Source organism: Cnephaeus nilssonii (genome assembly GCF_951640355.1).
Source record: "Cnephaeus nilssonii genome assembly, chromosome: 13".
In the NCBI taxonomy this organism is placed as follows: Eukaryota; Metazoa; Chordata; class Mammalia; order Chiroptera; family Vespertilionidae; genus Cnephaeus; species Cnephaeus nilssonii.
The window spans coordinates 39,724,217-39,868,395 of record NC_137084.1 but is presented as its reverse complement, the minus strand read 5'-3'; the positions used below and the strand labels follow the sequence as shown (position 1 = coordinate 39,868,395).

The 144,179-nt window shown below is 44.0% G+C and overlaps 8 protein-coding genes across 11 annotated transcripts; 6 read left to right on the top strand and 2 right to left on the bottom strand.

The window, feature by feature from the left end:
- Positions 1-8,738: 8,738 nt before the first annotated feature.
- LOC307109544 (olfactory receptor 56B4-like) lies at positions 8,739-9,725 on the top strand (the record flags this gene model as incomplete). Its single annotated transcript, XM_079788356.1, has 1 exon — positions 8,739-9,725. One exon carries the CDS (start codon positions 8,739-8,741, stop codon positions 9,723-9,725), a length of 987 nt encoding a protein of 328 aa, XP_079644482.1.
- Positions 9,726-22,902: 13,177 nt separating this feature from the next.
- Positions 22,903-23,889, top strand: LOC307109545 (olfactory receptor 56B4-like; the record flags this gene model as incomplete). The annotated part of the gene is made up of 1 exon (XM_079788357.1): positions 22,903-23,889. The coding sequence occupies one exon, from the start codon at positions 22,903-22,905 to the stop codon at positions 23,887-23,889; it is 987 nt and encodes a 328-aa protein (XP_079644483.1).
- Positions 23,890-34,192: 10,303 nt separating this feature from the next.
- OR52B2 (olfactory receptor family 52 subfamily B member 2) lies at positions 34,193-35,167 on the bottom strand (the record flags this gene model as incomplete). The annotated part of the gene is made up of 1 exon (XM_079788450.1): positions 34,193-35,167. Exon 1 carries the CDS (start codon positions 35,159-35,161, stop codon positions 34,193-34,195), a length of 969 nt encoding a protein of 322 aa, XP_079644576.1. The 5' UTR covers positions 35,162-35,167.
- Positions 35,168-45,092: 9,925 nt separating this feature from the next.
- On the top strand, positions 45,093-46,055 carry OR52W1 (olfactory receptor family 52 subfamily W member 1; the record flags this gene model as incomplete). Its single annotated transcript, XM_079788366.1, has 1 exon — positions 45,093-46,055. One exon carries the CDS (start codon positions 45,093-45,095, stop codon positions 46,053-46,055), a length of 963 nt encoding a protein of 320 aa, XP_079644492.1.
- Positions 46,056-51,285: 5,230 nt separating this feature from the next.
- On the top strand, positions 51,286-55,178 carry LOC307110399 (uncharacterized protein C11orf42). Its single transcript, XM_079789517.1, has 3 exons — positions 51,286-51,859; positions 53,929-54,766; positions 54,968-55,178. The coding sequence occupies exons 1-3, from the start codon at positions 51,788-51,790 to the stop codon at positions 55,096-55,098; spliced, it is 1,041 nt and encodes a 346-aa protein (XP_079645643.1). The 5' UTR covers positions 51,286-51,787; the 3' UTR covers positions 55,099-55,178.
- A 450-nt stretch (positions 55,179-55,628) lies between these two features.
- Positions 55,629-79,696, bottom strand: FHIP1B (FHF complex subunit HOOK interacting protein 1B). Of its 4 annotated transcripts, XM_079787859.1 has the most exons (13): positions 79,583-79,655; positions 74,978-75,152; positions 69,354-69,683; positions 68,583-69,221; positions 68,076-68,234; positions 67,802-67,888; positions 67,429-67,596; positions 63,444-63,523; positions 63,042-63,247; positions 61,885-62,664; positions 58,937-59,115; positions 58,618-58,780; positions 55,629-56,151 (listed from the first exon to the last, which is right to left on the bottom strand). In XM_079787859.1, exons 3-13 carry the CDS (start codon positions 69,489-69,491, stop codon positions 55,790-55,792), a joined length of 2,961 nt encoding a protein of 986 aa, XP_079643985.1. In that variant the 5' UTR covers positions 69,492-69,683; positions 74,978-75,152; positions 79,583-79,655; the 3' UTR covers positions 55,629-55,789. The 4 variants fall into 4 exon arrangements, with proteins under 4 accessions (XP_079643985.1, XP_079643984.1, XP_079643986.1 ...); XM_079787858.1 differs by lacking the exon at positions 74,978-75,152 and having other exon boundaries at positions 79,583-79,696; XM_079787860.1 differs by lacking the exon at positions 74,978-75,152 and having other exon boundaries at positions 63,084-63,247; positions 79,583-79,696.
- Positions 79,697-82,685: 2,989 nt separating this feature from the next.
- On the top strand, positions 82,686-87,733 carry CNGA4 (cyclic nucleotide gated channel subunit alpha 4; the record flags this gene model as incomplete). Its single annotated transcript, XM_079788812.1, has 6 exons — positions 82,686-82,747; positions 82,881-82,982; positions 83,183-83,289; positions 83,624-84,269; positions 85,032-85,381; positions 87,273-87,733. 6 exons carry the CDS (start codon positions 82,686-82,688, stop codon positions 87,731-87,733), a joined length of 1,728 nt encoding a protein of 575 aa, XP_079644938.1.
- Positions 87,734-100,721: 12,988 nt separating this feature from the next.
- Positions 100,722-108,837, top strand: CCKBR (cholecystokinin B receptor). The gene is made up of 5 exons (XM_079787962.1): positions 100,722-100,906; positions 106,263-106,514; positions 106,668-106,917; positions 107,195-107,367; positions 107,520-108,837. The coding sequence occupies exons 1-5, from the start codon at positions 100,756-100,758 to the stop codon at positions 108,056-108,058; spliced, it is 1,365 nt and encodes a 454-aa protein (XP_079644088.1). The 5' UTR covers positions 100,722-100,755; the 3' UTR covers positions 108,059-108,837.
- The last annotated feature ends 35,342 nt before the right edge of the window (positions 108,838-144,179 follow it).

Sequence of the window (144,179 nt, the reverse complement as noted above, 5' to 3'; positions counted from 1 at the left end):
AACAAAACGTAAGAGATTTATCCTCTGTGCAGATGTCAGTATAGTAGTAACCTGGAGCAATCCAGTCAAAAACACTCCATAAAACAAATCATTCTTTTTTCCTTAATATATAAGATTATAATAAGGAACATTTGCTGGGTCCTGAGGGAATAGTTGGGATATCAGGTGTAATTATTTCTTTCCTTTGTTTTATGAAGCCGAAGAAAAAGCAAGAATAAAAACATGCAAATCCATAGTTCAGGACTCAGCTAGACCTGTGTGTCTTCACAGTGATAATTCTTTCTCAGAAAGACAAAGGTCAACACAGGCTATATTGGAAGAGAATAGCACAGGTTTATTTCCCTAACACTGCTCCCATCTTTCCTCCCAATCACATGTTTCCCTAGCACTCCCAGATATAGTACTGGATGGGGAGGTGAAGGGTGTCAAGAAATGTGGCTCTGATCACCTGAGCATCTGCTTCAAATTATCTTCAAATCTGGACCAACCTGAAGGCTCAGCCCACCTTGCAGAAACTGTCTTCAGAACAATGTAATAAGTAATTACACCTGATGACCCAACTATTCCCTCAGGACCCAGCAAATGTTCCTTATTATAATCTTGTATATTAAGGAAAAATCTGCTCCAGTACACTCAGCTCCTCTACCTCCATCAGCGAAGCAGGTAAAGAGAGGTAAGGGGTCCTGGGACCATAGGAATCTGGGACACTGATTTAGGTGCCTCCATAAATACTTCCCTGTAACTCACCCTGTGGGCTTCACAGAGGAGCAGATTTACAAATAGCTGACTGTTGAGCAGGGACTAGAAAGATGTCTTCCTGTTTTGGAGGAAGGGATTCTCACACACCTGGACCCTCCCTTGCCTGTATCTGTATAACACAAAAGGTCCAAACAGACCTCACATGATGTGCAGAATATTGGCAGTATTTCTAGTTTTCCATAATGATATCAAGACCATGTATTTCCACTCCAAATGGCCTATAAGATTACCAGATTTGGAAAGGTTGAAGGAAAGCTATTTGTGATGGAGCCTGTATGTAGCTCTCTTCTTTCGGCCTACCCTTAGCCATTACTCACCAAAGAGCTGCACTGGTTGACCTAAAAATGGATGAGAAATTAAGCTATCAGTCAGGTCCCCAAAACAGAGTATTTAATAGGCACCTTTTCAAGCATTGCCTATAGGGATCCTAAGTGAAGTTTCTACTACCCAGACACCAATTAGTACTTCTGCCTCCTCTTCAAACAAATGTTTAACAAGGTCTCTGCCTCTGATTGGGGCCACAGGGAACAACCTCAGTAGGGAATATTTTGAACAGCATACTCTAGGGTGCATGTCACAATGGGGCTAAGGCCCTGCAGCCAAAAGCAAGGAGATGCTTCCTCCCACAAGGAATGGGACCACCTGGTTTGATGGCCAACCAAGATCTGATCCAGGAAGGGTGAGGAAAATAGCAGGATGATGGGGAGCAGCAACATCAGAACCAGCATGCACCATTACTCCAATGACCCCTGTGACTTAGGTGGAAAAATGAGTGGAAGAATGAATTAATAAGTAGGAGCCTTTGTGAGACGAGAGAGTTCGGCAAAGGAATGAGGCTGTAGAAAATAGTGAATGTCTCCTGTTATTCAAAATGGTAGGCGGAGTCCTGTAGGTATTGTCATCCATATGTTAGTGAAATAACTTGCAAGTCTACCCCTTTTTAATCAATAACCTCCATATTTTACTCTCATCTCAGCCACCAAAATCACTCCTGAAAATGATACCAGATTAATCTATGAGAGGACATTCAAGAGTCCAAAGAATTTAGACATTGCAGTGGATTGAAAAGAATTGCAGAAATTGAGTGTACAGAGTTTGTTTAGAAAAACACTGGGGTGGCATGCATGATTATTCATGGTTTCTTTAAATCCAGTAAGAAACTCCCAGTGAGGAAAAGAATGATTTGCTTTATGAAGCCAAAGGAAAAGCAAGAACAAAAACATGCAAATTCACAGTTCAGGACTAAACCAGCCCTGTGTGTCTTCACAATGACAATTCCTTATCAGAAAGACAGAGATCAATGCAGGCTATATTGGAAGAGAATAGCACAGGGTTATGAGGAAGGGTCAGTACCAGAATTAGGTAACCATGTTTTAAGGTTACTGGCCCAGTTCCAGAAGGAAGAAGACTTAGCAGGTGTCACTTCACATAACACTAAGATTATGTACCCTACCATGAGTTCATATTATGAACCCTTACATGTGGCCAGGCCAGTGTTGCTCAGTGGTTGAGGTTGACCAGGAGATCAGGATTGGATTCCCAGTCAGGGCACATGCCCTGGTTGTGGGCTCGATCCCCAGTGTGGGGCATGTAGGAAGCAATCAATGATTCTCTCTCATCATCAATTTTTCTCTCTCTCTCTCCCTCGCCCTTCCTCTCAGAAATCAATAAAAATATATATTTTTTAAAATAATAAAGAACCTCATGTGAAGGAGAAAGAAGTAAGCAACACAGGTAGCAAGAGTGATACAAAGGCCAGTATAAGAGGAAATGAGGCAGTTAATTGATAATTGAAAGAGGAACTTAAGCCCCCAAAATAAAAAAGTCCTACAACTGGAACATTAGATTAGTGTGAATATGAACCAACTGAATAAAATTCTAAAAGCCTTACCTAAAGTCAGAAATTGTGCAAAATATTAAGAGATTGAAACAAGGCTAAAGTTCCAAAAAACAGTCAAGTGGCTTTGAATGAGTAATTTAGGTAAAAGAAAAAATATTTTCTGAGTTCCTCTTAAGGTTGTGGAAAAGATATATAGAGATTTTAAACAGGATAATATGGAAGATGTACATCAAACTAGGACAAAGCACCACCAAAAAGACAACCAGAGGCACATTCAAAGACCTGGAGCCACGACTCAATGCCTGTGGGGATCAGGGAAGGCTTCACAAATGAGGCAACATTAAAGAGGAAAGTTGAAGAGTGGGAATTGAATATTCAAAAATGACTCACTAGCATTAAAAAAGGACACTAAGATTCCAAAAGTATAGACTTCTTGATAAGAGCTAACAAAACAATGTTGAGGGAGCAGTGGAGAGGGACAGGGTTTGAGAGGAAGGTTGGGCCCAGACTACAACAGGCCTTTAAGGACTCTTCCAAACAGCACTACATGTTAATAAGAAGTCAAGGTCAACAACACAACAGGCAAGGAAGTTGTTTAAGTAGGGCAGTGACAATGATAGATTAGTGCTTTAATAGATTTATTTAATAGTATCCTGGGCATAGGAGATGCATATGATATTAGAGTGGGTAAGACTTGGTAAAATCCTGGAAGAAAGCAGTGGCAATGGGTTAAAAATGAAGAAAATAGATCAAGCCCTTCATGATAAGTTCCAGGAAACATTTAAGAAAGGAACAATAACAACCCTATGCAAACTTTTAGGTAATAGCAGAGCAGGGGATATTTTGGTTTAGTAGGAGCATATGAGTCTCAAATATGTTTGGAAGAGGTAAAGAATGGGGAGCTGTATATATAAAGAAGTGTTTTAGGATGTTTGTAAAAGAATGGAAAGAGGAGGCGCAGATTCAGAGGTAGGGTCCAGGGAGAGAGACTTTTGAGACAAGGAGGCATCTTGTTAAAAGTCCCACAGGAAACAGATGCTACATGCAAAGGGGGACATAGAGCATGGTATAATGAAGACAATATTCCAAAAATATGAAAAGAGTTTAATAGTAATAAAACAGGGAAGGTGATATACACAAGGAATGGCAACCTCAACAGACATTTCCATCTCACAGATCTGAGGAGCAATGGGAGAAACAGCTACCAGTACTGACCAGACCCATGGAAGAACCACCTGATGGTGATAGGAGGCCTTCAGGAGGGAAACACAGACACTGCCTAACACTGGACTGAGAGAAAAAGATTCAAAGAAACAAATAGCTCAACTTGTCTTTCTTGCTGCCCTCTGAACTTCCACCAGATTACTTCCATTAGACAAATCCAACCATGAACCAGAGGCCATAGACTTTAACTTCTATGGGTACAGAGCAGGGTGCAAAGTTGATCTAAAGCAACAAATAGAAGGTTTCAGCAGAAGAGGCATCTGCATTTTTATGTTTGTATATGGGAGTGATAACTCATGAAAAAGAAAGTGGTAAAATATACAGCCCAGAGGACACACTTGCTGGAAAATTGTCCCTGAAGAGGCTAACGAAAGGTGCATGTGTTTGGGGGAGGGGCAGGAGTGCAGGGATTCACACAAGAGGAGGGATACCTCTTGCTAAACCTTCATTAAGTCAGAGATGACCTTCTAATAGTGGTTCCCATGGGACTGGGGGCTGAGTATTTCTGTTCCCTGAGCTGAGCTGGATACACCTCTGAGATGACTGGGGGCCTTTGCAGCTGTGATGGAAAAACACTGAGCCTTGATGCACATGGGGACAAAAAGATTAGAGGGAGCCTCCTGGAGGTCCTGGAAAGTGGCAGACTGTCCAGACAAACTCTGGGCTCCAATATGTGCACTGGGGAAGAGAAGATGTACTCTCAGCAGCAATGGTATAAAAGAGAGGTGCAGCCAAGAGAGTAGAAGCAGCTGCAGAGGCAGATCCATTTGCAGAGGATTCTCCAGGACCTTCTATCAGGGAGTCACCAGGTGCCAGGTGAGTGGAGGAAGCAGCTTCCTTGCTCTGTGTTCTTGGCTCTCGGTTCTGGTTCTCTCTTCCAGCCTGGGCTTTCTCAGTTGTCTTTAGTTTAATCCTTTCAACACTAGATCTCATTTTCCTCAAGATCTTCACCTGTATGGAGACTAAGGCTTGAGGTCTGAAGAACAGTAGAAAAATGTGAAGAAGCTCTCCTCTGGTCATGTTAGAAAGAATAGAAAGCTCTACCAGAGAAAACAGCAACCATCACAGAGCCTGAGGCAGGGGAGGCATGTTGGCTGACAGAATGGTGGAAGCAGGATGGCCTCCCATTTAAATTATAGATCCAAGGTCCTGAGAAGAGACAGCTAATGAAGTCACTCATTTCTGATTCAAAAATAAAATCAAGAGCTAAAACTTGTCATCAAATCACCAAAATTAATAAAGACAATTTATCCAAAAAGCATTACCCAGCATTTCACAGAAGATGATACTTAAAGTCTAGACCAGACAAGGATGTTGACAATCAGTGCTTCTTTTTCTAATTTTTAATATTTTTAATTACCATTTACATTCAAAATAATTTTGTACTAGTTTCAGGTGTCCAGCATAGTAGTTAGACAATTATACATTTTACAAAGTATTCCCCCTGATATTTCCAGTATCCAACTGGTACCATGCATAGTTATTACAATGTTATTGACCAGATTCCCTGTGCTGTACTTTACATCCCCATGACTATTTTGTAAATACCAATTTGTACTCAATCCCTTCACAGTTTTCACCCAGTCCCCCAACCTCCCTCTTCCTGGCAACCCTCAGTCTGTTCTTTGAATCTATGAGTCTACCATTGCTTCTTTATGTTGTTTAGAAAAATATAAACATTTCATAAGAAGAAAAATAAAAATCTGAGCTTACACTACTCAAGTTCTCCTTATAATAAGTAATACATTTTTCTACCCCCAAAAATTCTGAGAAATTATTAAAGAACAATTTGGTTTTGGAGGCAATAGTGTAAAATAGCTATATTATTTTAATGTTTTAAAAACAATAATCATCAGAAGGTTTTTTAAAATAATAATACCCAACTAGGAAATATAATAAGACAAAAAACTAATAACAATGGAAACAATTAAAAAAAAAAACTATGACAGAAAGGCAACACGGAATTTTAATGGCAAGATACAATGGTGTAAAAATAAATTTTTCCAAAATTAATTTATGTGTAACAAAAGTCTTTTTATTTAAAAAATATTTTAAGTTATTAGTAAGACTATTCGCTACTATAGGTAAATACACTCATTCAGTAGGTGTTGAAACTAAAAACAGAGAAGACTGTCCAGTCGGCAATACTCCTTAATATGTGTTCAGATTGGATGTTTGACAAAAAAGCAAATTAATTGTACATTAATGCAAGGGGAAGGTTTCTTTACTAAATTGTGCTGGAACAATAGTTTTTGCTATTTGTGGGTGAAATTGATTTAGGGGCTTTTTTACTCCATGTCAAGTCTCAAATTAGTTACATAATTAATTTCAAAATACAGTATAAATGTTTGTAAAGAAAATGCAAGTAAATACTTATTAAAATGCTGGGTTTTACGTTATTTAAAACTTAAAATCATGGCCCTGGCCAAGTAGATCCGTTGGTTAGAGCATCACCCCGATATGCCAAGGTTTCTGGTTCGATCCTCGGTCAGGGCATATACAAAAGCAACCAATAAATGCATAAATAAGTGGAACAACAAATCAATGTTTCTCTCTCTCTCTCTCTCTCTCTCTCTCTCTCTCTCTCTCTCTCCTCTCAAATCAATAAATAAAAAATTTTTTTAAAAATTTAAAATCATAAAATAATTAATTTTAAAAGTTCACTTGCTATGAATACATAAAAGTTTGTGAATGCAGAAGTGTAATTTTTAGAAACATCAATCAGCTGCCTCCTGCACACCTCCTACTGGGGATGTGCCCGCAACCAAGGTACATGCCCTTGACCGGAATCGAACCTGGGACCTTTCAGTCTGCAGGCTGACACTCTATCCACTGAGCCAAACCAATTTCGGCCAGAAGTGTAATTTTTAAAAGATAGGTTTTAGGGAGGAAATATTTCTAGAAAATTCAACAGATAGAAGTAATAATTTCAAGATATAATAAAACTCATGCAAATTAATAACATGTGCTGCCAGGCTCCAATTTAAGCCCTTGAAAAGCATTATTTCATTTACTACTACAAGATGAATTGAACATAAAGTAAAAAGAGAAGATTGAAAAACATATAAATGGGGAAAAAAGAACCATTGGCAATGTCAAAGTTCACAAAATAATGAAGGGAAAGGTGAACCAAAATTGAAATTTTAATTTTTACTTATTCTCTTAAAATGGGTTTTGAATTCAAGAGCATTAAAAATTCCCTACAGTCATACAGGACCAGAAAAACCTCTTAGAAAGACAATTTAGCAATATCAATCAAAATCATTTTTCCCCATTTCACCCAGCAATTCATTTCTTGGCAATTATCCTATAGATAAATTTACACATGTGCTTAATGATATATGAACAAGTACATTTTGAATCATTTTTTTACAGTGGAAAATACTGGAAATACCAATATTCAGCAAAATATCAGACATCCATGTGGTAGAAAATCATGCAACTTAACAACAATGAGGCATAGCTATATGGTGATATGGAACAGTCTCCAAGATAACTAAGCCAAAAAAGAAAAGTCAAGGAAACAAAGGATAAGAAATGTATGATTGGTATGCTAACATTTGTTTTTGTCTCTTATAGGAAACTAGTTAGTACACATATTCTTGTTCATGCAAAAACTGTCTCTGGGAGGATTCTAAAGAAAATCATTATTGGCTGCATTTAGTGAAAAGAAAGGAATTTGGGAATCCTAGCTTGGGTTTATATTTTTTATTGTTAACTTTTTAAACATATGCATGTGCAACATTTAAAAAATAGGAAAATACTACTAAAAAGAAAATGTTAAGATGGCAATGATTTTTGTATATATCACTTTTGTATCATTTTTGAAATTCTATTCAGAAATAATCTAAAAAGTAAAATATTGGTTAGTGATCTATGAAATAGTCAAATATAGAAATACTAGTGGCCCGGTGCATGAAATTCATGCAAATTAAAAGGGAATTAATTAGAGGAAATATTTTAATATTGCTATTTGCCCTTTCTCTATAATAGAAGTGTCAGAGATGAAAGAAAATTAGTAAAATGTATATGAAAATCTCCCTCCTGTCAGAGTCTGGGGCATGCCACAGGACCCAGAGTCAAGTCCCTGCCCACCCACACATGCTTCAAAATCACGTGAGACACAGACCTGGCCGGCCCCAACCCTGTCAAGCCCTGCAGGGTGGGGGGTGCAGGTTCAGGTCCCCCGGCTGGGCGCCAGGTAGGGGGTGCGGCCTCAGGTCCCCCAGCCCTGGTGCAAGGGCTAGGAGCACAGCCTCAGGTCCCCCAGCCCCGGTGCCAGGGCAGGGGGTGAGGCCTCAGGGCCCCAGCCCAGTCTCAGATCCCCCAGCCCCAGCATGAGGGAGCAAGGGCGCGAGGGTGTGATGACCATTTGCATATTAGCTCTTTATTATATAGGATAAAGTGCTCATTAACATTAAGAATCCACATTGCTTTTAAATACTGGAAAGTCATGGTTCATTTATTTATTCATGCGATAACTTTTTACTGAGCACCAATTTTATCTCTTAGAACAGGTTGCTGCAAAGACAAAGGCAATATACAAATTTATCTCTGTATGATGTAAACTGCTTAAACATAAAACTGAAAAATGGAATTGAATAAACAAAATATTAGTATTTGTCATTTGTTGGTGATAATATTATTGCTGATGTATTTGGACATGCTTACTAGGCATACAAGTAGTGATAACAATAGCTATTCCAACTTTTCCTTTAGAACTAATTTTAGCCTTCTTTATTGCTCCTCTGTGGAATATTTCCAGGACGCAAAATAATAATAATAATGTTGAAGGTCATGATTAAAGAACCTGAGTTTTGGGGATCCCTAATTACAAATCACAGCTGAACTTTCCAATGAAATCTCCTTCCTATTAGGTTTTATGGACAGACACTGAGAACAGGGCACCTGTGCCATGGACACCTCCACCAGTGTTACCAACAGTTCCAGCCTCCACATCTCCCAGTTCATCTTGATGGGGCTCCCAGGCATTCACGAGTGGCAGCACTGGCTCTCCCTGCCCCTGGCTCTGCTCTACCTATTAGCTCTTGCTGCCAATCTCCTCATCTTCATCACCATCCAACATGAGCCCACGCTCCATGAGCCCATGTACCATTTCCTGGGCATATTGGCACTCGTCGACATTGGGTTGGCCACCACCATTATGCCCAAGATTATGGCTATCTTCTGGTTTGATGCCAAGGCCATCAGCCTCCCTGAATGTTTTGCTCAGATGTATGTCATCCACTGCTTCTTTTGTATGGAGTCCGGTATCTTCTTCTGCATGGCAGTGGACAGATACATAGCCATCTGTCACCCTCTTCGATACCCCTCCATAGTCACTGACGCTTTTATGGCCAAGGTCATAGGATTCATGGTGCTCAGGAATGGCTTGTTGACCATCCCAGTGCCTGTCCTGGCGGCCCAAAGACTCTACTGCTCCAAGAATGAAATTGACCACTGCCTGTGCTCTAACTTGGGGGTCATCACCCTAGCTTGTGATGACATCACTGTGAACAAATTTTACCAACTGTTCTTAGCATGGATCATAGTTGGGAGCGATATGGCTCTGGTTTTTTCTTCCTATGCTCTAATCCTTCGCACTGTGCTGAGGCTAAACTCAGCAGAAGCAATGTCCAAGGCTCTGAGCACCTGCAGCTCCCACTTCATCCTCATCCTCTTCTTCTACTCAGGTATCATAGTGGTGTCTGTCACACATCTTGTAGGAGAAAAGATTCCCCTTATCCCTGTACTCCTTAATGTGCTGCACAATATCATCCCTCCTGCTCTCAACCCCATGGTCTATGCTCTCAGGATGCATGAGCTCAGACTGGGTTTCCCGAAGCTGCTTGGGTGGGTGAAGAATTGTCCATCCATTTCAGAAGTAACCTCAGCTTTATAAGTCACTATAGGTGTTAGGAAGAAAACAGGTTATAGACCTGGATTGTAAAAAATGGGGGGAAATGGCCTATAGCATCACTAAAATGTAGCCTTACACATCAAAATAGGCATATGAAAATTATAATGAAATTTCCTATAACTAGAAATAAGTGAGAATACAATATAATTATCCGTGACCATTGTTGTGGCTGGGAGACAGACACACTTTTACACAGCTCTGATGCTTTTAGATATGATATACACATGGAAAAATTCATCTAATTGGTGGTAAAGTTTTCTTCCTAGGAAAAGAAGAAAATAGTCCTAGAAAAGGCCCTAAAAAGTACTTCCAAATAACCAATTAATTAAATATAAATTAATTTTTACCATTTTCACAACTACCAAAAATGCACACTTTTGAGTACAAGGACCCTCAACCATGTTCATGTTGTACCTTCTCTGAACCTAGTACACAACTCTGTGCATAGTAGATGTCTAATAAATACTTCATTCATGATACAGTGAGTCAGGAGGCATAGGTCAGCTGAATCCTATATAGCACAGAAAATGTCCTGGACCATGGTCTGAAGAATGACCTCAGGAGGTTTGTATATGATTTCACCTTGGAGAACAACCTCTTAGAATCACTTCCAGGGCTGAAGCAACAATAGATGGCAGAAATGTCAGCTGGGGCAGCTCTTTTAGAAAAGAGCCTGGCAGCTTCTCCAATGACTGAACAGAGTTTCCATGGAACCCAGCTATTCCATGCTGAGGTGCATACCCAAAGGAATTGAAAACATGTCCTCACAAAACTTTTCTCCCAAAATAAGAAGCCACATCATAATACCAAGAAATGAAAAGGGCCCAAATGTGCATTACCTAATGAATGGATAAACAAAATGAGATATATCCATACAATGGGATAACAGTATCCAGTCAGAAAAAAGTAAAGAAGTACTGACACATGCTCCAACATGGATGAACCTTGAAGATATCATGCTAACTGAGAGAAGCCAAACAGAAAAGAACACATTTCATTATTCCATTTATATGAAATGTCCAAAATAGGCAAATTCATAAGGACAGAAAGAAGATAAGTGACTGCTAGGGTGAAGGAAAAATGGGTAACAACTGTTCAATGGGTATAGGCTTCCATTTGAGGGTGTTGAAATTTTCTGTAATTAGAAGTGAGAGCTGCACAACATTGTGAATGTACTGGAAGCCACTTTAAAATGGTTACAATGCTGAATGTTATGTTATGTGAATTTCACCTCAATTTAAAAAAGAACAGATAACTTTCTTCTTGCAATGTCTCTCCATTCTTTTCAGCTAGCAAAGTTGAGAATTAGACCAACTGACACAGGTATGTAAAGGTTCCAGGTTCACTCTCACAGAGCAAAAAGTATGAATTGGTAACTGAGTCACAATAAATTGATTACCAGCAAGGTTCACACCTTTGACTACTCAACTTCCATATACACCCTTTTATGTACATTTGAATTCTCATACAACAGTAAAATAACTCTGCTCTTCTATTTTAAAAGATGCAGCTATTCTTAATACCAAGGAAGTAATTCTCACCTTTTTCCCAAAGTAACAAGATGCACATTTCAACAGTCATTGTATGAGTCACTGTATGCATTGTGGATATATTACCCATTCCTCAAATCCAGTTACAGTTCCACAGAACAATATTTTGTCACCTAAAGACTAAATTGTAAAAAAAAAAAACTAAAGTTAATTTCTAATAACTTGTATATAAAATAAACATGATGATTTGCCTTATCTTTAGCTTCAATGGCTGGCTTTCTTTGTTGACCTTTAGTGCTTCCCTTCTCTGGAGCTCTTCACTTTTTTAGAGACTAAATCTGTGATCAGGAAACAGAAAAGATGAGGCTAAGTTCTAAGATTGTGAGTGAATAAATAATAAGCCAAGGGATCGAGAGTTATAAATTCTATCTCGAAGAGTCCCAGAACAAAAAGCAACTACAAACAAAAGACTGCTTTGTTACATCTGGTACAAAAAAAAAAAATAGACAAAACAAAAAGAGACATTTTATTTCATATAAATTGTAGCTGAAGTCCCACTAAATTCAACCCCAAAAATTGAAATGTTTGCCTTCATACTTATTTTACATTTGCCATGAATTTCTATGCATTTTCATTGAGATGAAACAAAAACTAAGATAAATTAATTATTTTAAAGAGAACAAATATTGTGTATGCAAGCAACATCTTTTGGGCATACTTAGAAAATCAAAATAAAAGTGCTGATCAAAAAATATTAAGAATTGACAATAGATTAGCAAAATAAATAATACATAAAACAAAATAGCAAAACAAACACAATTGCATATATAAAGTAAATACAAAATATTTATTGGGTTGGTTTGATAAAGAAAAAACTCCCAAAACATTTAAAAGTGGCACAAGTTAAGCAAAGTGTATAAATGGACAAGGAAATAAAACCAATATAATAACACTGAGAAAGGGAATATCAATGGATTTCCATGTCATAAGTACACATTGAAGTACATAGTGCAAAAAACTTATATGCACTTAAAACATCCCAAAATATTAGCAATTATAATAAGAACAGAGCAAAGGTAACATTTTTTTTAATCCTCACCAAAGGAGTGAAAACATTTTTTTCTCCATTGATTATTAGAGATAGTGAAAGAGAGAGAAGAAAGACATCAATGTGAGAGACACATAGATTGGTTGCCTCCTGTATGCACCCCGGCCAGGGGCGAGGATTGAATCTACAACCCAGGTACAAGCCCTTGATCTGGAATCAAACCCAAGACCCTCCAGTGTGCAGGCCAATGCTCTAACCACTGACCTATCTCCGCCAGGGCAGTACCAAATTTTGATGAAAGTTCATTGAAACACAGGAATAGAAGATTCACATTTATGAAAGAGGAGATTTAATATTATAAAGATGTCAATAATTTTTCAAAATTAATTCACAAGTTTAACACAATCCCAATCAAAATGTTATTTTAAAACTCAACATAGAAATTCTAAGGTTCATCTATAAAATAAACACATAAAAGGGGTTTTAAAATTCAAGAGAATAAGTACTAAGAGGAATATAGTCATGTTATGTATTAAATTTCTTATAAAACTAGAACTTTTAATTCAGTTTTATATTGGCACAAAATTAATCAGAAGAAAATAGAAACAGTAGATTGCCTAGAAATAGAATATACATATATATTAGAGGCCCAGTGCATGAAATTCGTGCATGGGGGAGGGGGGTTCCCCTCTGCCCAGCCTGCACTCTCTCCAATCCAGGACCCCTCAGGGGATGTCCAACTGCCAGTTTACGCCCATTCCTCTTCCAATCCAGGACTGCTGGCTCCTAACTGCTCACCTGCCTGCCTGCCTGATCAACCCTAACTGTCCCCCTGCCAGCATGATCAGCCCTAACCCCCTGTGCCTGCTGGCCTGGTTGCCCCTAACTGCCCCCCCTCTGCCAGCCTGGTCACCCCTCACTGCCTCCCCCCCATACTGGCCTGGTTGCCCCCAAATGCCCCCCTCTGCCAGCCTTGTCGCCCCACAAGCCTGCTGTTCAGTCGTTTGGTTGTCCCTCACTAACCCCCCTGTCAGCCTGGTTGCCCCACGTAGCCTGCTGTTCAGTCGTTACTATTAGGGCACCCTGACCAAATTGCATATTACCCTTTTATTAGTATAGATATACATTTAATGTGCCTTAAGGGTGGCATAATAATCAATTAGTGACAGATATAGAACCACTGTTTAGTTACTTAAAATAAAATATTTTTCAGGCATACAACATAATGATTTAATATATGTATATATGGCAAGATGACTACCGCCATAAATTCAGTTAATATTTATCACCACACAGTCATAATTTTTTTCTTTTTTAAATTTTTTTGAATGTATCTTTATTGTTGAAAGTAATACAGATGTCCTCTTTTTTCATTCGCCATTGATCCCCTCCACGCTGCCTCACAACCCTCAGGCATTCACCACACTATTAATATTGTCTGAGTCCATGGGTTATGCATATATGCATATAAATTCTTTGGTTATTCTCAGGCGCCCAACCCACAACTTCCCTCTGAGATTGTCAGTCTGTTCCATGCTTCTATATCTCTGGATCTATTTTGTTCAGCAGTTATTTTGTTCATTGGATTCCACATATGAGTGAAATTATGTGATACTTGTCTTTCCTTGAGTGGCTTATTTCACTTAACATAATACTCTCCAGTACCCTCCTTACTGTCTCAAAGGTAAGAGATTCTTCTTTTTCACCGCTGCATAGTATTCCATGGTGTAAATGTACCACAGCTTTTTTATCCACTCATCTACTGATCCCCTCATCTACATAGTTCTCCTTAACAGGAAAAGCAATTCCATGTAAATAAATTGTGTGACAAAACCAAAGACAGCCATTGAAAATTCTAAGTCACACAGAAGTGAATTTTGATCAAAATTTTGAGTAAAGAATGAGTTTCAGTTATCATCTCTTGTTTGGATAATGAAATGTTTTTGAGAATTTGATGGTAGCTAAACAGATTCTCTCCCCAAAATAATGCAAATATAGATAATATGTTTCCATATCAATTTAAAAAGCTTACAGACTCCCACAGACACCATCTTGGAAAATTCTTTGTTATGATAGGGGCAGAAATAGAATGTTGGGGAACCAGCTAGAATTGTAAGAAATATGAGTCATGCTCTGTTAACTGTGATTGTTTTGTTCTGATTAAAGAAGGCACATTCTAATCTGGCTGACAGCTGCACTGGAACTTTGTTGCAGAAACCAGAATTACTAGCCTTTTGAAGACCCCAGGCCTTGCATATCACTAAGCCCTTTGAATATCCCAGCTCTTTTGCATATCTGTAAATGGCCCATTATACATACCTTTTGGTTACTTCCCCATGTGACCTTTGTCCTACGCTATATAAGCAGTTGGTAGAACTAATTTTTGTGGCTGACCTGCTGCTCTCCCACACAGCCAGCAGTACTGGAATAAACTCTCATATATGATTCAACCCTGTTTTTTAATTGGCTCAAGTAGTGACGGGCAACACAGACCTATTGAATGCCCGGTTACACTTAGAGTTCAATTTAAGCTTATAAGACACAAAAATCACATAAAAGGAAAATAATATAAGTATGATTTTTAAAGCAAAACATACATATATCCAAAATTATATACATGCAGCAACTAAAACCATTCAAAAATATGGGGGAATGTTATAAAACCATATGATAACATTTAGTGGCCATGGAAAAGAAAGTGTATAAAACTTAAAATGTTTATAAAAGAGTTTCCCAATGAATTGCACTATATTAGAAAAAGCACAAGATGAAACATTCTACTGATTCCTAAATATATGACAGAGTAAGGTATGATTCACAAAAATAGGTAACCAAAATATTCTCAGATATTGAAAATTCCAAAACTAAAATGCCCAAATATACTTTTGGATACAAATACCTGAAAATGTTCTACAACATTCAAGAGAGAACAAAATCAAGAAAGTAAGAATGAAAAGAACTAAGTATTAAAGGACCAAGAATAAGACTGAATTACTTAAATGTAAACTTTAAGTAGTAGGTGGGGGAACATTTTGATTTAGTAAGAGAATATGAGTCTCAAATACATTTATAAAAGGTAAAGAATGGGGAGCTGTATATATATATATATATATATATACATATACATATATATATATATATATATATATATATATATATATATATATAAAGAAAATGTTTCAGGAATTTGTCAAAGAATGGAAAGAGAAGGAGCAGATTCAGGAGGAGGGTCCAGAGAGAGAGAGGCAGTTGAAATAAGGAGGCAGCTCTGTCAAAGTCCCAAGGGAAACAGATGGCACATGCAAAAGGGGACAAAGGGCGGGGTATAATAAAGTCAAATTCCAAAGATATGGGAAGAGTTTAATAGTAATAAAAACAGGAAAGGTGAAATACACATGAGCTGGCAACCTCAAAAGCCATTGCCATCCCACAGATCTGAGGAGCAATGGGGAAGAAACAGCTACCAGTATTGACCAGTACTGACCACAGCAAGCGGGGAACCACCTGATGGAGACAGGAGGCTTTCAGGAGGGAAGCACAGACACTGCTCAACACTGGGACTGAGAGAAAAAGATTCAAAAAAATAAATCTCTCAACTTGTCTTTCTTGCTGCCCTCTGAACTCCCACCAGCTTACTCCCATTAGCCAAATCTAACCATAAACCAGAGGCCATATATTTTAACCTCTATGGGTACTGAGCAGGGTGCGAACTTGATCTGAAGCAACAAATAGGAGGTTTCCAACAGAAGAGGCATCTACATTTTTATGTTTATACTAGAGGCCCCATGCACAAAACTTGTGCAAGAGTAGACCTTCGCAGCCGTGGCTGCCTGGATCCCCCTCTCACAGAGCAGAGGCTGCCTCGATCCATGGGCTGCAGCCCCGGCTTTGTCCCAGAAGGACATCTGGTCTAATTAGCATATTATGCTTTTATTATTATAGACTAGAAGCCCGGTGCATGAAATTTGTGCAATGTGGGGGTGGGGGTGGGGGTGTTCCTTGGCTCAGCCTGCACTGTCTCCAATCTGGAACCCCTCGGGGGATGTCCAGCTGCTGGTTTAGGCTTGATCTCATGCCTAACTGCTTCCCTCCGGCCCACTCGCCCCCAACTACCCTCCCCTGCAGGCCTGGTCCCCCCAACTGCCCTTCCCTGACAGCCCAGTAGCCCCCAACTTTTCTCCCCTACAGGCCTGGTCACCCCTAACTGCCCTCCCCTGCAGGCCCAGTCAATTTGCATATTACCTCTTTATCATATAGGACTAGGGGCTCAGTGCACAAAATTCGTGCACTGGGGAGGGGTCCCTCAGCCAAGCCTGCCCCCTCTTACATACTGGGAGCCCTCAGGGGATGTCCTATGGATGGCTTAAGCCCGCTCCCCATTGGGGTGGACCTAAGCCTCAGTCTGGCCTCCCTTTGCTTGAGGCAACCGGGCTGATCAGGGGAAGGTGCCAGCCCCATCACCCCACTGCTGCAGCCACTGCCAGTCACCACAGCCACCAAGGTATTTTCATCAACACGGACTCCACTCTTCACCATGAAAAAATGACAACTTTCTTTAAGCATTTTCAAGATGTGTCTTTCATAGGATATGACATTTCTTTCTTTTTCTTTTTATTCTCACCTAAGAATATGTTTCCATTGATATTTTCCCTTTCCCTCCGATCCCAAGCTCAGCCCCTTCCCAAGCCAAAAGCCTCCGCCCCAGGTTTAGGCTTGGGAAGGGCCCCCCCCATCTCCAATCGCAGGCTCGGCCCCTTCCCAAGCCTAAAGCCTCCACCCCAGGCTTTAGGCTTGAAAAGGGGTTCCCCCCAGCACTTCCCCAAGCCAAAAGCCTCCGCCCCAGGTTTAGGCTTGGGAAGGGGTCCCCCCGCATCTCCAATCGCAGGCTCGGCCCCTTCCCCCCGGCACCTCTGATCATAGGCTTGGCCCCTTCTCAAGCCTAAAGCCTCCACCCCAGGCTTTAGGCTTGGGAAGGAGTTCCCCACCCGCACCTCTGATTGCAGGTTCGGCCCCTTCCCAAGCCTAAAGCCTCCACCCCAGGCTTGGGAAAGGGTTCCCCCCCAGCACTTCCCCAACCCTAAAGCCTCCACCCCAGGCTTTAGGCTTGGGAAGGGGTTTCCCCCGGCACCTCTGATTGTAGGCTTGGCCCCTTCCCACGCCTAAAGCCTAAAGCACCAGGCCGAAGCAACCCCCAGCTCCCTGCGATTGATTGCAGGGGGCCTGGTGCCAGAGTGGACTCCAGCTCCCTGCGATCCGTCAAAGGGGGTCCGCTCAGGGCGCCTATGTATGCAAATTAACCGCCATCTTGGTTGGGTTAATTTGCATATGCACCCTGATTGACTGGTGGGCGTGGCTTGGGCTTAGCGAAGGTGCGGTCAATTTGCACATTACTCTTTTATTAGGTAGGATAAGGGAGAGATAAGTCCTGAATAAGAAAGTGGGTAAAGATACAGCAGAGAACACACTTGATGGAAAATGGTCCCTGAAGAGGCTAAAGAAAGGTGCATGTGTTGGGGGAGGGGAGGAGTTCAGGGATTCACACAAGAGGAGGGACACCTCTTCCTAAACCTTCATCCAGATAGAGATGACCATCTCATACAGGTTCCCATGGGACTAAGGGCTGAGTACTGCTGTCCCCTGAGCTGAGCTGGATGCAGCTCTGAGATCACTGGGGGCTTTTGAAGCTGTGAAGGAAAAACACCGAGCCTTGATGCACCTGGGAAAAAGGATTAAAGAGAGCCTCCTGGAGGCTCTGGAAAGTGGCAGGGAAGACCCAGGGCAACTCAGGGCTTCAAACTGTGCAAGAGCCCAGGCCCCAGGGGACAGGAGAAGATGTACTGTCAGCAGCAATGGTATAAAAGAGAGGTGCCGCCAAGGGAGTAGTCGCAGCTGCAGAGGCAGATCCATTCGCAGAAGATTCTCCCAGACCTCCTAGCAGGGAGTCACCAGGTGCCAGGTGAGTGGAGGGGGCAGTTTCCTTGCTCTGTGTTCCTGGCTCTCGGTTCTGGTTCTCTCCTCTAGCCTGGGCTTTCTCAGTTCACTTCCTTAGTTTAATTCTTTCAACACTGGCTCTCATTTCCCTCAAGATGTTCACCTGTAGGGAGACTAAAGCCTGAGGTCTGGAGAACAAGTAGAAAAATGAGACAGCTCTCTGGCCATGTTAGGTGGAGGTGGGTAAAGCTGGGGCAAATGGGGACATCTGTAATAATGTCAGCAATAAAAATAAAGTTAAATAAAAAGGAACACAAAGTTGTACCAGAGAAAAAAGCACCATCATAGAGCCTGAGGCAGGGGAGGCACATTGGCTGACAAAATGATAGAAGCATATAGCCTTCCATTCAAATTATTGATCCAAGACCCTGAGAAGAGATAGTGATTGAAGTCACTCATATCTGATTCAAAAATAAAATCAGAACTTTTCTTATTAAAAAACTATTTTTAATGTTGACATTATTACAGGATCCCCCTTCCTCCACTCTTTTTCCACCTGCTGCACCCTTCCCCGCCACCCCCTTCCTCACCTTTGTCAAATGATTGTCCATGTCCAGGGGTATGTACATATGTTCTTTAGCTATTTTCTTCACTGTCATTATCCAGTCACTAAAACTAGATATCAAATCACCAAAACAAATAAAGACCATTTTTCTGAAAATATTATCCAGCACCCCAATGGAGACAGTTCCAGAGGCATTCTACCCAAAGTCTGGCAAGGATGTTGACAGTGCTGCTTCTTTTTAAAGAAAATTTTAACATTTTCAATTACAGTTTACACTCAATATTGTTTTCTATTTGTTTCAAGTGTACACTACAGTGGTTAGACAATCATATACTTTACAAAGTGTTCCCCTGATATTTTCAGTACCCAACTGGTACCATACATAGTTATTATAATATTATTGACTCTATTACCTAGGCTGTACTTTTTATCCCCATGACTATTTTGTAAATATGTACCGATATGTACTTCTCCATACTTTCATATCCCCTCTGGCAAACTCTGTTCTGTGTTTCAAAACCACATTGCCCCCAGCTGGTGTGGCTTAGTGGTTGAGCGATGACCCATACACAAGAAGGTCGCCAATTCGATTCCTGGTCAAGGCACATGCCTGAGTTGCAGGCTGGATCCCCAGGAGGGGGCACACAGGAGGCAGGTGATCTATAATGGTTCTCTCTTGTCCATGTTGCTATTTCTCTCTCCCTCTCCCTTTCTCTCAAAAGAATCAATAAAAAGTTTTTAAAAAAAAATCCCCTCTGGCATAGTTCTCTATATCTATATATCTATGCTTCTTTATGTTGCTTAGAAAATTATAAACATTTGAATAACTTGAGAAATAAAAATCAAAGTTTACACCACTCATGTTCTCTTAATAATAGGTAATACAATTTTCTACAAAAAATAAATTTTTTTCAGAGAATTTACCAAAAAGCAATTTGGTTTGGGAGGCAGTAGTGTCAAATAGCTATATTTTTTGAAATATTTTCAAAAAATAATAATCATCAGAAGGTTTTTTTAAAATAATAATACCCAACTAGGAAATATAATGAGACCAAAAAACTAATAAAAATGGAAACAATTACCAAAAAAAACTATGACAGAAAGGCAACACAGATTTTTAATGGAAAGATACAATGGGATAAAAATAAGCTTTTCCAAAATTAATTTATGTTTAACAAAATGTATACTCAAAAATATCATAACCAGTCTTTTTTTATTTAAAAAATTATTTGAAATCATTAGTAAGGCTATTCCCTACCATCAATACACTCATCCAATTGGTACTAAAACAGAAAACAGAGAAGACTGTCTAGTCTGGCAATACTCCTTTATATGTGTTTGGATTGAATATTTGACAATAAAGCACATTGTAACTTAATGCAAGGGGAAGGCTTCTTTACTAAATGCTACTGGAACAATAGTTTAGCCATTTGTGGGAGAAATTGATTTAGGGACTTTCTCACTCCATGTCAAGTCTCAAATTGGTTATAAAATTAATTTTTTTTAAATGTTTATAAAGAAAATGCAAGTAAATACTAAAATGCTGCATTTTACATTATTTAAAACTTAAAAACAATAAATCATTAATTCTAGAAATACACTTGTTATGAATATACAAAGTTTTAGTGTATGCACAAGTGTAATTTTTTTTAAAGGATAGATTTTAAGGGAAAATGAATAGGAGAAAATACTTCCAGGAAATGGAGGTAATAATTTCAAGATATAATGAAACTCTTACAAATTAATAGTATATGCTGCCAGACTCCATGTTAATCCCTTGAAGAACATTATTTCATTATTTCATTAATACTACAAGATGAGGTGAACATAAAGCAAAAACAGAAGATTGACTAAGTATAAAAATGGGGGGAAAAACTTGGAAAATGTCAAAGTTCACTGTATAAAGCAGGGAAAGGTGAATCAAAATTGAAATTACAATCTTTATTCATTCTATTAATAAAGGTTTTTAAATTAAAGTTCTCAATTGTGGTGTGGATGTGATGAAATAGACACATCATGAAAAAATTCTAGGTGTGTAAAATACTACGATGAATCTATGAAGTGTGTATCAAGAGCATTAAAAATGCCCTACTGTCATACAGGACCAGAAAAACCTCTTGGAAAGATTATCTGGCAATATCAATCAAAATCTTTTTTTCCATTTTGCCCAGTAATTCACTTCTTGGCAATTTTCCTATAGATAAACTTTCACGTATGCTTAAAGATATGTGAACAAATACCTTTTTGAATCATTTTTTACAGTGGAAAATACTGGAAATACCATGTTCATCCAAAGTCCTCATAAAAATATCAGACATCCATGTGGTAGAAAATCATGCAACTTAACAACAAGGAGGTATATCTATATGGCAATATGGAACAGCCTCTAAGATAACTATGCTAAAAAAGGAAAGTCAAGAAAACAAAGTATGAGAACGGTATGGTTGGTATGCTAACATTTGTTTTTGTCTCTGATGGGAAAATATATTCATATCTATACAAATACTATCTCTGGGAGGATTCCCAAGAAATAATTACTGGTTACCTTTGGTGAAAAGAAAGGAACTTGGGTATCCAAAGCATGGGTGTTTATTTTTTACTAGGGCCCAGTGCACGAATTCGTGCTCCTTGAAAGGAACCGTGGGCGACGAGGCTGCAGTTGGCACAAGGATGGGTCTTGGCCCAACCTCCAGGCCCCTGCCCAGCCCCTCTCTGCTGGCAGCCCACTCCTGCTACCAATGTTCCCATGCCGAACGATGCCAGCCCCACTTATACCTGCTGATGGCACAAAGCAATTGGGGCCAGCACCAGCAGTGTGTGCAAGCGGGACCCGTGACATTCATTGGTGCGAGCTGTGGCTGCTGCCCTGATTGATCCTTAGGAGCAGGGGGAGGTGGACAAGCCCTCAGGGTCTATCAGGATGGCAGTCACCAATCATACCCGCTGACAGTGCCAAAAGATCAGGACCAGTGCCAGGTGCCAGCAGTGGGTGCAAGTGGCAGCTCCAGTGCTGGCTGCTGGTGTGTGTGTGGCCGGCACTGGCAGTGGGTGTGAGTGGCAGGCAAGACTGCGGCGCACAGGAGCAAAACATTTTCAGTAACCACCAGAGGCTAGCCCCGATGACAGTGACCGGAGCCCCGCCTTGGTCTGGCACCCTCGCTCACCTGCTCCAACATCCTACTGCACCTGACGCCCACCATATTCCATGCACACCCCCTGGTGGGCAGCGCACATCATAGCGACCGGTTGTTCGGTTGTTCCGGTTGTTCTGCCATTCGGTTTATATGCATATTAGCCTTTTATTATATAAGATTATGTTTATTTTTATGATGGGCATGGGTGACATTTAAAATAATATCAAAATACTGTAAAAATGAAGATGGTGAGATTCTTTATATGTATCACTTTTGTATCATTTTTGAAATTCTACTCAAAGGAAATTATCTGAAAAGTAAAATATTGGTTAGTCATTTGTGAAACAGTCTAATATAAGAATATAAAGTGCTCATTAAAATTAAGACTCCACATTGCTTTTAATGATACTGGAAAGTCATGGTTCATTTACTTATTCTTGTAGTAAATTTTTACTGAGGTCCATTTTTAGGTCTCAGAACATATTGCTAAAGACAAAGGCAAGATACAAAATTATCTCCAAATGATGTAAACTGCTTAAACCTAAATCAGAAAAATGCAAGTGAGTAAACCAATATGAATATTTGTTATCTGTTGGTGATAAGATTATTATTGATGGATTTGGACATGCTTATTACGCATTCAAGTGGTGATGACAAACTGCTATTCCAACCTTTCTGTTTAGAACTGATCTTGGCTTTTTTTTTATTGCTCCCCTGTAGAATATTTCCAAGAGCCAAAAAAAAAGTTGGCAGTCTTTCACAATTAAAGAAACTGGGTCATTCGTGGACAATAGTGTGGGGATCAGAGGAGGTGTTAGAGGACACAGAGGGAATAAACGGTGATGAGAAAAAATAAATTTTTAAAAATGACAAATAAGAAAGTGGGTCATTGGTAGGAGTCTCTAATTAGGGCACTCAGCTGAACTGTCTAATACAACCTCCTTCCTATTTCAGTTTTATGGACAGACACTGAGAACAGGGCACCTGTGCCATGGACACCTCCACCAGTGTTACCAACCGATCCAGCCTCCACATCTCCCAGTTCATCTTGATGGGGCTCCCAGGCATTCACGAGTGGCAGCACTGGCTCTCCCTGCCCCTGACTATGCTCTACCTATTAGCTCTTGCTGCCAATCTCCTCATCTTCATCACCATCCAACATGAGCCCGCGCTACATGAGCCCATGTACTATTTCCTGGGCATATTGGCACTCGTCGATATTGGCATGGCCACCACCATTACGCCCAAAATTATAGCTATCTTCTGGTTTGATGCCAAGGCCATCAGCCTCCCTGAATGTTTTGCTCAGATGTATGTCATCCACTGCTTCTTGGGTATGGAGTCCGGTATCTTCCTCTGCATGGCAGTGGACAGATACATAGCCATCTGTCACCCTCTTCGATACCCCTCCATAGTCACTGACGCTTTTATGGCCAAGGTCACAGGATTCATGGTGCTCAGGAATGGCCTGTTGACCATCCCAGTGCCTGTCCTGGCGTCCCAAAGACTCTACTGCTCCAAGAATGAAATTGACCACTGCCTGTGCTCTAACTTGGGGGTTATCAGTCTAGCTTGTGATGACATCACTGTGAACAAATTTTACCAACTGTTCTTAGCATGGATCATAGTTGGGAGCGATATGGCTCTGGTTTTTTCTTCCTATGCTCTAATCCTTCACACTGTGCTGAGACTAAACTCAGCAGAAGCAATGTCCAAGGCTCTGAGCACCTGCAGCTCCCATCTCATCCTCATCTCCTTCTTCTACACAATTATCATTGTGTTATCTGTCACACACCTTGTAGGAGAAAAGATTCCCCTTATCCCTGTACTCCTTAATGTGCTGCACAATATCATCCCTCCTGCTCTCAACCCCATGGTCTATGCTCTCAGGATGGGAGAGCTCAGACTGGGTTTCCAGAGGCTGCTTGGGTGGGTGAAGTATTGTCCACCCACTTCAGAAGTAACCTCAGTTTTATGAAGCCATATAGATGTTAATAAGACAGAGGTTGTGGCTCTGAATAGAGTTGGATTGTAAAAAATGCAAAAAAATAATACAATAACATCATGAAAACTATCAGCCTCACTTATTGAAATAGGCATTTGAAAAGTATAATTCAAGTGTTTGTTACTAGATAAAAAGAGTAAAAAATGAAATATCTCTGACCATTGTTGCACCTAGAGATCAACATACTTATACACAGCTACCATACATTGAGATGTAATAGATACATGGAAAATTTCATTTAATGGTGTGGTAAAGTGTTCTTCCTAGAACATGAACGCAAAAAATGGCCTGAGAACATGCTCTAGAAAAGTAGTTCCAAATAACCAATTAATTAAATATAAATTAATTTTACCATTTTCACATCTCATAAAAATGTACATTTTTTATTACAAGGACCCTCAACCATGTTCATGTTGTACCTTCTCTGAGCCTAGTACACACCTTTGTACATAATACCTGCTTAATAAATACTTCATTCATGATACAGTGAGTCAGGAGGCATAGGTCTGCTGAATCCTATATAGCACAGAAAATGTCCTGGACCGTGGTCTGAAGAATGACCTCAGGAGGTTTGTATATGATTTCACCTTGGAGAACAACCTCTTAGAATCACTTCCAGGGCTGAAGCAACAATAGATGGCAGAAATGTCAGCTGGGGCAGCCGTTTTAGAAAAGAGCCTGGCAGCTTCTCCAATGACTGAACAAGAGTTACCATATAATCCAGCTATTCCATGCTTTGGTGCATACCCAAAGAAATTGAAAACATGCCCTCAGAAAACCTTTCTCCCAAAATAATAAGATACATCATAATACCAAGAAATGAAAACAACCCAAAAGTGCATTACCTGATGAATGGATAAACAAAATATGATATATCCATACAATGGAATAATAGTAGAAAAAAAGTAAAGAAGTAATTATGCTAACTGAAAGAAGACAGCAAAGACACCTTTTATTATTCCATTTGTATGAAATGTCCAAAATAGGCAAATCCATAAGGACAGAAAGCAGATAAGTGGCTGCCATGGGTGAAGGGAAAGGAAAAATGGGGAACAACTATTTAATAGGTACAGGGGTTTTTTTTGAGGGTGTTGAAAATTTCTGTAATTAGAAGTGAGAGCTGCACAACATTGTGAATGTACTGGAAGCCACTTTAAAATGGTTACAATGCTGAATGTTATGTTTATGTGAATTTCACCTCACTTTAAAAAACATGCAACTTACTTCTTGCAATGTTACTCCATTCTTTTTCCGCTAACAAAATTGAGCATCATTCCAGCTGACAAAGATATTTAAAGGGCCCAGATCCACTTTCACAGAGCAAGCCAAAAAGCATGAGTTGGTAACTGAGTCACAATAAGTTGATTACCAGCAAGACTCACACCTTTGACTATTCAACTTCCATATAGACCCTTTTATATACATTTTGAATTCTCATACAACAATAAAACAACTCAACACCTAATTTTAAATAATAAAGCTATTCTTTATACAAAGGAAGAAATTTTCAATTTTTCCCAACAGTAACAAGATGCACAGTTCCAACAGTCATTATATGCATTGCTGGATATATTACCTATTCCTCAAATTCAGTCACAGTCCCATTGAATAATTCTGTCATCTAAAGACTAAATTATAATGTTAATTTCTAATAATGTATATATAAAATAAAAAATGGAAAGGAGAGAAAAGAAAATGGTTATATATAGGAATAAAATCTTGCATATAAGAAGCAAATAGAAAATATTCAAAGCTACTAGTTTTAATGCCTATAATTGTTTACTAGTTCATAATTGATATTTGCCATATATCTTCCAACTCTGTCAAATCTTGGTAGAGTAACCAAAACCTTTATTCCTAAAGGGTCTGAATTCTCATTCATCCTGCTAAAGATTTGGTATCCTGCTGTGGATCTAGCATCTTTTTTCATTGGTATACCTCAGAGAATACCCTACATTTCCAACACAGTTTACTTGCTTCTACTCTATAGATGCAACCTAATTTGCTCTTTGTAATTAGAATTAATCACTCCAGGTAACATATTAATCTTTTCTTTTTTGGATTCATCATGTAAGGCAATAAAACGCATCCTTTGATATGAGAATACATAAACAGAGAGCCCATTAAAATATTTTTGTTCTAATCCTCTGATGATATTTGAAGTATTGTTTCCATTACCAAAAATGCAAATCCAAATCTAGAATATGTGCCTAAACCATTTTTTCAAGACATGTCAATACCCTCCTGGGCCATGCAATCCACTGTGAGCTTCATGTCAGTCTGGATAGTGTTCCATAGTGGTCTTACGTCTCTGGTTAGCCCTGTTGACAAACAAATATTTTGAGCTTCAGAGGAAGTCAGTGGATTCAACTGAACACTTACCTATTTATTTACTTATTGCCCATTATAGCATCATTAGAATAACCTCATAACCTCTCATCTCACATACTCCCCCAGAAAGTGGATTAGAGCATCCACCTGTAGGGTTTTTCAGATGAGCATAAATATGCTCCTCTTTAAATTATCCTTTTCCAAGTTCATAATATTCCACATTATTTTGCACACCATACTGAGACTCCTTTTATTATTTAGTCATCTGAGATCCATTTTTTATAACATCAGCAATTTATTGTCTGTAGTTAAAAAATAGATAAAATTCCATCCTATTATACTGTCATCATTCTCTAATACCATGAAGAAACCCATTGAGCAGATTCACCCTTCCTTTGGGTAACTTGATTGTTGAAAACTATCACAGAGAACAATCTTTCCCAGAGCAAACGGACATTCTGTTAGAGAAGGTAATTTTAGGTATTTATAGATTTTCTGAGTTACCTTGCGATGTCAGATGTAAAGAATGAGTCCATCTGAGAAATGCTTGCCAGTGTTCTTCCTTTGGAAATCTATGTTATTCTCTTCATAGACTTTTTAGTGGCCTGAACAACACATCAACACATTATTATTTCCAAATTCTTCTTGATTAAGATTTCACATTTTATCAATATGTAAATTTATTGTTACCAAACATAAAAATGTGAATAATTACTGTTCTGCCTGAACTGCTTGTTTCCCTGACCATGTTCTTTTACAGTCAAGAAGCAAATTTCCCAAATGTTCTGACAAATCTATGATTTTATTTAGCTGTAACTTGACAATAATTTATGACTCAATATATCTTAATTTTAGAAAGCTGCATCTCACCTTGCATCATATTACAAAACCTAACCAACTTACTATTCTATTTAACAAAATTGCTGAAACACTAGGTATATTTGGTGTGGCAAAAAAAAAAAATGTGTTTCACATATTGATCAAAAAAAATTAGGGAAACTCCAAAAATGAAAGGTAACTGTGATAGAATTATGAAAGAATAGAAGCCAAAAGGTATAGGAGAAAGAACTAATACAAAAATAATGTATATTCAGATAAGAAATGTCTAATACTAAGAGTAGCAGAGGGCTATGAAAAAACCAACCTGGTGATTAATGGGTAAGACAGCAGGAGTAGTCAGGCATGTCTATCCTCTTGCATATGCATATTTGGACCAAGAAGTGGGCTAAATGTCAAGCAAGAGTGGTGGGTGTTCCCAGAATATTGGAGATTGGGTCAGAAAACAGGGCAGTGATCAACATGGCTATAAACAACCATGCCCCATGAGCTTCAACCATAAATCAAGCTATTAGCACACCTCTTACCTCCCCTTCAACAGATTGCATCAAACAAATACAACAGCATCCAGAGACTGCATACTAGAAAGGAAATCAACTAACCAATTACCAAGATGGCTTGATCTAAGACAAGTTTCTCCTGATTATAGACCCCAGGCCTCTCTTTTCTTATAGCATTTGCTTCAGAAAACATGTAATTGTAAATTCATTCACTGCCCCTTTGTAGTGTATATAAATCATCTCCTATCTTCTTGCCAGTTATACAACCCAGGAAATGTCTTTCTCAGGGACCTGGAAGCTATCTCCTGAAATGTAAACATTGAAGGAGATACCCCATCTCTCAGTCTCTGTGAAGAGTAGGAGCCTAACTTCCTTGGGCGCCAATTAGCAAACACAGATGGCCTTATCACAGACAAAAAGATGTGCAATCTCAGGAATAACTCAATGTGCTTGACACATCTCATTGATCAACCTCTTACTAAAGTCCTTCAGTATTTTTCCACTAGTTCACCCAGGGTTTCAACCCATTGTATCTGACACCTTACCTCAGCCCAATCTGGACTTTTGTTTTAACAAAACTGGGTATTCAGACTTGTCTGTGTTCTATTCCCCATTGCTGGCAATAGCATCAGTATAAAATCAACTTCCGTTTGCTCATCCTGTTTAGTGCAATTTTTCTTTAACACCAGATACAACCATCTATTTGAGCAAAACCAACACAAAGAGTGGCATTGAAGTTGATAAGCCCAACTCACACCCAAAGAGATAGAATAAATTCAAAAAGCTCTGCTGGAAGTAACCCTCTCTATGCCAACTCTCTACTTCAGGATTTCAGGGTCACTCATCCTTTCAGGTCTAGAGGTGGTGACAAGTGCTATTTTTAACCCTAGGTAACTGTGCTATCACTTTGGAGCTCTTACTGATCACATCCTTATAAACAGGCTCTTTATAAATAATCCCTTCTCAAAGTATTGTAATTTGAGAAATAACCAGTGTTGACAAGGTTGTAGAGAAAGGGATCTCTTGTGCACTGTTGGTGGAAGTATAAGTTGGTGCAGCCACTATAAAAAACAGTATGAAGGTTCCTCAAAAAATTAAAAATAGAACTACCATATGACCCAGTGATTCCACTTTGGGTATTTATCCAAATAAAACAAAACACTAATTTGAAAAGATATATGCACCCTCATGTTCACCGCAGTATTATTTACAGTGGACAAGAAAACAACCTAAGTATCCATCAATAGGTGAATGGATAAAGAAAATGTGAGATTTTATATATATATATTATATATATGTGGTGGAATACTATTCAACCATAAAACCATAAAAAAATAATGAAATCTTGCCATTTGTGACAATATGGATGGACCTTGAAAGCATTGTGCTAAGTGAAATAAATCAGACAGAGAAAGACAAATACTGAATGATCTCACTTATACGTGGAATTGTTTTTAAAAACATGTTTATGGATACCGAGAATGGATTGGTGGTTCCCAGAGGCAGGGACAGGAAGGGAGTCAAAAGGTACAAATTTTCAGTTATAAAATAAATAAGTCATGGCATGTACTATACAGTACAGTGACTATAATAATACAATTGATCCTTGAACAACGCAGTACTAGTACTGTGAGGGTTCACTTACACGTGGATTTTTTTCAATATATATATACAGTGTGCAATCTGTATTCTGAGGTTTTCCATCCACAGATTTAACCAATGTGGATCACAAACAGTGTTTTTGATCCACAGTTGGGAATCTGTGGATCCAGGAGGTTGACTGTATACATTGTTTTATTCCATGTTATATAAGGCACTTGAGCAGTCACAGAGTTTTTGGTATGGGGCTGTGGGGCGTCCTAGAACCAATCCGCGTGGATACTGAAGGACAAATATCGTTAAGTTTTGAGGGAATGAAAAGTTATACGCAGATTTTCAACTTCGCTGGGGTTGGCACCCTTAACCCCCATGTTGTTCAAGGGTCAACTGTATTGCATTGCATATTTGAAAGTTGCTGAGAGAGGGTAACTCTTAATAGTTGTCATCATAAGAAAAAAAATGTTTAAGACTATGTGTAGTGATAGATATTAACTAGACTTAGTTGTGGAGATCGTTTTGCAATATGTACAAATATCGAATCATGTTTTACACCTGAAACTAATATAACATTACATGTCAACTATACCTCAATAAAAATAATTTTTTAACTATTCTAATTTGAATGAGCCATCTGTTCTCTATTTGTACTCTAGCCACTACAATGCTCATTCAACTAGGCAGTGTGGAAGTCATTAGCAAGAGCAATTTCAACATCCTGATAGGACAGATTCTAGATGGCCATAGATTTAAAAGGTGAGGAAGGAAAGATAATATTGAAAAAATAACTCTTACAAGAGGATGGGTCTGTGAAAGGCAGAGCCTGAGGATATAGGAATGAGATTTGGAAGTGCCATGGCAAAACCAAGGCAGAAGTATGTGGAATACAGGTAGTTTTTGAAGTTGGCAGTCTTGGAATCTATATATATTGAGATGCATGATACCAAAAAGAGTGTTGACATAGGAAAAAGGTAGATGGTTCTGCTATATTACTTTATTTGAACAAACAAATATGTTCTAACATCAATGATATATTATGAAACAATTTGAGCACAACTGAATTTCACATTTGCCTTTGTGCCCTTTTGTCCAGTAGAATGCAGAAAACTGCATCAAGCTCAAAACAAGCTGCATAGGAATACACAAACACACACATACTCCAAATACTAATCGGCCACCTTCCTTCACATCACAACTTAATAATTTCAGATAAAGCTCCTTCTACCACTTCACAATAACTGACTAGCTAAAACCCCTCTGTGTTTCCACAGCAAACTGCATATCTTCTTCAAAGTAAAGTGTTATGTGCATTGTAGTATTTGTGTTTTTCTTAATCATTTAACAATGTAAAACTCCGCTACTGTTTATACTAGTTTTCTATCTTTTTTAAGTGTCACTGACAAAGTTGTTGAATGCTATTCCCCTAACTCCATTTTTCCATAAATCCTGAGGTTTTCGTGTGGGGTGTTGCATAGCACAGTGACTTTTAAGAACTCATGTCATGTTATAACAGAACTGACTGTACTTTCTAGAGTGAGTGGGGAGGAAACCAAGCTTAGACAGAGGGGAGAACACACCTTCATCCAATGTTTCAATCTGGCAGAGCTGCCCATCTGAGGGGCCTGCCCCTTGGGACTAGGTTTGAATAGGAGTGTTCTAAGAAGTGGCTAAGGCAAGCCTCCAATGTCTTTCCTGCTGGAGTAAGACAACAACCTGCCCTAGAGGTAGTTGGATGAGAGAAAGAAGTGACATAGGATGGGCCTAGGGAAGGTTAGTCCAAATGCTCATCAGCAGATGAGTGGATACAAAATAGGTGGTACATTTACACAGTGGAATACTATGTGTCTGTAAAACAGAAGGAGCTCTTACCCTATGCAACAGGGTGGATGGATTCGGAGATTATTATGCTAAGCAAAATAAGACAGTCAGAGAAAGACAAATACCATATGATTTCACTTATATGTGAAATATAATGAACAAAATAAACTGACAAACAAGGTAAAACCAGAGGCATGGATGCATGGAGCAGACTGGTAGATCTCAGAGCGGGTAGAGGGAGTGAGGACTGAATGGGGGAAGGTGAAGAGATTAGCCAAAGAATATATAGCTCGCCCTAACCCATTTGGCTCAGTGGATAGAGCCTCGGCCTGTGGACTGAGGGGTCCCGGGTTCGATTCCGGTCAAGGGCATGGGCCTTTGTTGCGGGCACATCCCCAGTGGGGGGTGTGCAGGAGGCAGCTGAATCGATGTTTCTCTCTCATCAATGTTTCTAGCTCTCTGTCCCTCTCCTTTCCTCTCTGTAAAAAGTCAATAAAATATTTTTTTAAAAAGAATATATAGCTCATGGACACAGACAATAGTGTGGTGAAGGCCAAGGGAAGGGGCATGTGGGCTCGGTAGAGGTGGACTAAAGTGAATAGGGGAGAATGGGGGACATCTGTAATAGTGTCAACTATAAAAATACATACATAACAAAATTTAAATATATATATAAATATAAGCATCCCTATGTATTGCCTAAGATGATGATCATGTTCTGGGTGTGCTAATCAGTAAACATCTCAAATAAATCAAGCGACTGAGGGCAAAGGTACCTTCCCACTAAAGCATCACAGTCCCAAATTAGCCTTTATTTAGTTCAGAAAGATGTACATGGAAATAATGAAAGGAAATATAGAAAACATTTGAGAATTATATATTTAAGAGATTTTGGGTGGGGGTGTTTACTGGCACATAAGTAAAGTCAAATAGATGAGAAGTCTAGTAGGTTATTAATAAACATACCAGTATAATGCCAAAGAAACCAAGAACTTAGCTAAGAAAGACTTGGACTAGTCAAAAGCTAATACAATTCTTGGGTCCCAAGCTTTCAGCACCAGGAAGTGGACTGAGAAAGCTGTGCTGTCCCCCAGAAGGACATATTCCCCAGAGCCTGTTTTAGATATGGCCTAAGAAGATAATGGAGAACAATAGGGACAGGACTGGAATCCCAATATCATTCCAAATACTATCCAGATAACTATTTGGTTATTATCAATATGAGTAACAACCAATAACTTCTTGATGAGCAGTCCATGAAGGAAGAAGTTGAGAAACTCCCCAGTGTTTCCAGCTTGGTGAAGTTGATGGGATCCTCATGATCTAGTTTCCAAGGAAAGGAACAGGAACATGAAGAAGTGCTAGCATGAGTTCTATATCCTGGAGGAGATATTCAGTTGGCAGGTGAGTTTATGCATTTAAAACTTAAAAGAGCTCTAGCTGGTTTGGCTCAGTGGATAGAGCCCCAGCCTGAGGACCAAAGGGTCCCAGGTTCGATTCTGATCAAGGGCACATACCTTGGTTGTAGGCTCCTCCCCAGCTGGGGCCATGGTCAGGGCTCGTGCAGGAGGCAACCAATCGATGTGTTTTTCTCACATTGATGTTTCTCTCTTTCTTTCCCTCTCTCTTCCACTCTCCCTAAAAATTAATGGAAAAATACCGTTGGTGAAGATTAACAAAAAATAAAAATAAAAACTCAAAAAAGTTCTAAGATGAAACAAGAGATGTGGGACTCATTAATATAGGTGGAGGTGGAGGAAATAAGTGTAGATGACCTTTTCTGGGGAAAAAATGAAAGAATGAGGGTCAAGAGTATGAACTCCAAAAGCCTACTCTAATTTTGCTAATCTGGCCATGAACAACATGCTATGATTCCTAATAATGTGGATGTTCAGAAGCCAGTAGAAGAGAAAATCAAAAATACCCTGTGTCCTCCTACTCTTGTCTATTCCCTGGAGTAAAAAGCACTGCAATCAGCAGCGTATTTTCCTCCATGATACTGCACAGTCTTTGTGAGGACCTAGTTTACTAATCACTAGGTTTGTGGACACATTTAGCTGGTCATTTCAATGCAAGATAGAGATGCATATTCTAATTTCAGGGAGGTAATTATGCTTTCATTAATTTCTCAAACACTTATTATGTACCAGGTATTTTGTAATGTACTAAGAGTACAAATATTAATGACACACACTATACTGGTTTCAAAGAGTTTATATAGTCAATTGAGGGTACAAATAAATAACCCATTATAATTCATTACATATATTTGGAGATTTGTACAAGATGCAATAGATATACAAAGATAAGAGTCTTGTATTGCCTAGAAAAATTTAGGAAACACTTCTCAGGGAAGACAATATTTGAACTGAAATTCGAAGAAAAAAACAGGACTTTTCCAGATGGCTAAATGGCATGCATGCATTGCTGTTTTTCTTTTTTCTTTTTTTTAAAATATATTTTATTGATTTTTTTTACAGAGAGGAAGAGAGAGGGATTGAGAGTTAGAAACATCGATGAGAGAGAAGCATCGATCAGCTGCCTCCTGCACACCCCCTACTGGAGATGTGCCTGCAACCAAGGTACATGCCCTTGACCAGAATCGAACCTGGGACCCTTCAGTCCCCAAGCCAACACTCTATCCAATGAGCCAAACCGGCTAGGGCTTTTTTTTTTTTTTTAATCATGGCTGTTTTTCAAAAACATCTGCCATTATAGAAGTGAGAAACTTCTATAATGGCAGAAACTTCGAAGAGAGCTACTCGAACCTGTCCAAATAATAAATGCACATTTGGGGATAAAAACTGGAACCCTTTCAGATATTAAATATAAAATTATTTTTATCCATTCGTGCATAACTTACTTTATGTGCTGTTCAGCTCCCTGTGTTTCTGGAGTACATCTGGTCTACTAAGGATACCAAATGTTCATAATTAGAAGCGTGAACACTTAGTTGTTATTTGTGGGTTGTGGGGGAGGAATATGAGAAAAGAAGAGGATAAAAGAAACAAAGAAGCAGGGGAGGGAGGCAAAGAGGAAGAGCCAGAAAGAAGAGAAAAGGAGATAGAAGAGGATAGAATGATGAAGAAGAAAGAAGAGAATGGGGAAGAGAAGGAAAAGCCCTCTCAGGAAATCTCTATATTTTATACCTAGTTTCCTTGGCAAAGCTGGGAGTAGGGATTTATGGGGAGCCATCAGCCCAGAGGGGAAGCACAGCACCAAGCCTTCATGTCAAAGAACCGGTTGGCTACACCCTCCCGGATCTGCTTAGTCTTCACACCATAGACAATGGGGTTGAGCATTGGAGGCACCACTATATAAAGATTGGCCAGCAGGATATGGACATGTCGAGGAATGTTATGTCCAAAGCGGTGGGTTAATAAGGTAAAGAAGGATGGAACATAAAACATGAGGATGACACAGAGATGGGAGCCACAAGTGCTGAGAGCCTTGTGCCGGGCATCCTGGGAAGGTAAACGAAACACTGCTCGGAGGATCAGTGAGTAAGACACAGTGATGAGGATTACATCCAAGATGACCATGACAATGGGCACTGAGAAGCCATACCAGATATTAACGGTGATGTCAGCACAGGCTAAGCGGGCCACTCCAATATGCTCACAGTAGGAATGGGGGATGATGTTGGTCCGGCAGAAGGGCAGCCGCTTCAGCAAGAAAATCACTGGGAAGATGATGCAGAAGCTTCGGGTGACAATGGCCAGAGCAATTCTTCCCACAACAGGCCATGTTAGCACTGTTGAATAATGCAGAGGAGCACAGATGGCCACAAAGCGGTCAAAGGCCATAGCTAATAGGATGGCTGACTCCCCCACAAACATCACATGGACAAAGAAAACTTGGGTGACACAGGCATCAAAGGCAATGTCATGGGAATGGAACCAAAAGATGGCTAGGGCCTTGGGTACAGTAGTGGTGGACAGCAGGATGTCCGTGATGGCCAGCATGGAAAGGAAAAAGTACATGGGCTCATGAAGGTTAACGCTCTTGATGATGACCATTATCAGGACGCTGTTCCCCAGGACTGCCGTGATATACATGAGGCAGAGGGGTATGGACAGCCAGTTGTGATACGCCTCCAGCCCAGGGATGCCGAGTAGGACAAAAACTGCAGGGTGGAAGATGGTAAGGTTGGTGTGAGTCATGATGAACTTTAGGATCCTCTCTATAATGACTTAGAAGTTGATGGGTCTGCTGAATATAATAAGAACAGAAAGCATCTCTGAGTGTGTGCTGAGATCACAAAAGACAGCATGGATTTCTAAACTGTGGGATTCTCCAGGGGAAAGTCCTTCCAGAGAATACTCACTTATAGGGATAACCTCTGGCCCTTTGTGCTCATTCGCACTTAGAACATCTGCATCAACCATGCTTCACCCTGCCTCCATTCACCCTGCCCCCAAAGTCTGGGCCCACCTACCTTTCTGACTTCATTGTGCCATTTCCACACAAGCAGCATTTGCCCCCTTTCCCGTGCTATACTTTTCCCTCCAAGACTTCGCTCGTTCTGTGTTTATTGGAATTTCCCTTCCCTTCCATTTCTGTTTATTCACATTTTAACCTTAAAATACCTCCATAAGAAAAGCCATTTTGTAATGGCCTGTGTCCATAATAATATATCTCCTTCCTGAAGACCTATTAAGCAAACTGTATTTTAACTTGATTATACATAATCACATTAAATTTATCTGGCTATTACCTTGAACATTTCACATCACACTTACCTGATAACTTGGCACTTGTGGCTCCCTGTTCATGGAAGTGGAGCACAAAGTAGAAATCCAGAAGGAGCCTGAGGGATGTTTTTCTCCACGCTGATCTAGATCCAGATCTTCTCTAAAGGCAGTGAGGAGTGGGCAGCGGTTGAAATTGAGAAGCCATATTCATTACCTGCTCTTTGTGAACTTCTCACACTCCTCCCCAGACAGTTCCATAAAGGTTGTGTTTAGATCTTCTTATCCTTAGGAGCCACCAGGAAAACTATTCTGAGTATAAGAAATCAATACACTCCCCTCTGGCTCCATTAATATAGCCTTCCTCCAGCCCACTTGTTCCTTAACCCTCAAAAAGATTTGGTTTTCCCTCCTGCTATGAAGGGTTAACCCTAGAGACCTTCTTGCCTTGGCTTTTCCCACCACTCAAGTAGGATTTGTCTGCTGCTGAAGCTCTATCTGTTAGCTATCAGGGCTAGGGAAAGAATGAGTGATTAAGATTCTGAAGGGAACATGGAGAAAAAAGACCATGGAGAGGATAAGGAGAGAATCAGGAGTATAAAGGAACCAAATAAACATTAGGTGGAACTACAATTATGGGTTTTCAGAGGGTCTCATGGAGGAAGGCATCCAAAGAAATAAGAGACAAAAATTATGTGTCTATTCTTCTTCCTCAATGCAGATGCACTTGCTCAGAGCATGATGGCTGTAGGAAGGGAGCAATGGGTCTCCACGTAGGTACAGGAAAAGGGACAGGGCCAGATTCAGACAAGTAAGGGTCCCAGGTGGGCTAGTAATTTGATACCCTTCCAGACAATATATTCTAAATATTAATTTATCTTCAATTTATAGGAGAGGCTGAACTTTACTGGCATAAGCACCAAGGGGCCACATTGTTCTTCCTCTATTCTAAAGCATAGGCCCCAAATTTATATAAACAAAACTTTATCAGATATCAAATTCAGCCCTAACTGGTTTGGCTCAGTGGATAGAGCTTTGGCCCACTGACGGAAGAGTCCTGGGTTCAATTCCAGTCAAGGGCATGTACCTTGGTTGCAGGCTCTATCCCTAGTAGGGGTTGTGCAGGAGGCAGCTGATCAATGTTTCTCTCTCAACAATGTTTCTAACTCTCTATCCCTCTCCCTTCCTCTCTGTAAAAATCAATAAAATATTTTTTTTAAAGAAAGAAATCAAATTCATTTTACTTTTACATATTACTTCTCAATGCAAGATACCTAATATAAGTCCTAAAAAAAAACACAAACAAACAAACAAAAAAAAACTCTGGCTCTGCTTATAATTCTAACGATGCTTTATAACCTCAATAGTGAAGACAGCAAAGGCAGGGAAAGATTTGGTCCAGGCTAAGAAGAAATGGAGACACTTCTTCAATTTTCTGCTTTCTCTTTTTCTTCCTAGTATATTTTCCTCCTGTGACTTCCAACCCTATTTTTTTGTTATACCCATTCCCTCCTTAGGGGAAGGCCCTTTATGTCTTTATACAACCTTAATTTTGGAAGACTCCTGACATCACAACAACATACTAAAATGTACCCACAATCCACCTCAAATATAATAGTTAGATAACTATATAGGAGTGGAATTGGTTATTTTTTGTGTAGCTATATTATTTAAACAAGCATGATTTTCATTTTGCCATTGTCCTTGTACATATGCTTGTGGTCTCCTATTTTTCACCACCCTTAGGTTCTACAAATGTGCAGGCTGTACACCCTGAAGCCATGTTCCTAAGGGGTAAAATAGCCTGCCCCCTACACTAGGCTATATATATATAAAAGGATTCGTTGTGAGATGTATCACAAGAAAATTATTTCTAATAACAAAAAATAAGGCATCAAAATTTGTAAATGTTTACCCTTTTAATAAATTGAAACTAATTCATAGCTCTAATTTATAGCTCTAATAACCTTACTCTTGCTCACATACACTCAAAGCCAGCATGTAAAATGGTTTTATAATCGAAAACCAGTCTTACTTGCACTGCTGAGGCACTGAGATACCCTTAATCTACTGACACACCCTTAATACCAATTCATTTTTTAAAATAAATAAAATCTCAAGAAGAATTTCTACCTACCCACTTGTTTCACCCCCCTATAAACATCTTGGGATTTTTGTCAAAATTTGAGTAAGGATAAGATGGTGCATCGTGTGATTTTCATATTTTTATGATGCAATGGCAAAATGTGATGGAGAATCCCAACTTCAAGGCATAACCTCTCCTTCTCTCCATTGCTATACCTGTCCTACAAAATGCAGGATGGAAGACAGAACAAGGAGGACTTTTCCAATTTAGACACACCTGAAATCCAGATTACCAAGAGAAAGTTCCCTCCAGAGTCCCCACCTTGGGACTGGGGAGTTCACAGTACTAAGCACATATTCTGGCACACTGTAGGTACATTGGAACTATTTGAACAAATGAACCATGGAATTGGTAAGTTAGCCTTTTACTAGTGGATTTGTTTGTTGCACCAAGATGATGATCAAAACCTGAGCCATTTTCATGAATAGCCCCCAATGATAGCTCTCATCCTGGTACAGTCTGCTCTTTGAACTGCACTCAAACATTTTATTAAAAAGTCTCTCTTCCCCCCACATCCTCCTAATGCTTTTCTTGACCCACCTCTGCATGCCCATTTCTTTCTCTAACCAGTGTCATCCTCCCAGTCCCGCTGACATCCTTTGTCTCACTAACCCCTTTTATCCCACATATCCATTTCCTCTCTCCAAGCTCTAATCTTTGTCTTTTATATAGATCTCTAAATACATACATACACACACACACACACACACACACACACACACACACACACACACACACATACTCCTGTCAATCCCTCCCCCTGACACCGTCAATGCTCTTAAACTCACATACTACATCACAGTATTAGCTGAAGGATCGAGGAAGTGGTAGAGAAGAGTTACTAGTAAAAACTTTGCTTTTTCTGAGAGATGAGGAATGAGAAGAAAGAAGACTGGACTGATCATGTTGGCATGCGGCGTGTCACTAGTCCTGCCCCATAGAGTGCTTATATTTAGAGACAGAGAGGCCACAGGCTTCCTCCTTCTGGAGGCAGTTGCCAGAGTCACCCATGGGATCACTGAGCATTTGGGTCAATGAACCAATGGAGAAATGAAAATTCTTCCTCTAATGCCAAGAGGGAGCACTAACTCTAGGGATAATTAGTAGCTCCAGACAAAATACATTTGAAAACACAACGTAAGAGCAGAGACAGAAATCCTACTAGTAAAATAACAGCTAACATTTGTTGAGCCTTTACTTTATCCCTGTCACTGTGTTAGGGCTTAACATGAATTTTCTCAATTATCAGAACAACCCAATGAGATAAGGCATTGTTAATCTTTTCATTTGGCAGATGAGAAAATAGAGGTTTAGAGAGACTAAGTAGCTGATAAGGAGAGAAGACAAAAGCCCTCAGATGAGCATGTCAAAGTGTTCAAACTCAGTCCAGAAACACTGATGAAGGGAGATGAGAGGGTTCATTTTGAAGCAACCGTGCAGGCTCAATCACTCAAGGTAAGTTCAAGATCAGAAAAGGCACAGAATACATGAACGCTGAATAAAATGTTTACACTCTTAAAACCAAATTTTACTTTGTGTGCACTTAATTAAAGTACTCTCACATTGTTGGGAGGAGAGTAATTCTTCCCAACTCATCTTGTAACTTTTGGAGCAAAGTAAGTTGTTAGGAACCGAATAAAGGAGGGAAGGGGAGTGCGGGAAAGACATTAATTCAGCAATTCCACTCTTAGTTTACGGCAGCTTAATTCATAGTAGCCAAAAACTGGAAACAACCCAAATGTCCAATAAAAGAAGAATGGATAAACAAATTGTGATATACTCATACAATGGAATACTATTCAGCAATTAAAGTTAACAAACTACTAGAACATGCAACAACACAGATGAAACTCAAGATTATTCTGTGTGTGAAAGAGGCCAGATACAAAAGAATCATACAATGTATGATTCTATTTATATTTATATTTATATTTATATTTATATTTATATTTATATTTATATTTATATAAGGTTCTACAACAGATAAAAACTAGTCTGTGGTAATAGAAATCAAAACAGTAATTGCTTCCGGGGTAGGAGGAAGCAGAAGGAAGTTTCTTTGATGGGTATATTATATATGGTGAAAGGAATGTGAATTACATGGTGTCTGCATTTGTCAAAAAAATAATTTGGGGGAGCATCAGAAAGGAAAAAAGAGAAATGGAAGGAGCAGAAATATGGGTAAATTCTTCTCATGAGTTTTATTTCATATGCAACGATTAAAACAAAAATTATAACATTATCTGATATTAAAGATAATGATATTTAAAAGTGAGAAGAGTAAAGGGAACTAAAAGGAACCAAGGTTTCTACTTTACTAAAAGTGGATGGGTCACAGGTATATATTTTAATAGAGCAACTTCAAAGAAAACTACACAAAACCATACACTCAAAAACTCTATAATTAAATCAAGAAGTCTCCCCTAAACACGTTCAAATAACCCACAGAAAGGCAAGAAATCAGAAACCAAAGAATGAGACACAGAAGAAGCAAACAGAAAACAAATAATAAAATGGTAGACTTCAGCCCTAATATAACAATTACTTTAACTGTAAATGGTCTAAATACACCAATTAAAAAACAGAGATTACTCTTCAGTTGCCTAAGAAGAAGGAAAGAATGATTTTGGCAATTTCTATCATACCAACTATCACATTGTTAATTTATTGGTCTCTGGTCTCTGTCATGTAACTTAAGTTTTAATTTCAATATGTGTTTATGATATTATTACATTTAATTAATACCTAAAATTTACATCACACAATCATGTTGACTTGGCTCTGTGACTTTTACATGGTTCTCCAACTGGGACTTATTTAAACAAGCAACACGTCCTAACATTTCAAAGTAAAAATGAAAAAATCTAATCTGAAATTTCTTAAAAGTGGAGAAGTGAGTTTCCAAGGGTAAATCAACTGGTAATTTTTGGAGCACTGAGCAATTTCTATGTTCCTTCCTTTCCCCTAACATATAAGTGCAGGATAGCATATAAAAATGGTCAAATGTAGCCCCTGATATGGGATTCTAACTTAGCAACACTACTTATAAAAATTATATTTATTTGATTTAAAGGGCTCATCAATCCACTATCCTGGGTACTGGGGACTCCCAATGCCCCAGAGAACTATGGAATATTAAGGACATTTTCGTGAAAGAATTAGGGAGCCTCAGATGGATGAGAAGTGAAGTTAGAAGACCTAGAAGACAGAATGGAGTGATGAGTTTAATGACTTCTTCCACTTCTCCATAGGATGGTGACACCTGGTCTTACCTTGGGATTCCAAGTCCCTCTTTCCCTTCAGAAACTGAGGGAAGGTGAAGCCTGGACTACTGTGTGCTACTGGTCACAAAGGGGTCATATTAACCTGAAAATTGTGACAATTGAGAGTTTGCCGTAGGAGGTTTCTAGAAGAGAATTCAGTGTCAAGTGGTACCACTTGGACCCAAGATTTTGTAATCTGTAATCTGCTGTGCAAATGGATAATCTGCTTTTCTGTGTTTTTGTTCATTGGTCATTGTAAGCAGGAAATCATAGACCCACATGGACACAGGTGTTGGTGGTAATAGCTGCATTAGTCAAAGCAGTGAGAAAATCAGGGTCACTTCCCAAACAGAGCCCTCTCCTATCCCATGCCAGTCTGGAGCAACTGAGAGACCCAGTGAGCCTTCCCTCCTCCTCCCACTCTACCCCCACTCCCCACAGAGGGCTGGAACTCACCTCTGGAAAGCAGACTCTTAAAGTCCCCCAAAGCCACAGGTGTATTGTCAGATACCTTCTTCTAAAGGCCAATGTCACAGGGAAAGACCAGCCAGGTAACCCCCTACATGTGTTTAGATACCTCCTATAATGTTGGGCTGGAGCCTAGGAGACCAACAAAGAAACTTCCCAGAGACAAAGTCAGTGATATCCCCCAGTACCTCCTGGACTATTGGCAGTAAGAAACACAGAATACATCCTATTTAAAGTGGAGAAGTGAGTTTCCAAGGGTAAATCAACTTAATTCAGTTTTGTTGGACTTAAGGGGTCTGTGATTTATCTTATGAACCATCTTTGTACAAACAGTGCCCAGGATAGGCACACGTCAGCCAAAATCCTGTTAGTGTTCTCTTGAGGCCATTTGAATGTAATGGCATTCGAGGGCACTTCTTCCCAACCCTCTCCTTTATGGCTCTCAACCCACTGCCCCCACCTCCCAAGAGCTCCTCTCCTCCCTCAACAGATGAGAGTTCACCATTGACTAACAGGTCATTGCAGCTCTTTCTACATCTCCCCATTCAGCATCCCAGGACCACCTGCCAATCTGTCTCCTGAACTACTCCTCCTAGAACACTACTCATGTGCTAAATCCCAGTGGAAATGTTTGAAATAGTGGCTAAGAGCAGGGATGTTAGAGCCACACCAAGCTAGTATCCTGCTAATTACTAGCTGTGTGATCATGGGCATGTTACTTTATTTCTTTGTGCCTTGGTTCTTTGTCTGTACAAAGATAGGGGAAATAATTGTACCTACTGCAAATGCATGTTGTACTAGAGCAATAACTGCACATAGGACATTCCAGAGGACTGTAGGCATCACTGTCATTCAGAGAAGACTTCCCTGACTCCTCCAAGAATGGGGAGAGGCTTTATCTGTGCTCTCACCATGCCTGGTACTGACCTGAGTTAACACAGTTACTTTAATGGTTCTCTGCCAACTGTGGGCATCACTGTGTCCACTAGACCATGAGGTCCTGCAGGGCAGCAGGGTCTTGTTATTGCCACTGTATACTCCCCACGAGGCACGGGGCCAGGTACAAAAGAGATTCAATCAGTTCTGCTATAAAGCTGGTTTTGAAATGCAGATTTGGTCCAACCAATTAGTGTATTAGGGAACTGAGAATAATGTGAATATTCTGTTTATTTATGTGTGATTTCATCTGCAAGAAACTAGATGAACATGGAAAACTGCATCCAGCTGAACCAAACTGCATCGGAAAGTGCAATGAGCACACATGCACATAGGCAAACATTCATCAGCTGCCTCAGTTCACCACTTGTGTTATGAGCCACACCTGTCCACATCTGGTGTTACAGCATCCCACCTGATTTCAGATTAGTGTCTCCCACCTCTTCACAATAATTCACAAGCTACTTCCAACACTCACTTCCACAAGGAAAATTCCAAGTCTTTTTCAAGGTGAAGTGTCATATTTATTGGTGCATGTGCTAGTATGTACTTTGTAATCATTTGACTTGTGCTACCATTTTTGTTGGTTCCTGTCCTTTTTATTTTTTAATATATTTTTATTAATTTTTAGAGAGAAGTAAAGGGAAAGGGACAGAGAAATAGAAACATCAATGAGAGAGGAAGTCATCGATTGGCTACCTCCTTCCTGCACGGCCCCCACTAGGGATCAAGCCTGCAACCCGGCCATGTGCCCTGATCAGGAATCAAACCAACAACCTTCTGGTTCCTGGGTCAATACTCAACCACTGAGCCACACCAGCTGGGCAGTTCCTATCCTTTTTAAATATGTCACTGACAAAGTTTGTGAATGTTGTGCCCCTCTTCCCATTTTTCCTGTAAGCCCTGTGTTTTTTATTGCATTATCTTGCATATTGTGGTGATATTTAGGATATGTTTCATTATAACAAAAGGAATCATACTCAAGTGTATGTGGTCGATGGCAATTAATTCTTTCTCGTCTCCATGGATACCTAAGGCTCACAAAGCTGTAGGAGCCCCTATTAGTCAGCAAACACTGTTTGGGCCAGCACTTCTGCCCCACAATTAAAAGCAATAAATATTTATTCAAAGACAACTGCATGCCAGGCACTGTGATGCATAATGGAGGTACTGGGGCTAATAAGAAATACTGACTCTAACTCTTTCAGTCTAGTGGGAAAAGGAGAGACAAGTAATTATAATAAAGGGGATGCTATTAAAAAATAAAGCAAGGTCTTCTCTGCAGCAAAGACCTCCCAGGGGAAGTGTTCCTCTTTCCCAGATCTTCCTACTCCCCTAAGTTAGTCTCTTTCTTTGTGGCCCTATCTCTGTCTCCTTTCTCTACTTCCTGAGTTACCAGACCTATCAGCACTGAGCAAAGATGGAGCAGGGAAGAGTTAATGTGGCACAGGTGGGAGGGGTAGGGCCTGAGGGAAGCGGATGTAGCAGCCACATAAAGGGCCTGGTAGGCACGGGTCAAAGCAAAGAAAAGCTGCCAACACACCGTGCTCAAGTCTTCTGTTGTTTTCTTCCCCGGTCAAGTCTTCTGTTGTTTTCTTCCTCCATTTATTCATCCAAGAAGTATAAGCTTCCACCGTGGGCTAGACTCTGGATGAATCTGTTCTGCTCACCCTGACTCCTTCAGCACCCAGGACGCTTCTACCTCGCATGGCTGCTCCTCTGGGTTGACTGCCATTTCCTCCCTCTGTCACCACTCCCTCTGGCACACCAGGAATGAGACTCTAGTGAGACCTCTTCTGGATTGTAAAGAAGGGAAAGAGAGAAGTTCCTTTTTTGCTGCCATTTCTCCCTTTCTTCATTGCATCTCAGGTCCAACTTCAACTCTTCAGCGAGTGTTCAAGTTCACTATTTCAGCACCGAGTTAAAGGAAACGTAAGCACCCCACACCCCAAAAACCTACCAGTTTTCTCCTGTCACACAAGGCTTCCACCTTCACTCCAGGTTCCATCTACCTCCTCTTCCTGTTTCTCCCTTTCTCTTTACTCTCCCCCTTTCTTCTTGGAGGGTAACTGCCCAGCATGTTAAAGCTGAGGGATGCTTAAGCCCATCCCATTATAAAGATGAGAAACCTGAGGCCCAGGAGTTGTTCCTAAGGATACACAGTCAGAGACAGGACCGGCCTAAGGGCTGATCCCCACCCAGTGTTGGCTTTCTCCCCATCACCAGGGACTGAGACTGACTCTATTTGGACCCTGAGGAAGAAAAACATACATCTCAGCTGACCTCCCACTGAAGGGCTCTGACACCAGCCACTATAGCAGTGACCACCCCTCTTCCTCTCTACCACTGTCCAGTCTCTCTCCCTACCCTCATGAGCTTTCAAGTACAAAGGATTCTCCCATCCTAGCTAGGGTTATGGGCTTGATTATCCATTCAAATCCCCAACTAAGATAAAAACCCTGTGATCTTCTCAGCCCTGCACTACCCTTTATATACTCTATGGCTAGGTCTATGCCAAAAATTCTTCCATTTGTCCTTCCCCTCTCAGGAATCATGCCCCCATGAGCCCTAAAGCTTTACCCCACACAGGATGGCAGAAGTTCCACTGCCCAACTCCACCTTCCCACGCCCAGCTTTCTTCCTACTGACTGGCATTCCAGGGCTAGGGGGGACCCAGGCCTGGCTGACACTGGTCTTTGGGCCCATGTATCTGCTGGCCCTGCTGGGCAATGGAACAATGCTGGCAGTGGTGCAGGTAGATTCCACACTGCACCAGCCCATGTTTCTCCTCCTGGCCACCCTGGCAGCCACAGACCTGGGCTTAGCCACATCCGTAGGCCCAGGGTTGTTGGCTGTGATGTGGTTCGGGACCCGCCCTATGCCATATGCTGCCTGCCTGGTCCAGATGTTCTTTGTCCATGCACTGACTGCCATGGAATCTGGTGTCCTGCTGGCCATGGCCTGTGATCGTGCCGTGGCAGTAGGGAGTCCATTGCACTATTCTATCCTTGTCACCAAAGCTCGTGTGGGATACGCAGCCCTGGCACTGGCGCTAAAAGCTGTGGCTATTGTTGTGCCTTTCCCTCTGTTGGTGGCACGATTTGAACACTTCCGAGCCAAGACCATAGAGCATGCCTACTGTGCACACATGGCGGTGGTGGAGCTGGTGGTGGGTAACACACGGGCCAACAATTTGTATGGGCTAGCACTCTCACTGGCCGTGTCGGGTGTAGATATTTTGGGCATCACTGGCTCTTATGGGCTCATTGCCCACACTGTGCTGCGACTGCCTACCAAGGAGGCCCGTGCTAAGGCCTTTGGCACATGTAGTTCCCACATCTGTGTCATTCTGGCTTTCTACGTGCCTGGTCTCTTCTCCTACCTCACACACCGCTTTGGTCGTCAAACTGTCCCCAAGCCTGTACACATCCTTCTCTCTAACATCTACTTGCTGCTGCCACCTGCCCTTAACCCTCTCATCTATGGGGCCCGCACCAAGCAGATCAGGGACCGGCTCCTGGAAACCTTCACATTCAGAAAAAGCCAGTTCTGATGGGCAGTGAAAACAATGAAGCCTGGAGGAGGAGCTGGGGGACGGTCAAAAAATCTGGAATCTGGAAGTATGAACTACATCATTGGCCTCATTATCTGCATATGACTCTCATAACCATTCAGCAGGTGTTTGCTGTGAAGCCCCTACTATGTGTACCACTGGAATGTGTAGTTAGGCCTAGCCACATATCCTGCTTTGGGGGAGGCAGGAGGCAGGAGGCAGGGGCCATTGTGTTACCATGCAAGGAAAATAAGATCAGGAATTATCGTGGGATCCTAGCACACAAGATTTAAAGAAAACTCCCCTCCTTGCCTCTCCCCATCATTTTAACTTAAGTCTGCCCCGTTCCCTCACAATAGCTCCTCTGCAGATCCTGAATCTAGGGGTCTGGGAAGAGGGACAGTGCCTCTGGAGACTAGTTCTTGTCTGGATCACAGCCCTATTTCTGGAGTCAGATTCTGTTGTAGCCAGTTTGTAGGGAAGGAGTCATACAGGCTTATCCCCCACCTTCTGAGAATCTGGATAATGTGTCCTGGGGTCCCAGTTTCACCAGGACACTGATCTTTAAGATATTCCCAGTTCAGAGAATCCTCTTGGTCTCCTGTGTAATCACTATCTGCCTACCACATCCCACCCCCAAACCACACACACTCCATTGCCAAAGTCTTAAGAGTTAATGGCTAGAAGTTCTCTCTCAAGGCGTGCAGTTTCATAGGTCAGAGTCCAACTGAAATAATTTTTTATATCCCAGAAAGCCATTGTAACTATGTTGCCTGCTTGCCTGAAGCCCAGAATCCCTATGATCTCTTACCAATCTGACCTTTTGCACATCCTCAGCCAAGAATGTAAAATTCCCAAGTAAAAGCCTCATCAACAACACTATTTGCCCTGGCCAACATCATCAGAAGCACATGATGTTGGTGCAATATGCTGAAATAGGAATATTTCACATAGCTGTGGCTACAGAGAAGAGACACTAACGGGTTGTGTCATGGTGTTGCCCAACAGCGGATTCACTTTGCACTCCACACTAGGAGGGATATTGCACAAAAGATCTCTCACACCAGAATGGAGTCCAGAATGAGTATAATCTCAGACATAAGGCAGGGAGTCACTGTTATGAGGTCATAGAAAGCTGCAGGATGCACAAGCAGACCCAAGCGCTCCAGGAAAACTATCATAACCACAAATATTGAAGTTAGCCATGAAGACCTGAATCCAGGTGGAATGCTGACCAGAGCAGATAGCTGGACCACACACCATGGGACACTGCACAGGAGGCCACATGGCTGAAAAGGCAGGTGGATGCCATCTACAGGGCCACATGGGGTCTCTGAAGAGATAGCCCAGAAGCTATGATTTTCAGAGGTGCTGTCATATTGCAACCAAGTGGAAGAGGAAGAAATCTACACTTTTCCTCAACCCAAATGTGAGCTCATGAAGTTCTGAGTTAAAAAGCCCTCCAGACAATAATTCTGTAGATAATTGTGATAAAATTCTAATCTTAAAGGGATACAGGTCTTTAAGATGTCCATATCTTTCTCTTAGAGGTTCCTCTTCAATAAATCTATCCTGACAAAATAATTACCGATATGAACAAAGATGTATGCAGTAAGATATTTATTAGATTGAAAAAATTGTTGACAGTCCTATGTCACACACACACACACACACACACACACACACACACACACACACACACCAAATTTTGCCTTTCCCCTCTGGTGCATGAAAAGTGAAATCATGGCAGCCAATGTTCATAAGCAATGAACTGTGTCAGCCTCCCAGCACAGGAAGCCTCTCTTCTAAGGCAGTTTCGCCCCCTGGTTGTGCACAGCACCCCAAGGCAGCTGATTCCAAAGCTATGCATTGTTCATCATAAGAACTTTCTTCTTTGCAAGCTAAAAATCTACCCCCTTGGGCATTTGTATTTTGTTTTGGATTGATATTACATACATACCTATCATGTGTTGTGTTTAGAAGGCTTTACCAGCACTCTCTTGCTCCTCGTAACAACCCGAGAACAATTATAAGCCCATAATCCCTTATCTACAATTCTGAAGTTTAAAAAAACCTCTAAACAAGTTTTTTCATAACTTTGGCCCAGAATGTCACCTGAACCACTCACAATTGTATTTATATTTATTTTCGTGTGACTATTTATATATTTAACTGCAGAAATACTGATGCGCTTGATCATAGAGCACTGCCCTAAATCTCACTGGGGCATGTCTCTGTACCTCTGCATCTGTCTCCTCCCTGCACTGTCAGTCCATTTTGCTCCATGTCTGTGTCTCTCACCTAAGGACACTATATTACCTTTCTAAAATCAAAAAAATTCTGAATTACAGGCCCTGGCTGGTGTGGCTCAGTTGGTTGACATTGTTGGGTACACTGAAAGGTCACTGGTTGGATTCCTGGTCAGGGCACATGCCCAGGTTGCGGGCTCCATCCCCTGTCAGGGTGCATACGGGAAGCAGCTGATCATTGTTCCTCTCTCACATAGATTTTTCTCTCTTCCTTTCCCTTCATCTCTCTCTAAAATCAATAAAAGCATGTTAAAATTTTTAAATAATAAAAAATTCTGAATTATAAAACACATTTATCCCTTAAGTTTTCAAATAAGGGATGGATTAGAAACTTATACAATTATCCTGAGAGAAGTGATGTGTTAGGGTTCTTGATCACTCTAAAGTCTTTGCTATCTACATTATTCTATCCTGCCCTAGAGGTTGCCTGCAGAGAACCTCATGTTCTCTGGATAATCAGTCCCACCAGTTGGCTGACCTCATGATCTCCATTCTGGCCACCCCATATGCTGCAGATGGTCTGTGTTTTTCCCCAGGGAAGTCCCCAGAATTTTCCGCACTGGAGGCAAACCCCATGAACAGAATATGGCCCACATAGCCCAGCCTTTGGGCTCATCAACTCCATCCAGAACTCAATTGTCATCTGTTTTCCTTCAGCGACTCAGTCTCAGACTTTGAGCCAAAAGGAAAGACAGACTTATTTAATGTCAGGATAGGGCAGTGTGGAATTTAGAAAACCTAGAGAATAATGGTAGCCCAGCCGGCATGACTCAGTGGTTGAGCCTCAACCTATGAACCAGGAGATCACGGTTTGATTCCTAGTCAGGGCACATACCTGGGCTGCAGACTCAATCCCCAGTGTGGGGCATGCAGGAGGCAGCCGATCAATGATTCTCTCTCATCATTTATGTTTCTCTTTCTCTCCCTCTCCCTTCCTCTCTAAAATCAATAAAAATATTTTTTTTAAAAAGAGAGAGAATCATGGTAATCAGACAGTAAAAGACAAGACAGAGATATGGACTTGTGGGTGCAGGGTTCATCAGTAATCAATTTCCCCTCAGCCTCCTCTATGAATAAAATCCCAAGAGGCCCTCATTTACCAACAGCCCATCATCCCTGCACCTACCTCATCCAAGCCCTTCTCATTCTGGAATCTCCTCAAGATACGGATGTGCACCATTCTCTGTTAATTTATCAATAAGGACCATTGTCTCTGTACCTCTGCATCTCTGTCTCCTTCCACTGTCAGTCAGTTTTGCTCCAGGTCTGTGTTTCTTGTCCATGTGTATCTCTCTCTCTTCCTCTGTGTACCTCAGAATTCCTTTCTACAGGGAACAGAGGTACTAACCATACTACACCAGGTGACTTCTCCTTGTCAACCATAATTTAAAAATGTGCTAATTGGGCATTAGGAGGAGAGACTTGGTTTCACTTATCTCAACAGGAAACGGGCTTTCTGATTTTGTCTATTGCACTCTTCTCTCTTCCTGCCCATTTCCTCTTCACTCCACCACTTTGCACTTCCATCTAGCAGGTATGCACTCCTCCCATCGCACACACAGGTGAACAGAAGGAGTAAGTGGGTTTCTCCCTTTGCCAAAAGGAACTACTTACCGCTTAATGGTAAAAGCTGGAATCAGGCAGACTTGCACTAATTTATTTAACCACTCTGAGCCTGTTCATTCACTTGTAAAATGGGGAAATAGTGCCTACTTCAAGAGGTTACTAAAAGGATGATCTAAGATAATGCACCCAAAGTGCTTGACACAGCATGTAAGAGTTCAACAAATATTTGATAGTAATTCCTCCCCTGGAGCATAGGCTCATACCCACTGTCAAACCTTTGTTCAAGTACCTGGCACCCACATTCTTAGCTCTGACTAGGGAGGCCTTCCCAGTTACATCCCTTAGGAAACTTTTCTTGGCAACACTCTCCTACCATCTTAGGACCCTTTCCTGTGCCCCATACCCAGACTACCTGGGCCAGCGGGGACGATGGCTGACTCTGTGGGATAGCTCCACATGCTGAGCCAGGACAGGGAAGACCCCCTACATGAGGCACACAGGAAACTCTGCAGAGGGACTCAAGAGAGCTCTTTGGATAGATAAGGGGCAGAGCAGGAAAGTAGCTATCAGAAAGACTCTCTAGAGCAGCGGTCGCCAACCTTTCGGACCTCACGGACCACCAGTGGTCCGGGGACCACCAGTTGGCGACCGCTGCTCTAGAGTACTTCTTTTTAGGAAACGCCACTCTTCTTTTCCAGCAAAAGAGCAGTTTGAGATCTCTAAACAGACACAAGGGGAAATCACACATAGATCAGAGCTGTAGTAGGACAGTACGTACTAGACACAGATCAGGCAAGGACAGGGAGTGGAACATGAAGAAAATTTTCCACAAATTTACCTGAATAATTCTGACTTCCTGAGAGCTCTCTCCAGTTACTAAGGCAACAGTACCCCAATTAGATTCTTACCCTCACACTATCACCATTCAGCATGGCACTCTCCTACACACACACCTGGTTTTCACTGCTATTGGAACCCACTTGTTAATAATGGGTTTCAACCCAGGCTGCATATTAAAATTGCCTGAAGAGCTTTTAGAAATCCTGATGCCCAAGCACACTCCAGACCAATTAAATCAGAATTTCTGAGAGTAGGATCCAACCATCAGTAATTTTTTTCAACATTTTTTATTGACATTTGTTTGTTTTTGAGAGAGAGAGGAATTGGGGGGGGGGGAGAAACATTAATGCAAGAGAGCAAAATATCAGCTGACTCCCACACGGCCCCCTCGGGGGTCAAGCCCGCAACCAGGGTATGCGCCCCCGACCAGAATTGAACCAGTAATCCTTTGGTGCACAGGACGACACCCAACCAACTGAGCCACACAGACCAGGGCCAGGCATCAGTAATTTTCAAAGCTCTCAGGTAATTTCAAAGTATGGCCAAGATTGAGAACCACTACTTGATTCTCAGTTTAAGTCCTAATCTGTTCTTCTCCTGTGCGCTTCAGGACTCCAATGCAACCTCACAAAGAAGTCATCTGCAGGTGACAAGACAGCATATCAAATTGTTTGAAGGAGGCTGCTAAAGGGAGGAAAGACCTGATCCTGTTTTCTTAAAGAACTACATACACACACACACACACACACACACACACACACACACACACACACACCCTAATGGTACCTGCATTTTCCTCCTCTAAAGAATAGGTAGATGACTCAAAAGAAGACTCAGGCTGTGAGAACAGTGAGGCTAAGGTGACTGCCCTCTCCCACCCAACACCCCATCCCCCAGCAGGACCTCTATGACCTCATGCTGTAGTAGGTCAGAGCCTAAAGCCAAGCCTCACCTCTCTGGGCAGCTCGGGGTTCCTGCAGCAGCCATTGCCCTGCCTAACCCTTCCCATATCCCAACATGTTGGTTGGTACCCCACAGCTGCTAACACTGGATGAAGCTGATACCACATGGACCCTCATCAAAGACAAGGTAGGTAAAGTAAGAGGGCTAAAGAGGAAGTAACAAAGTATGACCTAGGTGGGTTTGAGTAGCTTATGAGGAGGGAAGCCGGAAGATAATAATAACTAACACTTATTCAGTGCTTGCTTATGGGCCAGGCACTGTACTACTAAGTGCTTTGTACAAATTGTCCAATTGAATCACAATTGCGAAAGCAGTAAGAATAGTTCCTTGAATGTATAGAGAGCTATGAGAACAGAGAGGAGAAGTGCTAAGTCAGGGGCAGGACTTAGGAGGTCACTCCTGAAGAGAGTAACATTCTAGCTGGGCAAACACCTGAATGAGTTCATGAGTGGTGGATGGGTGAGTGAACAGTGTACTAATTAAAGGCAGAACATATGCAAAGGCAGGAGAGGAAAATGGAAAATGAAGATTTATGAACTGCAAATAGCCCTCTAGAGCAGAGTTCAAATTATTAGTGGTAAAAATAAGGTCAAAGAGGTGCAGGGGCTAGTCATGAAAGGCCTTTTAAGTTTTCTAAAGTACCTGAACTTTACCTTTGACCTCTTCATGGCTAAGTGCAAAAGACAGTAATCTTCAAGCTACCTCAGCTTATCCAAAGTAGACACAACTCCATCAGTTAGCTACCCTCCTCTTATGCTAGGAGGCAGCACTGGAGGGGAAGAAAAACACAAAACTATATAGCAAAAAGCAGATCAGCCTTAAGGGACCATTGGTGAATTCTAAGGGAAGGCCAGCCAACTGGACAATGCCATCAATAGAGGCACAGATGTGGATCTTGGGGATTGGGACAAAGAGTAGAGCACACAGCACTTGAAAAATAGTGCTCTAACATGAAAGAGGCCCAAAGAAGGAATTTTGTATGCTCCCTAGCAAAACATGGAGCCAGAAGTCTCAGCCATCAATATCCTAGATGAGTTGTTATCATACCTAACTACAATTACTAGAGAGGATCTTATAGGGTTTCCTAGTGGTAATGAAGTTAAACTTTCTAGAACTGAGTTACCAAACCCAAAAAGCCAAGATAAAAAGGACAAAACCAAGAGAAACTACAATCCCTATAAGCATATTGGGACTAGCATTACAAAGATGAAGCCTCAAATCCCTAAAGGAACTATTGATATTATGCAAGAGAGCAAAATATCAATCAGGGATGCTAGAGGTAGCGTAAGAATGGACATTCCAAACCTATTTTTGTATACCCATTCTTGGTAAATGACATAACCCATCTAACCAATCACCTAAGAATAATCCTTGAGTTTTCCTTTTCCCACATCCCTTAAGAGACCAAGTTCTCATAATTCTATAACCTAAATATCTTCCTCCATTATTTTAGTTGAGGGGCTCACCATGTCTTGCCTGGAGCATTATAATACTCTTAACTGATTTTTCTCTCGCCTCCCTCATTTCATGCCTTCCTATTCAAAATTAGCTTTTTTTAAATGCCTATCTAATCCTGCCCCTAACCAGAGTCCTTCAAGGGGCTTCCCACTGTCCTCAAGAAGAAAGTCCCCATCACTTAGTATACACACAGGCCTGTCATAATCCAGTTCCTATGTGCCTGTACTTCCTCATACCCTACATTTACATGATATGAAATTACATGTTCCTGAATGTGCCACTTGATTTGTATGCTCAGGGTTTCTTACCAGCTCTTCCTTCTGCCTGGAATGACTGACCATTCTCCTACCTGGCTAATTCCTTCAAAGCTCAAATATTATCATGTAGAAACATTCTTTGATCCTCTTCTATCAAAGACTAAGGCTGCTAAATAACTTCTAATCTCCACATCTTGTTATTATTTTACTTAGCTGACTACTATTTACATTTTTGTCATTAGATTGAGCTATATTAGGACAAGGATAACGTCTCATTCTTTTATGTATTCCCCAGAGTTTGGTATATGATAAACATTCAAAGTTTTGCTGCAGGATAGAACTGGGAAGTAAGCAGGAAGTAGGACAGTCTGAGCACATTGTGGAGATGTAATCAAATAGTGACAGTGGGAGGGTCAATCTAGAGTAGGCTACCAGGTAACTCCTAACCCTAACCTGCTCCCATAAACTGGCTACCTGCAGGTTATCGAAGAGCGTTTTGGGTCCAATGTAGTGGCAGTACCTTTCCTATCGGATGCAGCTTGCTATGATCTACTGGGTGTGCTAGTGAAGCAGTCCCGCCCAGGCCACAGCCGCCTGGTTTTGACGGGCCGGCAGGGCCGGCGGGCACTGCAACCAGTGGGACCACTACCGAACCTCCTGGAGCAGGCAGGGTCTGAGGGTGCCTTTGCTCACTGCACACGGGAATACTCACCAAAAAGTGGAGCAGAGCTAGCATATGAAGAAATGCGACTCTTGGATGGGCAGCCCTGCCGGATCCACCTACATGTGGGTGGCCTGCGCAAGAAGGTGGCCTTTCTGTTGCTGCCACCAGGGCAGGTGAGCCTACAGAAGACTCTTCCCTGGCTCCGAAGCACCCACAGCATCTATATCATCTACCAGGTCTTCTCCTGTTCCTGGATGCAGCTGGGGCTACTGCCTACAGGTCATGAGCCTCAGATGCTCCGGTTACAACGGTCACTGCCTATTGCCTTCTCATGCCTCAAGTTTTCACTGCAGCCCAAGGGAGTGCTGGGACCACAAAAGGCCCTGACCAAAGGCCCTCTACTCCATGGGACCAACTGGGTCAGACCCAACCGCAACACCATGCCACCTCTGGTGTCCCCATCAGCCCCTGACGATATCACCGAACCTGCTGATATGCCCCCACCTGTCCCAGCCCCATCTACACCACCTCCCCAGGAAGGGCCAGAGGGCAGACTCACCAGAGTCTCCTACAAGGGTCGAAACCCATTCCGAAGGGGGCCCCAGATGCTATCAGGTACTACTGGGGAAAGGAAAATGAAAGGGATGGGACAAAGTGGAGGGAGGATAGCTCAGGAATGTATGGAATACCTGTAACCCTGGTAAGGGGGATGGAGTGAGGGAGCCAGGGGACAGTGAGGTGGAAGCATGGTCTTGGTGTGGGGGTGGGCACAGCACAGAGAACCAGAGGGAGGGACCAGGGAGGCAAAAAGGCCAGGGCATTGAGTCAAGCTGTGACTATCCCCAACCCTGGCAGAGAACTGGCTCTTCAGCCCCCGCAGCCCTCCACCAGGAGCTCAGGGTGGGGGTCCCGGGGACCCCGACCGGCACTCCATGTCCCTGCCCCTGCTGCAGGGTCTGTCCTCGGAGTTCGACAGCGACGACTGAAGTTGCAGAGAAAGATGCAAGGGGCAAGGCCCCCAATATCTGGCATAGGGATACTGGTCCTCAATAAACATCAGCTGCTGCTCCCCCAAACCATCCTGAGCCCCTACTCATTCTTTCTTTTGGGGTCTGGAGAAGGGGGAGAATTCCTATATTTTCCCTAGGCTTCATGTCCCCTCATCCTCTAAGGCAGAGGTAGGGAATCTTATTTCTGCCAAGGGCCATTTTGAATATTTATACCATTACGCGCAGGCCACTTAAAAATCAGCCTGCTATATTTGGTCAAACATTTAATTAACTCACCCCTAATGTCTTGGCAGGGCCAAACCAAGTGATTTCGAGGTCTTTATACAGCCTGCGGGCCGGCCAGACATTCTCCAACCCTGCTCTAAGGGAATAAGGAGTACCTTGAAACTTTGGCATCAATGTTCTCACCAAAAGGAAAATATCCCTGACCAATTCCCCATCTATGTACAACCTTTTTGAGTACCAGTCCCATAGCAAAAGGGTGGGAAAGAAGAATGAGCACAGAATAGAGATTTCCCTTTTATACATATTGCAACAAGTTCTCCATAAAACATTCATCTGAAATAAATTAAAAAGTCCTCTTGCCACTCCCTCCAAACATAAAAAGGAGCCTGTACCATGGCCCCAACCCAGGCCACTCAAGGCCCTGATTGTCCATGAAAGGAAATTAAGGATTGAGGGGCCCGAAGCCTGAGACAGGAGGGATATTCCCCTCCTCTGAAGTATCCAACAAGAAAGGCGAGGTGACAGCATGGGCCTGGGAGATGGCAGCCAACTCCTTGAGAAACTCCGGGAAAATGACTGCACAGTAGACAGCATTCTTGACTCGCAGAGCCTCACCCTGGCGTTCAGTGGTCCCGCCCCGGGGAGGTAGAACCGGAGTGGAAGCCCCGGGGGAGCCCCCACCTAGGCCAAGTCCTGTGCTGTCTCTCCCAGGCTGATGAACCAACTGCGCCGCCTGCCGGGCCCTGGTTGGACTGTGTGCATGTCGCAGGAGCAACTCCCCCAATGATGGCCTCCGGCTCTTCACTGCAAATAAACAGAGTGAAGGTGCAGAGGTCAGGCACACTCTCTAGGTCTAAGAGCTGAAATTTCCCACCCCTCCTAGGGACTTCTCAACTAGGACTCTAACTAACACCAAAATGCTGCCTGACCAACCTTCTTCCCTCTATCCAGCCTCCCCACCCAGCAAACCATCCTCAGTCTTCCCAGTCAGTTAACACTTCAGCCACTTCACTCCCAGCCAAGATCCCTTCCTTTTCCATGACCCTTCACCCTGAGGGATTCTCTTACCTCTCCTCTTTCCAATGACTATTCTACCATCACCAAGCTGCTTCTCCTCAGTCCATAACATGGCTTTACATCATACTTCCTATCACCCTCCTGAACTAGTCAACCACTTCCACCTTCCCCTGTCTATCTCACCTGACCCACATCCTTTCTCCTTCAATACCCACAGACGCTACCTATGCAACCATATAGTTTAGCGACTTTATCATTTCTGTCATACTCCACCATCTATCCAAGATCTGCTCTCCTGTGCCACTTCACCTTCTACCAGTCCCTCTCCTATATTCGCCAAAGCCACCTTCCCACTGGTTGTGGCCACACAGCTTCATGTCAGCTTAAACTCAAATAAGCCACTTATAATATTGACTTCTTTCCTCTAATTCTCTGTCTAGACTCCTGGCTGTGGATCTACGTCCATATCTAGGGCCTAACTCTAAGCATCTAGTCTCTAGATCATGATATGGTTCGCTTTCTCTGCCTCTAATTTTGAGTGATGCTGGAAGATTTATTAAATTTGGCATTCAGAACCCTTCACCACACAACCAGGCCTACACTCCTCCAACCTCCTCTCAAAACTCTCTAGACCCCCACCCTGCTTTTGCATCCACACCTAGCTGCTCTTCCTGGAACCCTCCAAGCTCTTGGCATGCTTCTGTAGCCCCCTCCACCTTAATTTTGCCCTCTCTAGTTTTCATCCTTGAATTAATTTCACTATCTCCACCTCTGAAAAATCCGCTCTGATTTGCCCTCCACTGATTTCCCACTTCATTGCCCTAATCACATTGTATTAATAACTTGCTTACATGTCATACACTAATCTGTGAGCTTAAGGGCTTGGACTCTGTCTCATTTACCTTTGTATCACTGGCCCTGTCACAGAGAACACAGTACTAGGAATGTGGAAGGAAGAAATATGCACAGCACTAGACCATCAGGAAATCATGCTAAAGAACTTCACTGGGTCTTCACAACTGTGTAATAACCCTTCTGGTACTCTCTAACCACTCCATGCACTTTTTTCCTTAAGCCCCACTTGACATCTGCACTCTTGGTCTTGGCATATTATTTTGTCTCCTATTTTGAGTAACAAAGGGTGACTTTAATACCCTAACTTTCCCTTCCACACTTCACAATCCCTTTGATACATATCATTTCCTCCTTTCAAATTGTCCTCATTTGCCTCAAAGGAGGAAAAAACCTTTTCCTATCCAAAGTTAATCCTTTCTGCTGCTCTGGATCACACCACCTTTGAGACCTTGCTCCCCTGGTTATGAGATTCCTCTAGTCTCTCTCTCCCTTCTTCTCTCTCCAGACTGTTAGCTCTCTGAAGGCAAAGATCTCATCTGGTCCCTCCCTGAGTCCCCTGTACCAAAGATAATATATAACACATATGCCAAGTGCTCAGATATTTGTTGATGAAAGATTTAAATTTAAAATGTCATGGTCATGTATAACTCGTTCCTGCTTCCTTATACTTCACAACCACTCACCAAATTCTGTGGTTATTTCCAGCCCATTTCCACCTTATCAAATTCTTCCTTTCTATTTCCACTACTCAAACCTTTAAGTCCTAAATACATTTTCTCCTACCTCCAATTCACCTAGCACTTACCTCTCCACTCCCAGATCTAAGACCCTCCAACGGTTTCTCACAGCCTAAAACCTCACAACTTCTACACAGCCCAACTTCTACTCTGAGAACCTTCTGCTCTAGTCAAAGCTTTCCAGCCTTACTACCAGCTGTTCCACCACCTTCCAAATCCCCTGCTCCAACTAAGTAGTTCATGCTGTTCCCTAAACAGAGGAATAAGGCCATCCCAATCCTTGCCTACCCAAATCCAAGAGCAAGAGAGCAGATATCAAATGGGCTTAAGGAAAAAAGTACATGGAGTGGTTACAGAGTACCATCATGCCCATGTCAAATGCCACATCCTTTACAAAGCTGTAACAATATCTAACCTAGAGACTACTCTGTCCCCTTACCTGTCCCCAACTACCAGAGCAGTTCTTGCTGGTACTGCTGATTTGGCTCTTAGTGGACAGAACTGTATCCTGATAAGAAGCCTGAGAACAAACACCAAGACTCCATTTTCTGCCAGTTCCCAGTTCCCAGCACAAAGCTTCACTCTTAATAAGTGTTCACTTGACCTAGGTTAACTAGCTGTGTAGGGAGGCTCGGGAGAGAGGTGATGGAATAGGCCTTACCTAGAGAATCAGAGCGGCGAGGAGTAGGTCCTGCTGCAGGGCCCTCAGCCCAGTCCAACTTGCCACGAGCAATGAGGTACTTCTTGGCTTTGGAGAGCAGTGCTGGGAAGTCCTCCTGGGAGGCCGCAAAGCTCTCAATCTTATTCTTCACGGAGCCCAAAACCTACAAAGCACAACTTCATGACATTTCTGGGTAGCGCTAGACTGACAGTCCTTTCTAGAAACACTGGGCCTGTTCCCAGCCCCCCAGGGCCACTCCAGCTGCGGGCCTGGCCCACCATGGAGCCTGGACGCACCCATGCATGCATGCATCGCACACCTGCAGCAGGGACTTGACACTGGGCTGGAAGACCATGTTGGTGTTGAGCAGGAAAGAGCGGAGCAGGGGCTGGGGGTGACAGGCCAGCTGGGCCACCAGCCCCGTCAGCAGGAAGTTGACATAGACGGAGTTCTGCAGCATGTTCTCAAGTTTGGCAAAGAGCACAGCCATGAAGGGGCCTGGGGGAGGTGGGCACAAGGATAAAGGCCTGAACACAATGCACATTGCAAGCATTCCTCCCCAAAACAAGAGACCCCCGACTCGATGGTAATTATTTGTATGTCAGTCTTTGGGTATGTTTAAATATCCTGTGACCACCTATTCTGGAGAAGATAAAATGGCAGACACCACATGGACGCACAAGAGTCCAGATACTAGTTTTACACTTGAGCTGAAGAGCCAGATCATAGGCTCTGGAGTCAGAGAGAGCTGGTTTCAAATTTCAGCTTTATCCTTTAATAGTTATTGGATGAATCAAAACTCTCCAAGCATAGTTTCCTACTTGGTAAAATAAGAAAATATACCTACTTACAAAGTTATTAAGAGGATGAAAAGGAGACTAGCATCTAAAGCATTTAGCCTAAAATATAGCAAATTGTAAGTATTCAATAATAACTATAAGCTACATAACATTTCACAGGTCTTTTTAAGAGCTTCATCTAAGAGGCAAAAAAAGAAGAAAGAATGAGAAAGTGAGTAGAACCAAAAGAAATCAGGTTACACACAAAACAGAAGATAACACTAGACTTGGGTCAAAAAGAAAGCAAGAAAGTATAACAAAGGCAAACAAGGTGACTATATAGGCCAACTTAAAGTGGGGGAGAAACGTTTGGAGGACCAGAGAAGAAATCAGCTCTTTTTAGGAGCTCGGAATCAAGAAGGTGGAAAAGAATCTGTAGAAAAAAAGAGCTTGAGAATTGAGAGCCAGAGAAAACCAAGTCAGGGCAGCCTCTTTGGTAGGGCAGAGAATTGCAGAAGGGATTAGATTGTTCCACTGGGAGAACTGGCCTCAATGAGCCCCAGCATGAGCACTCCAGACCATCACAGTCTGTCTGACCAGGGATCTATGGGGGAAAGAAAGTGTACCTAAAAATTGTACTATGAATCGAAACAGAATAACAATGAAGGGCAAGAGGCAGTGAAGCCTGGGAAATATTCTAGAATGTTCTCCACTTCAGATGCACATAACTAGCCTTAGCTCCAAAACAACTCTATCTTAGCAGGGTCCTAAGATAACACATAACTATGTCCTTCTGTTCCTCTCGCTTCCTGGTACTTTCTTACAAGAGAAAATTCAAAAAGCTCAGATGAGTTTACAAAGTAAGAGGATATAGCTTCAATTAATGCTTCAAAAATGTGGTAAAATCTGCATGCCACCTTCTAGTGGTACTGAGCAGAAAGTAGCAAAGACTAAATAAATAACTGAAAAGATACAGTTTCTGAAACCTGCAAGAGGGAGTCATCATGAATCCCTGATGCTGTGCAAACAGGATGGCAATACATCTCAGGCCCAGTCAGAACAGGTACTGATCAAGGCATGACAACTAGACTACAAACAACCAGAGACGGGTGGTTGCCTTGGTCAACCAATATCTGCCATGCACTTGCCCTGGCCAGTGTGGCTCAGTTGGTTAGGCATCATCCCATGGATCAAGAGGTCGTGGGTTTGATTCCCAGTCAGGGCACATACCTAGCTTGTGGGTTCGATCTTAATGGGGGCGCATACACCACAGCACGTACAAGAAGCAACCGATGTTTCTCACATCAATGCTTCTCTCTCTTCTCTTTCTCTTTCTCTCTTTCTCTCTCTCTCTCTCTCTCTCTCTCTCTCTCTCTCTCTCTCTCTCCCCCCCCCCTTTTTAAAATCAATGAAGCATGTCCTCGAGATATAGATATAGATATATATATATATATATATATATATATATATATATATATCTGCTATGGACTCAAGAGATGATAATCATACTTAAAAGCTACCACCTGCTGAGTTCTAACAATGTATCAGCATCGTAGTAAGTGATTTGCATGCATCCATGGGACCTTAATTCAAGGTATGTCTAGTCCAAAGCACTACACTGCTTCCCAGAGGCGGATTTTGCTTCACTTTTCTTCCCCCTCACATAGGGTATGGAGTAAGAATAAGAACCAGCTGAGGGCTGGGCTGGGTAGAACTGGCTCTCAAACAAAAACAAAGAGGAGTTAGCCTAGCCATTCAGGTCAGGTCTAGCTCCAAGGGCATCCTGCAGAGATCAAAAGAACTCAGCGAAGGAGCTCAGGGCCACACTTCCGTCATCTGCCCTAAAGAGGTATTTTATTATTTGCTTCATTCCTCATTACTAATCATAAATCTTTAAATCTTATTAGACAGTAATGGCAACCAACAAGGTACAAGGACAGGGAACAGGAGAAACTTGAAATTGAGTCCTTCTGAGAAGAGGCTGGGAGAAAGGAGGCCAGGGCTGGGTAGGGGAAGAACACCAGAAGATCCTGGGCCACAGAAGAGCTGACAGGAGAGCTAAGACCCAGATACCTGGTGGGGACAGCATGATTTACAGATAGGTGCCTCATATACAAGACAGCAGGTATGTCTTCCACATGGTTCCGATATATTGCTGATTCACCAGAAAGCACCAAACAGAGAATATCCTGATCACAAATCCCAGGAAATAGCCAGAGTGGGGAAGAGGAGCAACATGCACATAGGACAGACATACAAGGCTCAGACATAAGTCAATACTCAAAACAGCACAAGCATGGAAGATGTACACGCAGACATAAAGACACAAGAATGACGTAATATGAATCTGGAAGGAATGCAAGCAAAATGGATGAGGAGCTAGGCAAGTACACAGAAATGACATGGCCAAGAAATCTCAGAAACCAGCATAAACACTTCAAAAACATGCAGAGTACACAAAGGAGAAGGCTTAGGGTAAGTAGCTTACCAGTGAAGGGCTGGCTTGGCAGCGGGTTGAGAGTCCGCAAAGGGCTGTTGAGGAAGGGGCAAGGGGGCTCAGGGGGGCAGGTGAAGCTTGCATAGGCCTCCTCCTCCTCAAGAGGTAGTGGAGGCTCTAGGGGAGGCTCTGAGCCGGCCCCCCCATTACTCAATGCCACCTCCAGATCCCGGAGCTCCTGCCCAAAGCCCTCTAGTCCTGCCATGCCCTCAGAGGGGCCCTCTAGCAGGTCCCCTGCTCCCTCCTGTGGCACCCGACGAACTTTCTTGGCCCCCTCAGGCCATGGTCCTGGCATCCCATTGAGCTGAAGAGGAGGCAGGTGGCCAGGGCCCTCCCCTGCACCCCCAGCCAGTCTCCCACTCCCCAGCTCCTCCTCCTCCCCTTCTCCCACATTGTCCTTGTCCTCCTCAGGCAGTAAGCTGCGTTTCTTAGTCCGGGAGCCAGCAGGACTGGGCTCAGGAGGAGGCCGCTCGCCATCATAGGGAGCAGACCAGGTACGGCAAGCTCGGACACAGCGGTCCACGCCACGGCGTGCCTCACGCAAGTACTCCAGGTAATTGTCTTCCAGTTCACCAGGCTCCTCTGCAGGGCTTGGCCTTCGGCCAGGGCTAGAGGCCGGGGATGAAGCAAGCCCTGGTGAGCGAGGGGCTGGGGCTGGGGTCTCAGAGCCACCTAAACTCTGCTGTCGCAGGAAGAGAGCCAGACGAGATGGCGTGGAGGGCCGGGGTACTGTCACCACAGAAGAGGAATCAACACTTGGGCTTCCAGGGCCTAAAGATGGGAAAAAGACATAAGAGGGATCGAAGAGACAGAGGTCCAGGAAGAAGGATGAGACATCTAGGGAAACTGAGAGAGAAGGTAACAAGGCAGCAGAAACATGGTACAATTCAGACAGCTAACTCTCCACCCTCCAAATAAAGCTTTCCTCATCCATCACTCCATCTCACCACCACCAATACTAAAGAAAAAATGGAAACAGAAAGAATACTGGACTAGAGAGGAACAACTTTACTCCGAAGCTAAATTTCTTTGATGAAGTTAAGGATCCACCCTGCAAGACCCCTCATTAACTTCCTCAAAGATGGAATGCCACTCATGGCCACCTCCCTAACCCCCCTTCTTAAGCTCCCCCAGAATCCAGGCCATACCCGTGATGTCCTCCCTTCTCCCTGACTCTCTGCTAGGCCCACCTCGTGCCCACGAGGCATGCTCTGGACGGGGTGGGCTGGGGGCACAGTGCCGACAACAGCGTGGGATTAGGGAGAGAAACTTGTCTGCTGCTCGACCATATAGATCCACATCACGTACAGCTGGCTTCTGGCTCAGCATCACATGGTTACATGGGACAAGATACCTAGGAAAGACAGAGAAAAAGGACACAGAATAAATCAGAAAGGAAGGACAGGGTTTTGGAAAACATCAGGCAGGCCATTGGAATTGCCTCCAAGAGGAAACACATGAGCAACCCCTATTTAACCCATCACCCCAGCAATGCACAAGGCCCTGAGGGTTCAGGATCAGCCATCCCTCAGCCCTGACTGCACAGGTACCTGAGAACCAGCTGCAGCAGGACATCCTCACAGCTGAGGTTCAGTAGGGTCCTGAAGAGACTGAGAGAGACCATGCAGAGCTGGAGGGGTGGGAGAGGAGGGAGGGAGTCACCATAATAGCTCTCTACCCTCCAAGATGTTTACCAAATGGGAACCCTCCCAGCCCCTGGCCCAACCAACCGCTCCTAAAACAACGTGCACAGGGCCTAGCATATAAAAGTCATTCAATAAATGACCAAATAATGTTTGTGGGCAAGACTTCACTATTAATAGATAGGAATGAACCATTTGTCAAGGTCAATGTATTTCTATAGACCATACACATATCAGCAAACTCTCTAGCTATATTCACCAGTCAGCAGAGATTCCAGCAATATTTAAATGGAATAAATATCCATGAAAAGAGACCCTAGGAAATACCAAAACTGAATGAGTAACAAGATACAACAGCAACATGATAACTAGGTGAATACCTGTCAGCAGAGACTGTAGCAGCACAGTAACTGAATGCCTACCAATAAGAAAACAGAGGGAACCTGGAAAAATACCAGCTGGGATGTGGGCGGGGCTGTGAACAGGCGGCTGAGTCACCTCTCCAACACCAATGTTATCTCTCAGAAGGTAGGCTAAAGAAAAGCTGGAGGGCAGCTGACAGGAAAAGGAAAAAATAGGTAGGTCCAGAATAGGGGAAAGCTTTTTATTTTAGAAAAGTAAGGGAAGAGAACAGACACATGTAAATTCTCCCTCATTCTGAATCCCCACGCGCTTTCTATAAAATTCCCTTATAGCAAGTATGTCAGACACCTTGAGTTCCCTAAAGACAACTATTGGGTCTCAGTCTAGGACAGTGGTCGGCAAACCGCGGCTCACGAGCCACATGGGGCTCTCTGGCCCCTTGAGTGTGGCTCTTCCACAAAATACCACATTTTTAGCAAAGGCCAGCTTAGGAGTACCCTAATTAAGTTAATAACAATGTACCTACCTATATAGTTTAAGTTTTAAAAATTTGGCTCTCAAAAGAAATTTCAATCGTTGTACTGTTGATATTTGGCTCTGTTGACTAATGAGTTTGCTGACCACTGGTCTAGGGCACTAAATGCACAGTCCAGGTGCTCATCATTTACTAAATGAGAACTAAAAGGCAGCTACATTTTGGACAGCATGGTTGTCTAAATGACAATTTTAACTGGCAATGAAAATATTGAGACTCACTGGAAGGTCCTAATCATCATAACCTGCAAATATTTTACCTTACATGCAGAAGGGACTTTGCAGATATGACTAAGGTAACAGAATTTGACATGGGAAAATAATCCTGGCTTATCAAAGTGGGCTCAATCAAATCACACAAGTAAGCAAAGAACCTTTTCCTGCTAGGTTCAAAAAAAAAAAAAGGGAAGAGAGATCTGAAACATGAGAGTGACTCAATCCATCATGGATGACTTTGAAGATGGAAGAAAAGGGCCCTAAGCCAAGAACTGGTGGGCCTCTAGCAGACAGCCAGCAAGAAAACAGATCTCAATCATATCACTACAATGAAATAAATTCTACCAAAAAGCCAAATGCGCAAGAATCTTCTCCTAGAGCCTCCAGAAAGGAATGCAGCACCCCCAACACTGACCTTAGCCTGGAGAGATTGTGTCAAACATATGGCCTACAGAACTGTACAATAATAAATTTATGTTGTTTTAAGTCACTATGTTTGTGGTAATTTGTTATTACAGCAATAAAAAACTAGTGCAAATAGGCACACAGGCTGGCTAGTGAGTATGATTTACTTTAAGCCACAAAAGAGGCTGCAGAAGTTAGAAAGTCCGGCCAACAGAATCAAACTTTAAAGGCCAAACAACAGAAAGGAAAGATCTGCATGACCAACACAGGCATCCTGAAATCAGAAGAGATCTGGTTCCTCTAAGAACCAGGAACCAAGAGGAAATCCCCAAGAACATAAAAGGTTCCTCAGAACAGGGGACCAAATGTGAGACCAATAGAAACATATGCTAAAGACAATGAGGGAGAATCAAAGAAGTTAAGATTAAGACAAAAAAGCAAGATGGGTAGAGGCCAGCACAGAAGAAAAAAAAAAAAAATGACAAGAAGGAAATCAACTGTCCCAAAACATAAACAGTATATTCCTTGAGGTCAAACATAAGCATAGTGAGAAATAAAATTTTTTATATCTTTGTAAAATTAAAGTTTTGACATCTATTTTCTTGGTTTATACCAATAATTCTTAACCATAACATGTATAATAATTACTTTTTGGAACCTTTTTAAAAATACACGTTGTAGGCCTACTCCCAAAGATTATAACCCAAGAGATCTAAGGCAGAGCTTAGAACCTGTTGTAGTTATTGTCATTTTCAAATTTGGAAGTATATACTTGATTCAAAACACTGGTCTGATCAGAATGAGATTCGAATATCTCACATATACTCTAACTTAGCTATTCAGAAACCTCACCTATACAAAACATATCTATCTGGGAACCTCACCTACCTGGAACCCTACTATCTAGTACCTCAATTATCTAGAACAGTTTTCTAGAACCCTTCATGATCCAAGAACTTCTGTTTTAAACACAAGGACCCAGGGAACTCCAATTATTTGTAATTAAAGGAAACCAAAATGATTGCAGAGCCAAAATAAATGCCATAAAGTCCATGGTTAAACTAATGATTTACTCCCCAAGAAAGACTTCAGGTCTTTATCACTTGGAAACTATTTGCTCCTGTTTTATATACATTTCTATTGGTTAAAATACAAACTTGTTATCATGGTCTACAAGGCCATACATGATCTGAACCCTGCCTACTTCTCTACTTTCATCTCATTCCCTTCTTTCTCTTGCTCACTACACCTTCAGTCACACTGGTCCTTCATTTCCTCAAATACATTAAGCTCTTCCCCATTCGTTGTCCTTTGCATGTTGCTCCCTCTGCCTAGACCAGTGGTCAGCAAACTGTGGCTCGCGAGCCACATGCGGCTCTTTGGCCCCTTGAGTGTGGCTCTTCCACAAAATACCACGTGTGGGCGCGCACGTACAGTGTGATTGAAACTTTGGGCCCATGTGCAGAAGTCTACTACCGGTTTTCGGCTCTCAAAAGAAATTTCAATCGTTGTACTGTTGATATTTGGCTCTGTTGACTAATGAGTTTGCTGACCACTGGCCTAGACTATTCTTCCATTTGCTCTTCAATAAGCTACCTCCCTCATGATCTTTAAGTCTTAGCTCAATCTCACCTCCTCAGAAAGGTTTTTTTTGTGTGACTTTTTTTTTTTTACCACCATCTTATTTTATAAGCACCCTGTTTGCTTTTTCATTACAATGACTACAATGTTCAATTATTTCAGTAATGTGTTTGCTTATCTATCTCCTCTATACAGGAAGCACCATGAAGTCAGCATCCTTGTCTATCTAATATACCATTATATACTCAATACCATAGAACAGCATGGCACATAGTGAACAATCATGTTCAAGAGGAAGTAATGTAAGTAGATAGATGGGTGTGTACCCCAAGTTATAGCAGCTCAAATGCAGCAAATCCAAAGGGAGAAAAAGATAAGCATGCCAGTAGCAGCTGGCCAGCTATCAAAGCAGACACAAAACCTGAAAATGCAATCTTAAGTCACCCAAAACAGGCCACAGAACACTACACGACTATTTCATATCAACGATGTATCATGTCAATGATACATCAACAAGTGTAGCACAATGGCAAAACCTAGAGCCATGATGAGCACCCAAAGTCATCCAGAGAAGGAAATTGTGTTCCAGAGTCATAAATTACAAACGCAGGGAGGCAGATTAAAATCTGTACCAAAATGGTTAAAAGTTAAATACTAGAAAGTAAATGCTGTCAACTTTAAAGTGATTACTGGAGACAAAGGCCAAAGAAGGGCAGTGACACCCGCCCAGAACACAGGTCAGAGAGAGAAGATGGCTCACCCAAGTAAGCCAGGACAGAGGAAGGGGCCATACCCGGGAGTTGCTGCCAATTCGGGCAACGAGGGTGTCAAGGATGGTGTGGGTGTCATGCCGGTGTAACAGCAGGAATCGCAGGAAGGTACGGAGCAAGGCAGGCTCTGAAATACTCCGTAGGAAAAGTTCCAGGTAGGCGGTACTGGCGATCATCTCCTCCACAGAGGTCTGGATGAAGGGAGGGAAAGTTTGGAAATTTAGGGCTTCCCTGCACATATACTGGAGTCATTTCCTGAGTTTTAAGGAGGAACTAGGAGCAGACAGGGAAAAGGAGATTAGTACCTAGACCACTGTTTCCCACATTCGTCCTGGCATTGAAGTTGCCACCCATCAGCCTAATCCCCTATTCTGTCTTGCTACCCATGACTCTCACCTTGTGCAGGGCAGGGCCCATGACAGGTACCAGGAACCCATTATGGATATAATCAACCAGCTGCTTCTGTACCAGAGGGTGAGCCACCTACAGGGGTACAAGAAAGAGGAAGGAGGATTGTGAGGGGGGCCACTGTCTGAAAGGGAATAGACAGGTACAGTAGGCACCCTACCTTCAAGATGACAGAACAGCAGAACTCCAGGGAATGCACCCCCTCCCACCCCATCTCCCCAGAATGTCCAAGAGCCAGGCCTCCTGAGAACCCCAGTCCCACCTGAATGACGGCATTGCAGAACTCTAGGGAACTCATGAAGAGCGCAAGGGCTGGCACTCCCAGCCAGTCCTCCCGTCGCAGACAGTGCCAGTCATCCCCTGGAACTTCAATCTTTCGGGGCAATGACGAGTACAGGGCACTCAGCCCTGTGGCCAGCACCTGGGGGCCATCCCCAAGAATAGGTTATCAAAGGCTCAGACAATATAAAAAAGGGGAACAGGGCAGCTACTAACCCAGAGTTTTGATTAGAATAAGGGAAAGGGATATGACCAGAGCAGGTATTTAGTTACCCAATGTTCCAAGACAACCTAGAAACACTGGCCCATGGAGAGCCTTAGTTCCTGCCCTGTGCACCTAAGCCATGTTTTCATCCCCACCCCAATTCCAGGCATTCCTTTCAAATCCAGGGGGTTGGTTCCTGAGGACAGTCCTGATACACAGACCTTCTACATCTCCTATCCAGTGCCCCCACACCATATCCTACCCCCCGTCCCAAAAGGTGCTGACCGGGCAGAAGTAAGAGTGATCTGCGATGTAGCGGCCCACGGTGGGGCTCCCAGCTGACAGAGCCATAAGCAGGAGTAGGGCATCTCGGGCCTGCTGGCCCAGGGTGCCCTCTCGATGGACGAAGGGAACAAGGCGAGAGAAGAGGAGAAGACGAGGGGCAGCTCCAGGCTCAGGAGGTGGCTGCAGGAAGAACTCAAGCAATGAAGGCTCCCGGGCCAGACACACACACAGCTGGCTGAGAAGTAGCACCAGGCCGTCATCCAGTGCTGGGCTACTGGGCACAGGGCGGCCACAGGCATCCAGCAAGGTCAGCAGAGCCTCACGAACTGGACCATGCCGCAAGAGTGGCTGGCGAGCTTCGCTCACCAGCATCTCAAATAATTTCAGTTGCTCAGCCCGCCGTTCCTCAACCCCATCCCCAAGCTCATCCCATTGAAGCTGCCATGCCAATACACGGGTTAGCAGATCCTCGCGCAGAGCAAACTCCAGCAGGGGCCCAGGGGCATTGGGGGCTGAAGGGACTGCATGATCCTCTGCCAGCAGCGTCAACATCTGGTAAGTATGGTTGCGCACAGCACTGAGATCATCTGCACCCCCAGGAGCTACCCGAGGGCCTTGTCGCTCCAGGATTCGCACCACCTGGGGACACAGGACAGAAGATAGAGGGAATCTAAGATGATAGGGTAACTAAATGACACACTGAGAGAACAAAGAAAGTTAGGAGGACTCAGGAAGCCAACAGACTAGGCGCTCTGGCATATAGTCTCCTACCTGGGACCAGTGATTCTTGAAGACCATAAGGCAGGTCTCAGGGTCAGCCACGACAGGGGTCTGCAGACTGGCCCCTTGAGGTACACGGTGCCCAGGGCCCCGGGAGGCCAGTCTGCTCAGCCAGTTCATCCTCTCCATGAGGCCAGCTGGGCAGGGCCAGCGGCCAGAGGACCACACTCTGAGAATTTGCCAGCTGGAGGCTTTCTCCACTTGTGTTTCCAGTCAGCTTCATCTGGTCTATAGGAGCCAGTAGCTGGCCATGGAGCCAGAAGATATACCAGGCTCCAAGTGACAAGCCCAGAGGTTGCTGACCAGTCCAGACTTGCAAATCTAATTCAAAAAGAGAGAATGGAAAAGATCAACAGAAGTTTGCCACTCTCCTCTACCCAGCAGGAAGAACTCAGAGCCACCACTCCACTGAAAATTCCACACACGCACATCATCAGCATCTTAAACTTACCAAGTCTAAAACAAAACTCATTTCTACCACTAAACCTATTATTCCCCCAGCCTCCCCTATCTCAATAAATAGCAACATTGTCACCTACATGCTCAAGCCGAAATCCTGAATATCATCCTCATTTCTTTCCCTTCTAATATCCAGTTCATCATCAAACCCTATCATCTCTATCCTCAAAACACATCTCACTACAATAGCTTCCAATCTGGCATCCATACTTCCAGTCTTGCCCGAGAGTCTATTCTACACACAGCCAGCACAGTGATATTCTTAAAACCTAAATAATATCTCTCCTCTGCTGAATATCCTTCAATAATTTCCTATCACACTAGTAACTATCCAATTTCCTTACCTTGGCCTATAGGGCCCTATATAATCTAATCTGTGCAATCTCCTACCATCCTCCTCCTCACTCATGCTTTACTCACACAGGCCTTTTTGAATACTTCCCCATTCCCTCTGCCTGATGAGCTCTTCTCCTAATCTTTCACGTTACTCGGTTCTTTACAAATGCCATCTCCTAGGAGAGGCCTTATTCAATAATTTTATCTAAATAGCACATCTTCCCACCTTCACTCTAGCTTCCTGATCCTACTTTCTTCTTAGCAGTTTTCACTACATGAAATTATCTATCATCCCACTAGAATGTAAGTTCACAGAGGGCATAGTTTATCTGTTTTATTTAAAGTTGTATCCTCAGTGCCTCAAGACTCAATATTTGTTAAATGTATGAATGTGTAAGTGAATGAAGTAGTAAATGAATGAATGAACAATCAAGAAATCCAGTCCTCTGACTACAACCCTCTGATACTGTTGAGGAATAAACTTTGTTCTGCCTATCACAGTTCCCTCCCTAGAAGCCTACCCAGTAGGAAATGGACAAATAGACCCTTAAATGTCTGAATACTCTTAAAAGGTGGAAATGCAGAGCCAACTGAAAGAGCAGAACTATTTTAATTCTACCAAGGAACACAGGGACACACTCCCATATACACACATATTCCCCACTCTTGTCAGATACATCCAACACTCACTCTTGGGGACATGACATGGCACCTTCACTAAAGAAAAGGAAAAAGTGCCAAAACCGGTTTGGCTCAGTGGATAGAGCGTCGGCCTGCGGACTGAAGGGTCCCGGGTTCGATTCCGGTCGGGGGCATGTGCCTTGGTTGCGGGCACATCCCCGGTGGGGGGTGTGCAGGAGGCAGCTGATTGATGTTTCTCTATCATCGATGTTTCTGACTCTCTATCCCTCTCTCTTCCTCTCTGTAAAAAAATCAATAAAAGATATTAAAAAAAGAAAGAAAGAAAGAAAAGGAAAAAGTAACAAAATAGTTGGTGGCTCACAGTTCCTTCTCCATCACACCCACCACCACCCCTGAGCAGTATTGTCTCTCAAGAAAGTAAAAACTTCAGAGGAAAGGTGTGGTTCAGTTGTCCTTCCTCTTTATACTCAACAAGAGCTGAAGAAACCCAGAGACCTGGCAACAGCCCCACATTGCGATCCTCTTCAACCCAGATATTCTCTCTCATCATCACCAGCTCACAAATAAAGGAATGTAGCAAATATGCTTAAGGAAGCCTTCTACAGAACAGGAGACAGTTTATATAAAGGGTGGGACCAATCCTAAATAGCAAACAAGATTAACTCAATGTATAACCACACTGATAAAGTACTGGGCAGTGTTCTGCAGAAGCACTGGAAATAGAAAAATGGATAAAAAATGCTGGGGGAGCATAAATAAAAACTCTAGTAAATATTATAAACAGAGGGACTTACAAAAGTGCCGGGGGGTGGGGGGGGGGGGTGGCCATAAAGGGAAGCAACTAATTCTTCCTAGGAGGTTGCAAGATTTCAGAAAGGTGTTATCTAACTTAAATCTTTTAACAACAGATACTGGCCACAAAGAGAGCAGAGGGAAAGAAAGGCCTTCTTCATATTAAAAACAGTATGTAAAAAAATATGGCACTATAAAAGAGCATAACGAATTAAAAGAACAGTTGCAAATTTGGATGGCTTACAGATTATCTAGAGAAGAGAGATACAATATTGAGTTGAAGGGTAAATATGGGTGAAGGTTATAAATATCATAGAATATCATGTTAAGGAGTTTGGGTTTTATCTATGGACACCCTAGAAACAAAGGAGGTTTTTAAACAAGGAAATAACAAGATCAAATTTGCCTTTAAAAATAAGCCAGATAGCAGTATAAGGTGGAGCAGAAAGACAGATGGCAGTGGACAATTTATAATCTGTTTCAACAGTCTGTTTTAACCCATTGTATGCCATAAGCATCTAAAGACGCAAGCGGCGGATCTTCCCCACACGCCACACACGTCTATTAAAAAAAAAAAAAATGTTTTCCCTAAGTGACAGCCCTGACCAACTTTAAAATCATTTTTCGTGAGAATTTTCAGCTGAAAATACATTACAATTTCAGCTGAATTGTGAGTAATGTATTTATTTTTATAATATTCATTGCAAATTGATTTTAATTAAATTCAAAATATCATGGTGTGTGGGGATGGTTTCCGTTTTGGACACATGGCAGTTAACTGGTTAAAGAAAAAAAATGGCATGAACTAATGTGGTAAGTTCAAGATTAGCAAAGAAAAGGTAAATCTGAGATTCACCTCTATCTTAGCATGTCATATACTGAATTTATACCTATAATATCTCTGCCATTAATAGCAAACTCCTTAACAAAAGTGACCATATCATTCATTCTTCCCTGAAACTCAGTGGCAACATAGTGCCTGGCATTCAAAAATGCTTGTGGAACTGAATGATGAATTAAAAATAATTATAACAGCTAACATATACTGAGTACTTACTTTGAGTCAGGCTCTATTCTAAGCACTACATGTATATAGTACCTCATTTAAACCTAGGTGTACTATTATCTCCATTTTAGACATGATGAAATCAAAGCCTAGAAAGGTTAAATAAATTGTCAAAGCGAGCCAGCTAGTAAGTGCAAGACTGGGATGCATACACAGGAAATCTGCCTCCAGCTTTAACTTATTCATGAAATAAAAGCAACATGACATGGCAAACAAATGGAAGATAAGAGAAGGCCTGAATATGAAGTATAGGAGACTCAGTAAAAGATAATGCCATTAACAAACTAGGAATATATAACAAAGGGAATTGTGTTTCAAAAAAGAGAATGAGTACAGTTTTGACATACCTATAGGATATCCATCATGTCCAGGATTTAGTAAAGTAAAGGAGGAGGATTCTTTAAAGAAAACTGTGAAAGTAATCAGAAATGGAAGGAGAAATCCAAGAAACAGTGGTAATCTAGAAATCAAGGGTAAAAAAAAAAAAAATGTTTCAAGGAACTGGTGTTTTTCCCATAGTCTACAGAGAGATTAAGTAGAATGAAGATTGAAAATGGTCAGTTGGTTTTAGCAATCGCAGTTTAGCTAAACTTAGGAAAGTAAATGGTTAAAGAATGACTAGGAGCCAAAGATGAGTAAGATGCAATTTCAGGAAATTTAGTAATACTAGGAAGGATGAAAATAGGGCAATAGTTTAAAGAAGCTGGGAGGGAGGGTAGGGGGTTAAGAGGAAGAGTTATTATTGTTTGGTTTAATTTGGTTTGGTTTGGTTTGGTTTGGTGTGGTTTGGTTTGGTGTGGTTTGGTTTTAGATGGGGAGCCTCAAAGATATTTATCAAATGAGGAAAAGAAATCTGAAGAAAGTAACAGGTTATGAAGTAAATAAGGTGAGAATAACTGAACAAAAAATAAGGTATAGGATTGGTCTGAGAAAAAGAGGTATACTACTTTCTCTAAGAAAGGAGATCAACAATAATAAAGAATGGGTGCCACTTTAGGTAAATAAAAAATCTGAAACAGAGAAGCTAATATCTACCACTACCTCCTCCACCCAACCTTTTCTCCAAGAGAGTGGGGGTGAGGGAGAAGAGAAGGGGTGAGAAAGTGTTAGAGCCACAGAATGGATGCTCAGTCTTTCACACATGGTTTCCTATAAACCATCAAATACAGTCATTCAAACTAGTAACTATCAGCAGCAGGAACATACCAGAAAAGGACTTGCCCATCTTCCCAAATACTTACCGTCCCACGTAGGCATGGGTTGGAGAAGGCAAAGACTATAGCCGAGAATCTTTTTAACAAGTCTCCTGTTACTAGCCTTACTAGCCCTCTCACTGTTATTAGCCCTGAAATACTGTATTATCTCTACTGAATTCCTTAAACTGCCCCTATCTCCGTAAATATCATCCCTTTATTAATTTTTTCCAAACCCATTTGTGTTATCTGCTACCTAAAAAATCCCTGACTGAGACAAGAGTATTATTGTTTACAGACTGCTTTCTCAATCACATCTCATTTGAGGACTGAAAACAAATAGAGGTCAAAGCTCAAGAAAGAGAAACAAAAAGAAGTAGGTAAAGCATGAGTTCTGGAGTCCCTCAAAGGCTTGAATCTCAGTCCACATTTTCCAGCTAAGTGACCTTAAATAATCACTTCACACAATGGAACCTCAGTTTTCTCATCTATAAGTTTCTGATGAAATAAATAAGATAACCTATGTAGCACTCCAGGCATAAAGCAGGGGCTCTGTAAAAGACATTTATCTTTCTCCACTTCCTGCTCCTGATCCTGTCTCACCAAGGTGCCCTCATCTCTGACTGAAAGACCTAACCTGTGCTGGAATATCCATTCTCACAACCTCACACATACCCTAGTGAGCCGAAGAAAGGCCAAGCATCCAGTCTCAGCAAAGTAAGGCAGTAACATGTCCCAAACTAAACTGCTTCCAGCTTCTAGAACTCAGTTCCAAAAATTAACAAACCCACTTTGCAATATACTTGGGGTGCCCACTTCTGCTCCACTGCTCAACTAACAAAGGGCACTGCTTACAGGCCCAAGGGGGACTGGCCTCCTGTACCTTTCCTCAGCCCCACCCCATCTCTTTACAAAGACCTCAAGGACAAGAGCCAGGCTGGAATCAGGGTCCCAGAACCTAAAAGCCAACACTTAACCTGGGCCCTGTTCATCTACTGCAGAAACACAAGAAATCATAGCTTGGTGTCCCTTATCCCCTAGTTAGACTTCCTCACTCCCTGTTAACCCTGCAAAGTTCAGAATAAGACAAAGAGAATTGTGAAATCACCACTCTATTACAGACTTACCTTCAGGTTCCAGCCACAAAGAAAAAAGGGGAAGAAGGAGATGATCTTTCAAACCCACAAATAGCCAAAGTCCGGCACTCTTCTTAGGGCCCAAAACACTCAGCAAGTGTTCAGCAACCACAGAACAGCAAGCACGGGGCAGGAAGTGGCTCGGCCTCACTTATGAAACTTTGCCCTGGGAGAGGCAAAGAGGAAAAGGGAGCTGGGGGCAGGGATACACCTGCCAACATGTACAGCATACAGGAAGGGACCAGAATGGCCTTCTAACAACAGGTCAATAAAATCCTAAGGCTCCTCTCCCCGCAATGGCGCTTCCTAGGCAAGATGACTGATACTGATACAATAGGTATGGATGGGCTATTATCCTAAATAGTGAAAGTAGCAAGACCGGATTAAAACCTAATAGGAATAAGGGGGTAGGGAGAATGGGGGAAGATCTACTTCAAAGATGCCTACCAACCTAGAGCTCAGCTTACGTTTCTTGTCTATCCCTCTGCCTATATGTGTAAAACAAATGGGCTATCAGTATATGGTCCTTACTTACTACCTCCTCTCCCCAGTACCTCTGCTTCTCACAGGGAATCCTCTCATCTGACTCCAGCAAAGCCCTTATAACTCACAACATGAATCATATCTTAACTTCCATTTGTAACAGTGAATCCCCATGTCTCACATGGTTATCTCTACCCATGGTGGGTATGTGTGCCAAAGAGTGTCAAAAAAAAGGTAAGGGTGAACTAGATCTTAAAAATGAGGAAAGTTCACTGAGCAGAGAAGAAAAAGCATTCCTAGTAGAGGAAGCAGCTATTACAAAGATTTCAAGGCTCAAAAAAGTAACAAATTTGTTAAGGAACTGTGAACAATTCATTCAAGCTAGAACACAGAGTAGGGAGTGGCAGGAGATGAGGCTGGAGAGGTGAGTTCAGGCCAAATGATGCATTTTAAAGAATTTGGATGTTGTCCTACAGTACACAAAGAGCCAAAAGTTTTTAAGCTGAGGAGTTCCATGATCAGATTTGTATTTTTAGAAAGATCGTTCTAGGGATAGGGACAGACTAGAAAAAATCAAGTTTAAAGGCAGGAGATTGTTGGGGGTAAAACGTCTGGATGAGAGATAAGGAGGAAGTAAACTAACGCTTTAACAGTAAATTTATAGCAATGGAAATGAAGAGAAAAGAAATAACAGAGAATCAAATGTATTAAGATTTCAGTGGCTGATTAAATGCAAGGACTCAAGGAACAGAAATAATGGAAGATGACACCGAAGTCTGGATTGAGATGGGGCCTACAGTGCAAAAGCAGGCTTTCAAGAGCAAAGACAATTTCTGTTTTGGACATGTTAAATTTGAGATACCTTTGGAGATATATAGATCACTGAATATATATAATTGGAATATAGGGAGAGACTGAGACTACATACAGAGAAGTAATCACCTCGTGATATATTTTTTATTTCATATTCTCTCTCTAAATTGAAATTATTTTTTCATGTGTCTAACTTTCCCAATCAGATTGAGAATTCCTTGAGACCTCAGAGGACCATGTTATTTATCTTATGATCTCATAAAAGGTGAGCATCACACAGGCAGACTATATGCTAAATAAATATTTGCTGAATGAATAAATAAATATATGAATGAATGAATTTGTTCTCGCAGCACTTGGAAGAATGCCTGGCACTAGCAGATGTGAAATAAATGGTTACACACAACATGTTTCTATCTCTACATTCTCATCCTCATCTATGTTTCACCTTCCCAGATCTACCACTGAGCTGTATGCCATAAGTCAAAATCCATTATACTTAATGTACTACTATTCAACAAAGAGTTTGTATAGCAAATAATAAGCTTACCAAACCCAGTGCTTTCTCCAAAATAATCAAGAACTTGGACAGTCCCAAAGAACCCTCTGACACGTGACTTGACTCATCCTACCACTATCAAAATGTGATCCAGGTATTATACATACCTCTTCCTATGTCATTGCCACAATTTAAGCAGAACCCTCATTCCTATGTCACCCTCAAGCTATCTTTCATCTTTTAGAAATAGAACAATTGCAAATCATAAAAAATGCTTTCTGCCAGTATAATGCCCTCCATGTCATCACAACCCTTCCTATACACCATTTGTCTTTTAGTCCACATCACCTTCACTCTCTATTACAAACTTTCTTTCTCCAAGTCACTCTTACTCTCAGAAGACCAAATTTGGGTTCAGCTTTGACATTTTATCACTAGGTGACCTCTGGCTTTCTAATTTGATTCCTCATCTATAAAATAAGAATTCCTGCCCTTGCCTACTTCACAAGGTATCTATGTAAATCCAGTAAAATTTGAGATTGCTATGTGAAGTATAATACTGGTTCAAATGTCAGAAGTTATATAGAATTACTATATAAAGACATGCTTCCTCAACATAATACAACAGCCTCATCATCATCACTCTAAATTTCTGGAATTCACTAACCAGTAGAAATAATTTTTTATTAAAATATAGGGCTGCTAATTTTTATTTTGGCTAATAAGACCATTTTTTTAAACCCACCATCTACTATCACCATTATTTCATTAGTGGGAGAGCACTTTAACACCAAAAGAATAGAAATAATTATCTCAGAATAAATTTCTTTATGAAAAACTCATGTTTCCTATGTAGTCTTTCTCTCCTTCCACCTTGGATGGATGAAAACTTTATCATGGACTGGCAAAATCCTTGGCCAAATGTTTAGGAATCACTGCTCTAAATCCTGTTATGATACATATAGGTTCTACTAGAGGCCCAGTGCATGAAATTCATGCACTCGGGGGGAGGGTTCCCCTCACCCCAGCCTGCGCCCCTCTCACAGTCCAGGACCCCCAGGGGTCCTTAGCGCTGCCACAGAGGCAGGAGAGGCTCCTGCCACCGCCGCTGCACTCACCAGCCGTGAACCCAGCTTCTGGCTGAGTGGCGCTCCCCCTGTGGGAGCACACTGACCACCAGGGGGCAGCTCCTGCATTGAGCATCTGTCCCCTGGTGGTCAGTGCACATCATAGCGACTGGTCATTCTGCCGTTCGGTTGATTTGCATATTAGCCTTTTATTATATAGGATAGGGTTCTGACTGTCCAGTGGGCAGGTTGCCAAAGGTTCCACCAGCACGTTTAGCACCAGAGAGAAGCAATGAAAACATACCATGGGACAGAATAGTAGTTGGTTCTGATGCTGAGAATCTGGAACAGAATGGGAACTTGGGCTGCCCCCAATTCTCAGAGAAGGGTCTAGACAGGAAAGGCCTAGCTCCGCCTTTGTGGTAGACTGTCAGCACAGAGGAAAATTTATTGGTGTGAAAGTGGCTATTATCACTGAGTGCCAACCCAGCTTTCCAGAACTTTCAAGTTTTTCATGGGCATGTGGGTTGGCAGGAAGATAGGAAACCTGTAAAATACTAATAAAGTGAAACCAGCATCCAGTTGACGAAGAAAGAACAAATTGCAAAGGTACAGAAGAAAATTCGGGGGGTTGAGGGAAGGAGAAGAAACGTTCAATATCTTGAAAGTGGTGGTGATTTCACAGATGTAAACATGTCAAAGTGTATCACACATGTACATTTTAAATATGAGCAGTTTACTATACCTAAACTTTACCTCAATCGTTTTTGTTTTCATTTACCTGTAAGAATATGAGAGCAAAGGCTTCTGAATGGGAGCCTAAATATAGTGCTGTGTGCAACAAACCATGTGATTTCCATGAAAGTAGAATTAGTGACCAAACTTGGTTAATCCAATCTATACGACAACCATCAAAGCCCCATTGCTCAGCACAGGTGAGGAGCAGCAGCGTAAGGTTGTCCAGAAGCAGGTGGAGAGAAAATATAGGCAAAAATAGCCCCAAAAAAATCCCATGAGAGGGACCATCTTCAAGTTTGCAGTCCCAAGGAGGAACCGGGGGAACGGGTCCCAGTGATTACTCTGTTGAAGACTAAGACAAAAAAATAAAATTAAAAAATTTCATAGTTACTATCAACCCATGATGCCTTTTTTTTTTTTTTTTTTTTTTTGGTCCTCCGAAATGTGTAGGGCCCATGGGAGCAGAAGTGCCAGATGCACACCCCTTACACCTAAGCTGTCCTACTCAGGCTAGAACTACCGCTCTCACTGGCCGGGGCAGTCCACTGCAGCAGCCTCAGAACCAAGCTCTCACCCTTATCCAAACCTCACAACCCTGCCCTTCCTCCCATGCCCTACCCTCAACTCCCTCACCAAATCACTACCAGCCCACCTTCGCCCTTTCCTCTCCCCCTCCCCGCACCGGCCTTACCCCCGCACTCGGGTCCCGGGGCGTCCCTCACCCCTGCCCACAGGAGTCCCAGCCCCTCCAGTTCACAAGTCCCTCCCACCTGGCCCTTCGGAAAGCGCCGCAGCCCCTCATCCAGGCCAGCTCCTTACCTGCGCACACACCCCTACCTCACCCGGCTCCCCTACCTGAGACACACACCCGGACGCTCGCCACACGCCAGCCCTCACCCTGTCCCTTCACAACCCGTACAGTCACCAAACCCGGGGCCGGGATGGCCAGTGCCTCATCCCCTCCCGCGCTCTCCGAGCCCTCCCACCCTCACTTACCGTTCACTCACGGAACCCGGACCTTGACCAGGCCCGATCGCCGCGGAACCGCTAGGTGAGTTCAGGCCGCCGCCATCGCTCTAGAGGCGCACCAGCCGCGCCCCGCCCCGCGCCCCACGCAATCCGCGCCCCCGCGCACCACACGTAACCGCCCAGAGACGCACGACTGGGCAGTGGCGTGCCAGCTCATTGGCTAGACCGGGGCCAAAGCCAGAGCGTCGATGCCTGTTTCCCGGCAACGGCCGAGCGCAGGGGCGGGGCCACCACGGCCTTCCGAGCGAGGAGCACCGCCTCTTCCCCCAGATCCCGCCCCTTCGTACTGTACGCCCCGCCCCTCAGGAGGACTCCGGCGTGTCACTGGGGAAGACCTCTGGGGAGGCGGAGGCCCAGGGGCTAGGGGCGGGGCCTGGAGGGTGCGGGGGAAGGTCGATCCAGTGGGCCGAAGGCGGGACTGACTTTAAGAGCCCGGAAAAGACCGGAGAGCGGGGGTTTAGGAGAGAGATGGGCTGTAAGAGACGAGCACGGAAGGGCCGGGACCACGGGTCCTGGGTGGTGCTTGGAGTGGAAGAGGGGGCGTGGAAGGGGCGGGGCTGGCACGAAAGGGCCGGTCTTGGGGGCGTGTCCGTGGGTGGGCGGGGCCTGTGGAAAAGCAGAGCCCTGGAAGGAGCTGACTGCTAATCGTCTGATTGTTTTTGCTCCGGTTGTGCGCCCGGCTTGGATGGTACCTGGGCGATGACCGCTCCTCTGGGCTACTCAGCACTTTGCTGCCCCGTGACACCTTGCGCACGGTCTTATTCAGTCACTCAGGAACACGGAATAAGCGCCTCCTTGTCAGGCGGGATGCCAGATCAATTAGAACCGGCCTCTGTCCTCCAGGACCTCAATCTTGTAATGAGACGATTGCAGCATAGAATAATAAGTGTCATGGAAGAACAGCACTTAGCATGGAGATTTGTGGGTGTAGAGGCTGAGGGGAAAGAAGAGCTCAGGAGGAGATAGTGTCTGAGCAATCTTGTGAAACGAGCAAGAGTAAGATAAACTAAGAGATACGGAAGTTTCAGATAAGGTCTGCAGTTTAGTTGCAAGTATCGTATCAATGTTAATTCCCTGTTTTTGAACATTGTACTCTGGTTATATAAGATGATAAGAGGAACGTGGGTAAGAAGTTTACAAGAACTTTCTGTGCTGTTTTTATAACTTTTCTGTAAGCCCAAAAATAGTTGAAAATAAAAAGTATTTTAAAAGCAGTGGAAGTTTCAGTTCAAAGGCACATACCAAGGCAAGGAAGAATGAACAACATGTCAGGGGTTGAAAGGCCAGAGATAGGAATTATAAGAGAAAAAGCAGATGGGGGGAAATAATTAGCTCAGATATAGACCCAGTGGGTGAAGGTGACTATGGGCTGGGCTATCCAAGCAGGGATATACAGTGAGCACTTAGTGGGATTGATAGGTCTGCAGCTAAGAGAGAGTTCTTAGAAGTCATTAGATGGAAAAGGAAGCCCTGTGGGTGACCGAGATTGGCCAGAGAGAGTTGGGAAGAAGAAAGGCCTCAGACAGAGTCCTAAAAACACCAACACAAGGAATGGGCAGAGAGGCTTATGGAAGAGACTAAGAAGAAATAAACAAAACCAAGAATTATGGAGTCACAGAGCCATGGGGGAAAAAAATTATTTCAAAAAACTAAAATAAAGTGTTGGAGATTATAGATGTTTCTTCCAAGAAATGCTCCAAAACCACAAATCTGATCACATCACTTAACTGTGCAGAACACTTCACAGGTTCCCCATTGCCTTTAGATAAAAACCCTAGGTTTATAATATGGCTGACAAAGCTCTTCCTGAGCCATCCTCTCTTCACCATTCAGCCTCATCTCACACTACTAGCCCCTCAAGTTCTCTTCAAAAAATAATTGCTGTTTCCCCAGTCACCCATGCTTTTTGAAGTCTCTTTGCCTTTTCACACACTATGCACTTTGCCTCTACTGCTTGTCACTCTCCCACCTCTATACCTAACTCCTGTTCATTCTGCAACACCCAGGCTCAGCTGGGAACCTTCCTATGTACTGCAATAGCCCTCTGAGTACCCACCTAATAGAGTACCCATCACATAGATAGATGTGTAATTACCTATCTATCCAACTATTTCCTCTACCAGACTATGAGTTTCTAGAGGGCAAGGATTGTTTCTCATTCACCATTTATCCCCAATACTTTGTATAATGTTGGTCAGGCACATAGCAGGTATTCTCATTCTGCCTTGTTGACTGAAAAACATAATAGTAGTAAAAGGGACATCAATTTGAAGAAGAAGTTTTAGGTTTTCTGTTTGTTTTGGTATGAGAGATTTAAGCATATTCACAGAGAGGAAAGTGAGAGTTGGAGCATCTAGAAAACACATCTAATAGCTGGTGGGATCAGGTAGTAGAGGTAACAAGAAGGGAATGGGGCAAAAAAAAACACCACAGGATGGCCCCTATCACCCTCATCCAGCAAGCATTAGGAAGGTGGAGGTGGTTGTAAGATAGGGTACAGAGAATGGAAACAGCTCACATCTGCTGTGATAGGTGTTTGTCCCTGGAGACTAGTCCAGCACCTAACACAAAAGGTCCACTGGGTAAATATTGTTAAATGGATCAATAATGAGGCCCAAGCAGGGAACTTGCACAAAGTAACACAGAATGAAAGCCTGAACCTACACTGTCACTAAAGTCTTCTGTCCAGAAGGCCCCTCTGTGGTCCAGCTTGGCGGTAGTGGTGGGAGGGAGGAGGGGAGCGAAAAGGCCCAGCCTCATCTCTGAGGCATGCACCCGCACCTTCTCCAGGGACCTCATTAGAGATGTTTAGCTGGGCAGGTGTAAACCCAGGCCCTGGGAGACAGGGCGGGGCGCTGGAGCCACACTGCCTCCACTCCTCCAGTAGAGCGGGCCCTGGCTGTGTTGCTAAGAGCTTCAGAGGCCAAAGACTGAGAAGTCACAGCTGGAGACTAAGGGCTGCCTCTTCCAGGCAGGCAGGCAGGCAGGCAGGCACTAGTGTGCACCTCCTGAAGCAGCCTGCCCGCAGAGGCCCTGGATATCGCACACCCAGGCACCAGGCCACAGAACCATGAGCCAGGACAGCAAAGTGAAGACGACAGAGTCCAGCCCCGCTGCCCAGGCCAAGGCCAGGTGAGAGATCCTGGTCTCTTGTGTCAGATCTGTCTGCCTCACTAGATGGAGCCTGATTCTTCTTGGTGCCCCCAGTCACAAACCCAACATTGAATGATGAATCAATGAAACATGGCTTCCCCTCTTGTCACAGGAAGACACTGCCTGTCCTGGACCCATCTGGGGATTACTACTACTGGTGGCTGAACACGATGGTCTTCCCTGTAATGTACAACCTCATCATCATCGTGTGCAGGTTTGGCGGGACCTTAAGGGGGGGGGGGGGGGGCTTTAGCGCAGACAAGGGCTAAAGCGGGAGGCTCAGGAGAGGGGCGGGGTCTGGGGGAGGGGAGGGGCCTAAGCAAGGGCCCAGTGGGGAGTGCTCAGTGGCTTGGGGAGACCACCTCCAGCACAAAGGGTGTCCTTAAGCCAATCCCTTCTATCTCCGCCACACAGAGCCTGCTTTCCCGACTTGCAGCACGGTTACCTGGTGGCCTGGTTAGTGCTGGACTACACTAGTGACCTGCTGTACCTACTGGACATCGTGGTGCGCTTCCACACGGGTCAGTGAGTCCCAGGACTGGCCCTCTGTTTCAAGTTCCCTTCCTAAAGAGCCTCTTAGTACCTAGAAAGTGACACACACACCCTCTCTGCCCCCACCCCCCCAATCCCACCCCCAAGCACTTTCACATGCCTCTATGCTTGACATCCTTATGCATACCGGAAACCCTAGGGCAGGGTTATACCTGCCCTCCCTCCCTGTGGCTCTCTCCCTGTCCTACCCTGGCCTGCCCAACCTCACCCTTATCACTGGAGCAGGCAGGTGCCCAGACTCAGCCCTATACCTGACCCCATCCTACACCTGACCCCATCCCCTCCCTCTCTTCCTCCCAACAGGATTCTTGGAGCAGGGCATCCTGGTAGTGGACAAAGGTAGGATCGCGAGTCGCTATGTTCGCACCTGGAGCTTTTGTTTGGACCTGGCTTCCCTGGTGCCCACAGACGTTGCTTACGTGCGGCTGGGCCCGCACACACCCACGCTGAGGCTGAACCGCTTTCTGCGAGTGCCCCGCCTCTTTGAAGCCTTTGACCGCACCGAGACCCGCACAGCCTACCCCAATGCCTTTCGCATCGCCAAGCTGATGCTCTACATTTTCGTGGTCATCCACTGGAACAGCTGCCTCTACTTTGCCCTGTCCCAGTACCTGGGCTTCGGGCGTGACGCCTGGGTGTACCCAGACCCCGCGCAACCTGGCTTTGAGCGCCTGCGGCGCCAGTACCTCTACAGCTTTTACTTCTCCACGCTCATCCTGACCACCGTAGGCGACATCCCACTGCCGGAGAGGGAGGAGGAGTACCTCTTCATGGTCGGCGACTTCCTGCTGGCCGTCATGGGTTTCGCCACCATCATGGGTAGCATGAGCTCCGTCATCTACAACATGAACACTGCGGATGCGGCTTTCTACCCTGACCACGCGCTGGTGAAGAAGTACATGAAGCTGCAGCATGTCAACCGCAGGCTGGAGCGGCGCGTGATTGACTGGTGAGGATGCTGGGGATCCAGGCCCCGGAGAGGTGTACCGGATAGACTCTGAGGCAGGTGTCTGGGTTCTTATTGCCCCGTGGGCCAGGAAGGCAATCAGGGCATGGCACTCATTGGGTTGGGGGGAGCTCACTGGGTGGGGCTTGGATATCATCCACTAATTGTATCTGGGCTTAGGGTAAGGGGCTGGGTAAGAGGCTGATGAGGAGAGAAACTCTGCACTAGCTAATGGGAACTGCCACTGCCTGGTAGAGCCCTAGAAGGCCTAAGGGAGAAGGGAAATACCCACTCCCGCGCCCCCCCCCCTCCGCAGGGAATGGCCAAAAACAAGAGGGTTGACTATGTCGTGGTAGTCCACACTGTGGGCTGAACAAAAGGAAGTGTCACCCACTAGAGCGGAAGCCTCTAGAGAAGATGGGGCTTGGTGGTTGAAGTGGATTTCAGTTGGCTGGTACAAGACATCACTGGTGGATGGGGTAGGAACTGACAGGAGGTCAAGGGTGTCTTATTCATTGTCTTCCGGTGGAGGCTTCGAGGCCCCGGGTGAGGGAGAAAAAGTAAAAACATATATGTGACCAACAAAGGAGATTGTGGAGTGAAGGTATTTCATCAGCCAACCCTCAAGTATTCCCATAACCCCTGCGAAACCTCAGAGTGGTTGGGCTCTTGGCTGAAGTTGAGATGAGCCCTGACGGAAGGAGGAAGGGGGACGGGGAGGCACATAGGATGCTGGTGAGAAACGGGTGCTGCCCTTGTCTCCAGGTACCAGCACCTGCAGATCAACAAGAAGATGACCAATGAGGTGGCCATCTTACAGCACTTGCCGGAGCGGTTGCGGGCAGAAGTGGCCGTGTCTGTGCACCTGTCTACTCTGAGCCGGGTGCAGATCTTCCAGAACTGTGAGGCCAGCCTGCTGGAGGAGCTGGTGCTGAAGCTGCAGCCCCAGACCTACTCACCAGGCGAATATGTCTGCCGCAAGGGGGACATTGGCCGAGAGATGTACATCATCCGCGAGGGTCAGCTGGCCGTGGTGGCAGATGATGGCGTCACACAGTATGCTGTGCTTGGTGCGGGGCTCTACTTCGGGGAGATCAGCATCATCAACATCAAAGGTGGGCACCCCAGCATTGTTCCCAGATAGGGCTGGGGTGGGGCAGGGCTGGGGGAGGGGGGAGGAGACAGCAGAAACCAGTCCTGAGACCAGATGGTACTTCAGAGCCTACACAGATTAAGGACACGTGGCCTTTACCTGAATCACTAGGGGGCTCAGGGCAGAAGCAGGACATAGAAAGAGGACATGAGAAGCTGAACCAAGACCAGTGAGAAGGGTGAGTTCTTGGAAGAGAGAGTAGACCTGCTCTGTGGATGTTGACCTGAGGCACCAATGAGCCAGGGGAAAGTGGCAGAGATGATGATAACAATAACAATACTTATTGCGTGCATATTACATGCCCTGTTTAAGGTGCTTCTCATGTGCCAACTCATTAAATTCTCACAGCAATTCTTCAGGTAGGTACCATAATCTGCATTTTTACAAGTAAGGAGCCCTGGCCACTGTGGCTCCGTTGGATGGGGGGTTATCCCATGCACCAAAAGGTTGCTGGTTCAATTCCAAGTCAGGGCACACTCCTGGGTTGCAGGGTCAGCCCCCGGTAGGAGGCATGCAGAAGGCAGCCAATCGATGTTTCACTCCCAAATCGATGTTTCTCTTCCTCTCTCCCTTTCCCTTCCTCTCTCTCTGAAAATTGATTTAAAACTTTTAAATTAAAGGTAAGGAAATTAGAGCACAGGGAGGTTTCGGAACTTGTCCAAGGTCACAGAGGTAATAAGGACACACAATTGGGGTCAGTACAAGGAACACCTTTCTCACAGCCAAATGGAAATGGAGATGTTCCAACTTACCGAGCTCCATGCAGGGCCAAATACTGTCTGTACGTTGGCTCCTTTATTCCTCTTATCGCTCCGTGCAGTAGGAGCTGCCTAATCACAGGTGGACACTGAGGTCTTGGGAGATGGGAGAGCCTGGAAAGGGGGTGAGCACCGTCACTGACTGAGGCTAGATGCAGTCTCGCTGGGGGACCCCATTCTTCAGCTGTCCTGAAGGCCTCACATCTGTCCTCCAAGGGCCCCCTCAAGCTCCGTCCGCATCCTGGATGCAGTCGGCTGCTGTCTACCTGGCTTTGGATAAGTCACTTCCCTGTTTTAGGCCTCACCTGTCCAATAGGATGATATTAAAAACCCAAAAAGTTATTTGTGATGATTGAGTGAATAGTGCCCGGCATGTAGCAAGTGCTCAACCAACGGTAGCTCCCTTGCCTCTTCTCAGGTCCTTCTAGCTCTGAGACTTTGCAGCATTCGGCCTAGCCTTTCTTCCCACCCACCTCCCCCCCATCCCCCCACAATGTCTTCCTAAAATGCCAATGATGCCATACAGCTCCCCTGCTTAGAATATTTCAGGACTTTCCCATTGCTCTCAGCATAGGGTCTGAACTCCTCGCCTGGCTGTGCCCTCCTCTTTCCACTGTCCTCACACCCTGCACTTCAGCCACTCTGGACTGCTTCCTGTTTTCTACTCCAACCTAATTCTTTCCTACCTCCCTCCCTCTGCTCATGTTCCTCCCTCCGTGTAGCTGCTCCAACACCCCTTTCCTTAGCAACAGCCCCCTCAGTCAGGCATCACTTCCTCCAGGCTTCCCTAAATTCTCCACCTTACAGTTAGGGACTCTTTGTCTTCCCACAAAACCAGATGCATATGTCCACACTGCACCAGCAATACTGTTATGTAACTATCCAATTAAATGTTTGTCTCCTCTAGACTATGACTTCTTAGAGGCAGGTCACTAATTCCCTCTCCAGCACAGGGCCTAGTCCCAGTAAATTACTGAAGCAGAAAGAGAGGCTCAGAAGCACAAATATGGAGGGGGCATCCTTGACAGGAGTAAAATGCCCCCGCACACCCACCCTGACTACTTTTCCTCCCATCTGTCTGCCTATGTGCCACAGGGAATATGTCTGGGAACCGCCGCACAGCCAACATCAAGAGTCTAGGTTATTCGGACCTGTTTTGCCTGAGCAAGGAAGACCTGCGGGAAGTGCTGAGTGAGTATCCACAAGCCCAGACTGTCATGGAGGAAAAGGGCCGTGAGATCCTTCTCAAAATGAACAAGTTGGACGTAAATGCTGAGGCAGCTGAGATCGCCCTACAGGAGGCCACGGAGTCCCGGCTACGAGGCCTCGACCAACAGCTGGATGATCTACAGACCAAGTTCGCTCGTCTCCTGGCTGAGCTGGAGTCCAGTGCACTCAAGATTGCTTATCGCATTGAACGGCTGGAGTGGCAGACTCGAGAGTGGCCAATGCCTGAGGAATTGGCCGAGGCCGATGATGAAGGCGAGTCTGGGGAGGGAACTTCCAAGGATGAGGAGGACAGGGCCAGCCAGGAAGGACCCCCAGGCTCAGAGTGACCCCATCCCTATCCCTAGGAATCCAGAATTATAGGACAGCCTGCCTGCAGAAACTCTGCCATCCTGTCTGCTATGTTCCAGAGATGGGAGTGAATTGGGTCTGCAGATGCCCACCTGGAGATGTAGGAGTGTAGCAGATACTCATTCCCCACTCACCAATGTGCTCACGTGTGTACACACACAATTGCACATACATATACTGGCCCCAATAATGTTCATTCCATATAAAATGCTCTAAAATTTCCATTCTCAGAGCACACATGCTTGCTCATAAACATAGTTATGTCTTATACCCACATGATATATGCACATTCAGTCATGCACCTCAAAAACACACGTATACTGAGAGCCATACACCAATAGACACACCAATGCCCTCCACACACTTGCAAATACACAAAAGCACATCCAGAGCCCTCTTGTTCCAATATATCCTTTAAATGCCCCCATATGGGGTCACAGGTGTACCTTGCAAGTTGCACTTCAATAAAGTACGTGCCTTCTCACCAAGCATTTATGGAGCTGATGGGAAAAGGCTATTGGCTTTAGTAGTGGGCCAGATGACCTCTCTCTGAATTCTGAGTCACAGGGGTGAGGGGCATGAGTTGTGTTGCAGCTGGTGGGTTGGATTCAAAGGGGCTGGAATACCTGATGAATTGAGAATATTACTGAGGCAAAGCGAAGCAGGATTATACCCCACACTGCTGTAGAGTGTACATGCCTCCATAGGTATACTCACATATACACTCTGACCCCTGCATCTCATAGCACTGTATATCCTCAACCTTGTCAGCTTTGCGGGTGTTAATTTAGTTTAGTGGGCCAGAGCAGATACCTCTGCTCCTTTTTCCTTCTTCTGACCCAACCCTGGTGCCTGGGGTCATTCAGGACTGATTCCAAGGGGAGAATAGTTCCCAGGACTACTCTCCTGGCTATGTCCTACCATGCCAGTTGTTGGAGCTGCCCTTGATGCTGCCAGATATTCTAAAACATAGGGTGAAGAATACAGACTAGATGGAATGGATTGTCATGAGAGTTTTGAGGGTTTTAGCATACTTAGAAGGTCTGCAGGTTTGGGGCAGAGAAGGTGTTGTGGGGTCTTTGGGGAAAGTCTGATGTCATCTCTGAGTCACATTCACCATAGTCACAACTTTAGCTCCTCCAGGGCTTGCCAGTCTTTGTGTCTGAGCTGTGACAGTTGGTATTTTAACATGTACATGGGACTTAATTTAATAATATGATTGAGTGATGACACAGAGTGGTCAGTGCCATTGAAAGAAGAATTTATTACTTACAATTCCCAAGAGGAGGGAGCACACTGCACCATGTGGACCACACAGGGAATAACCAGGGTTGGCCAGGAGGCAGGAGGAGCAGGGGGAAATCATGAGCAAATCACCTTTATTACTATAGCAATGAAGTTTTTAGGTGGGATTATCTCCTATTAGGCAGAAAGCAAAACACAGATTTTGGGAATTGTAGTTGGAGGGTTCATAATATTATTTCCAAGCACCTGTACTAGCTGAACCTGGAGAAGATGTAAATCACTTTGGTCATTGGTTTGGCCCATTATTTTAAGATGCCCAATTATCAATTACCGAATATCAAGAATGATTATTACAGGTGGTACAAGAGAATGTAGAGTGGAGCCCTCAGTGCTGGGAGGGCAGGATGTGTGAAGAGCATCAGCTAATGTGTGGTCATGGGGACAGTCCCCCAAACCTGTTGGTGTCTTCAAAGCTGACCAATCTTTTGGATATGGTGGATGCAGGTGACAAAGATGCACTCAGACATGAAGGACTTGGAACAACACTTTCTCAAATAACCATAAGAACTGAGGCTGTGACTGAAATCAAGGTATCAGAAGAGATGATGAGGGAGGTTGCACATTAAGTTATTTTAAAATATGTGGTTATTTTGTGAACATCTTCCTCACAAAATATGAGATCCACAGGGATGTCACTGGGTCTGTCTTGTTCATCTCTGGATCCTCAGGGCCAAAACTGTACCTGGCACATAGCAGGTACCCAAATATACATTTGGCAACCAAAGAGATGAGAGCTGAAGAAGGTAGAGGCTCAATGATGGAGAAAGATGTGTGTCAGTTTCTCGAGAGGTTTTCCTACCATCTCAGCACTCACATCATATTGAGTTCATTCCTCATGGTGGAGCCACCACACTAGCAGACACCTTGAATGTCAGCAATTCCATGCTGGGGTCTTCTGGTTGTGGAGTGATTTCCACCGCTGTGTGGGAGGCAGTGTTTTGACAGTTTGGGATTAAGCCAGGGAGAGTTAGGTCAGGACGGGCAGGAAGGGAACCCAAAGTTTAAGTTTCTGGAATAACCAAAATAATAATAGTTTCCTAGTCCAAAGAATATTAGTTATATGTATTAAGCACTAGACTAAGTTCTTATATATGGCAGAAAACTTCACTGACATATTCATTTGGGATCATTTTATCCCTCCTCCCCTTATAAGAAAGTACCTAAATCTTTGTGTCCCCAAGACTTAAAAGCCTTTTAAATGACAGAATCAAACATAGAAACTCTATTTTTTGTTTGTGAAAAGGAGAAGTCCTAAATTTTTACAAAAATTCACCCGGTTAATTGTGCCTGATTATCTGTGAGAGCTTAGAGTTGAAGAAGCAGAAGTTTCCACACCCAGCGACAAGAGATTCCCCAAGACTAAAAAAAGGGAATGGGATTCTTGGGCATTATGTTAGTTTTCTTTTGCTCTGTAACATATCGGCACAAATTTAGCACCCATTTATTATCTCACAGTTCGGTGAGCCACACACAGTGTGGTTCAACTGGGTCCTCTCTTCGGGGCTTCCCAAGGCCAAAATCCAGGTGTCAGCTGGGCCAGACTCTTTTCTGGAGGCTCTGGCAAGGAATCTTCTTCCAAGATGATTCAAGGTGTTGGAAGAATTCAATTCCTTTTGGTTATAGGACTGAGGTCTTTGGTTTCCTTGAAATAATAGCCCCTTCATCTTCAAGACAACAAAGGCCTGTTAAATCTCATTTTCCAAATCTCTTACTTCCCCTCCTATTACAAAGCTGAGAAAGGTCTCTGCTTTTTAGGGCTCATGTGATAGGTCCACCCAGATAATTCAGGATAATATCCTGATTTTAAAGCCAGGAGTTAACTTAATTATATCTGCAAAGTCCCTTTTGCCCTAATCACAAGAATAACACCAGGGGGCAAAGGTAATAGGAGCCAAAATTCTACCTATCACAGGGTTTCTGGGAAGGAAAGCAGTCTGGACCCCACTTCCACAGGGGTCCCAGAATATGGAACACTGAGAACTGAGTCTTTGGAAACTGGAGAGAGATCACTGTGGCCTAGCTGGCACTGGGGCCTCAAAGCAGCACCCCCTAGGTGAAGAGCCAGCTTGAATAAGGTGCTTATCAGCATAACCCCCATGTTCTAAAGTCCAGAACCCTCCAAATATTCTGTCCAATATATAATCCCCAGAAACTTTTGCAAGGCACTAAGTTGGAGAGGAAAAAGAATGGAAAGAAAGCCCCAAAAACACAACTGAGATTAAATCTTCCATAAGTTGGTGTTTAAAAGCTTAGATGAGAATTGTTGATTTAAAGAATCAAGAAAATGACTGCCCTAACCAGTTTGGCTCAGTGGATAGAGCATTGGCCTGTGGACTGAAAGGTCCCAGGTTTGATTCTGGTCAAGGGCATGTACCTTGGTTGCAGGCACATCCCCAGTAGGAGGTGTGCAGGAGGCAGCTGATCGATGTTTCTCTCTCATCGATGTTTCTAACTCTCTATCTCTCTCCTTTCCTCTCTGTAAAAAAACAATAAAATATATATTTTTTAAAATAAAAGAAGATGACCAAAATTTTACACAGTTATGAAATCACTCGTAACTGCTATATGTACATACGTTTCATTTGATTCTTAGAAAAATATTAGGAAATTTATTATTATGCTTCTTTTTCTAGATCTGAAAACTGAAACCCATAGAGCAACTAAAAATATTAGACCCAATTTATTGTCAAGCCATCTTATGCCAGGTCCTGGGCTAAGTGCATTGTCTCATTTAATCCTTACAACTATATGAGAAAGATGCTATTATTACCCCATTTTGAAATGAAACCACAGCTCTGGGAGATTAAATACCTAGTCCAATATCACAGGGAACCTAGTGCCATGGAATGAAACCTAGGTCTGTCTTACTGTTTCTTTAAGGTAGATAAGGAAAGGATCACCTCAGCTTGAGGCCAGGCCAGGCAAGCTGCCTTCCTTTTTTTTTGAAATGACTGTTACAGACACTAACTGGTGGTAACCAGGGAGAAGGAGCCAGTCAAGCGGAGTAAAGCTTGTGAATCACCAGCGAGCCTGCCCAATGTGCTGAAGTGTGATCTCAGGGATAGAGCCAAAGACAAGGGACCACCCACTGCTCTAGAGAAAAGCTGCCAATTCCTGCTCTCCTGATGGCACGCAGGCAGCTGTGGGAGGAGGGCAGGAGTCTCGGAGTCAGTGCTAGAATCCTACAGAGGTGTCAAGAGCTGTCCAAGGAGCCTCTTACTGAGAGCCCAGCTGCTTTTGGTTTAGCTCTTCTCCCTCCTACAGGACCCGAATCTCACCCACTTTCCTTCTTGGGTCACGACCCTCAGGACACCTCAGCCTCGCTAAGAATTGGGCTGTGCACTCCTCTTCACTGTTCCTAATTAGCTACTCCCCCGCAGATGCTTCGTCAGCCCTCCCCACTTCATCCTTTTCTTTCTGAGGGTTTGGCTGCTAGCCTCCCCCAAGAGAGATGAAAATAAAGTATCAAGGTTAGAGGAAATCAGATTCATAGGGAGACCTGGCGCAAACACTAGGAGCCAGGAGCAGGAGGCAGGGTGGGTAGATTCTAGCTTGGGGTTTGGCTTGAGGCTTGGATCAGAGATGAAGAGTCAAGCTGGGGTCAGAGTCATGGCCCAAGACAGGGCGAATAATAGGCTGGCCTAAAAGCACAACAGATGGGAAAGAGCTTAGAGTCAACCAGGTGCTTGGAGCCCATGAGAATCAGCTTTTTGTTCTGAAATATCACTAGCTGGGGGATTCTCAGCCTCCTTCAAAATCTTTCAGTGTTGTTGAAAGAGATGCTTGGAGAATTAAAATGTAAATAAGATAATGAATGTAGATTGCTTATAAGTGCTTGGTAGATAGCAGTTGCTTAATAATGAATAGTAGCTATGACCATTATTCCTATCCCTCTTGCAGCAGTTGCGCCTTTGAGGGCCCTGGGGCACAGGTTGTCTGGCCCTGCTAGACCCTGGGCCTCTGGGCTGTTCGGGCAACACCACACATGACCAGCAGAGGGCGCAAGGCTTCCCCTTCTCTTCTGGATAATTCCCAGGCCTCGGGAATGCATTCCCTTATAAAGTTGGGAGAATTACCCTAGGACAGTGGTCGGCAAACTGCGGCTCGCGAGCCACATGCAGCTCTTTGGCCCCTTGAGTGTGGCTCTTCCACAAAATACCACGTGCAGGCGCGCATGTACAGTGCAATTGAAACTTCGTGGCCCATGCGCAGAAGTCAGTTTTCGGCTCTCAAAAGAAATTTCAATCGTTGTACTGTTGATATTTGGCTCTGTTGACTAATGAGTTTGCCAACCACTGCCCTAGGAGAAATGAAACCTTGAGGACAAGATCGGGATCTGGAACCTTAAGGACAAGATCTACTGTTTATGAAACTCCTTATTCAGATTTTTTTCTTTAAATCCTCACCCGAGGATATTTTCCCATTGATTTTTAGAGAAAGTGGAAGGGAGAGGGAGAGACAGAGAGAGAACCATGGATGTGAGACACATCCTGCAACCAAGGTACTCGCCTTTGACCGGAATCAAACCCAGGACCCTTCAATCCACAGGCAGACGCTGTAATCACTGAGCCAAGCTGGCTAGGGCCCTTGTTCAGATTTTTAAAGAAAGTTAAAATTCAGAAATGGTACTGAGAGACATTACAGAGGAAGTTGTGGCAAATCAGAGCCTGAGGCAGTCCTGTTGGGGGCAGCAGGAGCATTCAAGACTCGAAAAATCTTAGTGCTTTTCACCCAGAAGGCATGGGGCCTCCCAGTGTCTGGCATTGCCTTCCCAGTTTCAGCACCTTGGCCTCTTGTCCTCAGCCTTGCTGTTCACCAAAGGGTCCCAAGGAGCCCCACCGGCTAATGGCAGGGATGTGTTCAAGGAAGTCCTCTCGGGGTGACTTCCTGAGTGAGCCTTCGTGTGGCTTTTGTAGCCCTCAAGTGAGGCCCTGAGCTGGTAGATCCAGGCCCCTCTTGGCCTACCTGTGAGAGTTTATGTCTGAAGCCAAGTGTAACCATCCAATTGGAGCCAGTTCCGGTGTTGCCTCTGCTCTCCCCAGCACAAGCCCCACACTCCGGAAAGCCTGTCCTATCACCTGGTTTTTTCCCTTTGCCCAACAAACCTGCTTGCTCTGGCTCCAGCCGGTCTGTGTTCTCAGCCTGCTCCTTCTTTGTTTAATTATCCCAAGAGAAGGGCCTCTTATGTGGGCAGCGAGTGTGTGGGCAAGAGCTCAGCACAGAAGGACTGTCTGCACATTATAGAAATGCAGAGAAAAGAAGACCTTGAACAATGTGGAGAGAAGGCAGCTTAATCAGCCACAGAGCGAAGGGCTGAGCCAGTAGGGGCGTGGGCACCCCAAGCACTAAACTGTGGCTTGGTTTCTCTCGGAGAACCAGCCGTGTGTGTGTGTGTGTGTGTGTGTGTGTGTGTGTGTGTGTGTGAGAGAGAGAGAGAGAGAGAGAGAGAGAGAGAGGGAGGGAGAGGGAGAGAGAGAGAGAGAGAGAGAGAGAGAGAGAGAGAGAATGCGCACGCGTGCCAGGAGAGCTGGAAGCAGAGCCTATTCTGTGACCTTCACACCACTGTGTGTATTAGCACAGGGTTTCTTGAGTAAAATGCTATTTTGTGGATCTGCAAGCTACCTAGAATAAGCAGGTTTATTCTGGCTGTGCATTGAGCACTCTATTCTCGTCTCTTTAGTTGTTTCTGCTCAACACTTACAGGTGTTGTTTAAATGTTCCCCTCTTATCTCAGTTGTGATATAGAATATTGAAAGAAGGACTGTGTGCCCACACTTGGGCAGTAGGGCAGTAGCTAGGTGATTGAACGTCCCCAAGGAAAAGGTAAATTGTTCTACCTACAAGAGTCAAGCTAGGTGTGCCGGCATCCCCCTCCAAAATGAGAGAGAGAGAGAGAGAGAGAGAGAGAGAGAGAGAGAGAGAGAGAGAGAGAACAACAAAACGACAAAAAAAAACACATACACACACACACAAAACCTGACAACCTCAAGGTCAAGGCTTGAGTCAGAAAGGCGGCGTCCTTCAGGACTGAGCCTGGCCCTGCTTCAGGACACCTTGAACTTTCTTCCTTGACCTCAGGTTTCCGACTTGTTCTGGGACAAGGGTCCAGGTCTCTTTCCTCTGGCTACCCATACTGACTTTGCAGTTCCCTTCTTACTCTGATCTGGAGTCCCCATTTCCTGGCCAGGAGCAATCCCATGCTCTCTGAATGCTGGCTTAATCCTTGGCATAGATGGGATTTCCTGATTTTGAGAAATGAGTCCCGACTCTCTCAGCACTCCATGTTCATTCCCTCCTCTGCTCATGGTCTGTCCCCTTTCTCCACTGTACCTATTACTTGGAGGTTTCCCCCCTCTTTACAAACCATCTTTTGAAACCATCTATGCCCACCATCTCCTGGCCCTCACCTCCCACCACCCAACTGCCTTTAGTTAGAGGGGTGAATGTAAGCGAGGTACAAGTGTGATGAGCAATATGGAATGCACCATGAAACTATAAACAATTCAATGTTCCTTGAGCATAAAGAAAAGGTAGAAAATAAGTAATGAGAGCAGTATGGAGAGTGGTTTGAGAATCTGTAGGAGAAAAGACCAGAAGCAGACCCTTGAAATATAAACAGCAAAAGGGCAAGTATAAGACTTATAAATGTAAGAATTACCATCATGAGAGGCACAGGTGTTACAGAAGTGCACAGGAGAGGCACCTAACCCAGGCTTGTGTGGTTAAGGAAAGCTTTTCAGTCCTGGCCAGTGTGGTTTAGTTGGTTTGAGCATCATCCCATGTACTGAAGGGTCTTGGTTGCAGGTTTGATCCTGGTCGGGGCACTTCAGGAGGCAACCGATCAAAGTTTCTCTCTCTCTCTCTCTCTCTCTCTCTCTCTCTCTCTCTCTCTCTCTCTCTCTCTCTCTTTCTTCCTCCCTCTCTAAAAATCCTTGGGTGAGTATTTTTTTAAAAAAGCTTTTCAGAAGAGTTTATTCGTCCTCTGAAACTTCTTTTCCAATATCAGCAAACTCTTATATCTTCAACTTTTTTAAACACTCTCCCAATTCCTGTGTTAACTAAAATCAGCAATCCTATAAGGATGGTGCAGAAAGGGGTGGCTTCTGATCCCCTCACAACCCATGCACTCACTGATGCTGTTTCTTTACTCCCAATAGATCCCTGCTCCTTGACATTCAGATGTCCACTCTTCCCTTTCTCAATGCTGATAACTCCAGCCCTTCTGAAGCCTACTTATTACTCACATTAGACTTTGTCAGCTACCTCATAGTTGTCTTCTCCATGTTCAGCTGAGATCTCATGGCCCATTATTTCACCTTTGTGCCTTTGTTTTCCCATCCCATCCACCCAGTGAAATCTCAACTTTTGATGAACTGAACCATCAGCATTCTCCATGCTTACATCCAACTGTCTGAGCTGTGTTGGAGAAACTGCTACAGATAGAAATTCTTGGTTTATAACGCTTCAGTGGGTCCTTAACACTTTCCTAAATGCCTATATATGTTACTACATTCTTCTGGTCTCCACTTTCCTTTTCCCATTATATACAGTGTTTCAAACTATCTTGACTCCTAAAATTTCAATACCACTCATACACACAGTGACACACACCCAACTCAGTGTAATCAGATATCGAACTTCATCGAGAAAATAGGAACTACCAGACTGCAGCTCTATCTCACCAATTCTACACACCTACTGTCTTAATGAAGATACAGATCAAGTTGCTATGACACAAGAGAGAAAAAAATGTGTGGCCTTAAAATTGTAGTTTCTTTTTCATACTGAAGAACCAGGGGTGGTAAAATGTCTTGAGAGTACTGGAGACCCAGGCTTCTTCCATCTTTTCACTCTGCCACCCTTACTGTGTTACCCTCACTGCATGACTAAAGAAAAGTGGCTTATGGCCACATCCTCATTCGGCCTGCAGAAAAGAACAACTAGGAAGAAAGAGTCTACTACTCTTCTCCTTTAAAAACTTGATCTAGGAGCTGAATGTAGTACTTCCATACACAGCCACTGTTCAGGACATAGCCATAAAGCCACACTTAGCTGCCAAAAATATAGTTATTATCTGGTTGGCCATGACTTATTTTCATCTATAATTATTCTCTTCTACTAACTTCCTTTTACAAGTGAATCTCTACTCCTGTCGAAATCTAGAACCCTCCATATGTGCCCTGGATTCCATAACTCCCTGCCTTCTCAGGAAATTTGCATTAGTAATTAACTTCTCTTACAACCTCACCACAATGGTGCTTTTTCCAAGGTTGTCAAGTCACTAAATTCAGAGTGTTCTTCTCTCTTCATTGCCTTGGTCCAGAAACAGCATTCGAATCAGTTCAGCACTTTCTCCTCTCCCTTTTATAATGCCTCGCTCCCCTTGTTTTCCTCCCACCCCTCTGTCTGCTCCTCTTAGTCTCTTTTGCAGGCTGGTCTTTCTCTCTCCAGCCTTTAAATAATGGCCCTTCCCAGATTTCTGCTCTGGTTCCTCATTTCTTCAACACAGTCCATTAATTCTACGGTTTGCATTACTTCCTATGTAACCTGTATATTCAGCTTCCTGCTGGAATTCCTACTTTGATGTCAAATAGACACCTGAAATTTAACATGTCCAAAATGGGACAGACTTGCTAGTGGGAGTTGCTGTTTTCTCTATGAAATAGGAGGCTGGCTTACATATTGTAAGTGAAAGATTCATGTGATTTGGCTAGGACTAGTTGGATAATCTCTCTATCTTGAGGTCAACTGACTAATAACATTAAAAATCCATTTTGCTATATAATATAATCATGGGACTAGTATCTTATCATATTCACAGGTTCCATCCACACTCAAGGGAAGGAGAGTATACAAGAGTGAGAGTCATTGAGGGTCATTCTTATAATTCTGCCTACCACAGAAGGGAAGCCAGGAAAACACCCTTGAGAAATGCTGAGAGCTTGAGCTGAGATCAGAAGGATGAGTGCGAGTTAATTAGATAAGGAAGGAAAGCTTGTACAAAAACGATGTACCTGGAGGACCATATATATTTTTTAAATGGACTAAAGAAAGGCCAGTGTGTCTACAGTAGGCAGAACAAGAAGCACAGTGGCTTGGAATAAGGTGGTTAGAGAGGTCAGTAGGAGCCAAGGCATGCAGGCTTCATAGACTCTGTTAAAAGATTTTCTCTACCCCAAAAGTAGTGATCAGAAGAGTGGCATGATCAGATCTGTATTCTGAACATATCCCTCTGGCTATAAGGTGGAAGATGGATGTAAGGGGGCATCAGTAAAATGTGGTAGATTCCTTAGGGAGCTAGGAGAGGAGAGCAAGGGACAGTGGGGTGATGTCAATGGAGATACAAGCAGACTGATACAAGAAACACTCAGTAGCTAAAATCAACAAGGCTTCATGAATGATTAAATATGGGAGCGAGGCAGTCATGTTCCCAGAAAGTGGACTCTAAGACAGAGATTACTGTGGAAGATGTTTGTGCTCTCGGAGTCAACACCTGTGCAAGAGAGAGGATGAAAGGAGGCTTGGGCAAGCTGAGCAGTAATTTGGTCCCAACGAAGGCCTCAGCCAACCCCCGAAGAAGCTGCAAATGTGTTTCAGAGTTGTCCTCTGTTGGGGTGAGGGGCTGAACTGTTTTGCTTCTCTACGCATCAGTCATTGGTATAAGATGTCCCCGAAAGGGAACATGACCTTCCACGAGTAGGCTTTCTTCAATTAAGGCAATTCCTGAAGAAGCTAACAGTTGAGGGCTCTCTTCCAACAGCCCTCTCAGCAGCTGGAGAAGAAATCCTTCATTTCTGGAGAGTTCTCTTTTCATTACAGCCTCCACCACAGGGATGAAGCATAAAGGAGTAAGGCATCAGAATGATCCCTAAATTTCTGATTTGTGCATCTTGGTGGATATTGTATGTTGTAATCTTGGTTGTAATCATTAGCTCACCTGTCATTCTTCCCCACCCCCTCCCTGCCCTGTTAGAGTGCAACCTACTCAGGCACAGACTGTATGGGACAGCTAGTTTGCAGCCTTATAACTGGCACATATGCAGCTGAATAAGTGAATGTTAGTCTGCTTCTCCTGTTTCCATTCCTCTCTCCCCTACATTTCTCTCCCCAGCACCCACACCCTACGGTCACCCAATGTGGGAAAAGTTCAGCAGGTTATCTGAGGCCCCACCTGTGCTGGAGTTGAACAAACAGCAAATCAGGCTCTCTGGCCCAGAGCTCTCTGATGGGGAAGGCAGGCAGTGCTGGGAGGAAGGTGGGGAGAGCAGGTGAGAACATCCCCACCCACCACAGGCTTATGTCCTCCAATGCCCACGCCCCTTTAACTCAGCGCTGGCGGGACCAGGTCCTCTCCAAAAGACTGGACAGGGCTCTGTGAGTTCCCCCACAAACTCAGACCGCATTCCTAACCTAATCTGCCCTTTTGGCTGAAATATTAGAGGAGGCAGGCCCTGCCCAAAGAGCTGAACCAACCTCAGTCTTGCGCTGGCCCCCATCAGCTTTGTTTCCGCTGCACCCCAGTGATCCGGCCCCCTTCCGGCCCCTCCCGTGGGAACCTGACAAGCCACACAGGCTGCTCCACCTGCGCTGAGAGCAAACAGGGACGTCAGGGTGTCAGGTGAGGGTGGGCGCTGCTTGGAGACCAAGGAGAAAGCCAGCCGCCTTCTCCCTCTTTACGCTCGTGCTGGGCCAGATTACAGCCTTAACCCACCATCACCCCGCCCCCTCCTCCTCCCCCCTGCCCCGGCCCCCCATTATCTTGGGCAGGTCTCACCACTATCTCCGCCGCCCTCAGCACCCAAGTTAGACTCTTCCTCTGGGCAGCCCTTTCCCTGCCAGGCTTCCCCGAGTCCGACGCTGCCTCTCCCGCCCCATCTTTGTCCGATGCTGAGGGTTCCCCGGGAGCCTTAGGTGGAAGCCTGTGTGTTGGGCCCGCGGTAGGAAGTGTGGAATGCGGGGTGCGGGGGCAGATGCAGGGGCTACCCCAGCCCCGCGGCAAGGAGCTGCAGGGAACCAGCGATCGTGTCCCGGCCACTGCGGCACAGTCGGTGACCGCAGCTCCGCGTGGGCTAGGCATCTGCGCCCAACCAGTGACCCCGCACCCGGCCAGGACCCCGACGTCCCCCGACCACCGGGGAAAGATGCTAGACCCCCGGGGGCCGTACCCTACCCCCTTCCTCACCCCTCTTAACCTCCCTCCCCGCAACCTCCCTCCTCAAAATTGCTCTATCCACCCCAACCAACCCCACCCCACCCTGCACACACACACACACACACACACACACACACACACACACACACACACGAATTCCCGGGAGCTGGGACCGTGGTGCAGGGGTTGGGAGGAAAGGAAGCCTCTGAGAAGAGCGGAGAGATCTAGGGAGGGGGTGAGGGGGGCGAGGGGGAGAGGGGGCGAGGGGGCGAGTGAAGGACAGTCCCGCAGGGGCGAGTCCTGAGCGGGGAGGGGGCGGAGATCACCTGCAGGACCGCTGCCTACCCGAGCCTTGGGGACTCGCGCCCAGGCCCGGAGCGCAGCGAAGGAGCTGAGGGCAGGGGCCAAGGTTGGAGGCGGGACGAGGCGGGAGGGGCGGGCGGGGCGGGGCGGGCGCCTCCGCGGAATCTCAGCGTGAGCAGGTGGAGCCGCCGCGGGAGCCCGCCCGGCCCAGCCGAGGGAGGCGGTGGCTGGGCCAGGGCCATGGAGCTGCTGAAGCTGAACCGGAGCATGCCAGCATCGGGAGCCGGGCCAGGGGCTGCCCTCTGCCGCCCCGGGGCCCCCCTCCTCAACAGCAGTGACACCGGCAACCTCAGCTGCGAGCCGCCTACCACCCGAGGTAACGGGACACGAGGTAGGTGCCTCCTCAAGCTCCCTCCAGAAGCTCCTTCTCACTGCACCCCACCCCACACACGAATAGAGGGACCCCACTGCCCCCGCCCTGCCGCCTCAAACGCTCACACCATCCTGTCAGGGCGCATAGCTCCCCTGACACATTTGTCCCCTGCAGCTCATAAAATTCCATCCCAGCATCACACTACCTGGTCAGAGTCCCTTCACACCCTCATCCCACCCCGAGCTTCTGGTAAACCCAAAACACAGCACCCTCCGCAACACACAGCCCACGGAGTGCTAGACACGGAGGGTGGGGAAGCAAGGACGCCTGCTGCCATTCCTTCCAGGTCTCTCTCTTCCCTTTACATACAACTCACAGAGCCACAATGGGGAAGGGAAGAAAGAAGGTAAGATTGGGGGAAGAAGGGGGCTGTTTGAAGGAAGGAGCACTCTGGAAGACCTGAGTGGGAAGTTAGAGTCATAATCTGTGTCCCCCTCCCCAACCCCCAACCTTCCCTAAAGAGATCCTCCAACTTGAATTGAGCTGTAAGTTAGGCTGGGTGCTGCTCCCTAGAGCTGCCTGTCTCCATTTCACTCATCCTCAAATCCCTTCCATGCCTCCTCTCCAACTTGCCTCTCCTTAGGTTGCAAACCGCCCCCAACCCCCTTCAGCTGGACTACCCCCTTTATCACCCCATGCCTTTGTGCCACCCCATCTCCTCATCCCCCCCCCCTTTCAGATGATATCCATTCACCTATTCCCCAAAATAACTTTCACTCTTCCCATGAGTCAACATCCTAATTTTTTTTTTTTTTATGGCCTGGATCAAAATGTTTTTTTCCCTTCCTGGGCCTTTTCTTTCCTTAAATGCTTACTGTGCACCTATTATTGTAGTCCCTGGGCTAGGAGCTGGGAACACAGGGATGAACTAGACCTTGCTTGGACCCTCATCCCTCAGAGGGGAGGCAATACCACTGGAAAAATCACATTAAGCATGGGAAGCCCCACAAGAGGGTCTGAAATATCAGCGTCCAAAGGAAATGGGGTGCAAGAATTTCATAGAGGGAACCTGGAGATGGGTCTTGAAGTTGGAGTTTGTTAGGCAGAAAAAGGAAGAAGTGGGATTTTAGTAGAGGAAGCAGTGGTAAACAGAAGGAAATTATTCTAAGCCCAAGAAGAGAATGTGGGAATAAATTATAATTCAAGTGTGTGTTTTTTTAAACTGACAACGTAAGACATGCTTCCTCAGTTGTTACACGTTCTCACTTAGCTTCTTTCATTCAACAAATATTTATTGAACGAGAGATTGTGCTAGGCACCAAAACTGACACGGTTCCTATTTCATGGAGCTCACAGTTTAGTGGAAGAGACAGACAAGTAAGCAGGGAATTGCAGCACAAAGTGGGAGGGGCCTTGAGAGGCTTTGGGGAACACAGAAGAGGAGCCCCTCTAGCCTAGCCTAGACTTGGGAATCAAAGTTGGCCTCCTGAGAAGGTGGAGTATGAACTGAATAAAAATAAAAAAAGGTGAGAGAGAGCCAGCCAAGTGAACAGAGAAAAAAAGGCAAAAAGCATCCCTAGCAGAGGAACTGTATATGTAAAAGCCCCAAGTTTAAGTCCATGGCACTTTTGTTCAGTGTGCCCTAGTTTCTGGGCGCCCAAAACATACACCATAAAAGAGGAACAATTAACACTCAAAATGAAAACCAAGCTAAAGAGTTTACGGAGAGCCTTATAGACCTGGCTAAGGAGTGTAAATTTTATCTTTTTTTAAAAAAATATATTTTATTGATTTTTTTACAGAGAGGAAGGGGGAGGGATAGAGAGCTAGAAACATCGATGAGAGAGAAACATCAATCAGCTGCCTCCTGCACACCCCCCACCGGGGATGTGCCCGCAACCAATGTACATGCCCTTGACCGGAATCGAACCTGGGACCCTTCAGTCTGCAGACCGACGCTCTATCCACTGAGCCAAACCGGTTTCGGCTCAATTTTATCTCAAGGGGAATAGGAACTGCTGAAAATTTCAGTAGTTCTGCCAGGATTTATTCTGAAGTGTGAAGGATGACTTGCAAGATAATACATGCATAGAAGGCAGGGGGTGGGAAAGGTGGACACTTATACAGAAGGCTATTATTTGCACTGGTCCTGGTGAAAGATGATGCTGGCCTAGAGTAAGGTACTGACAGGGGGGATGAAGAGAAGTGGATGGATTTGAGAGGCATTTCTGGAAGTGGAATCAACAGAATTTAGTGATTTGTGAGAAACAGGAGAGGGGGGAAGAGGTCAAGGGATGACATCCAGGTTTCTGGCTTAGATAATTGGATGGATATTGGTACTGTATAATGAGAAGGATTACACAGGAACAGAATCGGGTTTAAAAGAGATTATAAGTTAATTCAATTTGGAGCCAGCTAAGCATAAATGCTGGCAAGATACCCAGGTGGGATTGTACAGTCAACCGTTGAACCCAAGGGTCTGGAAGCTGGGGGGAGAGGTCTAAGCTGGAAACACAGACTTCAAAGGTCTTTGCTTAGAGAAAGTAATGGAAGCCATGTGAATAGATGAAATTTGTGTAGAATAAAAAAAAAAAAAGAGGTACTGAGCCCAGCTGGCGTGGCTTGGAGGTTGAGCGTCGACCTATGGACCTGGAGGTCATCGTTCAATTCCAGGTCAGGGCACATGCCCAGGTTGCGGGCTCGATCCCCAGTGTGGGGCGTGCAGGAGGCAGTCAATCAATGGTTCCCTCTCATCATTGATGTTTCTGTCTCTCTCTCCCTCTCCCTTCCTCTCTGAAATATATATATGAAGAGGTACTGGGACAAGACCCTGAAGAAGACCAATATTTAAAAGCCAGGCAAAGATAGGAAAGTTCATGTGGGATGGAGGTGCAGAAGACAGCAGAGATAGTGAATAGAACAAGGAAGCCTGAGAAAGCAGAATGTAAAGCGATTCAGAGCATGGATGCAGGAATTGGCCTCATTCATCTGGATGTTGTTATCCACACAGTTGAATGTAACACAGGCCATCAGAAGTTACCCACAAAAACTCTATTAGCCACACTCACTCAGATATTACCCCCACAGGTGCATGTTACTCATAACCAGTAGAAATTTGGATATTACCCACACTATTCTGATGTTACCCATACAGACTTGAGTGATACCCATGTTCACTCAGATACTACCAACAGAAAAACAGATAGCGTCCACACTCACATTAATATTGCCCACATCAGTTAGCTAGTACTCATTCATTAAACACACTCACTTTCATTTTATTATTGTCCACAGACAATTAGATATTACTGATGCTCATTTAAGTAACCCTTCTCCAGATATTGCTCTCACACATTCAGATATTACCCATAAGACTCAGATCAGATTAACTCAATCAGATTAACATCGCACTTAACATCTTAACATCTCACATTTATACTCACTTAAATATTGTCCACTTGAATATTACTTCTGTCTCCAAAGAGACAGAGACAGAGAGGTGAGGGCATGCTAGAGCTTTAGAGGCACAGAGGTGAAGGTTGGAAGAGGAAGGACAAAGCAGGTGCATTTGTGTGCAAAGTGACAGAGATTCATTCCAGATTCACTAACAAGCATGTGTTGACACTTCTTTGTGAGGGACATTTTGCCAAGTGCTAGGGATATGCTGGATAACAAGATGGGCATCGCTCCTGATCTCCAGAAGCTCATAGTCTAGTGGGGGAGACAGAGGATTACACATCGCCATGATACAGTGAGAAATGCTGTGACAGAGAACAGAGAGAAAGAAGCACAGATTGATATTTTATTGGGAGAAGGAGACTGCATGATGAATGGCACAGGAGTGAGAGAGCAGTAGGAGGCAAAGCATTTTAGAGATCTGGAGACTTGGCTTCTGTTCTGATTCTGCCCCCTACTTATTGTATGCTCTGAGCAAGTAATGTCACTGCTGGATTTAGTTCAGAGAGCTCTTGTAATCAGCATTTACTTGACATCTACAACAGTTTCTGAATAAGTGGGTATTTGTGATGAGAAAACAGCTTAATTTGGAGGCTAAGCAAACTCAGCCAAAGAAGAGAGAGTTGCAGCTCTGAGTCCTTCCCTCCCCTGCCCCCTGCCCTCTTTCCCTTTAAGCTCTAGTCTCCCTCAAGCTCAGGCCATGGGTGTGGGTGACCAGGACAATTTAATTTAATTCAATTCAATTTTGTCTGGGTCTGCTTAGTTGTGATATAGAGACCCAAAGATGAATCCATCTCCCAATAGTCAATGATTCAAATGTATGGAGTCAGCCCTCTGTCTAGCCCAGAACTCTAGTGCCCCTGCTGTGAGTTCCCACAGCACTTTTTGTGTTCCTCAACCTCCACTCCTCATCACACTGTGTGGCAATTATCTGTATATATATCTGGGTGTCCCTTCCTCTTTCATGTTCATCTCTGTGTCCAGTGCCTGGCATGCAGATGTTTATTGAGTGAGAATGAATGTTTGGAGATCATTAAAATACAAGGCAGAAAGTAAAAAGGGTCCTAATAGATGTGTAAGGAACATGCATAGTCAGAGGAAGGGGAAATTAACTCCAAAGGAGATAGATGTCCAGAAAAGCCTTACAGAAAAGTGGGCACTAGATCTCAGTCTTAAGGGCATAGGTAAATAGGAATTCACCAGATACAGAAAACATATTTGTGAGGGAGGTGGGGGTTTGTGAAAGAACTTTCCAGGCTGAGAAACCAATGTAAGCAAGGGAGGGAGTCATAAGTGCATATGATGCCTTCAAGAAACTGAGTCATCCAGTAGCTTAAGTGGGTGCATTGCAGAGAGGGGGTGGGAAGAGGATGAAGGCAGTTCTCAGAGAACCTGCACTTGCTAAAGGTTTCAGACAGTAGAGTAGGGGAAGGTGTTTTTTTGTTTGTTTGTTTTGTTGTTTTGTTTTTAAAGACAATAAGGACCTCACCTGACCTGTCAAATACTACAGGGAGGTCAAGTAGAATAGGCTTAGGAGAGACCTTTGGATTTAGCAGTTAAAGCTTAGTGACCTTGGGAAGAAGTGTCCAAACAGTGATGGCAGGACAGATGGGGCACTGGATTGTAATGGACTGAGAAATGAACAGAAAGGTGAATGCAATCCTTTCAAGAAGTTTGGCTGCAAAGAGATTTGGAGTAAAGCTTGAGAAAAGATAGGCTTTCTTAAGGAAGAGTAGAGTTAGGCCAATTTAATTAAGTCTTGAGGGGTTAGAAGGGTAAAGGATTCAAGTTCATCATTTACTGAGTTGGGGTGCTCTTGGGAAGCAGGGGATCTGGCTGGATAGCGGGGATTGGGATGAGTGGGATTGGAGCCGGGGACACAGGCCCCTTATTGTCACCTCTCTCTTTTCCTGCCCAGAATTGGAGCTTGCCATTAGGGTCACCCTTTATGCGGTGATCTTTCTGATGAGCGTTGGAGGAAATGTGCTCATCATTGTGGTCCTGGGACTGAGCCGCCGCATGAGGACCGTCACCAACACCTTCCTGCTCTCACTGGCGGTCAGCGACCTCCTGCTGGCTGTGGCCTGCATGCCCTTCACCCTCCTGCCCAATCTCATGGGCACGTTCATCTTCGGCACAGTCGTCTGCAAGGCGGTTGCCTACCTCATGGGTAGGTGAGACAACCACCCTGCCCCCCTTGCCCCTCTCCTCTTCTACAATCCTTGCCCCATGTCTGCGGTGTTTCCCCGGAGACAGTTGAAGTCACACTGGTGATTGTGTAGTTCAGGTTTCCTGGGTGACCCCTTCTTCCTTCCTTGCTTAGGGGTGTCAGTAAGTGTGTCCACGTTAAGCCTGGTGGCCATCGCCTTGGAGAGGTACAGCGCCATCTGCCGACCACTGCAGGCCCGCGTGTGGCAGACACGCTCCCACGCTGCTCGTGTGATCATAGCCACGTGGCTGCTGTCGGGGCTGCTCATGGTGCCCTACCCCGTTTACACCGTCGTGCAGCCAGTGGGGCCCCGAGTGCTGCAGTGCGTGCATCGCTGGCCCAGTGCGAGGGTTCGCCAAACCTGGTGAGGGTGCCCACCCCTGGGAATCTCTTCTCCATCCATCAGATGCTTAGGACCACTCCCCAGAACCTTCCCCAGAAGCTGCTCCAAGAATGACTGCTCCAATTCCCTTTTGGCACCCACCACCCTGGGATTCCCATTTGGGGCCTCTCCGCAGTTCTCTAGGCCTTCCCAGCAGCACCCCCAAGTCCTAGAAACATCAGTCCTCGGCCTCGTGCTTCACCCGCGGTTAGGGCTGGACAGAGACCGCAGCGTGACTGGTCTGTGCTCTGCTTCCCAGGTCCGTGCTGCTGCTCCTGCTTTTGTTCTTCATCCCGGGTGTGGTTATGGCCGTGGCCTACGGGCTGATTTCCCGCGAACTCTACTTAGGGCTTCGCTTTGATGGCGACAGTGACAGCGAGAGCCAGAGCCGAGCCCGAAGCCCGGGAGGGTTGCCGGCTGGGGCGGGACCAGGTGAGTGAAATCCATAAGTTGCCGGGCTTTGGAAAGTGGAGAAGGGGGGCGGGGAGGTCTACGGAAAGGCTGGAAATGGGGGGTCCGATAGGGGTTGGTCTGGAGTTGAGAGGACTGGCTTTCTGCTCTGAGCGCCCGCTGTCTGTGCCCAGGTGTCGCCCTACAGAACGGGCGCTGCCGGCTGGAGACGCGGCTGGCGGGCGAGGACGGCGACGGCTGCTACGTGCAGCTCCCGCGCTCCCGGCCCGCTATGGAGCTGTCCGCGCTGACGGCGCCCGCTCCCGGGCCCGGATCCTGCCACCGGCCCACCCAGGCCAAGCTGTTGGCCAAGAAGCGCGTGGTGCGAATGTTGCTGGTGATCGTCGTGCTTTTTTTCCTGTGTTGGTTGCCCGTGTACAGCGCCAACACGTGGAAGGCCTTCGATGGCCCTGGAGCGCGCCGAGCACTGTCGGGCGCGCCCATCTCGTTCATCCACTTGCTGAGCTACGTCTCGGCTTGTGTCAACCCCCTGGTCTACTGCTTCATGCACCGTCGCTTTCGCCAGGCCTGTCTCGACACGTGTGCCCGATGCTGCCCGCGGCCTCCGCGAGCTCGCCCCAGGCCTCTTCCAGACGAGGACCCTCCCACCCCCTCCATTGCTTCCCTGTCCAGGCTGAGCTACACCACCGTCAGCACGCTGGGGCCTGGCTGAGGGGGCGGGGGGGCCGAGTGGGGGCTAAGGCAAGACAGGCTGGTTTTTCAAGCATTGACCCATTCAGACACACAAGAGACACAGACCACCCCTCGCAAAAGACTGACACCCAACAGCCTGGACTTACCCCCAATGCACAGGGAAGGGTGGCTTATTGACACAAAGTAAACCAAGCAGACCCACACACAGAAAACGAGGCACACTTGCTGTGGCATAGAAACATGGCACTGACCTTGGACAGACTCAGACGCAGCATCCCTAGCGGGGGGACTATCCCCCCGCAGCAGGACCTCTATGACAGGGAAGGCCGGCCTCTCACACACACACACAGCGTAATGGCACTGATTCATTTAGCGATCGGGAGCGCGGCACTGGGCTGACTCCTGAGATGCTCCAGGCTGCCCCCAGTTTGACCTCACAGTGCCCTTCCCCAAGCAGCACTGGGCACACCAACCTCTTCTCTCAGCTCCCTGACTAACAGGCTGTTTGGCACTGAGAAGTCCCTTCGTTCCTTTCCAATTAAATACTATGTCCCTGCCCCCCGCCTCCCCCAGCCGACCTCTTCAATAAATAATAAATGCCTTGGCTTCCTCCTAAACTTCCTTTCTGGACTCTTCAGGGACAGGTGAGGAGGCATGGGGTTTTGTGATCTTCCCTGTCAGGTCACCCACAGCTGGACCCCCTGCCAAAAAGCCCGTGGTCTGAGGCTGGAGGAGGCTGTGTGTTGTCTCTGAGTTGTCATCCTGGACCCACCCACACACCCATGTCATAGGTAGTAGCTGGAAATGGGGGTGAGGGTGGGAGGTAGGATATCCATGACACATCATGAGTCCTAAGCACATTCTCCTAAAGTGGCATCACTGTTAAGGTACTATAATAATAAATGCTTATTAAACATTTAATGAAAGGATAAAGGAAGAAGCACTGTCTAATGAGACTCAGTTTATTCAATACGTGTTTGAAACACCAGGGGTCAGACCATGACAGGTGAACAGAAGCTAATTAAAGAGTGGAGCCTTGTCGACATGCTCTTATCTGGCAGCAGTACCTGGCCACGCTTCTGCTCCACAGAAGCACCCTTACCGGTCAGCAGCAACAAAGAGGGGTGGAAAGGGCTGGCCCTGAATAGAAGTCCCAGAGCCCAGCCTCCCTTTTGACACTAAGCCATCCAGCCCTGGCCAGTGTGGCTCAGTTGGTTGGGCATCCTCCCATGCATCGAGAGGTCCCTTGTTTGATTTCCTGTCGGGGCACATGTCCAGGTTTGGGGCTTCATCCCCAGTAGGAGATGTGCAAGACACAGCCAATCCAATGTTTCCCTCTCACATTGATGTTTCTCTCTCTCTCTCTCTCTCTCTCTCTCTCTCTCTCTCTCTCTCTCTCCCTTTCTTGCTCTCTAAAAATCATTGAAAATGTTTTTTTTTAAAATGATCCAGCTCCAGAGAGACAGAGACAGCAACATCACCCCCTACACACACAATGACAAACAGATAGGAAAGAACCGAGGAGCTCATTAAGGGGACATACATGGATAATCATGTATGGCAGTGATGGGCAACCTTTTGAGCTTGGTGTGTCAAACTTCGCCAAAAAACTGAGCATAACTCGGGTAGTGTGTCACTTTGAGGAAAAAACATTATTTCGCAAATGTTTCATCCTCAGCATGCAGCCGCCTCAGCGGCCGCGTGTCATCAGAAATGGCTATGCGTGTCAGTGCTGACACGCGTGTCATAGGTTCGCCATCACTGATGTATGGCATGGTATGTTGGTAGAGGGCTTCCTTGACATTTCATCTTGTAACATATGGGTGAACTGAGACCCAGAGAAGAAAAGAAAATTGCTCAAGGTCATACGATAAATAGGGGCAAGACAGAAATAACCCTCTTAAAGTAGACACTGAGCTGGAGATGGGAAAGAAGCCATACCCAGCCGGGAGCAGACCCAAGTTCTGTGATGCCTGGTACTTATAAAATTGGGAGCCCTTTTTCAAGAAAAAGAATACAAAAATACAGGCACAAAATTGCTAGGGGATTCACCAGGGCCTTGGAAGAGGCCTGTGTGGGTGAGGAGCCCTGAGATTTAAGCCTCATTAGCTTCACAGCTAATAATGCCTCTTCCCACTAACTGCACTGAACAAAGGCTGGGTGGAGCGAAGGACAGTGAGAAAGGAAAGTGGGTTTTCCGTTTAACAGTGCTGAGGTGGCTCCCAGCCATCCTTTTTACAAGCTCTGGGCTGCAAGAGGCAGGACTAAGGAGAAACGGAGGGAGAAGGCGTTCCAAGCTGTCAAACACAGTGCTGGTTAAAAATAGAATCCCAGCTGGTCTGAGGAGCTGAAGGCAAGATATTGGGCCTTTATCTCTCATGCCAATTTCTCCTGGATGGGGGTGGCGAAAGACGTAGGGTTTCCCATAGGGTTCGCAGCCCTCCTACCCTCCCACCCCCATCTTTGCCATCCCTTCTGGAAGAAATGCAGCCTTGACGAGGGTCAGCCCCTTCAGCTGGGGCCTGGGCTCCTGTTGACCACCAGATGGCAGTGGGGAGCCCAAGAGGGAGGGCTGTGGAAAGGGCTAGCCTAGAACCCAGCACACTGTGCAGCCCTTTAGTCTACTGAATCCTTACGTATTCACTCTGTGCTCTATCTCGTTGCCAAAAGTGGAATCCCGGGAGCCTTCCCATCTTTTGAAATGTGACAAAACATGTCAGGTCCGGATTTAATGTCGCTGCCTCCATAAAGTCCTGCTTGGCCTTCCTAACAAAGCTCATGTGCTCATACAGTATTGACTACCTTCTCTCTTCTATCGAAGTTATTTGTGTCCCTGCCTGATTTCCCATATTGGAGTGGGAGAAGCATGAAGTCATAGGAAGATGACTGAGCCTAGATCTAGACGGTGAGGTGATGGAAGGCTTGGAGATGAAATATGCTTCTCAGTGCTATACGACAGGTGTTTTGTATACACAATTTATTTTATTCTCAGGACTCTTCAAAAGAACATTTCTCTTCATTTGACAGAAAAGGAATGTGAAGCTGAGAAATTTAGGTCCTGCAGCTAGGATGGAAGCAAGAACTAAGCTCAGGTATCTGCCTCCAAAGCTTTTTCTCTTTCCATTATGCTGTACTGCCTTCCTTCAAGCCTTGACGACCTGGGCAGGTTCCAGTGGTCCTGTCTTTTAAAAGTTGTGTGATTAAACAAAGAGAGAGGTCCCAAATAAATAAAATCAGAAAGAAAGTGGAGGATTAACCACTGACACCACAGAAATACAAAGGATTGTAAGAAAATACTATGAACAACTATATGTCAACAAGCTGGACAACATGGGTGAAATAGACAAATTCCTAGAAAAATACAATCTCCCAAAACTGAATCAGGAAGAATAAAAAAATCTGAATAGGCCAATAACAACTGATGAAATAGAAGCAGTAATAATAATCATAATCATAATCATAATCATAATAAAACTCCCACCAAACAAAAGCTCAGGTCTTAATGGCTTCACGGGGGAGTTTTACCAAACATTCAAAGAAGAACTAACATCTATCCTCCTCAAACTATTTCAGAAAATCCAAGAGGAAGGTACACTTCCAAACTCTTTTTATGATGCCAGCATTATCCTAATTCCAAAACCAGATAAAGACACTACAAAGAAAGAGAACTACAGGCCAATATCCCTGATGAACATAGATGCTAAAATCCTTAACAAAATATTAGCAAATTATATCCAGCAATATATTAAAAAGATCATACACCATGATCAAGTAAGATTTATTCCAGGGACGCATGGCCGGTACAATATTCGCAAATCAATAAACATGATACATCACATAAACAAATTGAAAGACAAAAATCACATGAACATATTGATAGATGCAGAAAAAGCATTTGACAAATTCCAACACCCATTTTTGATAAAAACTCTCTGCAAAGTGGGACTAGAGGGAGCACATCTCAACATGATAAAGGCCATATATGACAAACCTATAGCCAACATCATACTTAATGGGCAAAAACTAAACCCATTTCCCCTAAGAACGGGAACAAGACAGGGATGTCCACTTTCACCACTCCTGTTTGACATAGTACTGGAAGTGCTAGCCATAGGATCAGACAAGAAGAAATAAAAGGCATCCAAATTGATATTCACTCTTGTCCTGTCCCTGGCATAGAGCTCCTAAATCCTTGGAATTTTCTAAGTGTGAAGAGCCACAAAAGTGTCTTTTGTTTGTTAATCACATGCCCTTTGGAAAGCCTTTAGGTCACCTAAGAATGGCAACTAGTCAGTAAAGAAACCAACCAGTGATTAGAGGGTTGGGACTTTAAGTCCCTCTCCTTGGTGGTGGGGGGGGGGGGGGGGGAGGTTGGTGGCTGGAGATGGAGTTCAATCACCATGACAAATGATTTAACCAAGCATGCCAAGCATGCCTATATAATGAAGCCTCCCTAAAAACCCAAAAGGACAGAGTTTGGAGAGCTTCCTGGTAGATGAATACATGCAGATTTGGGGGAGAGGGCATGGAAGCTCCCTACCCCTTTCCCCATACCTTGCACTATACAGCTCCAAAAGAGTAAGTTTCTTGGCTAAGTCTCAGAAACTCTGGTTAATATGGGGACAAACCAGGAAGGGGACAGCCTTTGTTCCTTTGGGTTATCTCTGGAAGAGGATATGTAGGGGGGGGGGGGGGGGGGCGGGTTGGAAGGAAAGCAAAGGTGGGAAAGAAAGCAGGCCCCAGGGCTCAAAGCTTTGTTGTGGGATACAATGCCTAGAGGTGGGGCCCTCCGAGAAATGGTGGCCCTAATTGCAAACTCTAGCTGTTCTGGCCCTTTAGCTGCTTCAAGTTCTCTGCGCCTCATTCAGAGTTTCTGAACCTCAGGGGGCACTTGGTCAGCCAGACGCTTGGCCCATCACTAGCACCATGCACAAAGATGAGCACCTCCCTCTTGGTAGGGCCCAGTCTTTTGGAAACAGAATTCTAGCCGAGTTATGTAGCCACATCGTGAGGGAAGGAAATAGTTAACCAATTAGGCCCAACTGAAGTGGCACTTTGTCTTAATCAAATAGTTTTGGGCCCTAGAACCCTTACTGGGTATATAAGGAGTGAGAGATCAAGACAGGGAAGGGCTCTTCAGGAATGGACGCTTGAACAATAAGGTGGGTTTTAGTGATAAGGTTGTCCAATCTCCCAGGGTGAAACAACTGGGCTTTGAGCACTGTGGGAAAAGCAGAAACTCAAGACATTCCCAGCCAGGATACTTAATCCTCTCCACGCTTCAAGAAACAGGGCTACAACACAGCATGTGAGCAAGAAGAGGCCCCACCTGGACAGGGGCGGAACTTCCAGGTGGAACTCAGTTTGTGGCTGGGGCGGGCGTGGGGGGGGGGGTGCGGAAATCCCTTTCTTGCCTTAGACCAGAGATATCTCCCTGATTCTTCCAAATTTAATAGTATTGATTCTCCCCGAAGTAATGTGCAGCCCTTCGGGGCATTTGGAGGCCAGCCCCAAGGCTGCATAGATATATGGACCTGTAGTTCAGCCCAGAAAAGGCCAGCACGAGAACCATGGGGTGTTTGAAGCAGGAAGTCTGGCTTTAAGCACAGAATGTGTAGATATTGCAGCCAGAGAGATGGAGGGCCCTCACATATGTCAGGGAACAGCTTCAGCCACCAACTTGGAATGATGATGCAGGTCAAACCGAAACTAGACAGCAAAAGCCGGGATCTGGCCAAAGGAGACCAATAGGCAGCCACCGTCCAGGGAGCTGACACAGTTTCCTGGTATGAACATGGGTCTCATTGGCGGAAGGATCTGGTAACCATTCTATCCCAACCCCATTTACTATGGAATGACTAGCTCTGGCTGGTTCCTTTCCCTTTCTGAGCCTCAGTTTCCCTCATCTGTCAGAATCCCTCACCTAGGGATAGTTCACACCTTGCTATATAGCTGTGAGGGTTACATGAGATGGAACAGCTATCTTCCTCAGAAAATACACAAGCTCAGGAAGATTTTTATCTATCTACCTATCATGGAGACAATTTAGCAACCACCTCTTTATGTAATCCAAAGTAAAAATAATACTGAATCATATTAGAGTGTAAGAAGTCCAATACACTTCTACCTTCCCCATGATGAGTATTTCAGTCTTTTATTTGAAATGTCCAACACTGATTTACTTATTTTAATTTTCTTATAAGTCATATATGCACTAGTTTAGAGTCAACTAGTTCTGCAACATTAAGACAAATAGCAGTCCCCAGCTCTCTGTCTTGCTCTTCTCCTTTTCCCCTTCCCCAGAAGGAATCACTTTCACATCTTTTATCCTTTTTTTTTTTTTTTTTTTTAGTATTTATCCCCTTATGTTTTAATAATATGTTAATATTACTTCTTGGTTCTTCTGTTTGGTAGTATTACCTATTGCCTACACACCATGGATGATGATGAGAGTTTAATTCTCATTCCCACCATCAGCCTACCAGACACACACACACTTGTATACCCTCTTCCTGCCCAATAAAGTTGTAACATAATTTTGTTTTGTGATAATCAGGCTCCAAAATGAGCCCCAATGATACACCTTTTTGTACCCATATCTCTATGTAGTGCTGTCCCACTTTAAGTAAGGCTGACCTGTATAAGCAACAGTATAAAAATGTTTAATAAACACAGGATCCAACCCTGCACTTGCATGACTTGGCCTCATTCACCTCACCTTATCCCAGTCCTGTTGGGTCCTATATTTCACATTTTGATGTTCTGCTAATCATGGACTTTTCTCATTAACTTTATCCTATATAATAAAAGGGTAATATGCAAATTGACCCTCACACTGGACCAGTCACTATGAGGCGCACTGACCACCTCTTGGTCCCTTTCTTGGGCCAGCAGGCTCCCATCGCCTCATGGCCACCTGCGATGGGGGCAGGGCCAGTGAGCTGGTGGGAACAGCCAACCTTTCTGTCCCTCCCTCTGCAGCCATTAGGCACCAATCACCCGATGGCAAATGGAGGACCAGGGGTGGGTGGCAGCAGGGGGTGGGGCCAGCTGAAGGCAGCTGGGGAAGATGGCCCTGACTGCAGGCTAGGCCTAGGGACTGTACCTGCACACGAATTTCATGTGCTGGGTCTCTAGTATTTTTAATATTGCATTAAAATACTCTTTATCCTAATCACTAATTTTTTATGCCCCTCCAAATTGTACACCCAAGGCAAAAAAGCACCTCACTCACATTACCTTAGTCCCAGCCTAACATATTCTAATAGCCTCTTAAGAAAGGATATGTGGACCCCTAGCCAGGTGACTCATTGGTTGGAGTATCCTCCATTACACCAGAAGGTTTCAGTTCAAATCCCAGTCAGGGCACATGCCTGAGTTGTGGGTTCAATTCCCAGTCAGGGCATTTATGGGAGGCAACCAACTGATGTTCCTCTCTCTCTTTCTCCTCTTTTCTCTTGACCCCTTCTCTCTCTAAAAATGTCAATGAACATATCCTCAGGTGAGGATTTAAAAAAGGGTGTGTGGAAAGAAAAATTTTAATAACTTCATATCTATATATATCTAATTCTACCCTCACAATGGATTCATAGTTTGACCAGGTATATAATTCCAAGTTGGGAATATTTTGGAATTCCCATATTTTGGAGATTTTATTCTTATAAAGCCCAAAGTCATTTGACTTCTGATCCTTTGCTTTACATAGTGGCTTTGATTTTGTAATTTTGTTGGTTATACAGCTCTGTCCTGTTCACAGTAGGACAGAACTCAATTTCACAGTGGAAGACTAAAATAAAAGCTGATTGGAAGTTCTGCACAGTGGATCAAGTTTGTCAACTTACAGCTTCATTGTAGTGTGATCTGGTTAGGCTGTTTGTTGAGGAACTCCAGATGTTGGTACCTTCAAGTCTTTCCTCTTGGGTCTTGGGTCCACAAAGTCATTAGATACCTGTTCATCTATTTTTCAGTTTCTGAAATGTCATCACCTCCTCTTTTTCTTGTCTCTGAGGATTTATGCCTTTAAAAAAATCTCTTTATGTGAAATACAGTATAGGGAATATAGTAAAAAATCCTATCTAATAAAAGAATAATGTGCAAATTGACCGTACCTCCACTACACCCACAAGCCATGCCCACGAGCCAATCAGGAGCAAATATGCAAATAAACCCAACCAAGATGGCTGCAGCCGCAGAGAGCAGGCAGGAGGCATGGGTTTCCCCAGCAATGGAGGAAGCCAAGCTTTCCACCTGCCCTTGCCAGCCCAGGACTCTACTCAATGCTACAAAGTTTCAATGATAGAAGATAAATAAATTCCAACAAAAATGGTGGTAGCCATGGAGCTGGAGAGAGTAGGAGGCTAGGGTTGCTCCCAGCGATGGAGAAAGCCAAGCTTTCCATCTGCCCTGGCCTGCCTTGGCCTCTGCTTAAGGCTACAAAGTTTCAATTATTGAAGGTAAATAAACCCCAACAGAAATGGCTGCCACCACTGAGCGAGCAGAAGGCTTGTCTCTGCTCCAGGCTACAAAGTTTCAATTGTAGAAGATAAATAAACTCCAGATATCAGGGCCTCCGCTTGGGTCACCGGAGGGTGTGGCCAGCCTGCAAACCACTACAGGCCCCTCACCCAGGCCGCCTCACACCCCAAGGGAACCCCCACCCTGATCTGGGACACCCTTCAGGGCAAACCAGCCAGCCCCCACCCATGCACCAGGCCTCTATCCTATCTAATAAAAGAGTAATATGCAAATTGACCATCACTCCAACACACAAGATGGCTGCCCCCATGTGGACACAAGATGGCTGCCACAAGATGGCCAGCAAGGGAGGGCAGTTGAGAGGGACCAGGCCTGCAAGGGAGGGCAGTTGTGGGTGATCAGGCCAGCAGGGGAGGGCAGTTGGGAGGGACCAGGCCTGCAAGGGAGGGCAGTTGGGGGCGATCAAGCCTGCAGGAGAGGGCAGTTAGGGATGACCAGGCTGGCAGAGGAGGGCAGTTAGGAGCTAACAGGCTGGCAGGGGAGTAGTTAGGCATCAATCAGGCTGGCAGGGGAGTGGTTAGGGGGTTATCAGGCTGGCAGGCAGAAGTGGTTAGGGGCAATCAGGAAGGCAGGCAGGCGAGCAGTTGGGAGCCAGCAGTCCTGGATTGTGAGAGGGATGTCCGACTGCCCGTTTAGGCCTGATCCCAGTAGGAGGATCAGGCCTAAACGGGCAATCGGACATCCCTCTAGGGGTCCCAGATTGGAGAGGGTGCAGGCTGGGCTGAGGGACACTCTCCCCCCACCCCGTGCACAAATTTCGTGCACCGGTCCTCTAGTAGTATAATAACTATGTTTGGTATCATATGAGTACTAGATTTACCAGGGTGATCACTTCATAAGCTATATAAATGTCTAAACACTATGTTGTACATCTGAAACTACTTAATATTGTGTCAACTGTAATTGTAAAAAAATCAAAACAATCCCTTTAAAGTCAGTTAAGGCATTAGGGCAATGCTCGGTGTGTTGCCAGAGTGGTAACACGAGATGGAGACACATTATCCATTTTGGACAAGGATAAATGAGGAAATCCCAGTCCCTAACCACCTCTCACTTTCAATCATATTGCAAATACTGGAGGGGGGGAGGGCGGGTACTGTAGTTTTAGTGAGGCTTAAAAGGAGAGCCAAATATTATGCCTAGTGTCAAAGTAGAACCTTTGCTGGGAAGTGCCCTAGGCCTCTGCTTAGCTTTTCTACTGAATTATCCAGCACAGATGGGCTGCTTTAGGAGGTAAATTTGGACCTTTAAGGGAGCAAATACTGCTGGTGCTGGTAGAGGTACAATTTCACTATCTGCATATTCAGTGCATTCCTCAAGTAATCACTTTGATTATAACAATTATAATTTAATAATTATAACATTGGTTATTTTGTATAGGGAGCATGGGCAAGGAGGATGCTCCCACGGATGGGTACTGGGGTCCCCATTGTCTGATCTTCGCCTGCCATCATTCCTCTCAAGGTCAGGCGTGAAGGAGAGACCCACCCGAGCCAGTTCAGGAGGAGATGCAAAGATGCGAGGTGGGATGTGTCCAAGGCCCAAGGCGGTTCAGCGCAAGGCCCTGTGGGACACAGCCCGCGGCACTTTGGGTTCCTCTTGGTACACATCTGTAGGTCACCTTTCTCCAACCCACCTGTAGGTCACCTTTCCTCGGTAAGCCCCGGGGAAATCAGATCTGCGTGTTTCTCACGCGCTGCGGCACCACCCTTGCCTGGCCCCCGCCCCCGCCGCCTGGGCCTCACGTGAAAGCTTTGAACTTCCAACGTCTGATGGTGCGAACCCGAACCCTGCACCACCTAAACGGCTGAGACCAGAAACGGCTGAGGTGGGAGGAGGGAAAGAGGCTGAGCATGGGAGGGTCCCTGGCTGGAAGGGGCTTTCAGGACAGAGCGGGAGAGAGGGAGGAGGAAGTGCAAAGAAGAGTGGCGTGGCCCCAGGAGGGTGAGCAGTGGGGGAGACACTGGCTACCAGAATGGGACTCAGTGAGGACAGACAGGGGCCAAGGGTAGCGGGACTGGGTAAGTGATCAACCTCGGGGAACAAATAGGCAAAAAGAAGACAGAGGAGCGGGAAAGAGAGGATGGAAAGTTGCCTCGGGGAAAGAAAGGATTTAGCAGGAGAGCCAGGGCGCTCTCTGACTGCAGCACTGCGGGCCCCTCACCAGGGACAGGAAAACGCGTGTAGCTGCGGAGCCCAGAGGCAGCCGCCTGGGTAAGCCTTGATTCTAATAGGTTTCGATGACTCTGCGGTGCTCTCACTCCGCAGAGCTTAGAGGACACTGCAGTAACTGTGGGGCTGGGCTGTAACTGTGGTAATCCGGCAAAATGCAAATAACTGTAACAATCCTAACTCCCAGTCGCATAACAACGCTTTCTAAGTGTTTTCCCTTGTTCTAATCTGATCCCTGCAACAACACTGGTGATGTCTAAAAATTAAAAAACACTGGTAATACCTTCAGGTGGTTGAATTTTACGAGCAAAGAAGTTAAATCTTAAGTGAAATGACCTGCCCAAAATCATACATCAAGGCTGGTTGTGGATCTTATTAAAGCGAGTCTTGTCTTAGACTGGAATAAAAATAATTAGAGCAGGATATGACTCTGACACAGAGCCCACCAAAAATAAAAATAAAATAAAAAATGTCTCCAAACTCAAAAATCATTCCCTCCTCATCCATAAAATCCCGGAAGGCAGATGCACCTCACCCTGGTCCGTGGGTCTCCAAATCCCTCTGCAGCATCTCTGAGAGTCCTCCGTGTGGCGCTCTCTAGCAGGCATGCCTTTAACTCAGAATCGCAGTCATTTCAGAAATCGGGAGCTGCCTTAATTGGTCCAGGCTGCTATACCAGAATACCATAGACTGGACGGTTTATCAACAGCATACATTTATTTCTTACAGTTCTGCAGGCTGGGAAGTCCAAGATCAAGGTGCTGGCACGTTTGATGCCTGGTGAGGACCTGCTTCATAGATGGCCACCTTTTTGCTGTAAGGGAGACAAGGGAGCCTTTTCTGGCCTCTTTTATAAAAGGGCACTAATCCCATTCATGAGGGCTCCGCCCACGTAACCTAATCTCCACCCAAGGGCCCCATCTAGAGGGTTAGGTTTCAGCACAAGAATTTCAGAAGTGAGGGAAGACGCCACTACGCAGACCAGGCAGAGCTGGAAAGCACTCACTGCTTAGGTGGCGCCAAGTGTGCCCAGGTGAAACGGTCACTCCTTTGTTCTCCGGGAGTGAGGTAGTGCTTGCTACAGCCTTCTCGTCTCTTAGACTGGCTTACCGGCCCTCCTTTATTATGTTAGAGTGTGTTTAACCCTTCTTGTCATCCATGTCATTTGGGGGTTCATTTACTCTATTGATGCTGAGCCCAAAGGAGGATGGGGGCTTTGGAATAGTGCGTAGGAGCCAGCTACTGAGAGGTCTAAGGGAAGAACTTTCCAGGCAGATGGAATAGGGAGGGAAAGGCTCCAGAGCAGGAATAATCTTCCTAATTTCTGGAACCAGATGTTCCCCTAGGCTGGAGCACATGACCAGGAAGTAAAGTGACATGAAATGAAGTCAGACAGAGAGGAAGGCAAAGGTCCAACCTCCGTGGGGAGGAGGGGGCTTGCAGGCTGAGGAATGAAATCTGGGCCGTGGTGGGCTGTCAACAGGGATGTCCTCTTAGGGGTCCTAATTTAATGCTACAGAACAGCAGACGGTTGAGACAACCTGGCTGGGCCTCCTAAATGAAGAAGGCTGATAGAGATGATGCAGGGTGGACAAGAAAAAAATATAAAGTCCACTAGTTTGCAACGCACATTGTCAGTGACCTGAGAAACCTTATTAAGAGCCATACTGACCTTTCAAGCCCAGAAAATGGGGGGTTTGGGGGAAGATATTTGAGACTACAAACCCGGTTCAAAGCTGCAGACTGCCTTAAGTGACTTCCCTCTGGAGGACGCTGTGAGGTGTCCACCTCTGAGGATGGAGATGCGCCTTGCCATTGTCCTCTCTGTAGACAAATGGGAAGCTGTTTCTATTGTCAGTGGAAGTTCATTACTCACTGGCTCAGGGCTTGTCCTAACATTTATAGTGAGGATATATAAGCAGGGTTTTGACAGATTACCTGTTAGGTATGGTTACACTGAAGGTTCAAGTTCTAGAGGGTAAGAAATATTGGAATGCAGAACCACCTTGCAGGTTTCAGGGTCTTAATGAGTTCCCACACAATCCCAGCCTTAACAATTTCACTTGAGAGAAAATGATGATATAAAAAAAACTCCTCAATATTTGTTTCTGAAGGCTTGTTTTTAAAGTATTCACCCCTTCTGCCTGGGGTTTCTGTACCGTTGCCACCTTATACCAAGCCATCAACATGTCTCATCCTGATTATTGCAATAACTAATTTCTCTTCCTGCTTCCACACTTGTATCCTCACAGGCTGTCCCTCAAGCAGCACTCTGCGTGAACCTTCTAAACACTAAAGCAGGACTTCTTTTTCCCAGTAACGGTGGGCTAGCGTGCTGGGATGAACCCTCCGGCAGAAAACAACTTGAAAAAGAAAAACTAGTCAAAGTATAGGAAACATTTTCTCAAACTCAATGAAGAGATGATAAATCAATAAGGAATTCCCATGCCAAAAAGGGAAGGGACGACCTAAGAGGGGTAAGGAGGCAGGGCAGATGCTTTTGCCCTGAAGGCACTTGCATTTTCCCCAAATTAGAATCTTTGCTTTGTCAGCGTGGTGAGTCCCGGTGTGCAGAGATCAAGCCAGAAGGAAGTCAATGAGAGAGACTGCGGTGAACAGGCTCTAAGGTATCCACTCCTCCCCACCCCAAGTTTAGGGGAAGGGACTTATGACTTTAATCTAACCAACAGAATGTGATGGAATGTAGTCTCCAAGACTGTTACATTACACAAGTCTCAGTCTTGTTAGTAGACATGTGGCACGGCGCTTTAATTTCTTCTGGCAAGAAATTAAAGCCACAGGTTCAAGAGCCCCTATGAATCCCAACAAATAGTGAATAAATCGACACCTAGAGTCATCACAATGAAACTGTAGAAAAGCGTAAAAGCTACTAGCAAACAGGATACATTGTGTTTAAGAGAGATGCATGATACGTGGGGAGATGCTTAACATTTGTTAAATGAATAAACCGTCACGCTATCTTTGGGAGCTTCTCTGCTTACTAGCTCTGTGCCGTGTCACTTGACCTCTTTGAAACTCAGTCTCCTAGTCTGCAAAATGTAGATAACAGAACCTATTGTGTAAGGACAAGCATCACAGGACACATTGTGTAAGGATTACATTCATGCGAGTTATACATAGAAGACCTAACAGCTCCTACTATATATTGGGTGCCTCTGTTCTATACAGATTCACTCCCAAATTTAGGTTTCTAGTCTGTTCTATGCACATTTACTCTCTAATCTAGGTCTCCAGTCCAGACCTCCTTCCCGGTTCCAAATACCCATCTTGAAATACTTCTATATCTAAAGCATATTTCATTCTTTCCTTTGTAAACGGCTAGAGGCTTCAGAAGCAGGTCCTATTGCAGTAACCCCTGTTCAGTTGGGGGATGGGGTAGTGAACAAACATCTAGCTTAGGGTGTACCTGATAATTCCCTGACCTAAACTGCACTCAGTCGTGTTTTCTGAATTTCTGTCGTGATAAGAATTACCTGAGGCCGTTGTTAGTAATATAGTTTTGGGGTTCTCTTCCCCTGAGCAATATGATTCTTTAGATTCGGGGAAAAGTAGGTTTTAGTTGTTCACGTGGAAAGACATGGGGGTTATGATGATTACAGTGCAGCTTTATTAACAGTGCACTTAGGGACAATCTCATTAGTGCTCAAGCTGCAGGCCTTCATTATTTACACATCCTTGTAGTCTCCTTGCTCGTCTGGCGGACACAGCCCGCCATGACGCCCTCCATGGGTGCAGGCTCTTAGGGGGCACGCGTGTGATGCTTCAGCCATCACCTACTTCTCTACTTCTTACCCCGTAATCGCTCCTCGCCAGAATTTTATTGCTGGGAATCACCAGTAACGTCTCCTGTATGCTCTCCCGTGTGCCTGCCCCAGTAGTTCTGCAGAGGTTTTGTTGATGGTAGAATCCCTAATCATTTAAAATAAAAACAAACAAACAACAACCTAACCCAGTATAAATGGCAGATCTCAAAGGAATGTGGAAATCATCTGCACTGATAACGTCAGATATATCTTAAAATATTTCTATGTATTTTAATATTCAATTATATCTGAATAATTATGGAGGGGAAGTGGATATAATGCACCTACTTTGTTGGCAGGTGCACACATTCACTGTGCTTAGAAATGAACAGCACAGCTTGCATTCAGTTACATATGTGCATGGCCCTTGAAGATAATTCTCTCCTCGGCCCTTAACGTGAATCAGAAATTGGTTTGAGGGCGTTACTGCTCTCGGCAGAGAGGTTGAAAGGACTCCTGTTAGTGTCCCCCTGCCACTCCAACGTGCAGTCTCTAGATTTCACCCAAAGGTTCTTTGGCATGCTTCCTGGGACGCAGGCCTCACCACGTACAAAGAACTGCCATGTGAGGAAGTTTTTAGAACTCGTTGCATCTGCTGTATGCTTCGATTTCTCCATGGTCTGACTGGCTACGTGAGTCAGCACTGATATTTTTTTCCTCCTCTGATAAACAGTCTGATGAATCCCAGGGACTATTCCAAATCTGGAACCAATGCTAGAAGACCCTCAAAAAAGCACGAAATCTTGTTATTATTTTCCTGCCTGGCTGCTGTATCTTCCGTGGTTGACAAGTCTCTCAGAGCCTCCAGGGCCTTTTTCTGGGAAGGCTATCCTGGGAATGGAATTTCTAAAGTCCTGTTGGACCATTTTGTGGGGGCAGTGGCTGGCTTACTAGAGGTTGCAAAAGAGGCTGTGTTCTTTGGAGCAAACTTGTTCAGCCATATATTAAAAGGATGTGCTCATCAAGCAACTTCATTTTTTTCCTTCTGCTTCTGCGTAGGGGCTAGTTTCTTCCTTGCCCCTGAATGAAATCCCAGGTGGGTGTTTTTGTTTGTTTGTTTAAATATATTTTTATTGATTTCAGAGAGGAAAGGAGGGGGAGAGAGATAGAAACATCAATGATGAGAGAGAATCATTGATTGGCTGCCTGCTGCATCCCCCCTACTGGGATCAAGCCTGCAACCTGAGCATGTGCCCTGACCCAGAATCCAGTCGTGACCTCCTGGTTCATAGGTTGACGCTCAACCACTGAACTACACCGGCTGGTCTCAGGTGGGTTTTTATAGCTTTTCCTGACACTCAGAAAAATTAAGAAGTCCCCCAGTCAAGTTTAGTCATAAACATCTCATTTCAGTCATTGAAATGTCCAGTGCCATGTAATAGTTAAAACTGAACTTTGGTTAAGGCAATTTCTCCTTCCTCTCTTTCCCTAGCTTGGGCTGATTCAGACTGGAAGCCTGAGTGAGGAGAGTGAGGTGGGGGCCAAAGGGAGTGGGCGTGGCATAGCTGGCTTGTTTTCCTACCTAAAGCTTCTACTCCATCTCCGGAGGTGGAGGGAGATGGAGTAGAAGCTTTAGGTAGGAAAACAAGCCAGCTATGCCACGCCCACTCCCTTTGGCCCCCCCCCCCCCCCCCCCGACTCCCTACAGGGCTTGGAGTAATGGTGGGAGGAGAGAAGAACTGGAGGAGGAAAGGTCTTTTTTTAGGGGAACTGTAGCACCTGGTGGTGCTGCTCCAAGATCTTGGTGGGTGTTCACTATGCGTCTTCCCGTTACGGGGCACTTTTGTGGGGCCCTGAGAAATGGCTCCACTGAAAAATTAGGCTTCAACATCTCTGCTGGCTTTTGCATTTAATTCCAAACCCCTTCTGCCCACCAGCCTCTAGCAGGAAGCCCACCTAGGAAAACAACCCTCATGCTCATTTTCTCCCCTCTCCATCTGGTCCACCAGGAACTGCTATGCTCTTCTGCATTTAGTGGTTTATGCACCACCGACTCCTGACACTACCTTTTGCCTTTCATCTTCTCCGGCGAGGGTCAAATGCCCACTTTAGCCTCTCAGTTCTACAGGACTCTGTTTCCAACTGATCTTTCAAAGCCCCTTCTCCAAAGATTTCAGGGGAGGAGGAGCTCAGCCTCCCCAAGGCAGAGGAGGTGGGAGGGGAAATGCCACAATGCTTCCACTCTTTTTTCCAAAGTCTCTCAAGTCCTTCAACCCCAAACCTTATGAGTTCATCTCAGGGTCACAAAACTTGATTCAGCTGGTCCTCACAGGCGGTCTTGAAATCCACCTTGCAGGAAGGGGACTTGCCTCCTACTATTTTTTCTTTGCTTCTGGGCTTCAGCTGCATCCAAGACAGACAGAGCCCATTTTGACATCATGTTGTGCTTTTTAGCTCCACTGTGCACCCATGAAGTTTCATTTTAAAACCCTCAGAGGAGAAGAAAGTATCTCTCCCCCTTTCAAACACTATTTTAGATTTATGAGAGACAGACTGACTGCCTTTTTTTCCTTATGAACAGTCTGTCATAGTATATTTTTGTAAGAGTTCCTTTTTTTTTTTTTTTTAACCATTTAGAAATGAGACTTGGCAAGTCACCATGATACTGAGTCAAAAAGAATTTTTATAGAGAAGTAGGGAAGCTATTTTCCTTGTTGAAAGCAGTTTAAGACAAATGCTTTTAGCTTTGTGGATATTTTCTTTTTACATTGGAAACTAACGTCAGGGAGATTTTAAACAAATTCAAGTTGTTGTTTTTTTGAATGTTTGTTTGTTTAGGTTTGAGCTTTTCACATCAGGATTTCAGAAACATGGAAGGTTTTTGGTTGTTTTTCCATTGTATATGATCTGACTGGTGATGTTGTGGGTGTTAGGTGGTTTGATTGGATGAAAGCTGTGGGGTAGTTGAGTTTGGGGAAGGGTTGTAAACATAATCCTAGAGCAGTGATGGCGAACCTATGACACGCGTGTCAGCACTGACACGCGTAGCCATTTCTGATGACACACGGCCGCTGAGGCGGCTGCATGCTGAGGATGAAACATTTGCGAAATAATGTTTTTTCCTCAAAGTGACACACTACCCGAGTTATGCTCAGTTTTTTGGCGAAGTTTGACACACCAAGCTCAAAAGGTTGCCCATCACTGTCCTAGAGTAATCCCTACCCCTAGTTGGGGCCTGAGAGTCATTGAATTACAGGCAGGTCCAGTATGACCATATCTTTATAGCATAGGGAGTGGCATCAATATTACCTTATGTAGGGGGGAAAATTGAGCTTCAGTAACCCTCTGCATTGTTTATAATACATCCTTCCCATTATTGCTGAGTCTATTGGAGTTACTTTACAACTCCCAAGTTGTAGATAATTACAATGCAAACACACACACACACACACACACACACCCCAAAAAATAGTTTGGGCTCCATTTGCTCATGCATTTCAATATTCCTGATCCATAAAGGTGTCTGTTCTTTGGATTCTCCCTTGACCTGGTATAACAACTCACTAGTTCCTTCTTTAATGTGTTAAATAGAATCTTTAATACATGTGTATGAGAATCAGGCTTTTTTTTCTCCTTTTGAAAATAGCCTTTTAAAAGTTTTGGAGGTCTTCCACCAAGATGCCCATGGATCATTTGACAGAGCCTGGTCAACCTGGTCACCAGAGTGCACCTCCTACAGGCTGCTTAAACCTAGACACATCTCATCTTGGTTTATTGCTGCTTTTTAAAAAAATATATTTTTATTGATTTCAGGGAAAAAGAGGGAGAGAGAGAGAGAGAGAGAGAGAGAGAGAGAGAGAGAGAGAAAGAAAGAGAGAGAGATCAATGATGACAGAGAATCATTCATTGATCAGCTGCCTCCTGCACACCCCACACGGGATCAAGCCCACAACCTGAGCATGTGCTCTGGCCAGGAATCAAACCCTGACCTCCTGGATCACAGGTCAATGCTCAACCACGGAGCAACACTGACTGGGCACTCACTGCTTCTTGGCTCCCAGAGGTGAATCCAAAGTGACAAAGCATCTTTGCTATTTTTTGAATTTTAACTTTCCTGTCTATTCATCTTTTTTTTCTTTGGCTTAAACAACAAAATTTTATTTTCTCACAGTTCTGGAGACTAGAAGTCTAGGATCAAGGTGTTGACAAGATTGTTTTCTTCTGTGGCCTCTCTCCTTGGCTTGCAGATGGCTGTCTTCTTGTTCCGTTCTTACAAGGTTTTTCTCTATACATTCGTACCTTTAGTGTCTTTTTCCTCTATTAATATGTCTTGTTTTGGGTTTGGATTTGGGTTTGGGTTCATTTATAGCCAATACTCATCAGTGGCAGCCATGACTGAGAATTTGGTTGTATGGACTGACCATTTGGTGACTTCTGTAAATGGGTTATAGAAATCTAGTCTCTGTTGGATGGAGCTAGTGGAGAATCTGGATTGTTAGTCCTATTGTCTCTTCTGAACCCAAATCAATTAGGAACCTGTGCCCATTGGGAAGGAAAACAAGTCTTTCATACCTGGACTGGGAGATTTGATGTTTCTGTATTTACTCTTGTTCTATGACTGAAATTTTAGAATTGAAGCTACAAACTCTATCTGTCTCTGTGTGTCTATGTGTCTATAGTTTAGAAAGGCCTTTCTCTTTCATTGTGTGAATGTGTAACATCCTCCTACCTCCAGAGGGTATTAATTAATTTGATTATAAAGTCTCAGGCTAAAGGAGTTCTTCTCTGATTGGCTGATAGAGATAAATAAGTGTTTAAGTAAAGTGAATATTCCTAAAATTCCCAGAAGTAGTAAAATTGAACTTCTACATCTTTAAATGTGCTACATTAATAAAATGTTCTTACAGAAAGGAACCCAATAACATTTTAGAATTCAGGTTCACAAATTTAAGTATATCTCTGGAAAATGAGACTAGTTTCATATTTTGGGTTTGATAAAAACAGCTGTATTTTCTCTGACTTATTTGTGTTAAGTATAATTCCTAATAATAATCTATATGTACTGTATTTTCTGGCGTATAAGATGACTGGGCGTATAAGATTTTCCTGGGTTAAAAAGTCGTTTTATATGCCGGAAAATACAGTAGTCCAATATATCTAATCCATTATATCTAATCCCATCAATATAGTCCAATATACCATATTTTCCGGCGTATAAAACAACTTTTTAACCCAGGAAAATCTTATACGCCCAGTCGTCTTATACGCCGGAAAGTACGGGTATATGTTTTTTTCTAAATGTATATAGGTTTACTAACTAAATAAGTTAACATTACTCCTACTGCTTAAGAATATGAAAAATGGAAATCTGTGTTTAACTAATGAATCATTATTCTGAAAACTTTATTTCAACAGTAATTTAATTTTATAGTATATCAGCTTGAAGATAATTTCTAAGAGGTTTAGATAAGTTAAAACCTTAAATTGATATTAAAATTGAGTTAAGCAGAGTTATTTCTAAGTAAATAGAATATGGAAGCTTTAATTACTAAGCACAATTTTATGTTTTTGATTCTTATATTTATACACTGCAGAAAGGCTATATCTTTGAGTCTGTTAATAAAAAAAAGTGTTCACTTTTTCCACTTTGATAAGTTGTGCTAGAAGGTGTGTGTGGCTATGAAAAGGTGTACTATGTATTTATGAGCCCTGCTAACCTATTAAAAAAACTGAAAAGCTGGTATGTGGCAGAGTTCACAATTATTCTCTACTTTTCCCGTGCCCCAGTTTTCTCTGTGAAATAGAAGTTGCTTAAGTTAAAAGTTATAATTTATATTAGTGGTTGGGCTATATTGAGGACCAACAGAGAAATACAATTGTGTACATGCTTATGTTTTTCAAGAAAAAAAAAATTGTTTTTTCCTAAAGTAACAGTTCTCAAGGTTTTATGTTGTCAGCCAACCAATGGTCATTGGTGCCAATTCAATGCCAACAAGAATCTCCAATTTGGGGAGTGGTGAAGAAGAAAACTTTATTCAGTGCAAAACAGCTCAGTTGTGATACAGGACTGCTGTGAAAACAGCACAACTATGAGGCGGCCCTGGGGCCAGGCCTCTCTAGCTAGACAGCTCTGCTCTGCTCCTCACTGGCCAGCTCTGCTCTGCTCCATCCCACTCTGCTTTGCCCTGTGCTGGTCTGTCCCACGCTGCTCTGGGGAGACATTTTTGGTGTTTCAGCTCAGCCCAGAAAATGCCATCTTCTCTGGAAAGGGAAAGAGTGCTCTCAGAGCCAGGAGGGAGCTGACTTTTATAAACAACTAGAGGCCCGGTGCACGAAATTCGTGCACAGGGGTGGGGGGTCCCTCAGCCCAGCCTGAACCCTCTCCAATCTGGGACCCCTTGAGGGATGTCCGACTGCCCGTTTAGGATAAGGCCTAAACGGGCAGTCGGACATCCCTCTCACAATCCAGGACTGCTGGTTCCCAACTGCTCGTCTGCCTGCCTTCCTAATTGCCCCTAACCGCTTCTGCCTGCCAGCCTGATCACCCCCTAACCACTCCCCTGCCAGCCTGATTGATGCCTAACTGCTCCCCTGCCAGCCTGATTGCCCCTAACTGCCCTCCCTGCAGGCTTGATTGCCCCCAACTGCCCTCCCTTGCAGGCCTGGTCCCTCCCAACTGCCCTCCCCTGCTGGCCTGATCGCCCACAACTGCCCTCCCCTGCTGGCCATCTTGTGGCGGCCATCTTGTGTCCACATGGGGGCAGCCATCTTGTGTGTTGGAGTGATGGTCAATTTGCATATTACTCTTTTATTAGATAGGATAGCTCCCCACCCCCCTACCCTCACCCCAGACCCTGGCAAGCCACCATTCTACTTTTTTTTGCCATGGTTTATAAAAATCAGAGGGAAAACTATGAAACATGTTAAAATCTTAACAAAGTTTGCTAAATTTTGATGGCCTAGTTTCCTTGGTTTACTGTTTATTTGCCTTTACCTACAATATGAAGTTTGTTCTTGATTGCAAAATATTTTGTTTTACCAGAATAATTTTCTATGTTTTATGTTAGCTTTATTGTGTTCTTGATTATTTTTAAAAAGCAAACAAAGGATTCTCACTTATGAAAGAGCTAAGTTTCTTTACAATCATATTACAGTTCATGCTTATTTTTAGATGTTCTATTGTCACTTTCAAATGGAGCCAACTACTGTGTCTTAGGACCCCATGATCTTATCTTAAGCATTCAAATCTCCTGACAACTTTTCATTTTTTGCCTCCCTGAAATACAAACATTTGTTTCTTTACCTTATAAAAGCAAGGTGTTAAAAATAATTCCATTTCACTTATTATGTTACTATTAATGTGTTTCATGGAAAGAGTCATCAAATCACAAAAGGTGCTCAGACTTTCCTAGTAAATCTGTATAGGTAAAATATTATTAATGTCAATATTCTACATCTTGAATGCTTTCTGGGAAGTCCCTGGAGATTTTTCAGTGTTTCTATTTACCAGTGTCCTGATGGTGCTTTGCCTGATGTTAGGTAATAGGATGTTACCATTCATAATGTTTGTTACTATTTAAAATGTTTACTTAGATAAAATCTTACTTTTTAACTTGAATTTCACATCTTCTAGGCCAGTGATTTTCATTTGGGGATAAACATCAGACTTACCTGTACAGTTTAATTAAAACAGAGATGTTTAAGAAATACTCAGAATCTACTGACTTGATATTCTTGATACATTCTTGGTATATTCTTGGTATATTGCATATATATATATATATATATATATATATATATATATATATATATAGTATGACAGGAATTTTATATGTCTTAATTTTTCTCTGTAAAAAGTATGTTCATTTATTATTATAAACCAGATGTAATATTCACCATCTTCTTTGAAAATATCCTTAATCATTATCCATACTGACATTGTGTCTAAAGACTGACTGATTTGTATTAGGTTTGCCTTACATGACACAGAAACCACTAACTTTCCTTATCAGTTGTATCATTCTTGTTATGAATCCTCTTCAGTTATTACCAGTCATTTTAAGTCTTTAGCACCTACAGATAGTTTTTGTATTACTCAATGCTCCCCTGAAGGCTCTGCATTCAGCTACAAGCCAGAATTCACATCTTCACAAAGAAGCATGGTCTCAGAGCCCAAGGAAAAAGACTGCACCTGGCCCTTCAAGCTATTGACACTTCGAAGACTAGAACTTGGTACAGGTTTCTGATGTCATCGCTTAAACAGCTTTCAGTAGGCAGAGTCAGTATTTCCAGAACTCTTTTGAGTCAAGACACCAGTGAGTTCATGTTCATGCTTCTGCTAATCCGAGGTCCAGCAGAACAATTGATTACATAGGACTGAATGAACCCATGAGATGATTGTGGCTATTTGGAATATTGTTGATGTTGTTTTAATTTTCTATTTCCTGGACATATAAGGAAGCCCTTTCTCTTATTAGGTTATCTATAACCAACAACAATTTATTCGATTCTGGTTTTATGCACTGAAATGGAAAATTTTTAAGTTATATCTTATACTCCCTGCCTAACTCACTCTCCCAAGTTCAGAAACTCTTATCAAATATTTTTACTTTTAAATGGCAATATATTTGCATAGGTTCAATAAGAATCAACCACTTTTTTACTAGATATAAGTGGAAAAATTGTTTATACAACTAAAGCCTTGTCTGGAATGTCTTATTTAAGAATGATGCTTATATAATTGGGTACAACCAGCCACTGTTTTTTTTTAAAAAAAATGTTTTAAAATATTACTGCATTCAACTGTTCACACCAAATTATGAAATATGAACTAGCCACTTGCACTTTTTCCTTTGTAAAATGGTTGTCCCTACAAAATATTTTTAAATAATAATGTCAATATTGTTCATTTTTTTATTTCAATCACAAAGTTCAAAATTAGCTGTTTTCATCTCTTGATTTTTGGAGATTTTTCCAACTTTACTCCATGTTGCTTACATAGGAAAAAAATGCTGTTATCAAAAATACTTTTTTATACTTCAATTCATTTGTTTGTTATGAAGATTCGCCATTCAAAGCAGTACTGTTATTCTTGTCTCCTTCTTAAATATCCTTCACTTCAAACACAAAGACCTAAATCCATTTACTAGTGCTCCTCTGAGTGGCTGTGTTGCAGCTGAACAGCTTTCCTGGCATGATAACCTCTGCCAATTCAGTTAGAAACTGTTCTGTATGAATAAAGTCTACCTGCAGAGAAATGCCTTCATGTACTTAGAGAATTCCTAACCTACTTCTCAATAAAAATTCCTCCCCATCTATGCAAAATACATCCCAGACCAGACAGGCCAGGTCAAGTAGTTGTATTTGAGATACTGTGTGAAGATCCAGTCTATCAAGTATATGTCTGGTGCAAGGCCATAGACTTGAGTGAAGAAATAGTTTGAAAAGATTGTCCTCAGAGAATGCTTCAAATATTCTAAAAATTTCAACATCTTGCTGCGATCCACACAGGAAAAAAGCCAACTGGCATGACTTATTCATGAGATTTCCAAAAGCAATGAAGACATCTACCTCTTCCTAACTGAGAATGTGTCCTGCCTCAATGAAGGACATCCCTTGGACATAATCAACATCAGGCCTGTAGCATGAATATGGCCCCCAAGATGCTGTATAAAGCATCATAATATGGGTCATTCTTGTGCAAAGTGTAGAGAGATGGAGATGCATCGGACATGTCCAGCTTAATTCCAAACCGGTATCTGTATAATCAGCAGATACACCTCCTGCATTTAAAGAATGATGTGTTTAAAGAGACTGTGTTTTAACGGAGCTTTTCCACCATTTCTTTCCTTTGGAGAGAAATACTTCATAAAGGTCAGGAGAGATATTTAGTTCTCTTTCTACAGTGAGGCTCCAAACTCTATCACGAACACTAGAGGGCAACCTCTGCACCTCAATTCTCCAGCCTTCCTCCTACTATGTATTATTTCTCAATTGGGCAGCATTTTACTGCTCCAAATTACCATTGTATTTGCAATATTTTCTTCCTGCTTACATGTTTTTTTTTCTTTTTTTAAATGTACTGCTTTAATTTCTCAATTTTGAGACTCAGCTCAACGGTCTAATGTTCTTGTCTGTGAAGTAAAGCTTCTTCCACAGATTTGGCAGGAAGGTTTCCTTGGATTTGGCAAAGATTTCTTCAACAGTACATAATAGCAATCACCAATCATATGATGGCCCGTATTCAGGAATCGGAATGGTATTAGAAAGAGGCTCACATTCAAAATAGTTATGTCTTGAAGACTGAAGCGGTAGTTACAGGTCCTCCCTGTTCTGCTCCATATTCCTGCTGCATTATTTTCGGAAGCTTTCTAAAGATTCTCTCCAGAAGTGACTTGACCAAATAATTTCCAACCAGCAGCACTATGGAATACTGATCTGATCTCCTTCTGTCCTTTTTGGGAAAGGTTTCGGACAACCAGGGGGCAAGTGAAGGGGCTCTCTGGAAGTTGGGAGAGGGCAATCATACCCCCTGCCTCCCAGCTGCTCCAAATACACCACCACCAGGCAGCTGCCTTGAGGAGAACAGGCTGCCCATGCCAGCAGCAACCTTGTTGCCAGCCCCCTCCACGTGGATATGACCACAGAGGCAAGGGAGGAGGCTCTCTGCCAACCTGGAGAAGCTGTCGCCAGTGCCTGACCAGTCACCTTTAGGGAATTAAGGTTGACTTCATGGAGACAACGCTGAGAAAGCTCTCCTGGTGCCTGGCTTTCAGGGTCCAGCCTTAAAGAGGTCACTTCCATGGCTGGCCATGAACCTAGAGATGTTTAGAGAACTTTGAGAAAAGAGGAAGTCACCTAACTTGTATGGATATTGCAGATGAAATCCAGTGGATAGTGTTTCTTGGACATGGTTCCTAGCCTCTAGACAGTGAGTAATAGACTTTAGAAGTCCATCCTGAGATTCCTAAGGAAACCTCTAGCACAGCAAACTTAAAGAAGGCTTTTATGCTAAATTAACGTTCTTGTTGCACCTATGTAAATACTCAGGCCAAATCTAATGTGGCCAGAATCATTTCATGATCAAGAATCATCTTCAATCTTTCGCTGGCAGTGAGATGATTACATTGTACAGGACTTGGAGTGGCCACAGCCGCAGAAGAGGTGAGGTAGCAGCACCTGCTTCAATGACTCTGGCCTGAGCCACCAGCCAGTGTACATGCCTAGCGGCAGCAGCAAGAGAAACAACCAACCACAGCCCTGAAAGAAGAGCTGAGGCGCTGTGGCGCCCCACCGGAGTCCGGGCCAACCTGGAGGAGAAATACCTGGAGGAAGGCGGCCCGGCTGGAAGTCCTGGCCTTTGCGCACTTCTGCTAGCTCTTTCTGCCTGCCTGACTTTAAGATCGAGGAGTTACAAGCAGCTCTTCACCTGTTTATCAGTTTATCAGTGACCTGGTAGCCTGCTTGCTTCAGGGCTGTTATCAACAAAGGGATATCACATTTCCTGGTTCCAGAGGTGGCTGATGGAGCCATCCCACTTTGAACAGGATCCTGTAAAACAAAATCAAACCCAGGTGGTCAAAAGAACTTTCTTTCTAATCGCAAGCAGAATGTGTGGAACCTTGAAAGCTCATTGTTTCAAGACAATGGGAACTCTAGCTGATTTGAAGGTGCTGGAAGAGTGAAGTAGCAAATTCAATGTCACAGGCTTCTGGTGAGAAACAAATAAAATGCATGTGTGAAAGAACAATGAAATGTTATCAAGTGCATCCCATCTATCCCACAGTTAGACAAGAACAAAGACAACGTGAACAAAGAAATCAAGAGCAACAAATGTTTATTTTATGAAGGAGGAAAGCAAAGAAGGTTAGCAAGTAGAAGCCCTGACGAAGGCACAATATTTAGAGGAATACAACCTTCCTAAAGTGAAGGAGGGAAGACTCTCAGTAATAACTTCCAAATACCATTCGAGCCAAAACTTAACACTGAAAGCCCCTTCAATAGGTAATGATGGATACAATGCATGAAGATACCCAAGCAGAAGAGGATGGTCATGAAGAACAAGGTGATGGGGGTGTAGATGGACATGCACTTCTCCATGGTGCCCCAGATCAGGCAGAGGAAGGGTCCAGGGCAGCTATCAGTTCTGCAGTGGATAATGGCTTGGTTCACCAGTGGCAGGTGTTGGTACATGAGAAGAACCAAAAACAAGCACTGTGTGCCAACCGGCAGGAGGAAATAGAGGTACAAAAGCAAAAGCACCTGGAGGAAGTTGAAGATGGACTTCTTCAGAGAGGGGACATGCTCCTGGATTCCCACCATGGAGCCTCCCTCCACTTCAGCTGCCACTTACTCCACTGACTTGACCTTGATCTGCTTATAAATCTGAGCCATGAAGAATTCCATGAGTAAGAAGAGGGCTAGGAAGATAAAGAAAAATAAGAGGGCTAGGAAGATGAAGAAAAGGAGTACCAAATTCCCCCTGCAGGACTTCTAAAACTTTTTCCAAAACAAGCAAGCAAGCAAGGACAGGTGATACTGCCACGGCACCAGAAATCTTCATGGAGGGGGACCAGGGCATGCAGACCACACCGCAGTGAAGCCAAACCACAGCTGCTGGCGCCCTGTAGTAGCCAGATTTGTCACTGGCCAAAGAGTAGAATACAATGGTCACTCCTGCCACTGCTGCTGTAGCCATCTGCTCAGCTTCTCAGGGGACAATGTAATCTGAGACCAGGAGAACTCTGACCACACCTCAGGAAGGGAGAGAGAGAGAACACAGGGTCAGAACATGAGAGCAGGTACCAAAATCCTAAGCACATCTGAAAAGCCTGCTCAAGTTTTAGATCTGCCACCAGCACTCAGTTTTTACATACAAGCAGTATTTGCACAACCAGGGGATGGTTATTCCTTTCTCCACATTTCAACCTATGTTACAGTCTGTCCACCTCTGGACATGCCAACCGCATTACAATATATGTATGTCTCATCTCTCCTACTACATTAAAAGCTTCTGGAGGCCAGGAATCAAACTTTGCTCCCATTTACAATGCTCATATCATCCAGCGTAGACCATTACACATAAGTACTAATTAGATGTATTATAGAATTGTACACTTGAAACCTATATAATTTTATTAACCAATGTCACCCCAATAAATATTTTTTAAATAAAATACACATTATGAATATGAATTATTTTTGAGATTTTTTTTTTTTTTACAATTTTTAAAATTGATTTTGAGAGAAAGAGGAAGGGAGAGAGGGAGCGAAACATCAGTGTGAGTGGAAACTGCTGAGCCTACAACCTGGGCATGTGCCCTGACCGGGAATTGAACCAGCAACCTTTCAAGTGCACAGGATACAGGACAATGCCCAACCAACTGAGCCACACCAGCCAAGTCTCATTTTTTAGTTTCTTTTTGACCAAAAGTGGGGAAACTGCTTATTTTTCTATTTCTAGTGCTTACAAAAAAGGGGAAAATTGGTTCTTAAATGGAAAAGGATGTGCTGTCACTAAAGCACACCTGGGTTGTCTGATTCTGTAAGTTGTAGGTAACTAAGAGCATTGCTAAATAATTCCTGCCCATAGACATGCAAACAAATTCTGTTCAGGGGGAAACAACCAAAAACAAAAACAAAACAAAACAAAAGAATTTTGGCTCTATTTGCACATTAATTACAATATTCCTGACCTATATCTGTGTCTGTTCTTAGGAATCTCCTTTGACCTAGTTGTAACACTTCACTAGTTTCCTCATGAGTGAATTAAATAAAATTTTTAACATAAATTTATTATATCTGTATAAGACTCATGATTTTACCTACTTTTGAAAATTTTCTTTTAATGCCTGCATAAAACTAAACCATCCTTTAATGGCTGATCCGCACGTGCCTTGAGTTTTTGCATCAGCCACACAGGGCCTAGCTGCTTTCAGACAACAGTGTCAGAGAGACCTTTGAGGCAGCCCAGTGTGGTGACCTTTCAAGCAACCTAGCACAGGAACTTTCTAGAAGCTTTGTGGTAGCAGCCTCATTCAGAAGCCACTTGGTGATTTTCCTGTTCTGTTTGAGGTGGCCTGGAACTTCTTAACAGACATTGTCCTAGTCATTTGGCTGCTCTTAAAAGGCTGTCTATACCCCAAAAGCATAATTCAGGGGGAAATACACATTAAGACCCTCATATTCTAACTCTCACAGAGAAGAGTGAGATAGTGCTCAAGCACTGCCATGTGGGGTTGTATATGCTTATTTAAATTAAAGCCATGGGAAGCTTCATGCTGGTGTCTAGACAACGGGTAGAAGGAAGTCATATTTTCTTCAAGGAGGACCCCTCATGGTAAAGTAAGTCATAGAGACCCAAGAGAGCACATCCTGTGGTAATATCAATGTGTGAAGATGCAGGTGGTCTGAGCTATGCCAGTATCCTCTGCATTCTCCCAGCAAGCCATTACTACATTATCATCTATGAATTGATATTGGATATATTAGCCATCTCTACAGCTGGATGCACACATCTCGGGGGTCTGGACAGCCTATTTTTGCATGTGTTCAATGTGTGAGTACAGTAGTACATGCATGTAATTTATAAATATGCATATATTCAGGTTGAAGGTCCAACTTTTTGTCTCATAGGCTATGCAATCAAGATTAGAAGACAGTAGGATATATCATAAAAACATCTTGCTATTGGGTTTCCCAGGTATCTTCACCAAAATGGTATTGGAGTTGCATTTAATGTTGCCTAAAGGTGACCTGTTTTTCAAGGTTGTGGTCTCCTGCAGCCATCGAGAAGTGAGGGAGAATGACTATTGGACTCAAAGAGAACCTCGTCCCTCTGATCGTGGCACAGCCATCCAAGAAGTAGTAACTGACAAGACCCTTCCCTTTTTGGCAGGCATAGCATGTTAGATAGCACCTAACTGTGGGTCAGATAGCACAATCTTTGGATGGAAGATGAATAGCAATGAAGGGGTGTAACATAGGCAGCTTTTTTTTCTTTCTGGTTAAAACACTTATGCAAAGCTGTGAGGATGGACAGCAGCATAACACACTGAAAGGGGTCCGTGTCTTAAGTTAATTCCCCTCATCTGACAGCTGGCCCAGTAGGAACTACATAATACCATCCCAGAGCCATTTAAAAGATGTGAGCAGTACCCTGATTCATCAGAAAGAACTTAGCTTCTGGCAACTTCAGGGAAGGTGAAAGTGGCTGTTTAAGGTTTAAATATGCCCAACGGCATGTTCATTACCTGATCAGAAAAATGTTTTATTTATCCTCTGTTAGCCCCCATTCTTCCTATCAGTCCCTGCTAAGTTTAAGAACACATCTGCAAAAAGCTCTGAGTTACTCTAATATGTTTGAAAAGTGGACTGGGGGCCTGGCCAGCATGACTCAGAGGTTGAGCATCGATCTATGAACCAGGAGGTCATGGTTCAATTCCGTCAGGGCACCTGCTTGGGTTGTGGGCTCAATAACCAGTGTGGGTTGTGCAGGAGGCAGCTGATCAATGACTCTTCCTCATCATTAATGTTTCTCTCTCTCCCTATCTGAAATCAATAAAATATATATATATATATTTTAAATGTACTGGGTAAATTCCTACACCCAGCTCAACTGTCATCCCCACAATGAGAACAATGGCTTGTTTGACCCTCTCCAACCCATCAGAGCTGAATGTAATATTCAGGACTCATTTATTTCTGGGTTTTTTGTTTTGTTTTGTTTTTGTTGTTGTTGTTGATGTTTTGTTTTTGTTTATCCTCACCTGAAGATATTTTTTCCATTGATTTTTAGAGACAGTGGAAGGGAGGGAGGGGATGGGGGGGAGAGAGAGAGAAACACTCATGTGAGAAAGACACATCGATTGGCTGCCTCCCACATGCACCCCCAGTGGGGCCCGGGATTGAACCTGCAATCCAGGTACACACCCCTGAGTAGGAATTTAACCCACGACCAGGGTACAGGCATCAGTAAATTAGAACATAACTCTAGCTGGATCTATGTGGCTGCTCCTTAAAGGGGTCCTGGGAAATCCATCTACTAAGCGTCCACCACATTGCAGAGTCCCTCCTCCTAGGGCTATGGTCGGCAAACTGGGGCTCGCGAGCCACATGCAGCTCTTTAGCCCCTTGAGTGTGGCTCTTCCACAAAATACCATGGCCTGGGAGAGTCTATTTTGAAGAAGTGGCATTAGAAGAAGTTTAAGTTTAAGAACTTTGGCTCTCAAAAGAAATTTCAATCATTGTACTGTTGATATTTGGTTCTGTTGACTAATGAGTTTGCCGACAACTGCCCTAGTTTTTGACTTTTGTACTTTTGCTCCTTGTTAATGGTGCTAAACTCTTTAATTTATTATTATACTAAAGACCCAGTGCACAAAATTTGTGCACAGAGGGGGGGGGTTCCCTTAGCCCAGCCTGCACCCACTCCAGTCGGACACCCCTCTGACAATCTGGGACCGCTGGCTCCTAACCACTAACCTGCCTACCTGCCTGATTGCCCCTAACCTCTCTGCCTGCCTGCCTGATCACCCCTAACTGCTTCTGCCTGCCTGATCGCCCCTAACTGCCCTCCCCTGCCACCAATTTGGTTCTGATTGGTCAGTTTCTATGCCAGTCAGCATCTCTGGGCCTATCAACGGGGCCTGATCAGAAAGGTGGGCCTATCAGCAGCCCCTGATGGAGGCCTGGAGAGAAATGGAGGTGGGCTGTTGGCCAGGCCAGGGGAGAAAGAGAGGCAAGTTCTGATCAACGGCTGCCACAGAGGCTACAGATTAGACCCTGCCTCTCTCTCTGCAGGCCTCTCTTCGGGCCTGATCTGCAGCCCCTTAGGCAGTCAGTGCTGGGTTGGGGTACCGGCAGTGCCCCAGTCAGTGGTGGGTTGCCTCCGCAACCCAGCACTGACTTCCAGTCTGGTGGAGCCTTTCGTGGGAATGATCCTTACGACCCTGGTTCTTTATTATATAGGTTTATTTTTTACTTTTATCTATAAGTATCAAGATTACTTGTTTTGGAAGGCTTTTTCTGTTTAGTATTTATATTATCCCTATGGGTTTAATATTCTATGATCTTTAAATGAAACTTAAGTTCCTTTTTGTTTAATCTAGATGACAGCCCCATTTTTTCTACTTGACTCCATCTCTAGTAAAACCTGAAAAATACTAGGCAAATGTGTAGGTTTTATTGTGTCTATCCTCCAGGAAGAAAAAAAGGGGGGTGGTCATAACCAAATATCCTATGTTTGCTTACTTATATAAAGCCATATTAGTGACTAAGAGCAAAGGCTTGGTGGAACAAAACCTGCACTATTGTAGGTTTAGTATATTTAACCACCTGGCGGAGTAATACAGTTCAAAGTGAAAGAACCATGGGTCTGTTTAAGGTATTCTCTTGAGTCCCCCCACCCACTGACCTGGAGAGAAGATGAAGGTCCCAGTCCTTCCCTGGAGAGAGAGGTTGCACTGCATTTCTGGTAAAACAGAAGAGAAATCCTATAACCTTCCTTCTGAAATTAGAATTCTTAAAAGAGCAAGGCTTCCAAGGGGCCAAACAGGAATGCTTACCCCGAGCCATGGCTGGAGCAAGGGCAGGGGGTTCAACTCCCCAGCAGAATATTGGAGCACTGGCAATGGTGGAGGGGAAGGGAGCTTGAGGAGCTGAAATTCCTGGTGTCAGAGCAAAGAGCTTCCAGGAGAGTAAGCAGAGCATCCTGTGTGGGAGTGACAGTGTAAGTGCAGTCACCCCAGAATTATCTGCAGTGAAGAACTGGTGTCTCTCAAAGTGCAGGAGCAGCAGCTACTTTGTGCCTAATAGAAAACACTGTCTGGATATTTGTCCCCAACATAGATGAGGTGCTAACACTTACCAGCCAATAGACACTTATGAAAAAGAGATATCAACTTCAGTCTATTTTGGATGGACTGTGCACTAATTTATTTCCATCCTTGATTGGTGATATGAGGAAAACAAGTGCTCAGGAAGGAGTTTTATGGCTCAGAAAAAAGCATCAGCTCCATTTCTTTTACCTGAGGTGTGATTTTGGAAGGAGCTTCTTAGCACTGGGGTAAGAGGAGAGGGAAGCTAAATTAATAATTATGTCCCAAGGGCCCACTATTCCATGAAACAGGCATTTTTGTGACTTTTAAATAAACACGCAGCATTGTAAAGGACTGAAAGATAAATTCAGTGTATTCCTGCCTTCAAGAAGTTTACAGTGTCATGGGGAATAGAACAACTACATTATACATTATACTAGAGGCCCGGTGCACAAAATTTGTACACGGGTGTGTGTCCCTCAGCCCAGCCTGCACCCTCTCCAATCTGGGACCCTTCGAGGGATGTCCAACTTCTCGTTTAGGCCCAATCTCAGTAGGATCAGGCCTAAACAGGCAGTCAGACATCCCTCTCACAATCCAGGACTGCTGGCTCCCAACTGCTCACCTGCCTGCCTTCCTGATTGCCCCTAACCACTTCTGCCTGCCAGCCGGATCACCTCCTAACCACTCCCCTGCCAGCCTGATTGATGCCTAACTGCTCCCCTGCCAGCCTTATTGCCCCTAACTGCCCTCCCCTGCAGGCCTGGTCACTCCTAACTGCCCTCCCCTGCAGACCTGGTCCCCCCCAACTGCCCTTCCCTGCAGGCCCAGTCACTCCCAACTTATCTCCTCTGCCGGCCTGGTCACCCCCAACTGCCCTCTCTTGCAGGCCTGGTCCTTCTCAACTGCCCTCCCCTGTTGGCCATCTTGTGGTGGCCATCTTGTGTCCACATGGGGGCAGCCATCTTTGACCACATGGGTCAGCCATCTTGTGTGTTGGCATGATGGTCAATTTGCATATTACTCTTTTATTAGATAGTATAATTACAGTTTCATAAAATTACATTTTTATACAGAGTATAACAAATGTCACACAAGAATATACTACTTTGGCTAAAAGGAAGAGAAGGTCACAAGTTTTTGAGACAATCAAAAGTAGTGTTTGGACCAACTGAGTACTGTATATCAAACAGATTCGAGTAAGGACATTTAAGAGATGATTTCAGGAGCCCACATGAGAGGCAATAAGAATTTAAACAAGAACAGTGATAATGAAACATAAAGGAGGGACTAGATTTGTGGAATGATGCATATCTAGCTTCTCCAAGATTTGTTGACTAATTATGCATGAGGTGACTGAGAGGGAGGAGACAAAATATTTGAGCACTGGGAATTGGGACAATGGAGGTGTGTATGGTTCACAGAAGTGTGGAAAGATAAACAGAGGCATGTTTGAAAAATTAAGTGTTTATTTGAGCATTTTTCCATTCCAACCTTGCAGCTCGTCAGACAGGAACGAGGGGAAAGACTTAGAGAAAGTGTGGAAGCAAAGTAAAATAAAAAAATAAAATAAAATAAATGATTGGCTAAAGCTCAAAACTTAATTGGCTGTTTGTAATTGGTTGTCCTTAGGTTTCAATTTTATAACTTTGAGGCACTCACAGGCTTAGATATTGGGTTGCTTACATAGGCCTCCAAAGCATGAGAGCCACCCAGTCTTATGGCCTGCTGTTTATTTAACTCAACGGGAGGGGGTTAAAAGGAAATGAGGTGGAAGATGGCAAGCTTACTTTCTGAGATGCTGCTTTAAAAGCAGTAGAGTATATTACATAGGGTATAGCCATCTTGCCTTAGTTTCCCCAGTGGAGATACCTATCTCTGGATTCTGTCTATTTCAATCACATCCTCGGTTTGTAGATACTCAGCGCAGCCTAAATAGTTGTGCCTTCAAAGCCAGTGCTTATGGTAGTATTCATGCCACCACCACTTACCACCTCCACCCTGTCACCTCCTTATTTAGTGTTAGCGTCCTATAAGTAACTCAGACGCCTGCAGTTTTACTTTCCAATATGTGCTTACGAGATGGAGAGGAGCCTGCTCAGCTGGAATGCAGAAATACTCCATTATGGACGCTTTGCCTGCAGAGACTCAGGCTCAAACCACACATTATCTATCTTCCACATTGTTTTTCTTCTCAGCACAACCTGAAAGTACCTGATTTGGCTGCTGGAAAAATAAATTCACATCTCAGAACACCATTCTCTATAAATCAAATGAGACATTCTTACTAAATTGAGTCTCTTCAATTCTTTACATTTTATTACAGCATAGAATTGCCTCAATCTTACTGCCTCTACACTCATAAATCCATTCTCATTTCTGACAGCTTTTATTTACTTGGATTTATATTTACTGTTGCTTACTATTTTTTGATATGTATTTTTTCCTATTTATAAAAGCACTCATCACAATTATAACTTTATTTGGAAACTAAGAAAAAAGTATAAAGAAGAAAATATAGGGTGTCCCCAAAAATGTATACATACACGTTGAATAATTATAAAGCCAGTGTTTATTAAAATACATATATTTCATTTCAAAATTGAGCTCTCCGCTGTTACAGTGTACATACATTTTTGGGGACATTCTGTATATGACCTGTCCTCTCATCACTGTTAACATTTTGGGTTATTCTTTCTCCTTTATGCACATTTTAATTTTAAAACATAGCTGGCCTGAAATGAATATGCTAGTAAAATAACATTAAATGTAAAATGTAATTTAAATTAAGTTAAAAAGAAAGTAAAGGGGGAAAATATAGCTTGCATTTAAAAATTGTACAGAGGTTAAAGTTACTCTAAGAAAGAAGAAAAACAGGAACTAGAAAAATAAATGGCACCTGAAAAACATTCATTTAAAAAAATGTTGCTACAGAGAAGATGAAAATTGTGACCTAATCCTTTATAATGAATTTGAAAGACTTACTAGTTTAAACTAGAACCTAGAGATATAAAACATGTGAAGACCAATATGCTATGGGATATTGGATCCTCCATTCGTTGACAGGATATCAGTTACAAATATTTAAAGATTTAGAGGTTCTGTCTGGCCTCCAGGCTGTACAGCTAATGCTAATATAATATTGAATATCAACCCTAATTGAAATTTTTTTAATTTAAAAAAGATTTAGAGAATTATCCAAAGCAAGAAACAAGTGCAGTGCATAACTAGCGACATTATGCCTGATCTTCTTTCTCTGTAAAATGGGATACTAATGAGCTGGCATGAGAATCCAATACAAAAGCTTAAGACTGTGTTTGGCATAGGGAGGGTCTTCATAAATGCAACCTACATGTGACCAGTCCTTGGGGAGTACAATATCATGGAAGCAAGAATGAGGGGAAAGGGAGAACTAAGACAAAGAAAAGAAGGGAGGAAGAAATGAAGGCAAAGAAGGAAGGAAAACAAAGGAGATGATATAGTAATTGAGCTGGCTATAGCTTCTCAAGAAAACATTGATTGGTGGGCCATATGGAACCACTTCATCTGGAAACAGCTCCTTTGGGCAGCTCCTTGGTTGGACCTAGGTGCTAGATCTGCACAGATTGCTCCTACAGTGGCTGATGCAGCAAAGCTCAAGCCAAAGCCTGGCCCTTGCTGCCAGATGGTCAGGACAACAGGCTGTGTTGGATGAGACAAATGTGACAACTCTCAAGGTTTTGACACCTGAGCCAGGAAGCAGGGCTAGTGACCAAGGGTCTGAGGGAAGAGTAGGTAGTTCTAGCTGGATGGGTACGGGAAGCCACCGCTTGCCGATACTGTCATGAGAGTGCACCAAGGAACATGGAAGGCC

Excerpts from the sequence above, each read along its gene's own strand:
- LOC307110399 (XM_079789517.1), top strand. The coding sequence starts at position 51,788 with ATGTTGGTTGGTACCCCACAGCTGCTAACACTGGATGAAGCTGATACC. Across the intron at positions 51,860-53,928 it reads GGACCCTCATCAAAGACAAG|GTTATCGAAGAGCGTTTTGG; the intron begins GTAGGTAAAGTA and ends GGCTACCTGCAG. Across the intron at positions 54,767-54,967 it reads AATGAAAGGGATGGGACAAA|AGAACTGGCTCTTCAGCCCC; the intron begins GTGGAGGGAGGA and ends CAACCCTGGCAG.
- FHIP1B (XM_079787858.1), bottom strand. The coding sequence starts at position 69,491 with ATGGAGAGGATGAACTGGCTGAGCAGACTGGCCTCCCGGGGCCCTGGG. Across the intron at positions 69,222-69,353 it reads TCAAGAATCACTGGTCCCAG|GTGGTGCGAATCCTGGAGCG; the intron begins GTAGGAGACTAT and ends CTGTGTCCCCAG. Across the intron at positions 68,235-68,582 it reads ATCACTCTTACTTCTGCCCG|GTGCTGGCCACAGGGCTGAG; the intron begins GTCAGCACCTTT and ends GATGGCCCCCAG.
- CCKBR (XM_079787962.1), top strand. The coding sequence starts at position 100,756 with ATGGAGCTGCTGAAGCTGAACCGGAGCATGCCAGCATCGGGAGCCGGG. Across the intron at positions 100,907-106,262 it reads CCGAGGTAACGGGACACGAG|AATTGGAGCTTGCCATTAGG; the intron begins GTAGGTGCCTCC and ends TTTCCTGCCCAG. Across the intron at positions 107,368-107,519 it reads GCCGGCTGGGGCGGGACCAG|GTGTCGCCCTACAGAACGGG; the intron begins GTGAGTGAAATC and ends GTCTGTGCCCAG.